Source organism: Haliotis rufescens, unplaced genomic scaffold, assembly GCF_023055435.1.
Source record: "Haliotis rufescens isolate VD_foot unplaced genomic scaffold, xgHalRufe1.0.p SCAF_13, whole genome shotgun sequence".
Lineage (NCBI taxonomy): Eukaryota > Metazoa > Mollusca > Gastropoda > Lepetellida > Haliotidae > Haliotis > Haliotis rufescens.
The window spans coordinates 13,366,775-13,510,953 of NW_025963813.1; the positions used below are offsets into that span (position 1 = coordinate 13,366,775).

A 144,179-nucleotide genomic window follows, 5' to 3' on the forward strand; every position below is an offset into this window, starting at 1 on the left:
CTTTCTTCAATCATTATAACGACAACTTGGTACTTGGGATGAAAGCGTGATATTTCGAAAGCGAGCCATGTTTTTCCTGAATCTTGTAAATCACAATTGGTGTCAAAGGGAACAGAAAATTCAATAATATAAACGATTTCATTGGATTTATCAAAAAGGACAAGATCGGGTTTGTTGGTCTGGATAGGTCTGAGGCTGTATAAGGGCCTATTCCAAACGCCGTCTACATATTCTGGGTCGTACCATGGATGGACCCCTGTGTCAAAACCTCAAGCATTGCGGTAATAATTGCAGTAATAAAATGATCGAGCCACTCCATCATGTCGATTATTATTATTTTTATTATTATTATTATTATTATTATTATTATTATTATTAAACAACGTTTTATTTATTTATTTTTTAAAACATTTTTGTAACGATTTCAAAGTGCAAGCAAAGTGATATACAGACACAAGGTAACAGAAGTGGCGAAGGTGGAGAGGTAGAAACATACTTCGCTCATACAGAAATCTAAAATCTATGATTAATGTTTAGAAATATATCAGTAACAATCTGGCTTGGAGTCAAAGAAAATGTGGGGTAGCCCCTGTATATGTAGAAACGAGAAGACCTGTCGAGGAAAGACCTTGTTTTAAATGTCAAGATTCAGTTGAGGGTGATTTTCTTCATTGCCCACTTTATCTTGACATCCGTAATTTTGAATCGAGAACATTCTCAAAATATGTTTCAAAGCCCAGTCTGGAATGGAAGTCGCCATTTCTAAAACAGTACCGTAAAGCTCGAGAAAGTTGCTGTCTGACTGGCTAATGTCGACTTCCTGTTAGTCATTTCATTGGTCGGTCAAAGCTCGCGAAATATCGTCCTGTAATGAGATGTCCTAAGATCTGTATGTAACGGTGGAGAAATCAGATTTAAAAGGAGAACTAGACGCTTGCTTCTTCCCGGCTGTCTGAGGCTGCCCTCCGGTACTTGTGAAATGCAGTGAGTCGATTTGCTGGCGTGACAAAAGCATCGACTACCGTCTGTAGGGACAGCGGAAAAAATTTCTGAGGCAATTTACGCATTTCTGAACTGTGATTGGTTATCCGTGATCAAAGTAATATTTCGATATTCAAAGGGCGGATTAATTTCTTCAACTAAAACGGAAAAAAAGAACGGTGGAAGCTTTGTTTCTTGGCAAAGTCAAAAACAAGGTAATTTGGCCAAGAAGTTTAACTTCAGCTTCAGGTATATCGGAGATCTGATATCGTTCAATAACCACCAAAAAGCTTATTCCTTTCGCTAGCAATATTAATATTCCTGCAGCTCCAACCCTAGGTGTACATTTGACATATTTTGAGGTAACATCCAATGCCCCAGTAAAGCTTTCAGAAAGTTTTATGGTAGACATGTGGAGGAAATGTCTAAATTTGACGCATCATGGACAAATAATGATGTCCGATGCAGTTCCCTATTTTGACATTTTCCATTGGTTTAAGTAGGGAACATTCATTTTTAGAATGAAGAGTGAACAATATTGTAATGCATTATGGAACATACTCAACAGAAATTGTGTTTATACAGTAGCATGTCAAATTTCCATTTCAAGAAAGGGAACTGAAAGTTTAACAAAGCCAAGGAAAACGACAAATGATTTCAACCATGATAGCACTCACATTGACGACATCAGGTGTTTGTGAACGTGGAAACATTGCAAACTATCAATGTTGCATGTATTCGCGTAGTTCCAAGCGGTTCATAAGGTCAAACGTGTAGCTTGTCCACTATAGCATATGTGAATGAGAGGAATAACATTTCAGAGTAAGTTAGTTATTTCCGGATGGATGTTCACATTATTCAGTCTTGCTTGGCAACGGTATAAAAATCTACACCCAAACGCCGCTATTAAATTATAATAAAGCCGTTGTTGTCCATAAACGGTATCTACTTTAGATTTGTAAAGACTAAAGGACAGGAGGAAAACGCTAACATGCACTTACCGAGGGGCCTTGTTCAAGTCCGAACGCTTTGGGAGTCACTGTCGCCCGTTGATCACCTCCGTCGCCCTGTCCGTGCAGCCCCCGCTTGACCAGTCCAGATGCCTGGCTGGGGATCTCCCTACCGCTTGACCAGTCCAGATGCCTGCCTGGTGATCTCCCTACCGCTTGACCAGTCCAGATGCCTGCCTGGTGATCTCTCTACCGCTTGACCAGTCCAGATGCCTGTCTGGTGATCTCCCTATCGCTTGACCAGTCCAGCTGCCTGCCTGGTGATCTCCCTACCGCTTGACCAGTCCAGATGCCTGCCTGGTGATCTCCCTACCGCTTGACCAGTCCAGATGCCTGCCTGGTGATCTCCCTACCGCTTGACCAGTCCAGCTGCCTGCCTGGTGATCTCCCTTTCGAAAACTACTGGCAGATGTGGCATTTAAATGCTTGACAGAAACGTATGCATCTCTAATAATCTGTAATCTCTAGAAACATGTTAAAAGTACGTCATGTATATGCTGACAATGACATAACATGATTAAATACATAGTAAATACTCCTATTATTCCGGTAAAAACAATACGTAAAAACATAATCTTAATGTTATTTAAAACCTACCTATCATCACACTGAACGTTTGTGCCAGTACGTTCTGATCACTTTGTCAGTAAACAATGCTCTTGGCAACATGAAAGATTTAATTGTAACTCTTATCCTAAGGGAAACAGTTTGATGTGGAGGTTTTTGTTTTATCGATGCTGAAACTAAACAAAGATATAAGGAGTAATATATTCCAATTCTGTGATCAGAAAACTGATGGTGCGAAGCGAGACATGTGGGTTCAGCGATATCAGAGCCGAGCGACAATATTAGCATTGGATTATACTAATATTATACCAACGGAAAATATACAGTGGTGCAAAATGTTGTTATCAAAAATGTTATTGAAAATAACAACATGACATATGGTCACTCGTTTGATCAATGTTGCCTCAAATCAAATTCATTGACAAAACCGAATCTTGGTAACAGGAGAAAGGTGGGGTGAAAACGCAATTGACAATGTCAATATCACTAAACCACCATCTTCCCGAGGCAAGGGAGTTAACTGACTAAAAGTCCAGTTTCCACCCTTGCCGAACTGGGCTGGGATTTCTGGGCTCGATCGTAGCGCCACCAAAGACTATTACGCGTTATGTCGCTTCGATGCCCCTCCTTTTGACCAATGAGATTCCATCTCTCATTTCACTTGCATTTGCTTCAAATAAAATGGGGTCGCCCAGTGAAGACGATGTTATCAAGATCTTGATTGTAGTAAAAAGGGTCTTAGTACGCGAAGTGGGGCACCTTGATTAAAAACATGAACCGATTTGGAATATATCTGTTGATGCAAAGTGGTCCTTACACATGTTTTGCAAATCCTGCAATCGACCGAAAACTGCACGGCAGTTTACGAACCAGATATCGATTTTGATTTTGATTTGACTATGCATAGACTCGTTAGTCCAGCCAAGATATAACTCAATAATTGCAACCAAGTTCGGCAAGGGTGGACTTTTATAGTCAGCTAACATCCTTGCCTCGGGAAGATGATGCTAAACCACTTACCCTGTCCATGTTAAAGATAACAGGACGTTTACAATAAGTCTTCTAAAAGTAATGGTAACTGCCACAAAATATCAGTTAATCTCCTCCTAAATATAATGGACACCACCTTGACCCGGAGGAAAAAACTCACGGTACAGTGATGTTTGGACAGGGCGCAGACTTGCGACCACTTTGACCACCAAATGTGCAAGCATTAACACTGAAATGCAACATACATGTAGGTATACCAGTGCCAGTGGTACGTAGATTTGTGTGTGTTTTTCAGTCACCTCGTATTACATCGCACGATTGTAACATTACAATGGCCAGGAGCTGTGCAGGCAGGCGACGTGCTTATAGTCGCATATGTCCTTAGCTGAACATAGGATAAAGGTAAATTATATTTTGTTTTGTTTAGTTCAAGCAGAGAGGTAGCCTATGGCCATTAAGATTATCTTTGTTCTGGTCAGGCTTTTGACCTGACAACTTGAGAATAAAGAGTAAATAGAGGTAAACACTTGTACAGTTATTTGCAGCTTGTTTGTCAAATGGACAAGGGGATCTCTGGGCCGCCAGGTTAAAAGGGCGATGCATAACAGATAAGAGGGAGACAGACAGACATCGAACACGAGCAGGGCAGCACAGAGGAGCAGCCTAAGAAGACAAACAACCAAGAGTAAATAGCCAGACTAGCACAAAGAAGGCCAGCACTTCAGGACACGTTCAGGGCACGCCTGTAAAGCCACCAGTCCCTCACAGCCAGACTAGCAGCAAGAAGGCCAGCACTTCAGGACACGTTCAGGGCACGCCTGTAAAGCTACCAGTCCCTCACAGCCAGACTAGCAGCAAGAAGGCCAGTACTCCAGGACACGTTCAGGGCACGCCTGTAAAGCCACCAGTCCCTCACAGCCAGACTAGCAGCAAGAAGGCCAGTACTCCAGGACACGTTCAGGGCACGCCTGTAAAGCCACCAGTCCCTCACAGCCAGACTAGCAGCAAGAAGGCCAGTACTCCAGGACACGTTCAGGGCACGCCTGTAAAGCCACCAGTCCCTCACAGCCAGACTAGCAGCAAGAAGGCCAGTACTCCAGGACACGTTCAGGGCACGCCTGTAAAGCCACCAGTCCCTCACAGCCAGACTAGCAGCAAGAAGGCCAGTACTCCAGGACACGTTCAGGGCACGTCTGTAAAGCCACCAGTCTCTCACAGCCAGACTAGCAGCAAGAAGGCCAGTACTCCAGGACACGTTCAGGGCACGTCTGTAAAGCCACCAGTCTCTCACAGCCAGACTAGCAGCAAGAAGGCTAGCCCGTCAGGACACGTTCAGGGCACGTCTGTAAAGCCACCAGTCCCTCACAGCCAGACTAGCAGCAAGAAGGCCAGTACTCCAGGACACGTTCAGGGCACGTCTGTAAAGCCACCAGTCTCTCACAGCCAGACTAGCAGCAAGAAGGCCAGTACTCCAGGACACGTTCAGGGCACGTCTGTAAAGCCACCAGTCTCTCACAGCCAGACTAGCAGCAAGAAGGCCAGTACTCCAGGACACGTTCAGGGCACGTCTGTAAAGCCACCAGTCTCCCACAGCCAGACTAGCAGCAAGAAGGCCAGTACTCCAGGACACGTTCAGGGCACGTCTGTAAAGCCACCAGTCTCTCACAGCCAGACTAGCAGCAAGAGGGCTAGCCCGTCAGGACACGTTCAGGGCACGCCTGTAAAGCCACCAGTCCCTCACAGCCAGACTAGCAGCAAGAAGGCCAGTACTCCAGGACACGTTCAGGGCACGTCTGTAAAGCCACCAGTCCCTCACAGCCAGACTAGCAGCAAGAAGGCTAGCCCGTCAGGACACGTTCAGGGCACGCCTGTAAAGCCACCAGTCCCTCACAGCCAGACTAGCAGCAAGAAGGCCAGTACTCCAGGACACGTTCAGGGCACGCCTGTAAAGCCACCAGTCCCTCACAGCCAGACTAGCAGCAAGAAGGCCAGTACTCCAGGACACGTTCAGGGCACGCCTGTAAAGCCACCAGTCCCTCACAGCCAGACTAGCAGCAAGAAGGCCAGTACTCCAGGACACGTTCAGGGCACGCCTGTAAAGCCACCAGTCCCTCACAGCCAGACTAGCAGCAAGAAGGCCAGTACTCCAGGACACGTTCAGGGCACGCCTGTAAAGCGACCAGTCCCTCACAGCCAGACTAGCAGCAAGAAGGCCAGTACTCCAGGACACGTTCAGGGCACGCCTGTAAAACCACCAGTCCCTCACAGCCAGACTAGCAGCAAGAAGGCCAGTACTCCAGGACACGTTCAGGGCACGTCTGTAAAGCCACCAGTCTCTGCTACGTTTTATGATCCATGTGTGTGTGGAACTAGACGTATTAAGATGTACTGGAAAACCAAGAAGCAGTTGTGATGATTTATTCTGATTGTCATGTCAAGAGAGTTCTTTTGAAACATTTTTCTATTCGGAAAAAAGAATTGAACGTTTCTTAGATGTTTCTTTGGGAGTATCTGGTACATCTATAAAAAGACGACAACTTTCCTGAATCAAAACTAGATTTATTCGTAAATGTACCATCGTCTTGTTTCTCCTTTGATACGCACGTAAAATCCCAATATCTCTGCACACTTCCGACTTGTGAATCAAGTCGGGCGACACAAAATTATCGGATTTCTAAATTGTTTCGATGGTAACACATTCAATGCTACATTCATGTACCATACATGTCAGTAAGCCTTCTACATTATGTGCTCATTAAAATAATACATGTGCTACACATCGACAACCATGACAATATTCTGAGATTGAACTTTGGTATTTAAGCATCATGACGATGAGATCGGTCCAGCTTCTGATAATGATCCCTTTTGGATTCAAGGTTAGATACGTCCCCAGCAACGTATCCTTGTTGTGGAAATCTTTGCAAGGTGTCTCATGCTGATGCGACTAAAGACCCGTGAAAATCTGGGGTAGAATAGGTCTTCAGCAACCCATGCTTGCCGTAAAAGGCGACTCTGCTTGTCGTGAGAGGCGTCGGGTGGTCAGGCTCGCTGACTTGGTTGATGCATCGTATTGTCATCGTATCCCAATTGTGTGGATCGATACTCATGATATCAATCACTGGATTGTCTGGTCCAGATTCGATTATTTACAGACCGCCGTCATATAGCTGGGATATTGCCGAGTGCGGTGGTAAAGAACAACACACAAACAAACTGTAACGATTTCGCGATGATTGTATCCCTTTAACAAGGTAGAAAAGCCTGTAAGTCTTTCAAATTCAAAGCTGCGCGCTGACGCGTTCTAAATGGAAATCAGAATATGGGTATTTTTACTAACAGGTCGACAACCAACGATCTATCGAACCGGACAGGTTGTCTACATACATGTTGTTTTTCATTAAAAAAAGTTATAATCCATCAGTACTTTTTTGCTCAAGAAATCCTTCATACCCCAGTGTCATCACATTTAGTCGTTGACATGAAGACCCGTGAAGATTCCGGAGTAGAATAGGTCTTCAGCACCCATGCTTGCCGTAAAAGGCGACTATGCTTGTCGTAAATGGCGACTAACGGGATCGGGTGGTCAGGCTCGCTGACTTGGTTGATGCATGGAACCCGGTCGCAAAAATGGCCATGAAAGGGGCACGAGTCGCTATTCGGCTTGTCCCGGAATAAAACGAGTTGGTCACGAATGTCGTGCCCCTCTCATTGCGACCGGGTTCCGTCTTAGCGCAAACGGGCATACCTAAAACAATTGTCAACTCGTTGCGTAATGGTTCACATATATATCCCCATATATTATATATATTTCAGATGCAATTCAAAGTACATCGGGACATGCGAAATTATACAGTATGATTGAACACATTTAACTGTGTCTTGGGTATATTTTTTGGTGCAAGCCATATATAAAATAATAAAAATATTTCTGAGGGATTCTTTGACGAAAAACTTGAAATCATACGCGTATTCTGATTGGTTTGTCGTATTTTCGCACATAACATTCATCGATAGGGGGACGAGTCTTCTTGTAGGTTACGGAAAGGGGCGAGTGGTGACGAATGCGCGTATAGGTGAGCTTAACCTGCCCTACAATAGGCATCCGTCACAAAAACATTTATTGGCATGTCATATGTTCACCTGAACATCTTTCTAGTCACTGATCTGTCAAATATTGAAAATATCCTCCACATGTCTACCATACAAAAAATGCTTTACTAAGGCCTTGAATGTTTGTTAGCAAGAATCGTATGACGCTCTTTGAAATCACTGTGGAAAAAACATGCTCGATTGTTCCTCAAAATTTGTAAAATGCTGAAACAAAAACCTGCAGCTGTTTGAATAATGCTTGATATAAGGTTTTATACAACTGACTATTTGAAAGCTGAAGTCATCCTTCTTGGTATACAGCCTTGCGGGTAGTTTTAGGTTTCACTGGTCTCTGTTACACACTCAACCAGATTGTCCAGTGCACCCGGTGTCCTACTGCTAGACATGCGTAATGATACGCAGTGGGTGTGATACATTACGCAGGATGTCAACATTCTCCACTGGAAGATACCCAAGTTTCTTGTAGACGTCGCGGCAATTCCTGTCAATAATCTTAACGTGCCGCATATTTATGTGTCCCCGCCATTTTTCTGACGCCTTTCTTGAGCTTTTCCGAACTGTACAAATTAGACATCTTCCATCTTTTGACGCTGAGGTTAATTTTCTCACACTACTCTCCGTGTCTTCAGTGTAATTCAGACCCACAAACTTATATAATTCTTTTGCCTCTGTTGAAGGATTCTGGCACAGATCTTCATAAAACAATATTTTGATACTCGTTGGCGACGTCATTAACCATTGTCTTGTCACTCGAAGGTCTTCTGATACTTTGTTACAATGCTTTAACGATTCCTCCTCAATCTTTTCCCATGGGAAGCGGTTGTGTACAACTTGCGAAAGTAATGTTGCTCTTGGGTCTCGAATGAGGTGTAGCACCTTTAGAGATTTGTCTTTGGTAGCAAGGTACTTGGCAGAAGTTATGGGGAATTCAATAGTTTTTATGACTCCCACCTTAGAGGCCATGCACCGCTTGTTGAGAATTGGAATGCACTTGAACAGATTAAGGGCCCCGGGGTATCTTAGCAAGCAATCGTGGTAGGATTTAGTGCTGGCACTTGATTGCATGTGATATTGGGTCAGAGTGGCAATATCGAGTTCCAGAAAATTACAACGGAAAATGTCCCGAATGGTTTTCTCTGAAATCCTGGTGTATTTAGATTTCGTCATGACACTGAAACAGAAGAATGGGTGGGTGAGTGAGTGAGTGAGTGAGTGAGTGAGTGAGTGAGTGGGTGGGTGGGTGGGTGGGTGGGTGGGTGAGTGAGTGAGTGAGTGAGTGAGTGGGTGGGTGAGTGAGTGGGTGGGTGAGTGAGTGAGTGAGTGAGTGAGTGGGTGAGTGAGTGAGTGGGTGAGTGAGTGAGTGAGTGAGTGAGTGAGTATGATTTAACGCCACTTTGGTTTGTTATATTCTGGCAATATCATGGCCTGGGACATCGGAAATGGAGTTCACACACTGCACCCCTGTTTGGTATCGAACACGGGCCTTCGGTGTGACGGGCAAATGCTTTAACCACACGGCTATCCCACCGCCCCGAAACAGAAGAATGAAGAACAGTTGTCAGGAATATACATGTAATGTTAACTCACCATTTACCCTTTGGGTTTTTCTTTCACAAAAGGGGTGGTCGGGTAGCCTAGTGGTTAAAGCGTTCGCTCGTCACGCCGAAGACCCGGGTTCGATTCCCGACATGGGTACAATGTGTGAAGCCCATTTGTGGTGTCCCCCGCCGCGACATTGCTGGAATATTGCTAAAAGCGGCGTAAAACCATACTCACTCACTCACTCTTTCACAAAACGAGCAAAGGTATTTGACAATTCAACAAAGACCCAAAGGCACCCGGGGGCACGGGTGGCCCAGTCGTCTAAGGCGCAGCGATTCGCTGTGCAGAGTTGCGTCCCTTGGGCACGCCAGAAACCTATGATTGTGGGTTCGAATCCCGGTTCGCCCCGATTATGTTTCTAGGTTTGTCAGCACCATACCCGTGCTCGTGGGTTTCACCGAAGAGGTAAACGTCTAAGACCTGCATCACTTCGGGCTTTCCTCCCACATTAAACTGACACTGGCCTGGAATACTGTTAAAAGCGGCCTTAAACCCAACTCACCAACCCACCCAAAGGCACCTCATTCAACACAATTCACAGGGTTGTTCAGAGTTGTGTCCCTTGGGCTTGACATAAACCTATGATCGTGGTTTGAAATTCCAGAATCGCCATTTTGTTTGTCAGTGGTAAACATGTTAGACCAATATCTGTTCAGGCTTCCGTCCAACATTGAGCTGACACGCCTTGACATTGCGTGAAGAATGTTCACAGAGCGGCATTGAATCACTAACTACGTTTTCATTAAATTGAACGTACTAGACTACATAATTATGTATTTGGACCTGTGAAGATCCGGGGTAGAATAGGTCTTCAGTAACCCATGCTTGCCGTAAAAGGCGACTAACGGGATCGGGTGGTCAGGATCGCTGACTTAGTTGATACATGTCATCGTATCCCAATTTCGTGGATCGATGCTCATGGTGTCAATCACTGGATTGTCTGGTCCAGACTCGAGTATTTACAGATCGCCGTCAAAAAGCTGGAATATTGCTGAGTGTGGCGTTAACCAACAAACAAACAAACAAACATGAGCGATAACCAACGGTGGAACATGTGATCTTATTACGTCACAGTTGAATTCCAATTCTGCTCACGACACAAGTGTTTCAACGACCAGTGTAGGACTCGCGTTCAGGAAAACTCTGGAAAGAATTCATGTATTAGCCTCGCTCTTGCCGTAAAAGGCGACTAACGGTGATCGCTGACTTGGTTGATGCATGTCATCGTATCCCAATTGCGTGGATCGATGCTCATGATGTCAATCTCTGGATTGTCTGGTCGAGAGTCGATTATTTACAGACCGCCGTCATATAGCTGGAATATAGCTGAGTGCGGCGTTAAACAACAAACAAACAAACATATGTATTTGCATTACAAACACAAACCAGGGAGACAATACAGTCTCTATAGAATCCCTGCACAAACCGATCAATTCTAAGTATCTATATCTAAATCTGTATCACAGGTAGTCCGCTTAATGAAGTTGACAACCCAAATTGACACGGGTTTAAGGCGTTTACCACTTTGATTAACTTCATAGCCGAGGGTATGGCGCTGACAGGCCGGACATGAGTGAGTGAGTGAGTGAGTGAGTATGGTTTGACGCCGCTTTTAGCAATATTCAAGCAATATCACGGCGGGGGACACCAGAAATGAGCTTCACACATTGTACCCATGTCGGGAATCGAATCCGGGTCTTTGGCGTGACGAGCGAACGCTTTAACAACTAGGCTACCCGACCGCCCCCCGTGCATGAGAATCAGGATGAATGTTGCATTCGATTAGCGGATTCTGGCACAGCGATATGCGTCATCCTTTGACCTCCTGTGTCCAATCTCATAGTAGTGAGTGAGTGAGTGTGATTTTACGCCGCTTTTGGCAATATTCCAGCAATATCACGACGGGGGACACCAGAAATGGCCTTTACACATTGTACGCATGTCGGGAATCGAACCCGGGTCTTCGGCGTGACGAGCGAACGCTTTAAACACGAGGCTACCCGACCGCCCCTCCAATATCATAGTAAAGGTAAATGCATGTATTGTATACAAAGGTTCTAGTCCTGCGATGACAGATGCAGATACATTTTGAGACACGATTTGAGGGAGTAAGTTCGTGTTTTTTTGGCCCAAAGTGCTGAAAATAAATATTTCGAAAGATGTCACACCAAAATTTCAACGATAATGTCAGTTGGTCATATATAGGCTTCTGTTTGGAAATAGACCAGAAGCTAAAGCAAGACATCTTCGCCCTTTTCACCCCCTCATAGGGTGACGTGCACAATGAAGTGAAATGATAATAGTTTTACTAACTTTGGCCTTGACTTGAGGTATTGAATATTTATGTTCTCTCCCCACTTGTACCATTTCAGTTCGTGAAGGGGTTCAAACACGTAGAACACATTCGGATCAAACTGAACTATATTCCCGGTGAGAGATGAGCCACTGCGCATGTACGTCACAATGAGGAGTTTGGTCCGAGAAGAAGCTGCTTCGGATGGGAGAACCTTCATGGACGTTCTCAAACCAGGATACTTGGTCATTTCATCTGAAATGTGAACACCCATTATATGTTACTGCCTCAGTGGACAAGTTGATAGAGCGCCTGCCCGAAGACGAACAGACAGACAGACAGGCAGACACTCACGCACACGCGCACGCAAACACGCACGCACGCACGCACCATTTTGAAATACATTCTTGTCAATCAATAAGTCAGAACAAAAACACTGCCGTTACAATACGAGGTGAGGTGAAATTGGGTTTAACGTCGCGTCCAAGATTGTTGCGCTTATATTGCGACGTGCATGCTCGTGTATGTGTGTAAATGTGTGTGGCTGCTTGTACTGATGCCGATTTATAGTGCTAGCACACTGAGATATCATGCCGCAGTTTAACATGGATACCCCACTCAGACACAGTATACTGAATCCGAGCCGACCAGTCCTTGTTTTAGCCCCTTAATGCCGAGCGCCAGACCGGGTAACAACAAGTACCATCTTTTAACGTCTTTTGGTATGACGCGGCCGGGGATCGAACCCCGGACCTTCCGCTCTCCGGGCGGACGCTCTACCGCTAGACCACGGAGGCGGTCAGTTACAATACAATACGAAATCAGTGACATCGTCCAACGTTGTGATACAAAACAAGCCCCGCCGATTCAGCTATCAGCCAACCAGGAAACAGAAGTCCGTTGGTGAGCGGGGTCTAATTTTTATCGGGTTATGGAAACAAGAAAATGCTCGGTTAGCAAAACCATAGCCACGGAATCACTAGCAATTGATTCTTAAGATCATCTACGATGACACTGAACCTTCATCATAGAAAATGACACACTGTGATGTAACTGTAATACTACTTCTTGTGAGGTTGACCTACAGGTCACTCACACGGGGCGGTCGGGTAGCCTAGTGGTTAAAGCGTTCGCTCGTCACGCCGAAGACCCGGGTTCGATTCCCGACATGGGTACAATGTGTGAAGCCCATTTCTGGTGTCCCCCGCCGTGATATTGCTGGAATATGGCATAAAGCGGCGCCAAACCATACTCACTCACTCACTCAGGTCACTCACCCACTGTGATGTAACTGTAATACTAGTTCTAGTGAGGTTGACCTGCAGGTCACTCACCCACTGTGATGAGTAACTTACCATTGTTCAAGTCGGCTAACGAAGACGGAGATGTGGACACTGCAGGTGACATGTCTGTCATCTCCCTTGCATCCGACACTTGCTGTGACACGGTGTCTTGAATTGCAGGTCCCCTGTCAGGCATACGCGAAGGCATACGCGAAGGCATACGCGAAGGCATACGCATCCTCACTGCAGGATTACCTTAAAAGTGTAATGAACCAATGCTAAAGTGACCGCTAACCGTGTCTTCAACTCCCAAGTGTACGAACAAACTTCTTGGTGCACATTCCTATAAGATGAATAATGACAGTCTTGATCTTAAGCTTCGGGATTTCAAAGTACAGAGAAAACGTGTTAACTTGAAAACTTGATGAAACGTCATTGCTTCGGATTATCGAACATAAGGAGCTAAACATTTATTTTTTTACATCCAACGTAGAACCTAATTTCCGGGAACATAATATTGACAAACACCTCCTCCCCCGCCTCTCCCAGAAAATATCAGACGGTCGACCACTTCTATGACCGCATATATCCACATGTTTAAGCTGAGACCATGAGAAATTTTATTCTAGTATATCAAACAGTATCAACATTAAGTGTAGGCTGCCAGCCACCCCATGATATACATAAATGTTTATATGATGTAAATGAAATAACATGTAATACTTCTATGTATAATGTACATCATGTACATCTACCTTTCATGTCTATAGTTATATATATGTCCATATGTAGATAGTTTGTACCCTACCCTACGGGGGTGTTCTGTTCAATAACAATTCTTAATTCTTGATTCTTGATATTGCCACTCTCAAATTACGACTAACTCAGATAGTTTGTCGATTATCCTTTGTGTTAACAAGGTTTTTCATGTGCAAACGAATGTAACGTATATGTACTTTTACCTCGAATGTATTGACGTTAAACGTATATTCAAGCAGGTAATAGGCAGTATCTGTTCACTAAAGTGGGGTGTTATCATCCCAGCTATAATTATACATAGGTTCATTATAAGTCAAAACATAATAACTACAAGAAGAAATAAACCATACTTACCAACATTTAAAGAATATAATGCAATCAACACAAAGCCAATTGCTGTGAACATTAGGAAACTCCTCAACGGCGAACATCTGTGAGAAAAGAGTAAAATTTCATTTTTTTTTACATTTTAACAAGACACATAACAATCAACAGATTGTGTCATCGTAATTGAGCAAGTGTTCAAAGAAATGAACTGGAGACCAACGTAATAGTAATATATTTCTTATATTTTTGTTAGGTATTTACAATGTGTGGAACATTGGTAATTATGCTATCTACCGCTGCTCGATGTACACATCACATGATCGGGTACACGGGTGGCCCAGTCGTCTCAGGCGCCGCAATCCGCTGAGGTTGGCTGCGTTCCTTTGGTACGACAGAAACCTATCATTGTTCGAGTCCCAGTGCGCCCCGATTTAATTTCTAAGTTTGTCAGCACCACACCCGTGCTCGTTGGTGTCACCGAATTGGTAAACATCTGAGACCTGCATCACTTCGGGCATAAAGCTGACACGCCGTGATATAACTGGAATACTGTTCAAAGCGGTGTTAAACCCAACTCACTCACTAACACCACATGATTAATACAGGTGGAAGGATATCCACTGTAACGTCGTAAAAGTTAAAGTAAAGAAATTGTCACACAAATTGCTTGTTTTTACATTTAAACGCGATTATGAATAAGAAATAGAAATGATGCTCACATGCACTCCATACTCAGCCACGTCGGATACACCGAGATCTTGGGCTTTGTCATCTTATAGGTATGCATCCTCCGACGAACAACAATCGAATTTCTTTTGATTGATACAGTCAATTCTTATTGTCACGTGTGAAGCAGTATGAACATCGAAATCAATATTCCTTTATTAACTGATGTTCGGGTTATGAGTGAGAACATCATTTTACACAGTCAGTAAATTTTATAGGAGATTATGTTCGCTCATAATACTCCGAACATCTGGCAATCGATCTTGAATACAATAACTTGGAGACGGATGCTTTGATTGACCGTCGAGTAGTTTTAGTGAGGATAATTCAAATTTTAACAAATAAAATTGCAGCAGTGTCTAAAGCTTTGCTCATGGGATTATAATGCGTTTATGATATCCGTCAGATCAAATGTTCAAATATGATCAATTTAATATTGTTATGAAAAACTTTGAAATTGTTAAATGGCAGGAAACGTGGCAATTTGATGTTGAGTTTAGTCGCTCATAAACAGTTGATAACCTTACCATGGCTTCAACATTTCAGACCAATATGTAACATATTAAAACAGAAAAGCGGTGATTAAAATATATGAATGAAGATCGTCAAGAATTTGGCCCGGTATTTGGTAAGGCGGAATATCTTTTACTGTCACTGTTTCAAGAATTTTAACAAGAAAAAAATTATTTTTCCAGACAAACTGTTCAGGTCAAGCGAAGTATATATGCGTAAAACCCGAGGCAACATAGAAAATCAGTCAAAATATGTGTTTGTGTAAGGGTAAATATGTATCAGTGTAAGTGTACAAGTGTAAATATGTGTCTATGTAAACGTATATATTTGTTTGTTTAAATGAAGACGTGTGTCTCCCTCGGTATTTTCTGGAACAAATTATTAGTTCCCAGTCATTAGTTAGAATCTCTCTGTAGACAAGGGCGTCGTTACAAAGAATATGGATAAGTGCTTTGAAATATGAACCTCAGTCAAAGCATCAACCCGTTCGAATAAACATGCTTTTTATTTTGTTTGTAGTTTTCGTTTCGCGAAAATGTACACGAAGATGCATGTTCATATCTTGATCTTCGCCAAGAGATAATACGCACGAACGATCTATATAATGACAGCTTCTAAACTGTCTTCTTATACATTCATGATCATAGCTGTATCTTCTTTCAGAGGCAATATACATGTATGCATATGACGCTATTTTCTTTAAGCAGCAATGCACATGTATATGTTTGTTTGTTGTTTAACGCCGCCCTCAGTAATATTACAGCTATATGACGGCGGTCTGTAAATAAACGAGTCTGGGACAGACAATCCAGTGACAGACATCATGAGCATCGATCCACGCAATTTGGATACGATAACATGCATCAACCAAGTCAGCGAGCCTGACCACCCGATCCCGTTAGTCGCCTTTTACGACCAGCATAATCGCCCTTTCTGCAAGCATGTGTTTCTGAAGTATACATGTATGACAATGTATGTGCATAATAGTATCTTTTATCATACATGTATTAGGCAATAGGTTTCTCAGACACGGACACATTACCAGGATAAATCATTATCATAAAAACAGTCAAATTATCCTGTCACGAAACGTAATGACGAGCCAGGCGACTCTAAACAAACGTGACGTGTCACAGACTAGAGTTATTTAGTTACGCCAGCGGGCGGACATATGGATTGCCGCGAAAAGCGATCATTGACAAAGCTGTGTGATTATTTGCATACAATTGTCTATATGCCTATCTGCTAGTTATGCCACTGTCTAAAACACAAGTTTGAACTTCATTTACTGTTGTCACTGTCCGACTGACTATTCACTGCCATTGTGGCGTAATATATTAATGCGCACATTTCGGGAAAACTGGCAATGTTTTGATACACTGTGAGAGATGAAAATTCGTATTTTGATGATAGAATATAGGATCTTCTTTAGGATAAAGAGATGATAATGCGATTGTGTCTTGGGGTAGTAAACATCCTGTATTAGAAATGAACACTGTGCCTATAGCTGTAGTAAAGCTCGCGAAAAACAATGTTTATTCCTAATATAGGATATTTTCCATCCCAAGACACTCAAGCGTGATAGATGATTTATTTTCTCTAAGGGACAACAGAATACACGCAATGAATTTTAACTGATGTTAACTTACACGATATTAAAATCGTAAAATGTCAAACCAATCCGTTCTAACTTCTTCGTTGCATGATTTATTGAATGTTTCACATGAAGGATCTTTGAGTGATGTCGACTTATCCATATAATAGCGAGGTAAACTACTGCACATCAAGTTTCGATGTAACAGTCCGACGTTTTACGATCTCAAATACTGTCTTGTCATTAGTAGCTCCCACATGCTGTATGTTCATAGGATCAATATAAGTGTACTCATACAGAACAATGCAAAACGCAGCCTGTTACCTTTGTATCAATAACTTGTTGATGTCTCAGTCGAATACAACACTAAATAATACAGTCGTATTGGCTTTCTTGTGATGACCATCATCAGCTATGGACCGCCTCCGTGATCTAGAGGTAGAGCGTCCGCCCGGAAAGCGGAAGGTCCGGGGTTCGATCCCCGGCCGCGTCATATCAAAAGACGTTAAAAGATGGTACTTGTTGTTACCCTGTCTGGCGCTCGGCATTAAGGGGCTAAACAAGGACTGGTCGGCTCGGAGTCAGTATACTGTGTCTGAGTGGAATATTCATGTTAAACTGCGGCATGGTATCTCAGTGAGCTAGCACTAAAAATCGGCATCAGTCCGGACTAGTACAAGCAGCCACACACACACACGTACATGCACGTCGCTAAATCAGTGCAACGCGACGTTAATTAGCCCCATTTCACCTCACCTCATCATCAGCTATGCTTTTGTCTCTTTCTTGATTGATATTAGATAGTTTGATTATTGATAGTGTTCGACGCATCAGTGACAAGATCTACCAAGATTCAAATACTGTCATTCGAATCTTGCTCAAAAGTTGTTTGATCAAGGTTACAACATTCAATGCCTGGTGACACTTTCAAAACGTTTCATGATGCACAGGTGGAGGACATTTCCAAATTTGACTCTCCACTGACAAACATGATATACGATACAATTCCCTATTTGACTTGCACCATATGTTCACATGTTTTTTACAGGTGAACACTTGACTTGCCATTGCATGTGTTTGTGACGGGTGCCACCGTGGGGCAAGCAAGACACGCTCACATTTTCGCGGAGACAGGTATCATAACTGTATGATAGTGCTTCATAAACACATGCTTCCAGAGATGACACAGTCGGAATCGTACAATCGACTCTGCTGTTAGCAGATATTTCTGATGAATATGGAAAGGGTTTTGTCACTATTATTATTATGCCTTGTGGTGGATGTATATTAGTTAGATAGTTTGTTTGTTTGTTTGTTGATATCATTAGCATCGATCCACGCAATTGGGATACGATGACATGCATCAACCAAGTCAGCGAGCCTGACCACCAGATCCCGTTAGTCGCCTCTTACGACAAGCAGAGTCACCTTTAGTTAGATAGTTATATCGTAGATGTATAGATGAATTTTATGTAATAATAAAAAATAATACGGAGGCCGCTCTTGTCACCAATAAATTACCAGTGTTTCGATTGGAGTACTGGTCACTCAATTGACGCCATTAATTCACGATGCCGTTTGATGTCGGACAAGGCTGATGGAACATTCGAATTCTTCAATGGGACGTGCAACAAACTCAGCCAACCCCTTGGTTGATAATTTGATGACACTAACACTAGTTTCGTTTGACCTTTCGCAATAACTAAAGATAATTGAAAACATAATCACCCAATGAATTTTTATTTCAAAATAAAACATATATTCATTAATAAACTGCATGCATATGGTTGCACATAGGTCAGGAGTTGACAGACCCATATACTCCACGTGTGGACAAGTTCTATAAACTCATCGGGCGGTCGGGTAGCCAAGTGGTTAAAGCGTTCGCTCGTCACCCCGAAGACCTGGTTCGATTCCCGAAATGGGTACAATGTGTGAAGCCCATTTCTGGTGTCCCCCGCCCTGAAATTGCTGGAATATTGCTAAAAGCGGCGTAAAACCATACTCACTCACTCACTTTAAACTCATCAGAACCTAATTACTTATTAAAATCCACAGATAGCAAAAGACAAGCAAACGGCGATGGATAACGCGATTAATTTATCTTTTCGTGCAATCACAATGATCCAGTATTTTAAACCATAAACTTACAGAACTAACCTTGGCCTTCTCAAATCATCGAAACTTAACATCTTGTACGCGACGTTAAACCCCATTTCACCTAACAGCATCACTTTAGCCAACATAACTACGTAGTAACGATTTCGCGATTACTTTCTCACTTAAACATGGTAGAACAGCCTGTGAATCTTTCAAATTCGATATTTCGCACTGACGCGTTCTAAAAGGAAAACACAATATGTGCATTTCCTAAGTGGACATCCAGCCTAGCTGTCTTTCGAATTGGACAAATAGTGTACACATATGTTGTTGTAAGTGTTTTTCATGAAAGGTTTAATTAACAACAAGTCCTGCCAAGGCTTACATTTTCGTGAAAATAGATATTCCGAAATATGTCACACCAAACGTTCAACAATAATGTCAGATGGTCATATCGACTTCTGCTAGTGAACAGAATGGAAGCTAAAGCAACTATATATCTTAAAGGATATGGCCCTTTGACTTGCAAGAGTGACAACAGGACAACGCCGGCCAAATGTTGCACGTCTAACTTCGGATTTCCTACAGAATGAGAACATTCCATGGCCATCAAGATCGTCCGATTTAAACCGAATTGAACATCCATGGGATGAATCGCGTACAACGTCAACCGCCGCCCCAAACGCTTCCGTAGTTTCGCCAGGCATTGAAGGGTGAATGTGCACGAATACCACAGGTTCGAACTCAGCGACTCATTCAGTCAATGGGTAGGCGTTGCAAGCCAATGGTGGTAATAACAGGTACTGACGGTAACGCTGCCATATCACGCTGTGTGACCGTCGGTGTGACATTTATGTTAGACAAATTTGACATCAGACACTATGACTTTGACATTCATAGATATTTGTTTCGGCTCGGAAGTATTATTTGAAATAGACGACGTATGTAAATATTTTATGTTAATATAAACTAAATTGGTGACGGATGAGGGGAGGTCGGGTAGCTTAGTGGTTAAAGCGTTCGGTCGTCACGCCGAAGACCTAGGTTCGATTACCGACATGGGTACAATGTGTGAAGCCCATTTCTGGTGTCCCCCGCCGTGATATTGCTGGAATATTGCTAAAAGCGGCGTAGAACCATACTCACTCAGTAATGACGGATGCTTTGATCGACTGCAAAGTAATTGAGTGAGGGTAATTGAAATTTTGAAAAATGAAAAATTGCAACAGTATCTAAAGCTAAACGTAGACTACAATGCGTTTATGATATCCGTTAGATAAATGTTCAAATGTGATAAACTAAAAATTGTTATGAAAAACTATGAAATTGTAAAATGCCAGGAAACGTGACAATTGTCGGATGTGAGAAATGTGCATATATGGTCTCATAACGAGTTTATGCTAAACTTATATAAGTGACCAAGGTGATCTTCCCCAAGGCTTTATTAATAACATGTGCGTACATTGTAGTTATTGTTGGCATTTGGTAGAGGCGGATATCTTTTGCAGTGACTTATTTTTTGAGACATACTGATCAGGTCTGCATGTCAAGGGAACAATATTTTGTGCGTGAACCCTGAGGGAAGACCAACAAATTGTTTTGCTGGAACAAAGGTGTAAATGCTGTTGATACTTCTCTGTATCATTGTTTGAGAAAGTACAGATATGTGTCGGTATTATTGTAGATATGTGTTTGTGTAAGTGTAAATATGTGCCCGTGGAATTGTTTGTTTAAATGTAGACGTGTGTCTCTCAGTATTTTCTGGAACAAATCATAGTCCCCAATAATTAGTAATAGAAGATGCGTATCTGTGTTTGTTAAGATATGTGTCTCTTCGACTCATTTGTGCTATGTCGTGTGACACTTCCACTGACTCATAAAAAAACATGCGGCTTTTTGCTCCGAAGCGGGGTATAAAGGATTTCCCGATTAGAAATCCACGTGCAACGTTTCTTCTTTGTGGCGGGGTATACGGGATTTAATCTCCCGATCAGAAATATGTTTCCCTCCCAGGCATGATACAGAGTATTTTATCAAGATCAGGTGTACCAATCAGTCCCCATCATTCTGACATGGAGGTAAGATAAATGATTTGGTAATGTAGATATGTGTCTGTGCAAGTGTAGATGTGCGTCTGTGTTAGTTAAGATATGTACCCATATAAGTGTAGATGTACGTGAGCGTAGATGTTGATATATGTAATTGCAAATATGTTTAAGCAAAGATATGTGTCTGTGTTATTGTACATATGTGTAATCGTAGATATGTGTCTGTATAGTTGGAGATATATGTCTGTGTCTGTCTAATCGTGTTGCTGTGTAATTGTATATGTGGGATGCATACCAGTATGAGCGTTTAATGTGTCTATGCCATGTCATAAGTATGTCTGTTTTTCTGTGTGCGGACCTGGAGGGGAACAATCGCTCTCCAGTAGTTTAAAAGAACAATCATGTTCTCACTAAATCAACTACCAAACAAATTGTCATAAGATATTTGTTTCCTCCACATAGCTTCCCATTGTTTTTTGTCTCAATCTGTTTTGATAACAACCTTATATTATCAGTACAATAAAGTCCAGTTTTCGTTTCATCATTTTAACAAGAAATTAATCAGCTTGTGGAACTGACCTTAAAAAAAGAAACTGAAGGCATTTAGTCTTCAACCATTTGAAGAGTTTTGATACTTGTTTCTATCAATTTTCATCAAAGGTAATTCGACAAGTTGCAGTTGGAACTATATTGGCTGTTGTAACTACCCGACGGACTTATCTGTGACATTGTGATGTAACATATTAGTGCGCATATTCCACGAAAACTTGCAAATGTTTAGATACCGTTTGTGAGAGATGAAGATGCATATTTTAATGATAGAATTTAAAAAAGACATTATTGCATTATCTGCCATATCGAGAGGGCCGGATACAGCCTACAGCATATGGTTATGCGGGAATCGTTGACCCAGTTTCTGTGTAGCGAGGTATTAGCACTTTTGGACAACGCGAATAATTGACGTTTCAGGCTACAGGAGTACAGTGAGGTAACTCTCATATAGACGTATATGAGTCACTGTTTTGAAAATACAAACGCACCACCTTGTGGGTTTAAATTTTAACAATATCTGCATGGCTCCAGTGATCTAGTTCATTAATGAAAGAAAATTGACAACTTTACCAATGTAGATTTAACAATGTCAACAGCACCATGTATACCACTATGTTTGTGTCAACGTAACAGCCCATGTGTTGATCCTCTGGAACAAAGGTATCTTGTATGATAAAGAGATTATCACTATTGTGGGTTTTTTATGGTAAATATCCTGTATCCAAAATTAAACATTGCATTTTGCGATCCTTGGTGAGATAAATACACAGTGTTTATTCCAAATGTTTCGATCAATTTTCATCAAAGGTAATTCGAATACTTCACCACCAACAACGTCAACAAATATATACACGATATCTAACAATCGCTTTTATTCATTTACGAGTGAAACATGTTTCCCTTAGTAACAGACGTTCACACTTCAATAATATTTTGAAGAAGGTTATCTAAGTATTGAAACAGGTCAACGCTGCTTACTCCAGGGTAAATCTTCAGAGTACCTTCAAAGACAAGATATGGACGAGGAGTTCCACCTTCGTACTCCTGTGGGCGAGTGCTGCTGCCGAAAATCGTTCGCCTTTGTGGGTTAGTATCCTTGTTATTGTGGAAATCATTGTAGTCCATGAAACGTCGTTGGCTGGGATTCGGTCGATGAATTGCCTTCCAAGGTACCACTCCCGCCATAGTATACACAAGAAGACATTGCAGGACGATGAGCATCTTAATCTTTGCTCTGCAAAATATGAGCTTCAAACTTTAAAAGGTCGATCTACAGGTAGGACTTTAGATTTATATTTGTGAAAGCAAATAGCGTCAATATGTGTGTATGATTATGAGAATGACGCTATTTTCTTAAAGCTGCATGGTACATGTTTATTTATTATGCCTCAAAGTGAGAATGACCTATCAGAGAACAGAACTAATGACCTAATATGAGACCGTATACCGTCAGTAACAGCTATCTTGGCTGAGGCTTTTCACAAGTGTAGGTTTGGTTGGTTGGTTTGTTGGTTTACGCCGCACCCAGCAATATTCCAGCTATATGACGGCGGTCTGGACCAGACGATCCAGTGATTGACATCATGAGCATCGATCCACGCAATTGGGATCGATGACAAGCATAGTCGCCTTTTATGGTAAGTATGGTTTGCTGAAGACCTATTTTACCCCGGATCGTCACGGGTTACATGTGTAGGCAACTTTGGAGATATGTATTGGGATTTAGCGGTCGGGTCAGTACCCATACGTTTGCTTGTAGATCGATTTGACCGAAATATATCCGAAATGCTACCTCGTTTCATTTTGTCGCTTTGCGGGATTTCTGACTGCATTTAGTAAACCCATTACGAAACTTTATGAGGGCAAGGCACCGCTGAACAAACGCCACGTGTCATAGATTAGAGTAAATTCCCTTTGATAAAGAGAAATTACACCAGCGGGGAGACAGATAGATCAACTGCCGCGAAGGGCGATCACTGACAAAGTTGAAAAAGTATCTGTTAGCAAAGGTCTTAATGCCTATCTGGTAGTGCTGCCACTGTCTGAAAGACAAGTTGCAGTTGGAACTATATTTACTGTTGTCACTACCCGACTAACTAATCAGTAACATTGTGATGTAACATATTAGTGCGCATATTCCTGGAAAACTTGCAAATGTTTAGATACCGTTTGTGAGAGATGAAGATGCATATTTTGATGATTGAATTTAAGCAGGACATTATTGCATTATCTGCAATATCGAGAGGACCGGATACAGCCTACAGTATATTGCTATGCGGGAATCGTTGACCCAGTTTCTATGTAGCGAGGTATTAGCACTTTTGGACAACGTAAATAATTGACGTTTCAGGCTATAGGAGTGAACAGGGAGGCAACTCTCATATAGAAGGTTATGATTCACTGATTTGAAAATACAAACGCACCACAACCTTGTGGGTTTAAATATTAACAATATCTGCCTACCTTCACTGATCTCGTTCATTAATGAAAGAAAATTGACAACTTTACCAATGTAGATTTAACAATGTCAACAGCACCATGTATACCACTATGTGACAACGTACACCCCATGTTCCTACCCCATGTGTTGATCCTCTGGAACATAGGTATCTTGTATTATGTGTTTTTTATGGTAAATATCCTGTATCCAAACTTAAACATTGTATTTTGCGAGCCTTGGTGAGATAAATACACAGTGTTTATTCCAAATACATGATTTTTTGGAAATATATTGTATTTGGAATAAACACTGTGTATTTTCATAGGTGACAGGTAGTTATTCTGGTATCTACTTGTCACACCGACCTCGTAATAGTCTTATGAGCAACACGTGTGTCCACGGGAGCGTAGTAAATGTCATCATCATGGCCTACCATCTCTACCTGTAACAAACCAATTATGTTTGCCCAAATTCTGTGCACTGCCTACTTATGTCAAACAGGTTGGTTCAGCTCACCATACTCACTGGCTCACCAGTAGTTAGATAGTGATATCGTAGATGTATAGGTGTATTGTCGTAATCAAACAAAACAGAGTCCGTTCTTGTCACCAATACAATACCAGTGTTTTGATGGGAGCACTTGACACTGAACCGATTCACGATTCTTACTATTTGCCCGTGAGATACCACGCTCGTCTCATACCTGAACAATTCACTCGTTCACAACTAAAGGTAATTGAATATATAATCACCCAACCAATGTTAATATTGAAGTTAAAAAATATACATCATATTCCCTGCATATGGTTCCATATTTATCAAAAGTTGACATATCCAATTATTCCGTGTTTGAACAAGGTCTTTGAACAAATTAAAACCTAGTTGCTCCAAATATCCATAGATAGCAAAAGCACAAGCGAATGGTGATTGATAACGCGATTAATTCATCTTTTCTATAATCACACTGCTCAAGTATTTTGAACCATAAACTTATATCATACATGAAGATTGAGAACTAACCTCGGTATTCCCATGATCTGGGTTAGGAGAGAATCCAGTCAAATCTTCGAGAGGCAGCCAAGGCAAGTAATATGTTGAATTGTGTTATGCCATCAAACATGGATGCTGGGGTTTCCTTTCTCTTAGGCCAGAGGGGATATTTTTTCGCTTCCTGGTGAACCTTCAGCGAGTGAATGAAGCTTAACACTGAGTCAGTAATAGGACGTCAGTACCATTTGTACCGTGCAAAAACATAATCCTGATGATTAATTTGACAGGCGTGTATTTGACATATTGAAGGAAGTTCTGAAATGTGGTAATACTGATTTGAAAAAACAAACAAACCCAAAAACATATACGTTTATACAATTGTCAGTTTAACGTATTGCAATCAAGCGTGGCGATAAGGTGAACCTTTATCATTAATCAGTGAATCAGTACATCACGGGCCAGTGGATGGATATATAAGGAGGATGACTTGCGTGTTGAAGAGGTGGAGGACTGTTTTGGCAGCCGTAAAATAAGCACGCACTGTAATGTTTTTAAAATGGGCACAAGCTTTGCGGAGTTGGTTCCAAAGAACCACTATCAGAAGAAACTATTAAAAAAATAACATATACGTTTCGCAAAACATCGTGCAATCATAACTGATTTCTCACTTACAATCGCTTAAAATGAGTTACTGTTTGAACAAGAGAAATCGTGAAATATTTGAAATGTAATCACTTATATGGTATAAGAGCAATTGATGAACGTGGTCTGCCACATACTTGCGTCTCAGCGAGTCAGTTAATATCAAAATTAGCATGTACACATTTTTAGAATTCGAGACGTTTATTGTTTTTTTCAAGGTCATATCATCAATGTTTCAAAGAAGCATTGATCATATATGTTGACGCTGCTAAGGTTACATATCGAATTCTTCACTTAAGATACATGCGTATTTGGCTGGTACACAATTGTTGTCTTTTGCTTTAAGTGTACGTATGTTTATGCTACATGTGTATCTGAAGGAATATTGCTATAACAGTCAAATAACACATGCCGAAGCTTAATACTAAAATCCTCATAAAGTGTACAACTGAATCATAAAAAACGTCCGCGCCGAAACGGATTTCACCTTGCATGAAAGGCAAAATAGGGGTCAAAATTATACTTGTTTCTCATCTTCCAGGACAGAGTCTTTATGACCTAAAAAGCATACATCTCTTGTACATTTTGTATACCAAACGTGTTAAACCTTTGCGAAACTTTTTTTTACTTTAAGGACTATTACTCTGAGTCAAACATACTTCTAAACGTGATATGAATGGGTTTTTTTGTGAGATGAGTAGGTAGAAATACGAATACATGTATATCTAACTCGCGAAAGCAAATCATGGTACCAGTTCGAGACTTCAATTATGATAATTATACATTTCCCATAGTGATTAAAATTCCCCAAAGTAAAATGGTTTTTATCTAAAACGATAATGAAGCGTAAACTATTTCATCAATTATTATCGGCATTTTTATCTAGTCATTTATAAAACTAAAGGAGAGCCATGGTAGCAATACAACACAAAGAAGGCACGAGAAATCAGATATTATCAGCACCACATCAGGAAAATGGTCATATGTTCACTGGAGTGTATGTGTTGACTTCGGATAATGATAGGCCCAAGGCTTCATGTCCGTAAGGCAATAACTGGCTCAGCTGTATGGCTTCATGTATCTCATTTGTAGACACATATAAGGCGCCTGTTTGACTTTGAATATGGCAGTTTTACACGGTTCTTTTAGCCACCGTCACACACCGTGAGTATAGTTAAAACGTATTTCGTTTCGAGAAATTAAAAATAAATGATACTTTAATACAAGATATTCAGAGTGGCATTGCCATTAATTTTTATTCCTTTTGATCATAATTTGAAAAATGGTTGACCTGATGAATAATTTGATATTTGACAATATTTAGATGTTTAATGTATGTATGTATCCAATTTCATGTTTAGTTCACTTGACAATTAATTATTAAATTTATAGTTTTTCATGTGTAATCAAATTTATATCAAATTATGACACCATATGACAACAACATACATTGGGCGTAAAAGGCAAATAGTCGTGAATATGACATGAGGCAGCGACGACACCAGGTGTTCGCAAGCAATGGTAAGCATGTCCTGCTCTACCGATAGCACTAACATGTACTAAATAACGGTTTATTCTGAAATTAGTGGCGATTTTCCTAAAGCTAGTACGCACGACATTTGCAATCTGTGACCCTCAGTGAAGGAATAGGATCTGATATATTATTAAAATCAGCACGTATTTGTAACTTTATGGTAAATTGTCTGTCGTATGATCTTGACAAATCGACATTTCTTCAACGTGTCTATCAGAAGCAAAGTAACCTCAAATTGTAGGTGGCAGTGGCAGTCTTAAACCACCACTTTCCCTACGCGTAAATTGTTACCTACTTATCAAGAAGTTAGATTCAGCAGGAAGGAAGACATGGACATCTTGTGTAAGATTAATACATATTGTTGTTGGTTTCGGATATGAATGGGCTTGTTAAGATATTGGAGATATTTCATATTTCTGTCGATGTTCAGACAAAGATCAGAAGACTGGAAAACCAAATAAGTTTTGATTATCAATCATTCAAAACGACTTGCACATTATAAGCACTTAATCGCTCATTCTAAAAGCTCATGACCTTAATGGTCGAAACCTGTTACAGTAAACTACGGTTATAACGAACACGCTTATAACGAACTAACGGATATAACGAACTAACTTTTTAGTCCGGACTATATGCTGTAGTTATGCTGTATACATGCTTATTACAAATTACGGTTATAACGAACTAAAATTAGTAGTCCCTTTGAGTTCGTTATAACCGTAGTTTACTGTATATCTGTTGACAAAGATGTTACTTGGTAAAGCTGATTATCTGTACGGCTTGTAAGATGCAAACAGTCCTGGGCCCGCTTGCACAAAGCGATCTTAGCGCTAAGACTATCGTAAGCCTATGTTAAAGTATGGGAGTTACGATAATCTTAGCGCTAAGATCGCTTTGTGCAAGTGGGCCCTGAGTAAGAAGGTTCGAAACCAGACTCAGCTGAGAGGTACTGGGTGTTCAGAGTTTCCTGAAATTAAGTATAACAACTGATATTATTCACTTTCTTCAACAGATAATGGAGTTTAAAGTGTGGAGTACCGTGGCAGTGCTTGCCCTGGCATGTTTTCTGCAAACCACCCAAGCATGGGAACCGATGCAAGTCACATCACCATGCCTTGGGGAGAAGCCCTTTGTGCCCAAAACTGCCATTGCTCTTGAGAAGTTCCTTCACGCCAAGAAGGATAAGAGTCGAAAGTCAGGACATCGGCGTCCTTATTATCCCCGGAAGAAAATGTTACACAGAAGGGAATACCAGTAATCGTTCTGTTCACACGGCAAGAAATGGTACGTTAACATATATAACAGATATTTCTTATGATTATGATTTGTCGAATTTAGCAACATTCCAGGAATATCACGACAGGGGACACCATAATTACATTGTACCCATGTGGGGAATCGAACCCGGGCCTTTAGCGTGACGAATGAATGTTTGAACCATTAGGCTACCTCAAGGCCCCGTGATATTTATAATCACTCCCTCAATCGTTGGAATATGATATATGATGTCATGTTATAACCATTTCATATGCATATGTAGTTTAAACGTTCTCTTAAAATATGAAAATTAACAATTTAGAATGTATTCAACATATTTAGGGGTGGTGGGGTAGCCCAGTGGTTAAAGCGTTCGATCGTAACATCGAAGTCCCGGGTTTTATTCCCCTCATGGGTACAATGTGTGAAGCCCATTTCCGGTGTCCCTAGCCATGATATTGCTGGAATATTTCTGAAAGGGGCGTAAAACCCAACTCACTCACACTCACTCGACATATTTAGCTGTCGCTGTATTACTTAGTAGAAGTGGGGCGGTCGGGTAGCCTAGTGGTTAAAGCGTTCGCTCGTCACGCCGTAGACCCGGGTTCGATTCCCGACATGGGTACAATGTGTGAAGCCCATTTCTGGTGTCCCCCGCCGTGATATGCTGGAATATTGCTAAATGCGGCGTAAAACCAAACTCACTCACTCACTCACTTAGTAGAAGTTGTTTACCGTATGAATGTGCAAACTGACTAAGTTATCGATATGTCTTCTATTCCACAGATTAGCTTCAACATCCACCTGAGAGGAAGAATCGTCATCTCCCGTTGAATGAACAGTCACACAAGTGATATGTTATTAATAAAATCAATCTCATTAAAATCAGTTCTCGCTGCCGCTAAAACAAAGATCTGAGGACATCCCATTACGGGTCACGTCAGCACGACCTTTCATCCAACCAATCAGGGCGTCGCTTACCACATCCTGAAAGTGACAGTCCGAATGTGTTTTCTAATTATGCAACCACGAAATATTTAACAGAGGGTATTCCGAACGACAGTTACGGGTTTTATGATTATACCCATACAATCTAGGCCATCTATAAGCCATTCCAGAATGTTGTTTTGGTCAGTTTTTAATTTTTTAATCGAGAATACGTCAAAATATGTTTCGAAGGGTAGTCGCCAGTTTGAAAATATTGCCGTACAGCACGAGAAAGCTGCCTTCTGATTGGCCAATGTCGATTTCTTGTCAGTCATTTCATTGGTCGGTCAATGTTCGCGAAAGGTCGTTCTGACGTGACCCGTAATGGGATGTCCTCAGATCTTTGGTTAGCGGTAGCGAGAACTAAGGTCTGATTCTAATGAGATTGTTAATAAAATGGACGTTGAAGTGTGTTTTAATTATGTTCTTCTCACTGTCTTGATCCCTGTTTGCACCGTTTCTTCGTCACAATCTTGCCTACAGTGATGATTCTTATGCGTAATAGTTGTACGCCGCTTTGAACAATGGTCAGTTCTATCACGGCATGTCAGCTTGAAGAGACTCAGAGAGTGAAGCCTTAAGTGAAGTATGTCTTAGACCATTTTGGTGAAACCAACGAGCACGAGTACGATGCGAAAATGTGATTCTGGGATTCGAACCTGCACTACTAGCATCCTACAACGCTCCAGCAACATATCTACATGTATGGTGGATGCAAAAGCGACAAAACTCTTTCGATATTCATCTGGAAGCAGATTCCTTTATACGATTCCGACTATAGCATGAGCATGTGTTTATGAATCACCATCAAGTGTTTGCGAAAAGATGAGCGTCTCCTGTCGCCAAAGGTGGCACCCGTCAAAAGCACATGCAAAGGGAAGTCAAGTGTTCACCTAAAAAGCAATGGAACACATGACACATGTCAAAATAGGGAATTGCATCAGTCATAATGTTTGTCACTGATGCGTCAAATTTGGAAATGTCCACCACATGTCTACCATAAAACCTTTCGAAAGCTTTAGTATTGCCTTGAATGTAACTCTGATCAAATAAATGAGCAAGTCATATGATGGTCTTTGAAATCTTTGAACAAAGAGCCTGTTCGATTGTACCTCAAAATGTTTCGAAATGAGAGACACCAGACTGCTCTACATACTGGGACAGTTGACTAATGGAAAGTACACATCAGATGACATTTGACTTCATTTTTCATAAATTGTCAACACTTGAGCCTTTGAGGATAGAGACATTTGCTGGACCCAGAAATAAATCTCTCTTTGTATGGACTTTTTATGGAGCTTAGAAATCCAGTACAACAGATGAATGGACATTTTTCTTGTTTTTGAGTTGATAGAAGGTTTTGTCAGATATCTTCCTGAGTTGACATACACGTCTGACGTTATCGCACATGTCACGAATACCAAGCTCTTTGGTCAAACACTGAATGTGAGTGAGCTGGGTTTAACGCCGCTTTTAACAGTATTCCAGTTATATCACGGCGTGTCAGCTTAATGTGGGAGGAAAGCCCGAAGTGATGCAGGTCTCAGACGTTTATCACTTCGGTGAAACCCACGAGCACGGGTATGGTGCTGACAAACCTAGAAACATAATCGGGGCGAACCGGGATTCGAACCCACAATCATAGGTTTCTGGCGTACCCAAGGGACGCAACTCTGCACAGCGAATCGCGGCGCCTTAGACGACTGGGCAACACGTGCCCCCTAACAATTAATGTAATGATGCTTTCATGTAATGGTTATGTTATGTGATGCCTTATCAATGGGAACAACCACAACTTTTCATGGTTTATTCCGAGAAAACACACAATTGCGAAACATTGAAGACACAAGGGACATATGTGGTCCAGTGGTCTTTGTACGTCAAATCTCTGTGTAGAGTTGCGACCCCGAGCGATCAAGCTCCGATAATCTTGAGTACGAATCCCAGATTTGCTTATGATCTAAGGTTATGATCTACAGACCGTCAGCGTATTATTGACTGCACCCAGTTGTAAACGTCTCCGACCTCCGTCACGGATAGTCATGGTTCTCCAATGAACCCACTCAGATAACTGACCCGGTTTTAGTCGTGCTGATCATGACCCTGAACTATATATGTGATTGAAATAACTGCCAAAAGCAGACTCGTTTGTACGATTCCGGCTACTTGTGATGATACCAGGTGTTCGCGTAAAGGTGAGCGTATCCTGCCCCACCGGTACACCCGTCACAAACACATGCAAAGTCAAGTCAATTGTCACAAATACCCGTCACTGTTTACGTTTAAGTTCTACCATGAATTTGGAAATTACTCGATTCTGATTGGTCAGTAACTCCCTCTGACTGAAACAGCCAATTTGACGGCAGCATCACCGCAGTTGTACTTCTTTTTCATTCCTTGTCGGCAGGCATTTCAAATTAATTGTCAATACATGATAACATTATAACTGCACGTTCGGTTCCATATTCAATTTTGTGCGGTTAAATATACAGGTAAGCTAACATAGTGTGTTTTTCTCCTTTTCTTTCAGCACGGGGGACAATATATATACACAGCAATAGTAAACTCGAACTCACTATTTTGGCACTGGGGACAATATCGACACTCACTGTGTATATATGTATTTGTGGCGCATGTAGAGTGTTCTGAATATGCCGTACCTTTACGAACAGGGGCGGTCGGGTAGCCTTGTGGTTAAAGCGTTCGCTCGTCACGACAGAGACCAAGGTTCGATTCCCGACATGGGTACAATGTGTGAAGCCCATTTCTGGTGTCCCCCGCCGTGATATTGCTGGAATATTGCTTAAAGCGGCGTAAAACCTCACTCACTCACTTTTACGAACACCTGGTGTCATCACTGATTTTCAGTGATCCATTCATATAATTTACATCTCGATTTTGCCTTTTACGCCCAATGGAATATGTTTCGGCAGATAATCGAGACTGACGTTTTATATCTCTTATAAAAACAAATAAATCCACCGGTCGTCTGTATCCATATGGCACTTTACTGTTCAGTTACTGTTCACAGTGTATGTGACACTGATAAGAAGGGTATGTGCACATGATGGATGGAGGTCATTCCCGTTGTGAATTACATGAGTGGGTGAGTGAGTTGGGTTTAACGCCGCTTTTAACAATATTCCAGTTATATCGCGGCGTGTCAGCTTAATGTGGGAGGAAAGCCCGACGTGATGCAGGTCTCAGACGATTACCACTTCGGTGAAACCCACGAGCACGGGTATGGTGCTGACAAACCTAGAAACATAATCGGGGCGAACCGGGATTCGAACCCACCATCATAGGTTTCTGGCATGCCCAAGGGACGCAACTCTGCACAGTGAGTCGCGGCGTCTTAGACGTCTGGGCCCCCATGAATTACATGATGTGTTTACAATACACACTGACATGAAGGATTAGGTATGAGAAGGGCACGGGGATATGCAAAATTTGAGAAATGAGGAAATACTCAAAAATCAATGCGACAGTTATTAGTTTTTATAAGTTTTTAGACAAACGACACTAAATGTATACTTGTCTTAGGTAATGTTAAATTCTCTCATGACACTCTGAACACAACTATTTCACACAAAATAATGAAGAACGTCCGTTCAGGAAGGTTCAGGACAATTTGTCAAAAATGAAAGCAAACGTAACCTGTTTACTGATAAAATAACATGTGAAATGCTGGACTTCCTCGTAAATAACATCTATGTGAAATGTGGGCATTGGAAATTTAGGCAAGATGTAGGCATCCCCATGGACACCAAATGTGCTCCCCTTCTTGCTGATCTGTTTCGGAGTACATATGCATCGACTTTTCTGCTCGGATTAGCAAAATCAAAACTCGTGAATTTGGCAAAGAAGATAACTTAAGCCACATGTATAGCTATGATCTAATGTCGTTCAATAATGTAAACAAGACAATACCCTGCCACTGCCACTGACAATAAAGTATCCACAAGGTAGTATGACAAAGGGGGGGGGGGGGAGGGGGGGGGGGGGGTGAACTTTCCTTTGCCAGGCAGAACCTGAGATGATGCCCTTCAAATCAGTATCTTTACGAGCACACTTCTATTCACTTTGACCGCCTCCGTGGTCGTGTGGTAGAGCGTCCGCCCGGAGAGCGGAAGGTCCGGGGTTCCCTCCCCGGCCGCGTCATACCAAAAGACGTTAAAAGATGGCACTTGTTGTTACCCTGTCTGGCGCTCGGCATTAAGGGGCTAAAACAAGGACTGGTCGGCTCGGAGTCTGTATACTGTGTCTGAGTGGGGTATTCATGTTAAACTGCGACATGGTATCTCAGTAAGCTAGTACTATAAATCAGCATCAGTCCGGACTAGTACAAGCAGCCACACAAACACACACACGTACATGCACGTCGCTATATAAGTGCAATAATCTTGGACGCGACGTTAAACCCCATATCACCTCACTACAATCTCCTTTATTCTGTCCCGTAATTGAGATGATAATGAATTAAACTTGTGTTCCAATGAGGCAGGGATGGCGATATTATTAGATGCGGCTTTAGGTATTGGCACTGCTTGGAATGAAAATGAATGAAAGCTTACTTTTTATCGGGCCAATAGCATCAGTGGTGAAGGTATTTACAAAGTGGAAAATTATGGAATGGAGGAGACGAAACGTCAAAGAATGGTTATAATTCAAAGTAATGAAGGGCTTGGATATGTGCATGTATTTTTATTATCATGATCCTTAATTACTATCAAATATGTGACAATGACTTATCGATGCAACCAGTAAGAAATTTACATCCTTAGGATTGCCTAATGAGGTGAAAATGAGATAATTGCAACTAAACGATTCTTTTTCAGTCAGCGCTCCAAGTCAATTTGAACTCCAAATTCACATAATATACTTTAAAAAGGGGTATACTCGGAAATAGATGAAAATTTCGAATTCTTTATAGATATAAGTTTCTGGTATTGGGAACACATAACAACCGGCAGTGAAGTATGACAACAGATGTTATGATCGCCAGCGATCTTGAAGGGCGTTGGGGGTAAAATTGGAAATTTCAAAGCTGACGCTTTTGGATCAGTGGTGCATAATACCGCCATGATTTCTCAAACATCCATTCATTCGACGAGGCATAGTGTGTATGACCTCCCAATGGAAATTTGAGGAAGTGAATAAAATCAAGTAAACCTAAACTGTATGACAAGCAGAATCAATAAAATATAGGGTGTGTTCTAGTGTTAAGTTTCACAGACATAAGTGAGTGAGTGAGTGAGTGAGTTGGGTTTAACGCCGCTTTTAACATTTTTCCAGTTATATCACGGTGTGTCAGCTTAATGTGGGAGGAAAACCCGAAGTGATGCAGGTCTAAGACGTTTACCACTTCGGTGAAACCCACGAGCACGGGTATGGTGCTGACAAACCTAGAAACATAATTGGGGCGAACCGGGATTCGAACCCACAATCATAGGTTTCTGGCGTGCCTAAGGGACGCAACTCTGCACAGCGAATCGCGGCGTCATAGACGACTGGGCCACCAGTGCCCCTTCACAGACATAAACGTTCTTATACTTGGCATTAACATTTCTGTCTTATGATGCTCTACTGTTTTAAGAGCACAGTTCGCTCAGGGCTTCCAACATTTACTGTGAACGATCTATTTGTCTTGTAACACCCGAGGACACATTATTTTATTCACCTCAACTCTTGCTTTTTTGTGGCGGGCATAAGGACGTGTAGGTCAGAGTACCCAAAAGTTGCGATTGTACTACTAATGAGGTTCAGGTAAACGTTATCTCTATACTGATAACACTCGACTCGTTATTGGCAGAGATTTCTTATGGATATAGAAAGGATTTTATCGCTTTTATTTATGTGTCTAGACTAATGCGCAAGTAATATAGTACCAACCATTTACTATATAAGAAATCGGTCCTCAGTAACTAAACTTGTAAGAAATGACTAAATGGCACAAACTTCTAACCTTTTAATTTCATGATGCAGTTATTGTTGGAAAACAGAAGCCAAGAGTGCAGCTGAAACTTGATATTTTACTGTTGACGTCCAAATATGAGGGGTATTTAAATAAAGGCGACAAAACCCTTCCAATAATCATAAGAAATCTCGACTGAAAGCAGGGTTCATTTGCATAACATTTTTTCACTTTGATTTATCATTTTCAAATATTAATTAATCAAATTTTAACAAAGAATTGTTCTATAATATTTCGTTTGACAAATGCTTCAAAATACCAAATATTATTGATAACTTTCTTAAAACGAAATGAAAATGTAAAGTAATAGAAAGGCGATGTTACATTCTGAGAAGGATGAAAGCCATGGCAATGAGTGAAAACAGCTGGTGTAAATAAAAGCGACAAGAAACATTTTAAATCATAAGAAATCTTTACCAAAAGCAGAGTCCATTATAGTCTGCTATGTCATAAGCACGTGTCTGGGAATTACTATCAAATAGTAATGCCACCAGGTGAGCGTATTCTGCCCCACTGGTTAACATCCGTCACAAAAGGGTCGTGAGACCCGGCTCACCCATTCACTCAGCTTGAAAATTCAAAACAATAGCTATGGTCTGAAATGTTCCAACATCACCATACGTGTAAAATTAATTAGTTTAATGACAGTTGAAAATTTGACTCAAGGCTTACCTCCCCTTCAAAATGTATTCTGCATTCTAATGTAACAATTATTGGGACTTTTCAGTCCAAATTACATTGACGGGCTCAAATTAGGCTGCTGCGTTATCCCCAAACGTGGAAGATTAATATCTGTTTTACCACAAGTATATAAATATCTATAATATACATGTACCGCCAGTGTTCATTGATGTCTTACATAAGGTCTTACGAAATTCTGTTTCGTGATAACGTCAGAATCAAACAATGGACTTTTAGAAGAGATTTCTTAAGATTATGGAAATGCTTTTTGTCGATTTTATTTCGTAAAAAATGACATGTTTGAAGATAGTAATACTTTATATCTATTTATTACATATAATCATACTCCAATGGTATTACCGTTCTTCCAATATGGCAAACAGAGAACCTCACCCGATTGGCTTTTGATATCAAATATATCAGCACGAGTTGAATAAAGTGGAAAAACTCAGAGGCTTGCCGAGGAGTTTTTCCACTTTGATCAACGAGTGTTGATATGTTTGATATTAAAAGACACGAGGGTGAGATTTTATTTATCATCCAACATCATTCTTCAAACTTTTTCAGTTTGTAGACAGTAATAAGCAGTGTAAAAAGTGCTGCTAAGAGCTTCAGTAGCAGAGCCATTAGTGATGTCATTTGATTGAGACGTCATGGCTACAATGACATCACTATGGTCTCCAAAGCATTGTGATGAAATTTCATTGAAGCGATATCTACATTGTAGATATGAATCGCTTGATCCCACCCAAGCGATATCTCCTGTGGGAAACAGCTTTGGATGATAAATTATAATCTAAGATAAATATACAATGTTATCAAAGTTTCAATATTCATCATAAACAATAATGATAATATCGTTTATATACAACAAATACGTTAATAAATGCTACAAACATGAAACGGGAGGCTGTGCTTCGTTTTGTTCATGGGATTAGCTTCAGGTCTTTCATGTACAACACTATAGACTATACAATAAAATCAAATATAGGATGAAACACGCTTATGGACTTTGAAATAGAATGACTTAACTGACTAACTATTTATACAATTACGGTATCTAACTCACGTCATCCCCAATATTTTAATAAATTCTCGCCTACATATATACCTCTCTCTCTCTTAAACGTAATTGTCCGTACTTTAGAAAATAGTTGTTAGATTATTTACATATTAAAATAGGGGGTCGGTGGTCCCGGGACAATAAGGCTGGTTAGGCTTATCGGCGGCTCCACTAAAGTCGAATATGAATAATGATTACAGCAATACTGACTGGGATGCAATGAAAGGGAAAATATGAAACACTCATCTCAGCTGAATAGTGAGTGAGTGATTTGGGTTTAACGCCGCTTTTAACAGTATTCCAGTTATCTCGCGGCGTGTCAGCTAACGTGGGAGGAAAGCCCGAAGTGATGCAGGTCTCAGACATTTACCACTTCGGTGAAACCCACGAACAAGGGCATGGTGCTGACAAACCAAGAAACATAATCGGGGCGAACCAGGATTTGAAACCACAATCATAGTTTCTGGCGTGCCCAAGGGACGCAACTCTGCACAGCGAATCGCTGCGCCTTAGACGACTGGGCCACCCGCTCCCCCCAGATTGGACCCGCTGTTACTGTCATGAGATAACTGTTTCCTTCTGTTTGGGACAATTCCTAGCTTGACCTTCGCTGATGACCGCTATGTCCCTTACTTCTGTAGAGCCAAGATCAAGGCCACTTCTTTAAACAACTACAAGGATGAGCAAGGTTACCGTCAGCGTCCAAAGTGGACAGCTGGTTCATGGCAAGACCCGTACTACTTCAAGGAATGACATTGGGCATATCAGTTATATAACGTTATTTGTGATGTTCCCTTTGTAACACTTGTTTCTTGCTTGCTTGTTTGTTGTTTACCGCCGCACTCAGCAATATTCCAGCTATATGACGGCGATCTGTAAATATAATCGAGTCTGGACCAGACAATCCAGTGATTGACATCATGAGCATCGATCCTTTTGTAACACAAACGTGATTAAGTTTTGAAAGATTAGATCTTTTTCGTAAACATGGAAACGAACAAAGTATGCACAAATATCTTCTTGATTTCATTCATGCTGTGAAATATTATGTTTAGATTGTTTGTTATTTTACTCCGCATTCAACAATATTCACAGGGGCCTGAAAACAACGGAATCCACAAATCAGTACTGGATAACATGAAGAAGTCCCTTGTCGTAGGTTTAGCCTGACTACCCATTTTCTTTATGGGAATTTATTCCAATCCCGAATCACAACCGGATGTTGCATTGTCAGTTATGACAACATTTGGAATAAGCTCTTGGTAAAGATTGTTAACTTGATCCCTCACTCACAGTGAGGTGGGCACGGATGGATTGTCGTTCAAGACGTAGCTGTGGAGAGTACCGTCGTTTAGTCGTGCATGGAACCGGCGAGCCTAGTTCAAATACCACTAAATTGAAATAATGTGTAAAGTTTACCAACTTAGTGTGTGAATTTCAATGTCCACTCAGACATTTTAGTGAGCTCTCTAATCAGTTAAAAGAATTCCTAGGTGGCCTATCGTCACTAACTTGAAAAGATTAACTGGTAATCAGATATTATTTCATTGTCATATGTGCGAAATACTAATTGGCATACAGCAACAACACATTTATGAACATTTCTTTCTGTGGGATTCGATCCTACAACCTCTTGATTCTAGTCCGTCACGCATCCACCAGGGCTAACAGAGACTGTGGTCGTCACAACTGTCAATTTTTGAAGTCACCATTAGCAAGATTTATTTGTACTTGTTTATGTTAATATTGTACCAAGCTCGGTGTAAGTCCCGGTGATATATGTGATGCAATTGTCTGTAAATCTGATTTAGGTGGTGTTTAGGCTATGAAGCTACAGTTCATTTGTTGTGCTTAGACCCTTAACGTGTTCAGACATCATATGTGCATACCTTCTGGATTGAAACACATTCCTGAACGTGTCTTGTATGTGTTTACATTCTTAACACGTTTTTACAGCGTGCTTTAAGAAGTGCATTATACGAACTTAATAAGGACTATTTACTAATCTACATAATTTTCGTGCAATCTACCAGGCAGGATAGTAAATCCGTCGTTTACTAACCTTCTGGACGCTGTGACTAATTAAGTTCGCAGAATTCACAAGACTATTTTTTCAGTGCACACACTTAAACACAGACACACACGTACACACACACGTACACACACACGCACGCACGCACGCACGCACGCACGCACGCACGCACACACACACACACACACACACGGTCACACCTGGAGACTTACAATAACCGCATGCAGGTAGCTGTATAATCTTGAACGCTACGTTAAACCCATCTCACCTAATTGCCATTTTGGACAGCAAGGCTTGACGTTAGTTCTTATTGACCAAGACTACCATTACCACGATTTCAGGAATATACTTAGTAACATCGTCCGACGTACGCAAATAAGAAAGTCACAGTTTTTCACATTTGACATTTATTCCGCTCTAAAAGTGTCAGATAGATAATGACAAAGACTGCTGAGTCCTTCCTCCTGATCACCATGAGCTTGGAGGACCAGCTGCCTTCAGGAGAGGGGTGTCATACTTGTAGCCCTTCCTGTAGTAGGGTCGTTTGGGGTAATACCTCAGTGGTTTATTGTTACGTCTCGGTTTCCTGTCCTTACAGTTAGGATCAATAGGATTGATATTGTCCTGAAGAAATTCGTTTAACCTGTCGTATTTTGGCGGCCATTTTCCACAATCTGGATCCGTCCTGTAGGTTGGAGTCTCTGCTGCAGCAACTGCAACACTCAGAATCACGACGACAACGATAGCTCGCAGATGCATGATCCTGGAAATATATCACAATAACACTTACAAATAATTTTTCCATTTCCTTAAGGTCTTTGTTACTGACTAGGACAGGAGTCTGGGTTTTTGTTGCTTTTATTACCATTATCTCAAATGTCAAATGTCTCAAATATAATGTATCCGTGATTCTGCTGAGCAGCTTGTGAAACCTTGCTATTTGCTTTAACCAACTGATCATTAAACGTTTTATTTAATTATTTACTTGGCATAGGCAAGTCCATTGTTTTCAAGACAAATATACACTCGCATTGGTATTCCAAAAGGAAATACCTCAAATGTGACTTCTTGAAGTTACATGTTTATCGACAGTTGTCATAGAAATTATAATATCCTTTCGTGAATTTTAATGAAATATATACCCAAAAACTGTACCACTGTCCATATTATATCGGCATGCATGCACACAACTGTGAGTAAACATGACCTACAAGCTTCCTTTGCATATGGTTTGAAACATGTCTTGTATTCGCAGAATATGAAATAAAAGTGACAAAACCCTTTCTATATTCATAAGATATCTCTTCAATAAGCAAATTTCCGTGAAGGTATTCATCAACGAATAAGTCAACTGGAAGCATTACATAACATCAAGGCAAAATAAAACTATTAGATAAAATAATGTTTTCTAAAAGATTTATTTCAAACGCTGAAATGGACTTACCTCGGTTTCAAACAGGCACGTTGTCTGGGTAAAAGGGATGATCTGCGATAGTGTGCCTTCAAAATAGTTGACTTGGATTCATACTAAAGACGAGGTTATAACAAGAAGAGATAGGGATCTGGGGCCCCTGGGGCATAGCTCTTTGTGACTCATCATCATATCGTTCAAACTAGGATAATGATGATATTTATTGTGCAACTTACCCGCACTTACTAATCTCTCTGTATACTTTATCTGTATTGCTATCAATTGTCACTAATTGTCCGAGAACCTTCTTTGGGGGTGTTGATTTATCGGCTTTTGAGTTTGTGAGTAACGTCTCATCGACCAAACAGCCAACCATTTCTCGACGGGGCAAGCATATGTATACAGCAACAGAAGTGAAAAAGTAACAAAACACGGTTCATAAATTATCAACAACCAGAGCTAAACCACTAGAGGGTAGTATTGTTGTAAATTCTAGAGGTGTATCGATTGATTGAATCATCCGCGCAGCGACATGTCCTTGACCTGATGTCAATACATCGACGTAAAGTAACCATTGATGTAATAACGCAGTCGTATTAACATGAACACGTATTGCCGACTAGTATAGTTCCCATTCTTTTTTATCCAAAAGACACCAGGAAAATGAAATTGTTGGTGGTTCCTGAAATTTGAAACATTGTGGCACATTTTGGAAAACTTAATTTCGTTTTAATCATTTTGGCACATTTTGACAAAGTGAATTTTGTCTGATAATGTTACTTAAATTTAGATATCAAGACTCTTGTTTACAAATTTAAAATTCAAGAACATGCGGTCTGTTTCTGGTTTGGTTAAACGTTTAAAAAGCAATATCAAGAATTATACTCTTTAGTGGATATCGTGGGCTCTTACTGTTTGTAGACTCACCCAAAAGCAAAAGTTCTTGGAGTCGTTTAATTTCCTTCAGTGACACGGAGTGTAGTCTTGTTCTTACTTTGTGCAATCACAATGGTTCCTGTAGGAGAGGGAACAAATGGTATCTTTTGGCCTTCGTCCTCTAAACTTCTTGTGACTATGGCTGCGTTGGCGTCTTTAGAATGGCGGAAACAGACTCAATATCATAAACGTTGGCAGTTCGTTGATTAGAAAGTTTGCCATCGTCTTGTATTTTGTCATTACATGCTTATGGCATTGCTGTGCGTAACAGAAAAAGCCAATGATTTTCTCTGGACATTCTATAAGGTCGACTGCATTTAAGGCTGATATCCTTACTTTCATGCAAAGGATGGGTTGATCTTCAGAATTGAAATGTTGGTGGAAACATGTCTGTTGATGTCCGATCTGTGCTGGCTAACTCGTGTAGTGTCTTTCTGACATATATCAATCCACAATGGGTACATTTAATGCCATGACGTTTTTAGTTTAACATGACATGTCTTCAAAAGGTTTTGTGCAGTAAGTTCTAGCTGTACAATTTGATTTGAATTCAGGATCTGTAATCAAAACAGGAAGGGTTTTGCAAGTTTTTGTGCCACATGAAGAAACACGGCGTGGAGATGGGTCGAAAAAATGTCCTCCAACTTCACTGAACATTTTGCAATGATGCTTGTAAATTAATTTTCGTTTATGAAATAGAAGTTGCCTTTTACATAGGTCGATTTTCATGACACACTTACAGTCATAATTGAACGTAGATTCTACTAAAGCTTGATTATGCCCCTTAGCTAAAATTAACTTTAGCTTAATATTCTTATGATATAGTTGATAGAATTCAATGGACTCACCTTTCAGCAGAGATTTTTTAGAGTTACAGAAAGGATTTTGTCGTTTTTATTAACAACATATTTAATGTTTCATACAGTCCTTTATCACATCTAGTATTTCTCAGCATTATTTCTGTGGCATTTAAAACCTATATGGTTAAACGCTATTCTGTTAATTATGATTATTTGAGTCATGTTGATTCTAAAATCTCAATCATCAGAATGGGATCTGTTTTGGTTACAGAATCAGACACTATCAAGTATAATTACTCTTACGTATTCTGACCTAAATAATGTCAAAGTGTATTGTTGAAACACATGGGTACACAGACTCAAATCAGTATCACAAGTTGAAACCTTTTATAGTTATTGGCAGATATTTCAATGGATAATCACATTCTCAGGGCTACACAAACGCTTTCATCTCAAAAACAATAACCACAAGCGCAACGTAAAATAGGAGCCTAATCGGAAACTAAACCGTAAAATACCCTGTGGCCACTTCTGACGGGGCATGTGGTGATGTTCGCGCTTGAAGAAACAAACGTTATTTAGAATCCTGGTTACCATGCTATATTTAAACATCTAACAAGTCACAGTCATTGATCCTATTCTTCTTGTACCAAGCGTGCAGACCAAGCGCACAGTAAGTAGATCTAGTTCGTACATACTCACTGAGAGGGCCTTTCTTAACCATCTGGGAAAATTGAGTTGCACCTTAGCGTACTCGCCGGTGTATATAAATAACAGTGGTCACATTTTAAGGTTTCCAAAAAGGATTATTTGTCTAAAATGAGTGGTTCATGGTCTGAAGGTCAGGTATCCATTTACCACGGAGGATATCAAAGGTATATTAGTTACGAATTTGTGAAATCATGCATGATTCCTCGACCATGTATTCTTAAATTGTGTTAAATAAAATGATCTAATTGGTTTTAAATGTCCCAGGAGTGTACCATACAAAACTCTGCTTTGTTGATAACTATTATCAATGCATTTACCAGTGTTCAAATCATGACCATCAAACAATTATTACAGTAAATTGGCATTCTTTACAACATTATTTCTGAAAAAAATATAAAGTGGATTGTCACAAGACGACAAACAAAAGATTACCGAGGACTAAATGATTAAAGAACCAATGGACAGGAGGGCAGAATCTTTAGTAACATCTTTCAACGTTTGAGCAAATTGTTGTCAATGATGTGTCCATCACATTCTCAGAAGATGATGAGCTCGAGGTTGCTGATCCTGGCTGTGGCCGTCACCTGCGTAGCGCTGACAAACGCAGACGCCTCGATGGATGATGGTTACTATGCTGTTGGAGAGAGAGCCCTAGAAGACAGATACCCAAGAGAATACTACCCAAGCAACTCAAGGGATTCCGCAGATGATTACAAATATCAATATCAAGAACGACCATACGATCAGAATGATCTTCAGATGGAGTTCGATGGAAATCTGAAAATCTTTGGAAATGGCGCCAACCGAGGACCTTTAGGCCAGACAAGCAGGCTGTATAATGTCCTTACTGGCTACGAGGGCTCAGAAGATGGCTATTAGCATGACGCGTATCACTTTGGAGGTAAACAATATGTTATGTATACTCCCGTATACCAGATTCAGACCCGTGACGATCCGGGGTAGAATAGGTCTTCAGCAACCCATGCTTGCCGTAAAAGGCGACTATGCTTGTCGCAAGAGGCGACTAACGGGATCGGGTGGTCAGGCACGCTGACTTGGTTGATGCATGTCATCGATCCCAATTACGCGGATCGATGCTCATGATGTCAATCACTGGATTGTCTGGTCCAGACTCAATTATTTACAGACCGCCGTCATAAAGCTGGCATGTTGCTGAATGCGGCGTTTAACAACAAACCAACCAACCAACCAAGACTCAAACTGTGATAATTTTATTCGCACTTTTGTGTCACTTGAATGTCTGGTCCATCACTTGATTATCTTGTCAAGACTTGTCAAGTTTTACAGGCCGCCATCGTGTGGCAGGAGTGAGTGAGTGAGTTGGGTTTAACGCCGATTTTAACATTATTCCAGTTATATCACGGCGTGTCAGCTTAATGTGGGAGGAAAGCCCGAAGTGATGCAGGTCTCAGACGTTTACCACTTCGGTGAAATCCACGAGCACGGGTATGGTGCTGACAAACCTAGAAACATATTCGGGGCGAACCGGGATTCGAACTCACAATCATAGGTTTCTGGCGTGCCCAAGGGACGCAACTCTGCATAGCGAATCGCGGCGCCTTAGACGACTGGGCCACCCGTGCCCCCTCGTGTGGCAGGAGTAACAAATACTAACCTCTTTATACAAATTGAGTGAGCGGCGTGTGCTAGTCTCAGGACATGCTTACGCTTTCACGGACACCTGGTGTCATCATTGATTTTCGATGATCCACTCATACAATTTTTATCACTGTTCTTTACCCTTTTGCTTACACTTTTTAGACTCAAGCTCAAACATCAGTTTATTTGGCTATTCAAAATTATTTTAAGATGGTATGTGTATCAATTAATGATTGATCGAACTGCAGTTTCACACATGGCGAGCATGGGTTGCTGAAGACCTATTCTAGCCCGGATCTTCACGGGTCTCCCGATGTTTGGGAAAAGGTTGACGTAATATTTCTGTGGCAATAACTTGAAATAATTTATTGATATTTCATTCCGTATTCTATATATCATTTCATTATACACAAATGAATTTACCCGATCATAACAAGGACACTTCTCTACAGAAAAAAGGTAATCAGGGCATATAGGTGTAGCATAAATAGTATTTTTGATTTCCATGTTATGTGGGCATCACACAGTATTAAATTCGTTGTTATTTGCCAATACTGATTGGAATCTTTGACTTTGATCGGACATTACGGAAGGGTGCTTTGATAGTGGTATGAGGACATATAATATATGCATACCGTATGGTTTTTTTCAGAGGCATCTGATACCTGATACCCGATATCCTTTCATCTGATGACCACTGCTTGTAACGGGACAATGGGAATATATGATTTTGTATCCGTCATGCTTTCGTTGTTGTTCTTGTCAACAAAAAATAAACACAGATCTGGTGATATAAGTGTATGATGAGGTATGTGATATGAAATGCAAGGTACACGTAACTGTGATTATTTGACTTTTATTATATACTACTTTTGACAGTATGGACAATGAATTGATTGAAAAGTCCAACTGTGTATACAGCAAACCCCATGTAAAGACAGAAGTTTCATAGTACAGTAAACTACGGTTATAACGAACACGGTTATAACGAATTAACGGATATAACGAACAAACTTTTTAGTCCCGACTATATGCTGTAGTTATGCTGTATATATGCTTATAACGAATTACGGTTATAACCATCTAAAATTAGTAGTCCTTTTGAGTTCGTTATAACCGTAGTTTACTGTAGTGTAGTTTCATACACACATAAACACAATTTCTAAAAGGTTGGTACTTTTTGACAGTTATCTGTGCCTTAGTTACACACATGAAACCACTTTCTAAATGTCGGTACTATGTCACAGTTACTTGTGCGTTGATCTACACACATAAATACAAGTGACAAAACCCTTTCCATATCCATCAGAAGTCTCTGCCAATAACAGAGTCGAGTGTGCGATTCCGACTGTATCATGAGTGAGTGAGTGAGTATGGTTTTACGCCGCTTTTAGCAATATTCCAGCAATATCACGGCGGGGGACACCAGAAATGGGCTTCACACATTGTACCCATGTCGGGAATCGAACCCGGGTCTTCGGCGTGACGAGCGAACGCTTTAACCACTAGGCTACCCGACCGCCCCGACTGTATCATGAGTACGTGTTAATGAAGCACTTACAATCTGCGAACAGGTGAGAGTATATTTCCCCACCGGTGGCATCAGTCATCAAGACACGCAAAGGCAAATCAATTGTCCACCTGAAAAAGAACTGGGGACATATGGTACAAGTCAAAATAGGAAATTGCATTAGACATCATTCTTATCACTGAATTCTTCAAGATGTCTCAACCGTAAAACGTTTTGAAAGCTAAAAACCCTTTCTTAATGGGTGGTAATACATCATAGTTACTTTTACTTTGGTCTACACATATAGAATCACTTTCTAAATGGACGGTGCGACACCCTAGTTATATGACAGTTACTTGTGCCTTGATCTACACACATAAATAAAAGCGACAAAACCCTTTCCATATTCACATGAAATATCTGCCGAAAACAGATATGATTGTACGTTCCCGATGATATCATGAGTAAGCATGTATTTATTAATCATCATCAAATAGTGATGATACCAGGTGTTCGCGAAAAGGTGAGCGCATCCCGACCCACCGGTGGCACCCGTCACAAACACATGCAAATGCAAGTCAACTGTTCATCTGAAAATACATATAGGGACTTATATTGGACATCATTTTTATCAATGATGCGTCACATTTGGAAATGTCTACCATACAACTTTTGGAAATCATTACTAAGGCCTCGAATGTTGCAACTTTGATCAAACAACTTCTCAGCAACTGTTGTATGACGCTTTTTGATATCTTGGTAGAATGAGTTTTACAAATGGTTGGTACAAAATCACTGTTACTTGCGCGTTGTTCTCCACACATAAAACGCTTTCTAAATTGCCGGTACTCTATGACTGTTACTTGTGTCTTTGTATGCACACATATAAACACTTTCTAAATGAATGGCACCATATCACAGTTACTTGTGCGTTGGTCTACACACATATAAACACTTCCTCCGTGGCTGGCACTTTATTAACCTATCGTCAGAAACTCTGGCCTTCTAAGTGATCCATAACAATAAAAGATAACAAACATGTTCATTAAAGTTTATTAACACGAATATTTACGCGTCCATATCAACAAAAACAACTCTGCGCGGGTGCTCCATACACCGTCACTGTCAGTGACTTGCCAGACACTGTGGTATAGCGGTGTCCGGGTGCACCGTTGAATGAATCTGTCAGTGACTGTGGCATAGCGGTGTTAGTGTGCTCTGGGAGAGAAGCTGTCAGTGACTTGCCAGACCCTGTGGTATAGCGGTGTCAGGGTGCATCGTGGAATGAAGTTATCAGTGACTGTGGTATAGCGGTGTTAGTGTGCTCTGGGAGTGAAGCTGTCAGTGACTTGCCAGACACTGTGGTATAGCGGTGTCAGGGTGCATCGTGGAATGAAGCTGTCAGTGACTTGCCAGACAGTGTGGTATAGCGGTGTCAGAGTGCATCGTGGAATGAAGCTGTCAGTGACTTGCCAGACACTGTGGTATAGCGGTGTCAGGGTGCATCGTGGAATGAAGCTGTCAGTGACTTGCTAGACACTGTGGTATAGCGGTATCAGGGTGCACCGTGGAATGAATATGTCAGTGACTTGCCAGACACTGTGGTATAGCGGTGTCAGGGTGCCCCGTGGAATGAGGCTGTCAGTGACTTGCAAGACACTGTGGTGTAGCGGTGACAGGGTGCACCGTGGAATGAAGCTGTCAGTGACTTGCCAGACACTGTGGTGTAGCGCTGTTAGTGTGCACCGTGGAATGAAGCTGTCAGTGACTTGCCAGACACTGTGGTGTAGCGGTGTTAGTGTGCACCGTGGAATGAAGCTGTCAGTGACTTGCCAGACACTGTGGTGTAGCGCTGTTAGTGTGCACCGTGGAATGAAGCTGTCAGTGACTTGCCAGACACTGTGGTGTAGCGGTGTTAGTGTGCACCGTGGAATGAAGCTGTCAGTGACTTGCCAGACACTGTGGTATAGCGGTGTTAGTGTGCATCGTAGAATGAAGCTGTCAGTGACTTGCCAGACACTGTGGTATAGCGGTGTTAGTGTGCATCGTGGAATGAAGCTGTCAGTGACTTGCCAGACACTGTGGTATAGCGGTGTCAGGGTGCATCGTGGAATGAATCTGTCAGTGACTTGCCAGACACTGTGGTATAGCGGTGTCAGGGTGCACCGTGGAATGTAGTTGTCAATGACTTGCCAGACACTGTGGTATAGCGGTGCCAGGGTGCCCCGTGGAATGAATCTGTCAGTGACTTGCCAGACACTGTGGTATAGCGGTGTCAGGGTGCATCGTGGAATGAATCTGTCAGTGACTTGCCAGACACTGTGGTATAGCGGTGTCAGCGTGCATCGTGGAATGAATCTGTCAGTGACTTGCCAGACACTGTGGTATAGCGGTGTCAGGGTGCATCGTGGAATGAATCTGTCAGTGACTTGCCAGACACTGTGGTATAGCGGTGTCAGGGTGCCCTGTGGAATGAAGCTGTCAGTGACTTGCCAGACACTGTGGTATAGCGGTGCCAGGGTGCCCCGTGGAGTGAAGCTGTCAGTGACTTCCCAGACACTGTGGTAAGCGATGTCAGGGTGCCCCTTGGAATGAAGCTGTCAGTGACTTGCCAGACACTGTGGTATAGCGGTGCCAGGGTGCCCCGTGGAGTGAAGCTGTCAGTGACTTCCCAGACACTGTGGTATAGCGATGTCAGGGTGCCCCGTGGAATGAAGCTGTCAGTGACTTGCCAGACACTGTGTTTCATCAGTATCAGGGTACATCGTTGACCGTTGCCATGAGTGACTTGCGAACCACCGTGTAACTTCGGTATCTGAGTGCACGACGGAACGTAACTGTCAGTGATTTGCCAGACACTCTGGTACACCGGCATCAGAGTAGAACGTTGTCATGAGTGACGTGTCAAACACTATGTTACTTCGGTATCAGGGTACACGACGGAACGTTGCCGTGAGTGACGTGTCAAACACTATGTTACTTCGGTATCAGGGTACACGACGTAACGTTGCCACGAGTGACGTGTCAGACACCATGTTACTTCGGTATCAGGGTACACGACGGAACGTTGCCATGAGCGACGTGCCAGACACTATGTTACTTCTGTATCAGGGTACACGATGGAACGTTGCCATGAGTGACGTGTCAGACACCATGTTACTTCTGTATCAGGGTACACGACGGAACGTTGCCATGAGCGACGTGCCAGACACTATGTTACTTCTGTATCAGGGTACACGACGGAATGTTGCCATGAGCGACGTGCCAGACACTATGTTACTTCTGTATCAGGGTACACGATGGAACGTTGCCATGAGTGACGTGCCAGACACCATGTTACTTCTGTATCAGGGTACACGACGGAACGTTGCCATGAGCGACGTGCCAGACACTATGTTACTTCTGTATCAGGGTACACGACGGAACGTTGCCATGAGCGACGTGCCAGACACTATGTTACTTCTGTATCAGGGTACACGACGGAATGTTGCCATGAGCGACGTGCCAGACACTATGTTACTTCTGTATCAGGGTACACGACGGAACGTTGCAATGCGCGACGTGCCAGACACTATGTTACTTCTGTATCAGGGTACACGACGGAACGTTACCATGAGCGACGTGCCAGACACTATGTTACTTCTGTATCAGGGTACACGAGGGAACGTTACCATGAGCGACGTGCCAGACACTATGTTACTTCTGTATCAGGGTACACGACGGAACGTTGCCATGAGCGACGTGTCAGACACTATGTTACTTCTGTATCAGGGTACACGAGGGAACGTTGCCATGAGCGACGTGTCAGACACTATGTTACTTCTGTATCAGGGTACACGACGGAACGTTGCCATGAGCGACATGTCAGACACTATGTTACTTCTGTATCAGGGCACACGATGGAACGTTGCTATCAGTGACCTGTCAGACACTATGTTACTTCTGTATCAGGGCACACGATGGAACGTTGCTATCAGTGACCTGACGACTCAGACACTGTGTTACGTTGTGTAGAAATGTAATCAGAGGACACACGTCCGCTAGGTTTTTACTTTAGGAAAAAAACGACAAAATATATAACGTCAACGCCAGAGAATAACCAGTCTCGATTATTGGACAAAACAGTTTCCTTCCATATTCATAAGTTATTTCACGATTCCAACTATACCATGAGTATGTTTATGAATCATTGCTAGATAGTGTTGATACCAGGTTTTCGCGAAAAGATGAGCGTTTCCTGCCCCATCGGTGGCACCAACTAATCGTTCACCTAAAAATCACGGGAACATATGGTACAGGTCAAAATAGGGAATAGCATCAGGTCATTCTGGTCACTGATGCGTCAAATTTGGAAATGCCCTCAACACGTGTCAACAAAACTTTTTGAAAGCTAGAAACACTTTCTAAATGGATGGTAATATATCATAGCTACTAGTGCCTTGGTCAACACACATATAAACGCTTTCTAAATGGATGGTAATATATCATAGCTACTAGTGCCTTGGTCAACACACATATAAACACTTTCTAAATGGATGGTAATATATCATAGCTACTAGCGCCTTGGTCAACACACATATAAACGCTTTCTAAATGGATGGTAATATATCATAGCTACTAGTGCCTTGGTCAACACACATATAAACGCTTTCTAAATGGATGGTAATATATCATAGCTACTAGTGCCTTGGTCAACACACATATAAACACTTTCTAAATGGATGGTAATATATCATAGCTACTAGTGCCTTGGTCAACACACATATAAACACTTTCTAAATGGATGGTAATATATCATAGCTACTAGTGCCTTGGTCAACACACATATAAACACTTTCTAAATGGATGGTAATATATCATAGCTACTAGCGCCTTGGTCAACACACATATAGACGCTTTCTAAACGGTTGGTACTATACGACATTTACTTGTGCCTTAGATACAACCATAAAGCCAGTTTCTAAATGGTTGGTACTATATCACAGTTATTTGAAAACAAATAAATAAAAGCGACAAAATCCTTTCAATATTCGATTGTACGATTGTACGATTCCTACTGTATCATGAGCATGTGTTTATGAATTACTATCAAACAGTAATGATACCGGGTGTTCGCGAAAGGGTGAGCGTATCCTTCCGCACCGGTCACACAGTCACAAACACATGCAAAGACAAGTCAATTGTTCACCTGAAAAAGAACCGGGAACATATTGTCTGCTCAGTAATCTTCAGATACCATTTGCTTCCATTTTAGACAAATGTTACATGCGCATTTGTAATAGAATTTGTGAAATGGTTCAAACACCAGTTTTTGAATAAATATTTCACATTGACTTGCACGACTGTCTGAGCGGAGTCGCTTGTTGTGTGTTCGAATCCCAGGTTCTTTGTCTATTAGTACCTTGCCTGTACTCTTTTGTTTCACTATCCCCGATATTTCGTGTATTATTTCATAAATACCATCGACCTATTCTCAACTATAGCTTCAAATAGGAAGTCACGTATAGCTCCCGTTTTCATCAGTCTCTAATGTTCCCAAGCTCGTGAGAGCAGTTTATTTCACGGCTTTTTATGGTGTCAAAATTAAATTCAGAACGAAACTATTGTAGCGGATAGGTCCGGGGTATTTATCATGATAGAATTAATACACGGGGTATAGGTGAGGTGAGGTGAAATTTGGTTTAACGTCGCGTCCAAGATTATTGCACTTATATAGCGACGTGCATGCACGTGTGTGTGTGTGGCTGCTTGTACTAGTCCGGACTGATGCCGATTTATAGTGCTAGCTCACTGAGATATCATGCCGCAGTTTTAACATGGATACCCCACTCAGACACAGTATAATGACTCCGAGCCGACCAGTCCTTGTTTTAGCCCCTTAATGCCGAGCGCCAGACAGGGTAACAACAAGTACCATATTTTAACGTCTTTTGGTATGACGCGGCCGGGGATCGAACCCCGGACCTTCCGCTCTCCGGGCGGACGCTCTACCACTAGACCACGGAGGCGGTCCACGGGGTATAGAAGCTTGGGAGTAAACTCCTCCAAGTGTGACAGCAATAAAGCAGGGAAGCCTTGGGGCAATTATTTTTCATTTTTTATTGATTGCTTTTAAACATGATTGTTAAATTACTTGGAAGAGATAATGCCGTGGTATTGTTCTCATAAATCCACGTATTAATATAGTCATCATCATTAAATATCACATATAACGTTGATTTTTCTAAACATTCACAAACTATTAACGCTAATGTCACCAGAAACATATGAGGTATTTTTTTCAATATTATCCTAACGTTGCAATCATCAAGAAAATGTGTTTGTCATTTACTTACCTATTTCATTTTCAAGTGGCTTTTTTTAAATGCATACTTAAAACAGATAAATCAGTAAAACACTGTGTTCAGTATTTTTCTGTATTTCTTACATTTCACTTGTTTGTACAACAGAAGATAGCTGTTAATAGCCGAAACCCCTTTTATAGCCACATGGGCTGCTATACATTACACAGTTACACACAAAAAAAGAAGATGGGTGGATTGGTGTTTTGTGACAGACAGACAGACATAGTATCGACATGTCCAAAAGACATGATTAAAATAAAGCGCAAGCCATTCCAAAGGAAATATGACAGATTGTAAAAACGTTAAGTAAATAACACATAGAATTTTATAGTCATAAAATGTAAACGTATTAAAATCTACAGGTGTATATACAATTTTAAAAATCATTCATATAACAAATATCGACGATATTAAAACAGGTTTGGGCGCAATAATAGTTCAATTCAGGCTGAGTGAGGTGAGGTGAAATGGGGTTTAACGTCGCGTCCAAGATTATTGCACTTATATAGCGACGTGCATGTACGTGTTTGTGTTTGTGTGGCTGCTTGTACTAGTCCGGACTGATGCCGATTTATAGTGCTAGCTCACTGAGATACCATGTCGCAGTTTAACATGAATACCCCACTCAGACACAGTATACTGACTCCGAGCCGACCAGTCCTTGTTTTAGCCCCTTAATGCCGAGCGCCAGACAGGGTAACAACAAGTACCATCTTTTAACGTCTTTTTGTATGACGCGGCCGGGGATCGAACCCCGAACCTTGCGCTCTCCGGGCGGACGCTCTACCACTAGACAACGGAGGCGGTCAGATATTCGTATGACTAAAACCGAAGGTCTTACATGCATGGACGTGTTTGCTTATGATTCCCCATACCATATTTTGTTTACAACATGAACCTCTGAAATGCTTGAAATATTGAAATAGAAAAGTTTCATTTGATAAGAATAACAGAATTTAAAAGTTTTTAATGTTGTGCAAATGGAATCCATGACATTTATTGGCCAACTGACGTAATGTGTATGACTGTGCTACTCCGAAACACTTTTTCTCTGATGCCATTGTTAATTCTGATGTTTTCGTGATATACACCGACCCCGTAAATGGAGTGAGTGAGTGAGTGAGTTGGGTTTAACGCCGCTTTTAAAAGTATTCCAGTTATATCGCGGCGTGTCAGCTTCATGTGGGAGGAAAGCCCGAAGTGATGCAGGTCTCAGACGTTTACCACTTCGGTGAATTCAGGAGCACAGGTATGGTGTTGACAAGCCTAGAAACATAATCGGACACGAACCGGGATTCGAACCCACGAAAATAGGTTTCTGTCGTGTCCAAGGGACGCAACTCTTCACAGACACACCCGTGCCACCCAATATTAATAAAATAATAAATAAAAATAAATAAATTATGACATCGGAGAGAAAACGTTTGATTCGAAATCAACGAAAACTCACACGCATCTATCGATCGTAACTCAAGACAGACCTCATATCATACTAATGAGCACCCCACCCCATCCCACCCTAAACCGTTGAGAAAATTAATGACATTCGCTTCTCGTAGACGAAAGTAACTTTGCCAAACAGAATATTGTGCATTGTAAAAGGAATACACAAGGACATTAATCATTGGACGTGATTAACAAATTCATGATTGAAGAGCCATGGGTATTGTCCTTTATCTATATAAATTATTGTCGTCCCCAACAAATATAGTTCAGAAGACTAAAGCCCTGACTAAAAGGTTTCATTGTAATATGTTTATTCTTTTCAAAGCTTTATTAACATTTTCTGGCGATCAAAACTGGTGGTATGCATCATTACACAATCAATAGATACAGAATTAATGTTCCTCAAGGCAAAACTCTCAGCGGAAAATAGCCTAATGAGATTAGAGGAATGTGGAGTTGTTCTAAGTGCAATAACTCAGTGTATTCAGAGCATATAAAGCTGATTGAGAACAACACACTAGATACCAGGTGACAGGGATCGTTGAGGTGAGTGGCAAACTTGAGCAAACTTTATTTGTAAAGTGCAATTATCAAACCGGTAACCTGAAATCACTAATATTCATCTGTGATTATTAAAATATAAATCCAACCGTTTGTACAGGGACAGTTTTATATCTTTTGTGTGACTGAAAAGCGATTATTTATCAACTACGATAAAAACATTATTTTTATTTTGGTGACATTAAAATGTACTATTGATGCCAATTGTCCCATGTTAAAGCTACTTCGTAAGATCTTCATCGTCATTATTTTCAACATTATTATTTTGTTTTTAATGTTTTATGTCTTTGGAATGATATGCGTTAACGTTGAAACGTGGTTGCTTGCCGACAATATGACTCTATATGACTTCTTTGGCGCAAGATTCGTACTGTCATGAATGTGAAAGCATAAGAACATATATTTTATTGTATTCATAAACTCGAAATACATGCATGGCCTTTAGGAGTATGTTCATATATTTTTCGAGCAGCTTTTTCCGTATTTCACGTTTCGTCTTTTATCATCTATATTATTGCGGCAAAATATCCAAAGATAAAGTATATTTGACAGTGATATAGACCCAAACCGGTTAACGAATTGAGACATTTCCAAATATGTTGGTTGGTTGGTTGTTTTACGCCGCACTCAGCAATATTCCAGCTATATGACGGCGGTCTGTAAATAATCGAGTCTGGACCAGACAATCCAGTGATTGATATCAGGAGCATCGATCCGGGCAATTGGGATCGATGACATGCATCAACCAAGTCAGCGAGCCTGACCACCCGACCCCGTTAGTCGCCTTTTACGACAAGCATTGTCGCCTTTTACGGCAAGCATGGGTTGCTGAAGACCTATTCTACCCCTGATCTTCACGGGTCTCCAAATATGTATCAAGCTTTTATTGGTTTTATTACTGGCATTTGAGTGAGTGGCGGGTGGATCCGGTAGAGCAGACCATGCTTACCCAACTGGCCAACACCTGGTTTCATCATGATTTTCCATGATCCACTCATCACTATTTTGTCTTTAACGCTCTATGGAATCTGTATTGGGAAGATATTCGAGGCAGATGACGTTGACGATTTGAAATCGTCACGGCTTCAAATGCCTTCGGTTTGTAGAAGTGTAGGGATTGAATCATATCGTATCTTGGAAAAATCGCCTCTTTAATTATAAAACATTTCTTTCCACAGACATAGTTGTACCATTCATCTGAAGCGTGCAAGAAACTTATCATCGTTGGTTCGAATCCCTAAATCATGATAAATTAATGATTATGTGTCTAGGTTTGTCAGCACCTTACCCGTGCTTGTGTGTTTCACCAAGTGGTAACCGTCTGAGACCTGCATCACTTCGGGCTCGTTCCAATATTAAGCTGACACGCCGTGATATAACTGGAAGAGTGTTCAAAGCGGCCTTTAACCAAATTCATTAAACCAATTACTCACTATTTCAGACTCCAAAAATGCAAGTAGTCGTACAAGTAGTCTTTGTCGCTGTGTTCGTCACGGCTGCGCTCGCATGGGAGGAGCCTCAGTATAAGCGGTTCTTCCCCAAACCAGAAGCGAAGACAGAGCCATCCTATTATTATGACAGGCAAGATGACGACAGACCCAAGGACTGGAAGCCGAGAAATGACAACAAACGACGTGATTACTATTATTATGACAGTCAAGATGACTACAAACCCAAGGACTGGAAGTCGATCAGTGACTACGAACAACGTGATTACGACTACAACAACGACTACTACTACCCTTCACAGCCCCGCGTACCCGACAGCACAAACTCAGGGTATGCTTACGACACGCAATATTATGAACCTAGATCTGCCAACCCACAACCAGTGCTTGAGTTGAATGGAAACCTGAAGTTGTATGGCAGCCGAAGGAGGAACGGCCCATTCCTCAACAAACTAACTCGGCAGGACTACTACTGGTGATTTGTGAGTACTTATACATGACGGAACCTTAGAAACGGAACCTTAGTCGGGGACACGTGGGGCCAGCTTCTTCAATTCTCTGTTCAGAGTTGCGTCCCTTAGGCGAGCCAGAAACTTATGGTCGTGGATTCGAATTTCAGATTTGCCATGTTTCTTGTTTTGTCAAGCACCATAGCCATGGTCGTAGGTTTCACCCAAGTTTTAAACATTTAAGACCTGCATCACTTCGAGCATTCCTAGGGGGCACGGGTGGCCCAGTCGTCTAAGGCGCCGCGATTCGCTGTGCAGAGTTGCGTCCCTTGGGCATGCCAGAAATCTATGATTGTGGGTTCGAATCCCGGTTCGCCCCGATTATGTTTCTAGGTTTGTCAGCACCATACCCGTGCTCGTGGTTTTCACCGAAGTGGTAAACGTCTGAGACCTGCATCACTTTGGGCTTTCCTCCCACATTAAGCTGACACGCCGCGATATAACTGGAATACTGTTAAAAGCGGCGTTAAACCCAACTAACTCACTCACTAACTTTTAAAGGACTGTAGTGAATATTCTCGAGAAGTTTACAACTGTTTGCATTCAGCCGTATACAAAACACGAACAGCCTATATACCATTAAGAGTTGCGTCCCTGAGGCATGACAGGAACCCAGGATCACGTGTTATGCCCGTACTCCTGGTTTCACCAAACTGATAAACATCTAACATCAGAGTGTGATATAACTGGAATACTGTTCGAAGCGGCGTTAAACCAAATTCAGTTACGAAAAAAACACCGGCTTTAACGCCGCCTATGTTCCAGTTATTTCACTACGTGTCAGCTTAATGTGGGGGGAGAAAGCCCGAAGTCATGCAGGTCTTAGACGTTTACCAGTTTGGTGAAACCCATGAGCACGGGTATGGAGCTAAACAGAAACATAATCGGAGCGAATCGGGATTCGAACCACAATCACAGGTTTCTGGCGTGCCCAAGGGAAGCAACTCTGCACAGCAAATTGCGGCGCTATGACGACCGGGCAATCAGTGTCCCACTTACGAATTAACAATTTTTCTTCAAAGCCTCAAATACAGAAATTGAGTTAAACTTACCTTTTTCAGTTATCATTACCATTTTTGATTATCATGTACATGCTTATTGTGTTTTAGGTCTGTAATTCTCGGGCAGTTCGGCGCATTGGGCTTCTCGGAAATGATTAAAGTTACGTCAAATACTCAGTTGTTGTTCTGTGTTTTGATGACACCATTTGGGATGCCGGATATGAGTGGGTCCTCAGTAACAAATGCTTTTCAAAAGTTCGATGACAGATAAAAATCTTAATCCCTGATTTTACGTGCGTGCATTTCGATCAGATTGGGGCGCACTGTTTTGTGTCTATATTAATTAGTTCTAATATACTTCTAGGTTTCCTAAGATATGAGACCCGTGAAGATCCGGGTTAGAATAGGTCTTCAGCAACCCATGTTTGCCGTAAAAGGCGACAATGCTTGTGGTAAGAGGCGACTAACGGGATCGGGTGGTCAGGCTCGCTGACTTGGTTGATGCATGTCATCGTATCCCAATTGCGTGGATCGATGATCATGATGTCAATCGCTGGATTGTCTGGTCCAGACTCTATTATTTACAGAACGCCGTCATGTGGCTTGATATTGCTGAGTGTGGCGTTAAACAACAAACAAACAAAACAAACACATCCTTAGATATAAAAAACAAATGCCCCGGGTGTATCAACATGTTTATACTGTCAACTGGCCTTGTCTTGTTTCCACCCTTCCATCCTTGCCTCATCAAGCCCACGTTCCGGTGCTAAATATGATTCACGACAGGTACACTTTTGTATGAAAGTGATTTACCAGTGGCTGTCTTTGTTGACACGAATATGTCTTTTTTTTATCTTTTAACAACGATTGCCTATGTTGTTGTGTCTGGGATGAACTCGCGAATGTTTTCATTATCTGATCGACATGGTCGTCGCCTATGGTAGTCGGCATCTTTGTGAAGCTATACAAGATAAGAACAGCGATCTGATTGGATATCGCGTTTTCATAACAAGGGGCACAACTCGTGATTTGCGCCAGGCGTCGCCAGGGTCGAGCCAAGAAAAATGGCCTTGATGTGGCATGGGTAGAAAGAAGTGGACACGCTTGCTCGGGAAGATGTGGTTTTATGTGCAATGTCAGATATATTGACCGAGTTCTGTTGTATCCGAACTCCATACAATCCTCCTGCTTATCTTTTCCTAGCTATGAGTTGATGTTTTCTTTGTCCGGTACATGCAGCTCTCGTTCTCTCATATAAACACTTTGGATTTCTTCATTGCTAAAGACGTTATAAACAAGCATAGCTGGCACCACAATAAAAAGTCCTCCTATTAGAAAGCATGTAGTGATGTTGAATTCCGGGGACCAGTACAAGACATCTAACTCCTCGTTGTAATGATACAGCGTCCAGAATATAGATGCGATGGGGGTTCTCATAGCTTGAACTAACGAGGCCAGGATTGCTCCCTCTGCATGCTTGATCAGCAGAAAGTGAAACAGGTATCCAACGCAGTGAGCGGTAATCATCATCCATACTTTCAATGACAGGTTTTGGCAGGATGCGTCCGCGGAGACACTACAGCGCATTCCCAGAGATATTCGACTCAGCAGATCTTGGACCGAGTCGGCCTATATAAAAAAAGCATGTTAAGTCATATAGATAAAAGCGACAAAACCTTTCCACATTCATAATAAATCTCTGCTAAAAGCAGAGTCCATTGTACGATTCCGACTATATCATGACCATGTGTTTATGCATCACTATTGTTAAGAGTCATTAGACCATATTCCATTAAGTTCCTTACATATAACACATTCAAATATTTATAAAAGATGAGGAATTGAGAGGGTCCTTAAGCAAACCATTGAAATATTGTTATGAAAGTTATCAGACGGATTTCATAAATAGAAATTAGACTTTGATCTTTTTAAAAGAAACAGAATAATGTTTCTGCAATCTCAATGTCATTGTTGATTTTGATCTCAGTGCTCGCGGTAACTTTTATGAGAGATCAGTGCTCGCGGTAAATGTCATGAAATCTCAGTGCTCGGGGCAGTTTTAATGAGCTCTCAGCGCTCGCTGTAATTTTAATGAGATGTTAGTGCTCGGGGTAGTTTAATGAGATGTTTGTGCTCGCGGTATTTCCAATGAGATCTTGGTGTTGGCGATAATTTTAATGAGATGTCAGTGCTCGCGGTAATCTTCTGAGATCTTTTTGCTGGCGGTAATTTTAATGAGATGGTAGTGCTCGGGGTAATTTAATGAGATGTTTGTGCTCGCGGTATTTCCATTGAGATCTTGGTGTTGGCGATAATTTTAATGAGATGTCAGTGCTCGCGGTAATCTAATGACATCTTTTTGCTGGCGGTAATTTTAATGAGATGTTAGTGCTCGGGGAAATTTAATGAGATGTTTGTGCTCGCGGTATTTCCAATGAGATATTGGTGTTGGCGATAGTTTAATGAGATGTCAGTGCTCGCGGTAATCTAATGAGATCTTTTTGCAGGCAGTAATTTTAATGAAATGTTTATGCTCGTGGTAATTTTAATGAGATGTTTGTGCTCGCGTTAATTCTAATGAGATGTTAGTGCTCGCGTTAATTTCAAGGATATCTTAGTATTCGCTGTATCCTTAATGAGATCTCGGTGCTCGCAGTAATAATAATGAGATTGGTAGTTTCTGTCACTTCTTCAACGTATTTTTTAAGGGGAGTCGACATTTTTGCACAACATTTAATTTGCAGGACATTTCAAATTAGTCTTTTTAATTTTATTTTTTTAAAAATACAACCCCCACATACAACCCACCTCCTCCCTTGTTTGTTAATGAATAATGTGAAATTCTTACCTTTCCAAACCCTGGAATTAGATCTGCCCAGAAGAGAAGTATGACCGACACTAAAGCAGACAGCTGAGCATAGACGAGAAAATTGACGGTGTTGATCTGAAAATAACATGTTCAGTATTACAGAAGGAGCAAGATGATAAATATCTTCACTCTTTTGCATTTTTCACAAGGCACATTTTAATTCTTTTACTAATAATACCAATCTTACTTTTCTGAAGTTAATCTGCCTTGCGTCATAGTCAGCAATACTCGAGCTACATCACGGTGACCCTCACGAGTACTCAAGGCTGGGTAAGGCAAATCAGTGGTTGACGGCAAGAGCAACGATCCACTTCAAAGGGGAGAACATTGTGCCCACCCGATCCTCATTACGCGTCTCAGACGACTACCATTATACTGACCCGTGAAGATTCCGGGGTAGAATAGGTCTTCAGCAACCCATGCTTGCCGTAAAAGGTGACTATGCTTGTCGTAAAAGGCGACTAACGGGATCGGTTGGTAAGGCTCGGTTGATGCATGTCATCGATCCCAATTACGTGGATGGATGCTCATGATATTAATCACTGGATTGTCTGGTCCAGACTCGATTATTTTCAGACCGCCGTCATATAGCTGGAATATTGCTGAATGCGGCGTTAAACAACAAACCAACCAACCAACCAAGAATCAAACTGTGATAATTTTATTCGCACTTTTGTGCCACTTGATTGTCTGGTCCATCACTTGATTATCTGGTCAAGATTGAATAAAGTTTTACAGGCCGCCATCGTGTGGCAGGAGTGAGTGAGTTGGGTTTAACGCCGATGTTAACATTATTCCAGTTATATCACGGCTTGGGTAGGCTTGTGGTTAAAGCGTTCGCTCCTCACGCCGCAGACCCGGGTTCGATTCCCTACATGGGTACAATGTGTGGACCCAATTTTGGTGTCCCCCGTCGTTATATTGCTAAAAGCGGCGTAAGACCATACTCACTCACTCACTCACTCAAAGTCCTTCTGTTGAATTGTACAATGTCATGTGCATTTCCAATTTTAACAAGTGTACTATAATATATTAGATGTTAAAGAAATAAAGCTTACTTGTGGACGTTTCAGTTGTTGTTCTGTAATGACTCTGTTAACTGCGTCAGGGACGAATCCAAAGCAAAATGAAAGGGGCCAAAGAATTCGTCCAACAGCGGATACCACTGTGGCACTTCCTGTGCTACTTCCGGTTCCGCTACTTCCCTTCAAGCCCCAGATACGAGGCTCCATCGTGATAAAGAGACCTATCATTGCGATTATTATACAAACAGCTCTTCTAAGGCTCACACCTGAAAAACGAATTAGCATTACTTAAACAATTTCGAAACACGTACACAAAAGGATTCTGTGTACGTTGTGTAAGATTAAATTTAAAGCTGAAACAAAAATGAATTAGTACTGATCACCAACATGATTATTGTTTAAGACATTATGTGTGTATGTCCAACCTGACATACAGATAGTTGTGTCCCTTTGCCATGCCAGGAGCAGCTGTTTCTGTCAACACTTTTCATGATCATCACCACATATACTGAACAAAACAAGTGAGGGATCAAGAATGTTTTCGGGTTATTTATTGTAGTTAAGACCGTCACACACTTTCATAAAAATATCCCAAACAAATATTCCTGACCACTAACTATTTTTCTGATGTATTCCGGTGAATTATTAAGCTGAATAAATATATTTCTCGAACACACAGTTGCCTTTCGTGTATATTAAAATATGCATCATATGGCTATTCATTTTTCAACGGGGGCCACGGGTGGCCCAGTCGTCTAAGGCGCAGCGATTCGCTGTGCAGAGTTGCGTCCCTTGGGCACGCCAGATACCTATGATTGTGGGTTCGAATCCCGGTTCGCCCCGATTATGTTTCTAGGTTTGTCAGCACCAGAACCCGTGCTCGTGGGTTTCACCGAAGTGGTAAACGTCTGAGACCTGCATCACTTCGGGCTTTCCTCCCACATTAAGCTGACACGCCGCGATATAACTGGAATACTGTTAAAAGCGGCGTTAAACCCAACTCACTCATTCACTCACTCATTTTTCAACGAGAAATAACAGTGTTCACAATGGTGGTTTTGATTCCTAATGCCCTCACATCGATAGTGATCAGTAAATAGATAGTGAGTAAGCTGGGTGAAATACCGAATCCTCATTGTAAGAGAAATGCAGTTTGGTGAAACCGATGAGCATGGGTAGGGTGTTATGACCAGGGCGAATCTTGCATTCCAATTATTGGAACATGGAGTTTATATCAGAGATCCAGATAAGCTGCGTATCTGCGTAAAATACGCATCAGAAATGCAGAAATACGCAGTAAAATAATATCCAAGCGTATCAAATACGCAACGAACATTACAGATACGCTACAAAAATAAAACTTGTGCGTATCATCAAAATATTGTGAAGTAACCCTGCGTATTCGATTAGCAAATCAGCAACTTATTTTGAAATTATAAACGGGCATTTCGTCAACCTTGCCAAACTCCACATGACAGTTACATCATGATCATTTGCCATCACACTTTCTTGTGGAAGTATCGTGGTATTTTTGAGTCCTATAAAGCTCTCGAACCCACACAACACCAGTTTGCAGGGACTAGATGAAGAGTGTTTTTAAATATTTAACTTAAATACCCACATGTGTAAAAACTAGTGGGTAACAGAAATTTGAATACCCAGATAGAATAGCTGATACGCAGTGATTTTAAAATGCATGGGTAAAATACCCAGAACACCAAAAGCTTATCTGGAGCTCTGTTATATGGGACGTAACTCTGCACATGTTCACTGCTGACCATGGCTATCAACATAGGGCGACCTTGGGATTCGAACTACCAGTCGATTCAAGGGAGTTTGAATTAACGCCGCTTTGAACAGTATTCCAGTTATATCACAGCGTGTCACATTGATGTGTTTAATTACTAAGTGAAACCCACGAGCACGGGTATGGTGCTGACAAACCTAGAAACATAATCGGGGCGAACCGGGATTCGAACCCACAATCATAGATTTCTGGCGTGGCCAAAGGACGCAATTCTGCACAGCGATTTGCGGTACCTTAGACGACTGGGCCTCCCGTACCACCTTGATTCAAGTATCTGGTTCATCCTTAAAGTTTTCTTTTTTCACTTTTGTCGGAGCTGTTGGGTACATACCTTTCCTCAGCATGATGTATCTACAAATGACTGTAAAAGGTATAAGAGAGGAACCGATGATTGACTGCAAATACGGAGGGGTTCTTTCTGGAAGGCTGGCAAAGACGATGAAGACTCCAGTCAAAGCATTTGAGATCCCATATATTACCAAAGATTTGAAAGTGGCAGTTGGCCTCAAAGGCAGCTCCCTGTCGAAGAAGACCTTCCAAGCCAGGTACACTGAAGATAAAATCAGAAGCTCCCAGACTGTATCAACCAACTGTCCGACAAATGCATCACTTCCGATTGCAGTGAATGTCGACGACCACACAGGCAACACCAACGATGTGACCAGATGACCAAGTAAAGCAAATATAGCAAGAATTATACTCTTGGCGTTTGTGGACAATCCTCTGATGCGTGACCGTAGACCCGATAAGCAGCCTGACGTTTCGTGTTCTTTTGAACCTCCAATGAGGCGTATATTTTCCTCGTCGGGATCACTTGTTTCCGTGTTTACGGTGTCGCTCCGATCGCAGGTTTGAATGGATGGATTACCCGTGCCTTCCATCCTTGTTACTTACGTCATCCAATAGGAATCTGTATTAGATGTTTAACAGTGGATACACAAATAAGCGTTTTGAACAGGAATACTTCACACGGCAAGCTGTGTGTCATGTTTTTCGTTCCATCTACAGAAGGAAGTCCACTCGCACAACCACTGACCTATTTTAAGCCACGAGCGAAGCGCATGACGATGACGCGACGAGACCGCTGAACTGGTCGACCCAGTTAAGAAGAATCAATGCTGCTGTATGAGTGGTTGTGGTCGATTGTGCTAGGGCTGGGAAGGGAAACTCGGGTACCCGGGTCGGGTGGGTACTGAGAAGGACCCGGGTACTCACAGGACTACCCGGACCCGTGGTTAGTCACGCGACATATTGTTTAATGACAAAAAATATCTGGAACTCTATGGTTACTATACAAGTCACAAATGTTCGCATTTCTTTCTGACAATGCACCCATTTCTTCTGACTTTTCATATCTTTGAATAAAGAAATAACTTGAGTCAACTTCAGTGCATGACCAGAATGTTTAATACATGTATCTAAATACGTTTTGCCGGTGCTATGTTAAAAAGTGCCCAATTTGACATTGTCTCTTGAGACCTACAATGGGTACCCGGGTAGGGTCGGGTCGGGTCTCAGCTCTTGTCTGTGCGCACTTCTGCACGTGGGATTCGTGTGTGTGTGTGTGTGTGTGTGTGTGTGCACTTGAGTGTTAATTGCACTTGAGTGCGTGGGTGTGTTTATGTGAATTTGAAAATGTTTGTTTATGCCATAGTCAGCCGGCCTCGGGCTTACATTCTCCGTCAAGACCGAGGCAGGAGTTTATATCTTCTTATGAGCCGTCTAAATGCAAGAAATACCAGGAAAAATAAGAAAACATCGACAATCCACATACCGTGTATCGCGGTATAAAAGGAATTCGCTCAACGCGTGCGAGAGAAAAAAACACGTGCAGAAAAGTCGAACCTATATTTATAACAGAGTGACATCGTTAGAGGTTTATAAGTCTTGGGCCGATATTGAATAAACATACGCCTGAGGATTCTGGTTGAGAATTATCCCCAGCAACATCGGCGTGTGAGAGGCGACTTTGTGGATCGGGTGGCAAGGCTCGATAACTTGGTTGACTGCCTGTCATCGTACCCAGACGTTGGTCAAAATATTAATCAATGGTCTGTGTGGTCCAAACTCGATTAATATCGCGATCGATCTAGAGTATTGTTATCTGTAAACAACAAACAAAACCATATAAGGTCACTGTGACATAATCTGACTGGAATAATGCCAACGTGAAACAGAAATATCTCAAATATCTCAGCAAGCTGTCTTCGGGGTTTGTTCAAATTTGCGGAAATCACAAGGGAGAATAGAGCTTGTGATTATCAGATAATCTATCAAAATGATGATATTGTCAGGGCGCCTTTCCACGTATCAGGTTATGTCACCAATTGTTTTTCACTTCAGAGAAACAAATGTTAGTCTAGCCACAATCAATATCGCTTGCCACGTGACTTGCTTCCCATGAGGTATGTATGTATCATGTGACATGTGATAGTGTACACTCATATCCCACGTGCATGTCAATACCGTCACTGTGATACGAGGCATTAGTTTCACGTGTGTGAGAGTGATAACGAGTGGGGATAACCTGACAGGTTATTAAAGATTGATTGTTTGTTTGTTGTTTATCGCTGCACTCGGCAATTTTCCAGTTATATGACGGCGGTCTGTAAATAATCGAATCTGGACCAGACGATCCAAAGATTGACATCATGTGCATCGATCTAGGCAATTGGGAAACGATGACATGCATCAACCAAGTCAGCGAGCCTGACCACCCGATCCCATTAGTCGCCTCTAACGACAAGCACAATCGCCTTTAATGTGAACTTTGGTCAATTTGCATGTGACCTGGTGTGCTATGGATCTGACCTGCGACTGATATCAAGTGACCTGCGTCACACTTCGGAACAAGGACAACAGATAACACCATTTTATTTACAAATATGACCTCGTCATGTATACATGTAATTTCATCATCTATAAATAACAACTATTCAACAATTTCACAAGACATTTACACAGGAATAATTTCATTATAGCTGTCGATAAGGTTAAATATCAAACATAAACTTTGTTGTTTAACGCCGCACTGCACTTAGCAATATTCCAGTTATATGACGGCGGCCTGTAAATAATCGTGTCTGGCCCAGACAATCCAGTGACTGACATAATTCCACGCAATTGGGACACGATGACATGCTAGCACCCAAGTACAACCAGCAAAGATTGGTTTGCACGTATGTTATAACCAAGACAACACGGTTAAAATATATACATGATGTTTACACACGTCTTCGTACGTCATTGGACTGTCATATTGATTACCATCTATCGGCCATAATCATCAGTAATATTTATTAAACCGTGTTCGTATATCAATTTGATATTAAGAAATATTATCGACACTTGTTTAGCGCCAGTTTATTATCACGATGAAGTGATTTAAGATAATATCCTGCAGAAACCTTGGCTCCTATTTTAGGTCTTCTGGTTTATAGTTTACATGTGGATTTAAATGATTTCATGCACGTGGACTTTATTCTTTGACAACATGTGTCCTACTCTATCATCCTTTCTTTCGACAGATATTTTCTGGCGTTGACGTTGACTGTTAGCAGAAATAATCTAGCGTATTCGACGAAATAAACGCCCCGCTCTAATAAGCGCCCACGGCGACATTTGCTAAGATATTGGCTAGTGAACAATCCCAATTAGCACCCCTTCCGATTGATCAATGTACACAAGACTTATTTATTCGCGTATAATACGCACTCGTGTGTTATACGTACACTTAATTATGGCCATTTAATTCTGGAAACAATTATCTGTCGTACATAAACATTTCAAGCTGTCAGCATGAACCACGAAATTTATCTTTCAACTCTGTTCTTTTTTCATCAAAATAATATTCTAATTTTTTTCTAATTTTGGGAGCGCCCTGGGCGCTTATTACGTTGAATACGGTATATTTTATAATCCCCCCAACCTTTTCTTCCGTTGTAAATATCATTTAATCAACGTGTAATTTTAAAACAAATCGCGCACTGATTTTTTTCAAAGTTAAAATGATGTATTAAACATGCTATTTTTAAACAGGTCGTGCACTAAAAACAACTCCAACGTTACTATTGTTATTCTTTTCTTATTCTTTTCCAAATTTACCGTAATATATTTTACATATGTTTTGCAAACAGGTCGTGTACTACACTCTATTTAAATACTGATACAATTTATTTTACATGGAGTTATCAAAGAGGTCGCGTTCTGAATTCAATTTCGGTTTTATCGCCATTTGTTTTACATGTGATTTTCAATGATGTCACGGACAGAACTTTCCTTCAGTTCTTTCTCCTTGGCGTCCTGTTTGCTGAAATAGTTGTACATGATTACAGTCGGAACGATGATTACAAGGCCACCTAAGGTGAAGCCGGTCGTAATGTTGAAATCCGGGGACCAAAAGAAGTGGTTGTTAGGAACGTCAAACTTGAACAGAGTCCAGAACAAGGTCGCCAAGGGCGTCACCATTGATTGGACGACAACCGCATACACTGCGCCCTCTGCGTATTCTATTAATAGAAATTGGAAGAGATTCCCGAAGCAATAGCCAATCAGAAACAACCAGAGTTTCCACCATAAGCCATTACATGCAGCCTCCGTGCTAAAGCAGCAGCCAAGTCCAGTTCCGAGGTTCCCACCAAACTCTCGGATCGAGTCAGCCTAAAACAAAGGTGAAAATCAGGAATTTATATAAACAACATACGCACTAGGATGTAAATAGTATTTTTTCTTACAGTTTTCAGGAGAAATTGTGTATTTTAAAGACAGTGTGTGTGTGTATGTGTGTGTGTGTGTGTGTGTGTGTTATAACGAATGTGCGAGGTTGTGTGGGTGTCATAAAACGAATGTGTTTGATTGTGTGTGTGCGTTCGTGTGTGTGTGTGTGTGTGTGTGTGTGTGTGTGTGTGTGTGTGTGTGTGTGTTATAAAATGAATGTGTGGGAGTGTGATTGTCATGAAACGAATGTGTCTGTCTGTCTGCGCTAACTCAAGCGTGCCCAGATTTGATTGGTTGTTAAACATAAGTGAAAATCGACAAGCCGAATGCTACATTTATAAAATTTGGGACATGATACCTTTAAACGGTATTCGAAATTAAAAGAAGGTCCAACGATTTCCGGGGTTTGAATCCACACCTTTTCTGAACCAATCAGATTGCCCCGGCAGCTTCAATTTGTTTTACAAGGAGAAAATAACTAACGAACTTCAACGATATATTTGTCCCGATTGAATGCCTGGCAAAATCCCAATGCCTTTTACAAAGGACTGAATAAACGGAATACTCACCATTCCAAAATGTGGAATGAAGTCAACCCAGAAGAGGGGCAGAATGGTTAACAGTTGAAAGACCTGTGACCACATGATGAAGTTCAAAGACTCTGACTGAAAGACACATAACATATATAATGCTTGTTCAATGCTATTAAAGTTGCAACATCAATTAACTTAAATTTGTTTTAAAACTTGGTCAAGGGTTTGGACCAGACGAACCAGTGATCGACAACCATATACGCCGTCAGATGACGCCGGAATACAACCAGACAGGACCCACGTCCTCATTTCTATCAACTCTTACAAGTGTTGGGTAATGCAGGAATCGAACGTCTTTGGTGTGAAAAGCGACCGCTTTAACCACTTGGCCATCTTCCCGAGGCAAGAGCGTTAACAGACAATAAAAGTCCAGTTTCCACCCTTGCCGAACTTGGCTAGTATTATGGAGTCTAATTTTGGCTGGACTAACGAGTCTATGCATAGTCCAATCAAAATCGCGCACCGAAATCGAAATCCGGTTCGTAAACTGTCGTACAGATTTAGGTCGATTGCAGGATTTGCAAAGCATGTGCACCGCCAACTCGTTGTCAGCAGATATTTTCCAAATCTTATCATGTTTTTAATCAAGGTGCTCACGTGATTTGATGCATTTCGCGATGTTAGACCCGTTTTATCACAATGTAGATCTTGATTATCGATCAGATCGTACTGACTGGGCGCCACCATTTTGTGTGAAGCAAACGCATGTGATACGAGTGGTGGAATCTGATTGGTCCATAGGAGAGGTTTAGAAGGGACATAACTGGTAATAGCCACTGGTGGCGCTACGATCGAGCCCAGTTATTCCAGCCAAGTTCGGCAAGGGTGGAAACTGGACTTTTTAAGTCAGTTAACTCTCTTGCCTCAGGAAGATGCCACTTGGCTATCACATCGCCAATAGTGTGTACCATGAACCTATGTCAAATGTGATCAGTCTACACGACTATACAGCAAGAGAATATTGTACCATTACGTTGTTAGGTAACAAAGAGTATTTTACCGACTAAATCAGGATACATGAACATATTTTTACCTCGGTCCCATGAAGTGCCTTCTCCACGATGACGCTGCTTATCCCTGCGGGCAAAAAACCCAGCGCAAATATACAAGGCCAGAGAATACTTTCTGAGCTGCCGGAGCCTTCAGCCCCACTCCCTTCCAGCCCCCAAATTTGGGGTTCTACCGTGATGAAAAGACCGACGAGAACCACCCCGGTGCAAACAAGACGCCGGATGCTTATACCTGGAGAATAAATAATATGTATTTTAAAGTATTTTAGCATTTTATAGAAACAGGAGTTTTTATTGTGAAAAGCATTCCTATTGGTTTAAGAAAACAAATTTTCAATTCAAATACTGTATTAGTCTGAATGCCTTGTGTGACGATATCGTCAATATACATTGGGGGGGTGGAGGGCAGTTTAATACAATTACTGTGTGATATATAATTATATTGAGATTCATCATAAAATATCACGACAACAGTCCATCGTTATGTACCAAGAGCTACCGAGAACAATCAAGGAGCCCAGCTTATCACTGCAGAATTACATCCGTGCCTGCCCGTGAAGATCTGGGCTGGACAGGTCTTCAGCAACCCATGCTTGCCGTAAAAGGCGACCGTGCTTGTCGTAAGAGCCGACTAACGGGATCGGGTCGTCAGGCTCGCTGACTTGGTTGATGCATGACATCGATCCCAATTGCGTGGATCGATGCTCATGATATTAATCACTGGATTTTCTGGTCCAGACTCGAATATTTACAGACCGCCGTCATATAGCTGAGTGCGGCGTTAAACAACCAACCAACCAACATCCATGCACTTTTACAGACTTAATTCAAAACTAACATCGATTTTACTTTCAACAAAAACAGTAAACGCACTATTATGTCACAGGATTGTCTGGATTATAGGATCGTACACGTAGGGCATAGAAGCAAATAATATAGTTTTACTCTGAATGTTGTTTTATACTGATGTCAGTGTAGGGCAGCATGTTAATAAATTCTATAGGACCAGTGGTTGATAGCATAAGGGGTATGTCAAATATTGCGACCGTCCGTTTGTCATTTAGTTGGATGTTGCGACACGCAACGGGTGCTGGAGACATAATGAGCCCAGGGATCTCTTCATCAGGTAAGGGCACCGCCGTGATCTGTTTGGTTGGGCGTCTCCCCGGACATTCGTGACCAACTCGTGTTATTCCGGGACAAGCCGAATAGCGACTCGTGCCCCTCTCATGGCCATTTTTGCGACCGGGTTCCGTCTTAGCGCCAAGGGGCATACCTAAAACAACTGTCAACTCGTTGCGTAATGGTTCACATATATATCCCCATATATTATAATTTATTTTAGATGCAACTTAAAGCATATCGGGACATGCGGAAATATACAGTATGATTGAACACATTCCCTGTGTCATGGGTACGTTTTTAGATGCAAGACATATGTAAAATCAAAAATTATTTCTGAGGGATTCTTTGACGAAGAACTTGAAATCATACGCGCATTCTGATTGGTTTGTCGTATTTTCGCACATAACATTCATAGATAGGGGGACGGGTCTTCTTGCAGGTTACGGAAAGGGGCGAGTGGTGACGAATGCTAGCGGAATGCCGGCGGTTCGATTTCCGGCCGTGTTAAACAAAAGACGTTTAAAGATGGTCCATGATGGTGCCTGTTTGACGCTTGGCATTAGGGGATAAGTAACTTAACACAAAATGACAACAGCCACACCACAGGTATGGTCATCAGCGATGAAGGTTACCAGGTGATAACAGTGCATCTGTGTTATCTCCTTTTGTATACATGTGATGTAACCTTGTCTGAGGTGAGGTGAGGTGAAATGGGGTTTAACGTCGCACTTATATAGCGACAAGCATGTACGTGTGTGTGTTTTGTGTGGCTGCTTGTACTAGTCCGGACTGATGCCGATTTATAGTGCTAGCTCACTGAGATACCATGCCGCAGTTTAACATGAATACCCCACTCAGACACAGTATACTGACTCCGAGCCGACCAGTTCTTGTTTTAGCCCCTTAATGCCGAGCGCCAGACAGAGTAACAACAAGTACCATCTTTTAACGTATTTTGGTATGACGCGGCCGGGGATCAAACCCCGAACCTTCCGCTCTCCGGGCGGACGCTCTACCACAAGACCACGGAGGCGGCCTAACCTTGTCTGAAACATGACATGCTAATACATGCACAGTGTCCGTGGCTCGCCATGCTTCTATTGATAGCTGGCGTATAGTGAAGCAATTTTGACATACGCCACGTCATGCCATTGTCAAGGACGACTTTCTGCCATTACAAAAGCAGAAACAAAGGTCTGTTATTGTCACAGGCGGGGTTAAGATGGGCAGGTATCATAGGACAGACGCCAATGTGTGACCGAGTATGATGGTTTGTCTGTTCAAGATTCAAACATAATGTCGTTCCATTACTCAACGATTAACGGTTACGGTGTAAAAAAACATTCACGGACTTTCTGAGGCAATGAGAAACATGACGTGGTGCCTACAGTATAATCAAATTTGGGTTTTGCTAGGTTTTTGCCTCAGTGATTGTAACACAATGTCATGCACGTTCTACACCACTCAATCTCCATACTGGGGCGGTAGGGTTCGATTCCTACAATGCGTGAAGACCATTTCTGGTGTCCCCCACCGTGATATTGCTGGAATATTGCTAAAAGTGGCGTAAAATCAAACTCACTCACTCAATCTCCATTCTGCTCTTCAGACACGTAAGGCCAAATACGTCAAATCTTACCCAAAATTATTACCTTTCCAATATAAAAACCCAAAACATTCGAACATTATCCATTGAAACAAAAAAACAACAACATGAGAATGACATATTACCTTTTCTGAGGATGAGAAATCGACATACAACTGTGTAGGGTATGACGGTGGTTGCCAGGATACCTTGCAAATATGGCGGTGTGCGACTTGGGGGACTCGCAAACACAACAAGAACTCCGTTCATGGTAGTAGCGAACCCTACCAGTAACAAGATCTTCCAGTTAGCGGTTGGTTTGAAGCACGAGAAGCTGCGTTCAGTTGGGTATTTCATGACAAAAGTCATAACTGCGAAGAGCAGAGGAAACAATATGGACGACACCAACAAAACAACAAATGTGTCTCCGCCAACTTGGTCCATCGTCCCTGCAAACACGGGAAGCGAGACGTTCATGAGGACGTTAGAAGCAATGTTAATGACGGCGATGAAGACAGTTAACGCCCCTTTTGAAATCCCCAATTTCGCCGTTATTCCAGTTTGAGGTTCCTTGCGCACATGTAGGAGCGTTACAATGTCAACGGGTCCAGTTTCTTTTGGAGGTACAGACGGGTACACGTTTCCGGTACCACGATACCTGCCGGAATTGTCAACATTGCTTTCGTCAGCTGGAGATAGTATCGGATGCTTGTCGTTTTGAACATTCATCCGAGATTGTCTACTACCCGACATTTCTTCAAATATAGAGGTTGTTTCAAAATTATCCAATTCCGGGTTCAATACGTCTCCTTGTTGGCTCGTGGTATGCCAAGAAGTGATCACAAAATTTTGTTTGGAAGGAAATTAAAACTGTCCACTCACGCCTCGTGACAACATTAATACAGTCATATGACATCCGATAAAGTTTCATTTAAACCGCTGATGTATTTACAATAGAAGAGATAACCTTCCTTTGTCGTATGAAGAGAAGATAATGATTTCCTATTGTATGAAGTATCAGGTGCGCGTCGGAAATAGGCTAAACTCAACTGGCGTTGATTTGGCAGGACATGCTTGCCCTTTTCGTAAACAGAGGCGTGTTCAGGAGGGCGGGCGCTCGCGCGAGCGAACAGCGAGACACTATAACGCCTTCCTGAACGGAAGGCGCGTACTCGCTCTCGCGGCACAGCATTCAAAATGGCGGTGTCGGGACTGCTCTATTCGAGTTGCCGTTAGATGACTTATCAAAGCCGGCGGAGGCTATGGATGCCACTTATTTAGATTACGCCCACACTGCTCTCAGTGTTTTATTACAAGACAGAAAGAGGGATCAATTTTGTATTATCTCCGTTTGTTAGGCACAGTTCCATCATTTGCACAATGTTGGACGCCATCTTGAATGACTAGGCGAACTACCTCCCGCGCTTGATCGCGAGTACACGCGTGCGCTCGCGCGGTCAGCCGTGTTCAACAGCGGGCGCTCGCGTAATATCGCGAGCGCCCGCCCTCCTGAACACGCCTCAGAACTGGATCGGGTGACGGAAGGCGCGTACTCACTCTCGCGGCACAGCATTCAAAATGGCGTCGCCGGGTGTCGGGACTGCTCTACTCGAGTTGGCGTTAGAAGAATTATCAAGGCCGGCGGAGGCTATGGATGCCACTTATTTAGATTACGCCCACACTGCTCTCAGTGCTTTATCACAATACAGAAGAGGGATCCAAGCCCCACTTGGCACAGAACGCATAGAGGACTATGTAGAAGCTACCGTACCTCGATACAGCGACCCCTGTTCAGGGCTCACTTCAGAATGAACAGAACGTCCTTTCAGGGTGTAATATTATTTCCAGTTCGTTTTGTGACATAATCTTTGAAACAGTCTGCGTATGAATTAATCACGATCACTTTAACCACTAGGCTACCCGAGTGACCCCTTTTGGGTAGAAAGGCAGTTGGGATAAAGAACAACCCATTGAATACTATTGCTTTGAAAAGTACTTCCAGAGATATCACTACATGTCACCTTGTTTGTTGGAGGAAAGCCCAAAGTGATGCAGGTCACAGATGTTTACTACTTGGTTAGAATCTGTTTCATCGGATAATCGAGATGGGTTATTCTCTTGGGTGGAAGATTAACGTTTACTACTTCTGTGGGTGGATTATACATGTACTGCATGTTGAAGTTGATCTTTGTTGTCCTTACAGAAGGAGGTGTCACGAATGTTCACCGTACTTAACAACACAACACACAATGTGAATAGAATAGACACGTCACGTCATTAAAAATGAAATCATAAACACGCTATGTTGTTTGTTTGTTGTTTAACGCCGCACTCAGCAATATTCCAGCTATATGATAGCGGTCTGAATAATAATCGAGTATGGACCAGATAATCCAGTGATTGACACCATGAGCATCGGGATTGGGATATGATGACATGCATCAACCAAGTCAGCGAGCCTGACCACCCGATCCCGTTAGTCGCCTCTTACCACAAGCATAGTCGTCTTTTATGGTAAGCATGGGTTGCTGGAGATCTTTTTTTCTCCCCGGATTTGTTACACAAAAGTTTAATATGCTATTAAGTAATCAAATATTGTATGGACCATGGGATACGGATGACATTGTCGTTTAAGGTGCCGAATTTAACTGTGTCATTGGTCGTGCCAGAATCTTATTATCGTGGGTTCGAATCCTACATTCCTCCTGGTGAATTTTGGTTTGTCAACAATTTATACCTCTGCTTGTGGGTTGCGCCTGAGTGGTAAACATACTTCACAAGGGGTTTTCCCATTTAAAAGTGACCATCTTCCCAAGGCAAGAGCGTTAACGCTGACTATAAAAATCCAGTTAAAATCAAGGCTCGAATTTCAAGGGTCAATCGTGGCACCACAAGTGGTTATTACGAATTATGTCCCTTCTATGTTCCTCCTATTGACCAATCAGATTCCACCTCAAATATCACTTGCAACTGCTTCAAACAAAATAACGGCGCCCTGTCAAGATGATCTGATCGATAATCAAGATCTATATTGTAATAAAACGGGCCTTATCTCGCGAAGTGCATCAAATCAATTGAGTACCTTCATAAAATAACATGAAAGGATGTGTAAAATATCTGTCGACGCCCAGTTAACGTACATGTTTTGCAAATCCGTGCAATGTGTGAAGCCCATTTCTGGTGTCCCCGCCGTGATATTGCTAAAAGCGGCGTAAACCCAACTCACTCTGACTGACTGTTTTGAATACTATTTGCATAATATCTGAATAATAACGTCAAAAGCGTCAATTCTGCAAAGCGAATTGTGGTGCCTTAGACAACTAGTCTTCCAATAGGCAATTTGGGTAAGAGTGAGTTTGATTTTGCACGGCGGCATTAAGCAGACACTTAAGCAATATCACGGAGGGGGACACCAGAAATGGGCAGTTGGGATAAAGTGAGTGAGTGAGTATGGTTTTACGCCGCTTTTAGGAATATCACGGCGGGGGACACCAGAAATGGGCTTCACACATTGTACCCATGTCGGGAATCGAACCTGTGTCTTCAGCGTGACGAGCGAACGCTTTAACCACTAGGCTACCCGACCGCCCCAGTTGGGATAAAGAACAACCCATTGAATACTATTGCTTTGAAGAGTACTTCAGAGATTCACTTCATGTCACCTTGTTTGTTGGAGGAAAGCCCAAAGTGATGCAGGTCACAGATGTTTACTACTTGGTGAAACCCATCAAAGGGGATGGTGTTCACAGACCAAGAAGATAGGAAACTATGCAAGCTATGATGAGTGCCACGATTCATGCAGCTATGTCAGAGACAACAAACACATGGGACAACAAACCAATCATCAGCCGATCACATCTTCCCAAGGCAAGGGAGTTAAATGACTGTAAAAGTCCAATTTCAGTGTGGAAAATGGACTTCAACAGGGCAGCTAACACCCTTGCCTCGGGAAGATGGCAGATCCTGGCCCAGAATAGATGACTTAACAACCTCAATGGCAAATTCCGGAGTCAAAGAGTGAGTGAGTGAGTTGGGTTTAAAGCTGCTTTTAACATTATTCTAGTTATATCACAGCGTGTCAGCTTAATGTGGAAGGAAAGCCCGAAGTGAGACAGGTCTCAGACGTTTACCACTTCAGTGAAACTGATGAGCACGGGTATGGTGCTGACAAAACCTAGAAACATAATCGGGGCGAACCGAGATTCGAAACCCACAATCATAGGTTTCTGGCATGCACAAGGGACACAACTCTGCACCGCGAATCGCGGAGCCTCTGATGACTGGGCCACCCCAGAGTTATTAGTAAGACAATATAGAAATGAAGCCCAGAAGTGACAAATAAAATGTTTATTGATGATACATGACTTATCTTACAATGAACAAAGACTTTGCTTTATGTGATAAATGACACACTAACAGTGTTACTCCGTCTTTACTCTTCTGTTAAGATGGAAATATGAGGAAATTATTTTGAAAACAATGCCTTTAAGATCTTTCTAAAAAGATCATTCATGTACAAAGTTATTCACAGTTTGTACAAGTCTTAAGTTAAGATCATTATTCCCCAGTGGATTTGGAATAAATATTGAGACCTGGGGTACTACAATCACGTTCAAAGGATCCAGACAAGATCATAACCATTATTTTTAGTATTTATTTTGAATTATTTCATGTACTGCAAGTTTTATAAACAAATACTTTGGCCTGTTTCAGAAATTATTCTCACACCATGCAGGTAGGGTCAATGCACTTGCAAAAGTCTTGGATGACATTTCCTGATAATTAATTGTTTATTGAAACAGGTGGAGTTTCAATGTAACCAATGCAATAACAGTCAAATTAGGCAAAGCTTAAAAAGAAAATGAAAACACAATCTTAAAAGCCATTTTTGTGGCAGACTTTCTTGAACTTTTGAAAGTGATCAAGAGTACAAACATATATATGATAAATCACAGATATACTGCAGTAGTTGGTGTACCTCTAATAATATTTGGAGGCAGATGGTAAAATTACTTTCAGACAAAATATTCACATTGAAATGTTTCTGACACCTGTCGACTGTCATTGTCAAGACTCGCAAGGGAGACAACTCCTGTCTCCTCAGCAAGGTTGGACAAGTGAGAAGCTGGACTCAGTACTGGAAACTTCGCTTGGTCTTGATGTCGTCCAATATCTGCTGGAGCTCATCCTCCTCAAACCTTCCTTCCAAACTGCAGAGAAAAACAACAGTAGTAGAATATCATCTTTTCACTTAGCTGCCATGAAATGACTTTATTCAGTAAAAGGGGCATTATAAAAACCACATATCACATTCAATTCAGTGACAGAAAGCACTGTTCAAATATATGATAGCAAAAGGATATAGGTCCTACGTGAAAATCAAGTACTTCTGCAATCTTTTAAATGCTAAAACCATATATTTACCCAGAGAGTATATTACAATTGGATTGGATGTACATATCATCAGTTTATTTTGTGATTAATTCTTATAAGAGTAACAAAGGAGAACATATTCCCTTAAGCTTTGACAAAAAGGACACTCCATTTCATTGTAATGTTGATAATGATTAATTTCTTCTTTATCTCGAGACAATAAGAAATATTGTCGGTTGATATTCCAACATTCTCAGAGGCTGATATGCAGCCCAGATCTACAGACAAAATCCCAACATTTCGTTTCTGAGTGTCACAGCATCGACATCCAAAAAGATGTACTATTGAGGTGTATTTGTGCTTTGGAGTGGTTTTCCTTCATTAGGATCGTAGTTTCAGAAGCAGGTGAAGAAATTAAATCAGAAGCTGATATTTGATTGGCTCAAGAACCCTCACATTCTTCATTTCAATTGGGCAGTCAAAGTATGCTCTGCGTTCACAAAACATGACCTTCTATGGGCCTCCTCAGATCTTCAGGCAGAGTAAAATATCTGATTTTATTAGATTGTAATACTCTGTAGGAATATTTAAGCTTTATTGAGGAGGCCTGTGAAGTATCAAGTGTACACCAGACTAGAAGAGGACTTATAGTTAACCAATGATGAGTTGGGATACAACATGCAAGCACACAAATCACAAACTCTCAGCAACCCATCCGAATGTTGGTTGCAGCCTGCATGGACTGGATTACTGGGTGCTTATGTGATCAGGCCCCGATTTCTCGAAACAAACTTAAGTTCAAAAACTGACTTAAGTCTTTTTAAAGAGTTTTTACTCAAATTTGAGAAAACTCAGCAAAATGCATTTCTCGAACCAAACTGTGTTTGATTTTGAACTCAAACTGAGTTTACAATTTGAGTTAGGTAGGAAGGTAACTTAAGGTTTTCTGTCGGTCATAAAATGGCGGTGTTGAATTGGCGTAGAAGTCGTAGGCAGAAACAAAAATCAACATTGTCAAGGAGATTAGTCGATAGACAAAATCCTCTCGAGAAATGCAGTTGAGTTACAAACTCAGCTGAGTATTTGAAAACTCAGTTTGAGATTTGAGTAAAAACTTCAGTTTGTTTGGAGAAATCGGGGCCAGGAATCCTTTAAGGGTTAAATAGCATGAAAATTCTATCATTCACAACTGAGATTTAAAGAAAACACAACAATCTGGAGAGTTTGCATTACTCCAGTATAAAAAGAAACTGATTTTCAAAGTAAACATAGAGAAAGCATAAGTTGTTGGTTGATCTTTTTGAAATACATGTATGCTGTATTTATTTATCTGATGGGCAGTACCTGGGAATGAGAGATTTTGCCTCCTCTGATGTTTCTGGGCACAGGTTGGCCAGGGCAGCAAGTTCAAACTTGTGTAACTTCTTCTGCATGAGCGAACTTGAAGACAGAAACATGCATTGTTTATCATCATGATCATGGAGATAACCATGACTACAGCAGCAGGAAATCATTAATGTAACAAAATAAATATCATTCATTTTTGTAATTTTGTAACTCCAAAAGCCAATGTCTTGGACGTCTTTGAATATTTATTATTATGTTTATCATCTTCAGAGGTTATTTCCCCATAATGAGACACACAATAATTATATATATTAAAAGGCAAAAGTATTTATCATCATGATTAAGTTCATCTTCCCGAGGCAAGAGAGTTAACTGACTTTAAAAGTCCAGTTTCCATCCTTGCCGAATTAGGATGGAATTACTGGGCTCGATCGATCGTAGCTAGCAGCTATTACCAGTGGTGTTCCTTCTGAGCCTCTCCTTTTGACCAATCAGATTCCACCTCTCATATCACTTGCATTTGCTTCAAACAAAATGGTAGCACCCAGTCAGGATGATCTGATCCATAATCAAGATTGACCGAAATCTGCAAGACAGTTTACGAACCAGATTTCGATTTCTTGTACTATTTTGATTGGACTATGCATAGACTCGTTAGTCCAGCCAAAATGTAACAACATAATACCAGTGTAGTTTGGTTAGGGTGGAAACTGGACTTTTACAGTCAGTCAGTTAACTCTCTTTCCACGGGAAGATGGATTAAGTTGGGGTTTTCACACAAACCTCAATACTTGTTTCAGAGTCATCTCCTATTCTTTGAATGTTTAAGGCGTACTGATAATTGGACTTAAAACATGCACATTACCCCAAAATGCTTTCAAACACAAGTGTCAAGATTTTTAATTCTGCTTAACTTAAACTTAATTCATTAATATCAACCTGGCAACAATAGTAATCATCGGCTCATAGAAATGGATTTGAAAATACTAAACAATGACTAAGACAAGGTTTTGTTCATGTCTATTAGCAACTTTGTGAGTCTTAACCAATTGTACACTGAACAACAGGAGACCTTATTCTACCTTCTGACAGCGGCGATGGTTTCTCTGTTCTTGAACTTGCTGAAACGGGAGCAGTAGTTGAGCGTCTTCATGAACACCTCAGACAGTTCCTGCTCCTCCTCCGCACTCTCGTTCTGCTGCTTGCTTGCAACACACACAAACACATGGTCAGTATACTGCTGCTGCTTGCAACACACACAAACACATGGTCAGTTAACGCTGCTGCTTGCTTGCAACACACACAAACACATGGTCAGTTAACGCTGCTGCTTGCTTGCAACACACACAAACACATGGTCAGTATACTGCTGCTTGCTTGCAACACACACAAACACATGGTCAGTATACTGCTGCTGCTTGCAACACACACAAACACATTGTCAGCTAGTGCTGCTGCTTGCTTGCAACACACACAAACACATGGTCAGTTAACGCTGCTGCTTGCTTGCAACACACACAAACACATGGTCCGTTAATGCTGCTGCTTGCAACACACACAAACACATGGTCAGTTGATGCTGCTGCTTGCTTGCAACACACACAAACACATGGTCAGTTAATGCTGCTGCTTGCTTGCAACACACACAAACACATGGTCAGTTGATGCTGTTGCTTGCTTGCAACACACACAAACACATGGTCAGTTAACGCTGCTGCTTGCTTGCAACACACACAAACACATGGTCAGTATACTGCTGCTTGCTTGCAACACACAAACACATGGTCAGTTAACGCTGCTGCTTGCTTGCAACCCACACAAACACATGGTCAGTTAACGCTGCTGCTTGCTTGCAACACACACAAACACATGGTCAGTTAACGCTGCTGCTGCTTGCAACACACACAAACACATAGTCAGTTAACGCTGCTGCTTGCTTGCAACACACACAAACACATGGTCAGTTAACGCTGCTGCTTGCTTGCAACACACACAAACACATGGTCAGTATACTGCTGCTGCTTGCTTGCAACACACACAAACACATGGTCAGTTAACGCTGCTGCTTGCTTGCAACACACACAAACACATGGTCAGTTAACGCTGCTGCTTGCTTGCAACACACACAAACACATGGTCAGTATACTGCTGCTGCTTGCAACACACACAAACACATAGTCAGTTAACTCTGCTGCTGCTTGCAACACACACAAACACATAGTCAGTTAACGCTGCTGCTTGCTTGCAACACACACAAACACATGGTCAGTTAACGCTGCTGCTTGCTTGCAACACACACAAACACATGGTCAGTTAACGCTGCTGCTGCTTGCAACACACACAAACACATAGTCAGTTAACGCTGCTGCTTGCTTGCAACACACACAAACACATGGTCAGTTGATGCTGCTGCTTGCTTGCAACACACACAAACACATGGTCAGTTAATGCTGCTGCTTGCTTGCAACACACACAAACACATGGTCAGTTGATGCTGCTGCTGCTTGCAACACACACAAACACATGGTCAGTTAACGCTGCTGCTTGCTTGCAACACACACAAACACATGGTCAGTTAACGCTGCTGCTTGCTTGCAACACACACAAACACATAGTCAGTTGATGCTGCTGCTTGCTTGCAACACACACAAACACATGGTCAGTTAACGCTGCTGCTTGCTTGCAACACACACAAACACATGGTCAGTTGATGCTGCTGCTGCTTGCAACACACACAAACACATGGTCAGTTAACGCTGCTGCTTGCTTGCAACACACACAAACACATAGTCAGTTGATGCTGCTGCTTGCTTGCAACACACACAAACACATGGTCAGTTAACGCTGCTGCTTGCTTGCAACACACACAAACACATAGTCAGTTGATGCTGCTGCTGCTTGCAACACACACAAACACATGGTCAGTTAACGCTGCTGCTTGCTTGCAACACACACAAACACATAGTCAGTTGATGCTGCTGCTTGCTTGCAACACACACAAACACATGGTCAGTTAACGCTGCTGCTTGCTTGCAACACACACAAACACATGGTCAGTTAACGCTGCTGCTTGCTTGCAACACACACAAACACATGGTCAGTTAACGCTGCTGCTTGCTTGCAACACACACAAACACATAGTCAGTTGATGCTGCTGCTTGCTTGCAACACACACAAACACATGGTCAGTTAACGCTGCTGCTTGCTTGCAACACACACAAACACATGGTCAGTTAACGCTGCTGCTTGCTTGCAACACACACAAACACATGGTCAGTTAACGCTGCTGCTTGCTTGCAACACACACAAACACATGGTCAGTTAACGCTGCTGCTTGCTTGCAACACACACAAACACATGGTCAGTATACTGCTGCTGCTTGCAACACACACAAACACATGGTCAGTTAACGCTGCTGCTTGCTTGCAACACACACAAACACATGGTCAGTTAACGCTGCTGCTTGCTTGCAACACACACAAACACACGGTCAGTATACTGCTGCTGCTTGCAACACACACAAACACATAGTCAGTTGATGCTGCTGCTTGCTTGCAACACACACAAACACATGGTCAGTTAACGCTGCTGCTTGCTTGCAACACACACAAACACATGGTCAGTTAACGCTGCTGCTTGCTTGCAACACACACAAACACATGGTCAGTTGACCCTGCAGCAGAGGAGAGCCGAGTAAGCTCGGGATTAACGGCCGTTGTTTGCAAACGTCATGTCCCTTCAAACAATGACAATAACATGTACATTTAGTCAATGGGAACGTTTTATTTTCACCGTTTCGATTCCCTCTCGTCGTGTTAAAACAGAAATCTACTCAAACTTGTACAGTTATAGGCAACAATGCAGTTTACCGGACGCAGTCCAACTCTATCATCCGCTCAATTACTGCACTGTAGTGCGACCGCTGTCTCGCTATACTGTTACCGTGACTCACTTCACGATCCATCACCCCTTTTCGGTCCTTATGGTTAGCTGGCTTAGGGCAAGGGTTAGCCATAAATTCTTACCTTTTCAAGCATTAATCCAGTTAATCCAATTGGTCGGTTATGTTGACATAAACAATGGCGGTTGTGGTTTCAAGAAAAAAGAATGGGAGAGCAGACCGTGACATCACACGCAAGCGCAATTTAATTTTTACTGAATTACGCATGAGTGTTTTTGGGGTGCTAATGACCCGTTAAACGAGCACTAATTACATGTGATAGCGCCCGTGGTCCAGTGGTAGAGCGTCGGCTAATTGGCGAATTAATTAGCCAAGCCGGTGAGCCGACGAAATGCGTTCGGGCCCCCACAGCCCTCATTGGATATGAAAAAGTGCGCCCGGTAAAGTTCACTACTCCCGAGTTATACTCAGAAGTTTTCAGAAATGACACACAAAAATTGTCAGTGTGTAACTGGTCTCTACCCTGTTTTGGCAGTGTTGTTGACCTGGGTTATAGCTAAAACGGCACCTCAGCAAAACGGCACCGATTGGCGAAAACGTCACCTCGCCTCAAGCGAAAACGGCTACTATTGCCTGGCGAAAACGGCACCCTATTTTTTTAACCTTGGTAAAATAAATGAAATTAAACTTACATGGTCGCTTGCAAACACCAATAATTGTGAAATGTTAAAACAAGTTTACATTAGAAATTAGCCTCTACTCCAACTTAGCCTATACGCAACTCAACTTATTGTGAAAACATAACATGCCTTGAAGTAAAATGAATCAAATTAAACTCACATCGTCTCTTACAAAACACCAATTATAGAGAAATGTTAAAACAAATTTACATAAGAAATTAGACCCCTACTCCAATTTACACGCCGACTCTGATTGGGAGGCGCAAGTAACTTATAGTCCCTGGTGACCCTGGCAGCATAAATCGTTCTTATCGTTATTAAAAACAGAGGTGCCGTTTTCGCCAAATGCGGTGCCGTTTTCGCCTGCACCCGTTGACCTAACCATGCTGACACAACTACCCAGAGAATAGACGAGGCTTGCAGTGCTTGGCTGGGCCACTGACGAAGCCAACATTATAGTACCATAGCTGCGCCTGGTAAACTGCAGTCTTGCGAAATTTGAACACAATACTCCTATGACATACATACCGATGTTCTAACAACATCTGTACTTCCGATATCAGCAGAGTCTCAGCATTTTCGAATTCTGAAACAAAGACGGATCGTTAGCATGGTGGGTGGTGACGCTAATGAATATGGTTAGACAAACTCATACATGTGGATGACCGGTCCACACACTGTATGACACAGTCCTCAAACATAAACAATGCCACACATAAAACTGTATCACTATCAGTAGATTCAGACATAGTATTACATAACCATTAAACGCGATGATATATTTCAACATTCAAACAGACACACACGAACTTACAGAGTTTTCAAATAGTTACCTTTAGGGAACTGTAATTCTGAGGCATCTTCCTCTTGCTGGTCTGATGGCAAAACGCTCGCCATGTTGCCGACACGAATTTGATAAACTTCCGGTTTTTTCGGTGTAGTAAAAACATGAACAAAAGTCGAAAAGAAAGAAAACATAATATATCCGGAATGACACACGAGGAATTATGCAAATCGTAAAGACATATAAAATAAGTCATAATTATAGTTCGCATGAACGATGGCTTTTAAAATCGTCGATTAAAAATACAAAGAGAACAGGAAAGCAGAGGTGGTATTTACGTCACGTGACAGTCACGTTGCGTGCTGTCAAAATGGCAGGTGAACATGAACGTAAGCCTTTATTGAGTGATGACGAAGGGGGAATAGAATACGATGAATATAGCATCAGCAAGAGCAAAACGAAACATGTAAGTATTTTAACGTGAGCTGTTTAATGGTTAATTAATACATGTATTGTGCTTGCAGTGTGGCATAACATCCAACATTGTCACCAAATGCAAGGCAACAGCACCGTTATTGATTTTGACAAGTTCATGTATTGAAAAAAATTATCATATTGCTTATTCAATTTAGTGCATTTTAGTGCATTGAAAGAGATCATATCTTAAAATAACTCTTCTGTCAACAATATGTACTAGATATCTCTCACGTCTATATGAGAAAGATTAAGTGCAAAACATACCAATTTCGTTTTGAGGTTTCAGTTATCATAGAAATGAAGAACTAAAAAATAATAATAATAATAATAATAATTGATTTGTAAAGCGCCTAATATCCATCGACAGTTGCTCACTGGTGCTGTGACAAGGTTAAAATGTAATGTCTATGTACATATGCCAACAATAAGGAGATCTATTGAAAAGCTGAGGTGAAGAAGTGGCTTTTGAGGAGAGACTTAAACGTTTCCTTAGAAGCAGAGTTTCTCAGATTTTATACTAGAAAAATACTAGAAATAAATGCTTATTGCTGGAATGATTTAGTTCCATGAAACACAATGTTGCCTTCACTGTGTGTGTCTTTTTAACTGTGTTAACTGGACATGGTGCATGCTACGAAATGATTAACTTAATCAAGAAAACATAATATGTGTCACAACTAGGCCTATATGTGAATAGAAAAAACAACAACATTTGTACGGATACTATTGTCCATGTAACCCAAGGCCATTGTTAATAAAGGATGCATGTGACCTCATTAATGGAACATGCAGTTATCTTTTCTGATAGGGGCTGTACATTCTTTCCAAAGGACAACGGATGACACAGTTATTACTCAATGAAGGACATCAGTTATCTATGTATGCAGAGAGCACATTAGAGAAACACTAGTTTTATCAATTGGGTCCCTCATTCTATATGTGCAGGCACAGGGCCACGGATAGCCATACTATACTGACTGTACTGATTACATTAAAAAAATGTAATCAGTACAGTCAGTATAGTATGGCTATCCTAGGCCCTGTGTGTGTAGGTAACAGATTAGTGCAACCCAACACCCCCGCCCCCCCAATCTGTCAGTTATACATTGGACAAAAATCAGAAGCTTTGATTTTCATCCTAAAGTTTAACACTTCTAACCTTTCATGTATTTCAGGAGTTGACTAGTTTATGTTTTCTTGCTAAATATGATCCTTCTTTCTTGTCATCAGTGGTCCCTTCCTTTTTTGTCAACATGAGTGAACAATGTCAGTGTATCATTCAGGCACCGGAAACTTATGTAATCCATGCCATTATGATGTTAAACTTGCCATCAACATCAAAATACAAGGAATTGTGTACCCTTGTAATGCTGTTATTAAGTAAGGTTTATATTTTGTTTTGAGATAGGCAGTAAGTTAATGTTGGATTGCGTCAGGTCGGGTTATTCAAAGTCTCTGTATATTTAAGGTATGTAATATACCCGAAATGTTGAAAAATCAGTAATAATTTAAACATAAGAAAAAATACAACTTTGTGGATAACAACTTCTGGTTTATTGCATATGGCGATGTTTGATGTAGATCGAGCTTGTCAAGAGGACCATCTCCACCATACTCCAGCCCAAACCAAACGGAGCAGAATCCGTCCCCATCACTATCCCCCTACCCTACATTGGCAAGACTTCTCATGAAATCAGCAGATTACTTTAGCACCAAGCAGGCATCCATACCATCTTTACTGGTTACCCCATCACTTAGAACCATTCTCAAACTAATGGCCACAGGGGCGGTCGGGTAGCCTAGTGGTTAAAGCGTTCGCTTGTCACGCCGAAGACCCGGGTTCGAATCCCGACATGGGTACAATGTGTGAAGCCCATTTCTGGTGTCCCCAGCCGTGATATTGCTGGAATATTGCTAAAAGCGGCGTAAAATCAAACTCACTCACTCACTCACTCACTAATGGCCACAACCCCAACTCCAACAAACAACCCCCAAAAGGAGTAATCTATAACTATAAGATTTATTGTAACTGTGGTGACTCGTACATTGGTGAAACCTCTCATCCGCATCAAAGAACATATGCCTCCAATAGCCAAAGCAGACCGCAAATCAGCCATCTCAGACCACCAACAATTCACTACCCATCAAATTCAGTTCGCCAAAGTTGTTATCCATAAAGTTGTACATTTACTTACTTACTCACCAACTTCGAGAATGCCAATCAAACAGTTGAATAAAACATGTTTAAACTTGTTTGTTTGTTGTTTAACGTCGCACTCAGCAATATTCCAGCTATATCATGGTGGTCTGTAAGCAATAAAATCTGGGCCTGAAAGGACAGTGAGTTGACATCACGAGCAGCGATCTACACAATTGGTATTCGGTGACATGCATCAGCCAAATCAGCAACCATCCAATCACTTTAGCACTTTAGCATGGGTTGTTGAAGACCAATTCTAGCCCTGATCTGACCGCCTCCGTGGTCTTGTGGTAGAGCGTCCGCCTGGAGAGCAGAAGGTCCAGGGTTCGATCCCGGGCCGCGTCATACAAAAAGACGTTAAAAGATTGTACTTGTTGTTACCCTGTCTGGCGCTCGGCATTAAGGGGCTAAAACAAGGACTGGTCGGCTCGGAGTCAGTATACTGTGTCTGAGTGGGGTATTCATGTTAAACTGCGGCATGGTATCTCAGTGAGCTAGCACTATAAATCGGCATCAGTCCGGACTAGTACAAGCAGCCACACACACACATACACGTGCATGCACGTTGCTATATAAGTGCAATAATCTTGGACGCGACGTTAAACCCAATTTCACCTCACCTCACCTAGCCCTGATCTTCACGGGTGAATAGGCAATAATATTTGTTTTTTGTTGTTTAACACGGCACTCAGCAATATTCCAGCTTTATGATGGAATAGGCAATAACAGGTGATTCTAGGCATATGTGTGTCATATTGCCAAATGCACTTTTTATTCCTAATATATGATACTTACCACACATAAGACACACAAGGATAATAATCTCTTTATCATATAATGTCTTTCTTAAAATTTGTTTGGGATTTATTGCTATTCATGATAGTAATTTTAAAAAAGCAAAGGAACATATAGCCTGAATTAACTGCCCCATTTATAATATATATAAATCATTTACAGGCATGTTTTTATTAGCACTTTGGGAAACCATTTTTGAATCATTTGCTAAAATACAACACAACATTAAGATTGTGGATCATATTATCATGATGCATTGATATGATTTGTAAACTGTAATACATGTACCTCTAATACAAACCAGATTTCATGGTCATAAGAATATCTAAATAAGTTTTGTGTTATTAAAATATTATTTGATCAGACTGAAAAAAATAGGCCGGAGAAACAAAATGCCATACAGTGCACCTGACCTAGTTTTTTATCTTGTCACTTCGATAAATAGATCAGTTATGCATATACTGATATCAATTCTAGTTTACTGCAAGAATCAACATTGTTCCTATCTTCATGATAATTCTGTTATCTGGTTAACGGCAGTGTTATCTTCACCATGTAAGGGCATGTTACTGCATTGAATGTGGGAGTGTATTAATTATAGCTGTGTGGTCTTTTGTTTGCTGGTTCAGCTTATTCAGCTGCATTCTGTTATATTCACTTCTCAGAAAAAATAACTAAGCCCAGGTTTTACTGAAGAAAAATGACACAATGTCCAAAGAATGCTGATAGTTATTTTTATTTGTTTAAAAAAAATATAATTCTGACATTAGTTTGGAAAATACTCAATATTTTTTGGTCAATCAGAGGTATCAAATCACAATTAACCCCTTCTTATTGAAACAGCTGGTTTTACGGCCACTTTACAGTGTAAGATATGCACCTGCACTTTGTGCATGCCCATAAATATGGCAAAGCTCGGAAATTATGTATCAATGAGATCTTTTGATATAGGGAGTTCCTTGAACCTGCAAATGAATGGAGTGATGAATTTGACCTTCTACTATCCAGTCTTGACAATTCTGGTAATTATTAAAACAAACATCTTCAAAAATGCAGTTTGAAAAATTCAGCCGCACAAACACATAGAAGACATTTGTCGTCTGCTTCGCTTTGTCGGGAGTAGTTAATGGTCGAGTGCATTATGACTGAAGGGTGGATGGGTATATTCAAATTCTGTTTGAAGTTCTCAGGGAAATTTCCCAATGAGATAGTATTTGAAATTTGAACATAAGATAGAGTAATTTTAATAAACAGAAACATTGTTATACATGTTTGTTTTCTGTTATTAATTGTATGTTGCCATTATATGGAGCCTTCCACCCCTATGTGAAAGTGAACCCATCTTTTCGTATATGAAGTGTCCTGCTCACTCAACCAAATGTTACACCTCAAAGAGTTCCAACTTTAATCAGTCATGGTAGAATGGAGATAAACCTACTGTGTTTTCAATGTAGAACTAGGTTACCTGTAGATTTAAACACGCTAAATTTAACATTTGAAACCTCATGCTACGGGGGGTGTCAAATTCAATTTAGCATGTTTAAATCTACAGGTAATCTAGCTCTACATTGAACACACAGTATGTATATCTCTGAAGTTATCACCTGTTTAAGTTGGAAAAAATGATTCAGCTCGTAAGCATTAAGAAAAATCAAATGGTTGGTCCTTAAGTCAAGGAGCTAGGACATATTTGTACATTTGATGACAAAGGATTATTCTATCCAATGAGGACCCAGGTTTGATAGCTCGGTCACCAGTAACCAATGCTTGTTGGAAAGGTGACGAAATTGATCGGATACCCACAGGGCTTTGCTCATGGTATCAATGGTTGTGAGTGAGTGAGTGAGTGAGTGAGTGAGTGAGTGAGTGAGTGAGTGAGGTTTAACATCGCTTTTAACAGTATTCCAGTCATATCGCAGCGTGTCAGCTTAATGTGGGAGGAAAGCCCAAAGTGATGCATGTCTCAGACGTTTACCACTTTGGTGAAACACACGAGCACGGGTATGGTGCTGACAAACCTAGAAACATAATTGGGGCGAACCGGGATTCAAACCCACAACGGAACTCTGCACAGCGAATCGCAGCGCCTTAGACGACTGGGCCACCCATGCCCCCAAATAGTTGTGTTTTCTTGTTCAGACTTAATTAATTACAGGCCCCTATGATATAGCAAGAATATTGATGACTGAGGCAGCACATTTGATTACCAGTTCAATTTTACATGGGTAAATCTACTGGTAAGCTCGTGCTAAATTGAAATACACTGGGTTGATCTCCCGAGAAATATCATTTCATGGAGAAGATTGGTGAAGTGTTCCTGATTCATGTGTTGAGAGAGGATGATGTTCTGTGTTGTAGGGTTTCAACAGCCATCTGGCCCTCGGCATCGCAGCCATCACCTTGGGCTCCTCCTTCCAGTTTGGCTACAATACAGGTGTCGTTAATTCTCCAGAACAGGTACGGAGCTTAATCATAAGGTAGATTATGTGTAAACTATAAGATTGCAAAGCTTGCACAGAAATAAAAATAATGAAAGAAAATTATTTTTTTTACAGCAAATCACTGAGCTTTAAAAATAATTGTTGTTCAGAATTGAATCCAGAGTTTTGAAAAAAGAAGTGCACATCTGAAAAATAGGGTGGGCACCCATTGCATCTGGAACTGCCAGTGATATTTTTTACAAAGGACGTAAATTGTGTTTTGCCATTTCAAACAAATGGTTATTCAATTTTTATTATGTCATTAGTCCTCAGTTTTTACAGAAAAATTTGATTTTTTTTATGGTCCTATCAGTTATCAAAGCATTTTTCTCAGAAAATACTAGTGGTTTGTGTCAGTTTGTAGGTTTGTCTTGGCCTAAGTTAAACACTGCTTACAATGTTTCTAGATCTTGAAGATGATTATTACCTTAAATAGAACACCAGTTTTGCTTTTCTCAGATCATTCAGGATTTCTACAATAAGACCTACTTTGATCGGAATGGGGAATACATGAAGCCGTCGATGAAGACACTGTTGTGGTCCATCACTGTTGCCATGTATGCTGTTGGTGGCATGATTGGGGGTGTCAGTGCCGGATTCTGGGCCAACAGATATGGCAGGTTTGTAGATCTAGGCTCCATTCTCAAAAAATGATCTTGGCGCTGAGACGATTGCAACTCTAGTCCCATACCTTAACCTAGACTTATGGCGTACTGCTAAGATTGTTTTGTGGAACTGGGCCCTGGATTTATTTTAGTCCTTATGACAATGTTAACTCTTAGATCAGTGTTCATTACAATCTGTCAAGAATTTTGGCCCATTGAAGACATCAGTAATAGAATATCAGTAGATCACTAACCGTTTTTAAAAAAACTACCATATTTTCTTGAGTTTAGTGACGACTTTTTTTCCCCAAAACACAGCTGTGTAGAAGGAGGTGCGCATTATACACGAATTATGAGTTTTGATCTTTTTAATATTCAAATTTCTTTTTTTCCAAAATATTGAATCCGCTAGAGGGGGTGCGCATTATACATGGGTGCGCACTATACGCAAGAAAATATGGTAGCATTTTTTTGTTACACATCTGCCTATTGCAACAGCTTTCATGTCAAAGAAAAACACTAACCAAGTTTGTTACATCAGCATGATACTTGTGAAGATCCAGGTCAGAACAGGTCTTCAGCAACCCATGCTTGACCTAAAAGGTGACTAGGCTTGTCTTCGGAGGCAACTCCTGGAATCGGGTGGTCAGCCTCGCTGACATGGTTGATGCTTGTCATCATATCCCAATTGCGTGGATCGAGATGTGGGACAACCGAACAAACAAATTCTGGATGGATTAAGTTTATTCATTTCTAGGCCAACCTAGTCAGTGAAATGTGAAATGGAATGTGATATATTCAGAAATATTTATTTTATTTCACTCACACAGACTATTTCAATGGACAAAACAAACAAATCGTATCGCACTCATAGCATCAGGATGTGAGGTGAGGTGAAATTGGGTTTAACGTCGCGTCCAAGATTATTGCACTTATATAGCGACGTGCATGCACGTGTATGTGTGTGTGTGGCTGCTTGTACTAGTCCGGACTGATGCCGATTTATAGTGCTAGCTCACTGAGATACCATGCCGCAGTTTAACATGAATACCCCACTCAGACACAGTATACTGACTCCGAGCCGACCAGTCCTTGTTTTAGCCCCTTAATGCCGAGCGCCAGACAGGGTAACAACAAGTACAATCTTTTAACGTCTTTTTGTATGACGCGGCCCGGGATCGAACCCTGGACCTTCCGCTCTCCGGGCGGACGCTCTACCACTAGACCACGGAGGCGGCCCCATCAGGATGTGTATTGTATCACGCCCCCACCGTATCATTCCACCTCAAGGTTGGCTGGCTGGTTGTTTAACACCGCACTCAGCAATATTCCAGCAATATGACGGCGGTCTGTAAATAATCCAATCTCGGCCAGACAATCCAGTGATTGATATCATGAGCATCGATCCACCCAGTTGAGATCGAAGACGTGCATCAACCAAGTCAGCGAGCCTGACCACCCGATCCCGTTAGTCGCCTCTTACGACAAGCATAGTCGCCTTTTACGGCATGCATGGGTTGCTGAAGACCTATTCTACCCCGGCTCTTCAGGGGTCTTACACCTCAAGGGACCACCTTGACAAGCAAATTCTGGATTGATCAAGTAAATTCTTGAGTGTTTCTATGGAGAATTGATAGTGTACTGCATGATCAATTATGTCAGTCAGTGTGTGACATATTGAGTATTTTGATTCCAATCAGGAAAGGAGCTCTGCTGAGGAACAACGTTATTGCTGTGATAGCTGGTGGACTTCTTGGTTTCTCCAAGATGGCCAAGTCCTACGAGATGCTGATAGCGGGTCGAGTTGTCTCTGGATTAAATGCAGGTAGAGTGCAACTCACCGATTGGTTTGAGACAGTAACTGGCAAATATTCCTCGTGAACTTGACTGAGGTTTATGCGGTCAGTTAGATGCAGTTGTATCAGTTAGATGCAGTTGTATCAGTTAGATGGTGATCTCCTTGTTGTGACAATGTACTTATCAGGCTTCCCTTTAGGGACAGGTATGATAAATATTTCAAGACTTTTAAGTTTGTTTAAATATCCCCTTACCCTAAATATAGACAATTTTACATGTCCAAGTTTTATGTTGTCCAGCTGATAATGTTGTTTTCTCGTTATTGTAGGAATCCATGTACTTGTCTGATGTTGTGTTTTCTAGCTGATAGTGTTGTGATCTTGTATCATTGTAGGAATCCATGGACCTGTCTGATGTTGTGTTGTCTAGCTGATAGTGTTGTGTTCTTGTATCATTGTAGGAATCCATGGACCTGTCTGATGTTGTGTTGTCTGGCTGATAGTGTTGTGTTCTCGTTATTGTAGGAATCCATGTACCTGTCTGATGTTGTGTTGTCTGGCTGATAGTATTGTGTTCTTGTATCATTGTAGGAATCCATGGACCTGTCTGATGTTGTGTTGTCTAGCTGATAGTGTTGTGTTCTTGTATCATTGTAGGAATCCATGTACCTGTCTGATGTTGTGTTGTCTAGCTGATAGTGTTGTATTCTTGTATCATTGTAGGAATCCATGGACTTGTCTGATGTTGTGTTTTCTAGCTGATAGTGTTGTGATCTTGTATCATTGTAGGAATCCATGGACCTGTCTGATGTTGTGTTGTCTAGCTGATAGTGTTGTGTTCTTGTATCATTGTAGGAATCCATGGACCTGTCTGATGTTGTGTTGTCTGGCTGATAGTGTTGTGTTCTCGTTATTGTAGGAATCCATGTACCTGTCTGATGTTGTGTTGTCTGGCTGATAGTATTGTGTTCTTGTATCATTGTAGGAATCCATGGACCTGACTGATGTTGTGTTGTCTAGCTGATAGTGTTGTGATCTTGTATCATTGTAGGAATCCATGGACCTGTCTGATGTTGTGTTGTCTAGCTGATAGTGTTGTGATCTTGTATCATTGTAGGAATCCATGGACCTGTCTGATGTTGTGTTGTCTAGCTGATAGTGTTGTGTTCTTGTATCATTGTAGGAATCCATGGACCTGTCTGATGTTGTGTTGTCTGGCTGATAGTGTTGTGTTCTCGTTATTGTAGGAATCCATGTACCTGTCTGATGTTGTGTTGTCTGGCTGATAGTATTGTGTTCTTGTATCATTGTAGGAATCCATGGACCTGTCTGATGTTGTGTTGTCTAGCTGATAGTGTTGTGTTCTTGTATCATTGTAGGAATCCATGTACCTGTCTGATGTTGTGTTGTCTAGCTGATAGTGTTGTATTCTTGTATCATTGTAGGAATCCATGTACTTGTCTGATGTTGTGTTGTCTAGCTGATAGTGTTGTGTTCTTGTATCATTGTAGGAATCCATGTACCTGTCTGATGTTGTGTTGTCTGGCTGATAGTGTTGTGTTCTTGTATCATTGTAGGAATCCATGTACCTGTCTGATGTTGTGTTGTATCACTGATAGTGTTGTGTTCTTGTACCATTGTAGGAATCCATGGACCTGTCTGATGTTGTGTTGTATTGCTGATAGTGTTGTGTTCTTGTACCATTGTAGGAATCCATGTACCTGTCTGATGTTGTGTTGATTAGCTGATAGTGTTGTGTTCTTGTACCATTGTAGGAATCCATGGACCTGTCTGATGTTGTGTTGTATTGCTGATAATGTTGTGTTCTTGTATCATTGTAGGAATCCATGGACCTGTCTGATGTTGTGTTGTATTGCTGATAGTGTTGTGTTCTTGTACCATTGTAGGAATCCGTGGACCTGTCTGATGTTGTGTTGTATTGCTGATAGTGTTGTGTTCTTGTATCATTGTAGGAATCCATGGACCTGTCTGATGTTGTGTTGTCTGGCTGATAATGTTGTGTTGTCATTATTGTAGGAATCTATGTACTTGTCTGATGTTGTGTTGTCTGGCTGATAGTGTTGTATTCTTGTATCATTGTAGGAATCCATGGACCTGTCTGATGTTGTGTTGTATTGCTGATAGTGTTGTGTTCTTGTACCATTGTAAGAATCCATGGACCTGTCTGATGTTGTGTTGTCAAGCTGATAATGTTGTGTTGTCATTATTGTACCTCTATGTACTTTTCTGATGTTGTGTTGTCTGGCTGATAGTGTTGTGTTCTTGTATCATTGTAGGAATCCATGGACCTGTCTGATGTTGTGTTTTCTATCTGATAGTGTTGTGTTCTTGTACCATTGTAGGAATCCATGGACCTGTCTGATGTTGTGTTTTCTATCTGATAGTGTTGTGTTCTTGTATCATTGTAGGAATCTATGTACTTGTCTGATGTTGTGTTGTATCGCTGATAGTGTTGTGTTCTTGTATCATTGTAGGAATCCATGTACCTGTCTGATGTTGTGTTGTCTAGCTGATAGTGTTGTATTCTTGTATCATTGTAGGAATCCATGTACTTGTCTGATGTTGTGTTGTCTAGCTGATAGTGTTGTGTTCTTGTATCATTGTAGGAATCCATGGACCTGTCTGATGTTGTGTTGTCTGGCTGATAGTGTTGTGTTCTTGTATCATTGTAGGAATCCATGTACCTGTCTGATGTTGTGTTGTATCACTGATAGTGTTGTGTTCTTGTACCATTGTAGGAATCCATGGACCTGTCTGATGTTGTGTTGTATTGCTGATAGTGTTGTGTTCTTGTACCATTGTAGGAATCCATGTACCTGTCTGATGTTGTGTTGATTAGCTGATAGTGTTGTGTTCTTGTACCATTGTAGGAATCCATGGACCTGTCTGATGTTGTGTTGTATTGCTGATAATGTTGTGTTCTTGTATCATTGTAGGAATCCATGGACCTGTCTGATGTTGTGTTGTATTGCTGATAGTGTTGTGTTCTTGTACCATTGTAGGAATCCGTGGACCTGTCTGATGTTGTGTTGTATTGCTGATAGTGTTGTGTTCTTGTATCATTGTAGGAATCCATGGACCTGTCTGATGTTGTGTTGTCTGGCTGATAATGTTGTGTTGTCATTATTGTAGGAATCTATGTACTTGTCTGATGTTGTGTTGTCTGGCTGATAGTGTTGTATTCTTGTATCATTGTAGGAATCCATGGACCTGTCTGATGTTGTGTTGTATTGCTGATAGTGTTGTGTTCTTGTACCATTGTAGGAATTCATGGACCTGTCTGATGTTGTGTTGTCAAGCTGATAATGTTGTGTTGTCATTATTGTAGGAATCTATGTACTTGTCTGATGTTGTGTTGTCTGGCTGATAGTGTTGTATTCTTGTATCATTGTAGGAATCCATGGACCTGTCTGATGTTGTGTTGTATTGCTGATAGTGTTGTGTTCTTGTACCATTGTAAGAATCCATGGACCTGTCTGATGTTGTGTTGTCAAGCTGATAATGTTGTGTTGTCATTATTGTAGGAATCTATGTACTTTTCTGATGTTGTGTTGTCTGGCTGATAGTGTTGTGTTCTTGTATCATTGTAGGAATCCATGGACCTGTCTGATGTTGTGTTTTCTATCTGATAGTGTTGTGTTCTTGTACCATTGTAGGAATCCATGGACCTGTCTGATGTTGTGTTTTCTATCTGATAGTGTTGTGTTCTTGTATCATTGTAGGAATCTATGTACTTGTCTGATGTTGTGTTGTATCGCTGATAGTGTTGTGTTCTTGTATCATTGTAGGAATCCATGGACCTGTCTGATGTTGTGTTGTATTGCTGATAGTGTTGTGTTCTTGTATCATTGTAGGAATCCATGGACCTGTCTGATGTTGTGTTGTATCGCTGATAGTGTTGTGTTCTTGTACCATTGTAGGAATCCATGGACCTGTCTGATGTTGTGTCGTCTTGCTGATAGTGTTGTGTTCTTGTATCATTGTAGGAATCCATGGACCTGTCTGATGTTGTGTTGTCTGGCTGATAGTGTTGTATTCTTGTATCATTGTAGGAATCCATGGACCTGTCTGATGTTGTGTTGTATTGCTGATAGTGTTGTGTTCTTGTACCATTGTAGGAATCCATGGACCTGTCTGATGTTGTGTTGTCAAGCTGATAATGTTGTGTTGTCATTATTGTAGGAATCTATGTACTTGTCTGATGTTGTGTTGTCTGGCTGATAGTGTTGTATTCTTGTACCATTGTAGGAATCCATGGACCTGTCTGATGTTGTGTTGTCTATCTGATAGTGTTGTGTTCTTGTACCATTGTAGGAATCCATGGACCTGTCTGATGTTGTGTTGTCTGGCTGATAGTGTTGTATTCTTGTATCATTGTAGGAATCCATGGACCTGTCTGATGTTGTGTTGTCTATCTGATAGTGTTGTGTTCTTGTACCATTGTAGGAATCCATGTACCTGTCTGATGTTGTGTTGTCAAGCTGATAATGTTGTGTTCTTGTATCATTGTAGGAATCAACACTGGCATTGTCCCCATGTACCTGTCAGAGATTGCCCCAATCTCCCTGCGTGGGCTGGCAGGCACGTTCAACCAGCTGGCCATCACAACCGGAGTGTTTGTGTCTCAGCTGCTGGGCCTGGAGTTCATCCTGGGCACAGACACACTGTGGCCGATATGTCTAGGTGCGAGATTATTGTCATTCCATCATTCACATCAGCAGTCCACTACCAATTCCGTCAATATCTTTATTAATGTTTGTGTTTAATTTTACCATGGTAGAATGAAATGAACATACTGCATTATGAAGAGCTGTGTTACTTGTTGATTTGACATTGCTAATTTAAACATTTGAAACCTCACATTACTCTTTGGTCGCATAAATGTACATGGAAAACACCTTTCTCACTCACTCTAAATTTGACAAAACATAAAGCCAGCCATTTATCATTAGTGGCAGATGTCAACCATTGAGTAACAGATGTCAACCATTACCGTATTCGACGTAATAAGCGCCCCGCTCTAATAAGCGCCCACGGCAATATTTGCTAATATATTGGCTAGTGAACAATCCCAATAAGCACCTCTTCCAATTGATCAATGTACACTAGACTTATTTATTCGCGTATAATACGCACTCGTGTGTTATATGCACCCTTAATTATGAGCAATTAAATTCTGGTAAAATATATCTGTCGTACATAAACATTTCAGGCTGTCAGCATAAACCACGAAATTTATGTTTCAACTCTGTTTTATTTTCACCAAAATGATGTTCTAATAAGAGCCCCCTATTTCTAATTTTGAGAGCGCCCTGGGCGCTTATTACGTCGAATACGGTATGTCCCTTGTAGGGATTCTGGGGTTGGAATCAGTCCTCTACTTACTTTCAACTTGATAGTAGCTGTCTGTGGCTTTATACAACAATACAAACAAACTTGCTTCTGGTGATAATACATCTACCTGAGTCGTGAGGCCGATATCAAAGCCTAGTTTTCACCCTTGCAATTTAAAGCCAACTTTTCTGTGCTAAAATATGAGAGGACTATCCAACATATATTGCAATCAACTCGCCTAAGTACTTTCATATATTTGAGTGCAAACTTCATTTATTTTAGCTTGAATGACTGAACGCTTATCACAGTGACTGAGATGCAGTGCTATTTTTAGACGAACCCTGCTGAGGGTTTCATGTCACGCAATGTGCAGTGGTACTTCATCCTGTGTCGTGTGTAGGCCCCTATTATTATGAGAGCAAAATGTGAAAGCAATAAGTTTCTTTACCTTAGTAATCTGTCATTTATCCGTCGGGGATGAAGTCTTGAATCGTTTGCTATCTGACTTATATGATCGACCTGGTGATCTGCCCTTGGAGTCATTTTTGTGAAGCGATTCGAAATAAGAACATCGATCTGATTGGATATCACGTTTTCATCACAAGGGACACAATTTGTGTTCTACACAGGGTGGTGCCACGATCGAGCCGAGAAAAGTAAGCTTTAAATGGCAAGGGTGGAAACTAAGCTTTGATGAAGGCCAGTGGTTACTCTTGCCTCAGGAAGATTGTGATAATAAGAGTAACAGCATGAGAGAGAGGAGCAAGATTGAGAAGCAGATGTCAACTTGTTTGTTTCAGCGCTGACCTGTGGGCCTGTCGTGTTCCAGCTGCTGACTCTGACCTGCTGCCCCGAGAGTCCTCGCTTCCTGATGCTGGCACAGGGGGATGAGGAGGGCGCCAAGGAGGGTCAGTGCCAGGACTCAATCTCAGTCAAATCTGTGTGGGTTCGAATCCCAGATGGGACTTGACCAAAAAAAGTATCAGAATCTGTACTTGACTAAGAAAGTGTTATCCCAAATATAACATTTGTTACATTTGACCGCTTTCTTAATTGCATTATGTATTAATTAAAATCAGAGTTTTTTACTCGAATATCATGTCTCTCTGTGCAAACATCTAAGAACACCTCCATAGGAGTTTGCGTCAGATGAACTTTCAGATAACCAATCAGCATCGAGGCTTCCAAATTCTAAGTATGAGCAAGCTAAACATTCAGCCAAACATATCTCATTTTTTTATCTTGAAAACGAATATAATCAGAAAGTTCGAATGAAAGAGCATGCTGTTATATTGTTTTTGATATCTATAGACCTGCGTTCTAAGACCTGTGAATATCCGTCAACCCATGCTTGCCATAAAAGGCGACTATGCTTGTCGTAAGAGGCAACTCACAGGATCGGGTGGTCAGGCTCGCTTACTTGGTTGATGCATGTCAATTATGTTGTATATTTGTTTAGAGTGTTTATTGCTATAATATTGTTAGTAATTGATGAAGAAAAGATGAATTAAAGGTTATCCTTCTGAAATCATGTTCTCTTGAAGGCAACAACAGGCATATGTTGATGGTGAAATGTTATATTGTCACTGACGTTGTTGTTCACAGCGCTGATGTGGCTGAGGAAGTCTCACGATGTAGAGGATGAGATTGAAGAGATGAATGTGGAAAAAGATGACGAAAAGAAACATGCAAAAGTAATTATATGTACCGATTATAACATGCCATTTCAGTAGGTGCTGTTGAATACATGACAGGGTCCCATTCCGTAAAATGATCTTAGTGCTAAGACACACTTTTATTGTTGTGCTAGATCGCATTGTGGAATGAGGACACCTCCTTGGTCTTGTGGATAGAGTGCCTTCCCAGAGAGTTGAAGATTGCTGGTTCGATCCTTAGCCACGTCGTGCAAAACGATATAATAACTTGTTACTTGTGGTTAACCTGCCTGGTGCTCGGCATTAAGGGGATAAAACAAGGACTGGACGGCTCAGAGTCAGTGTGTCTAAGTGGGGTGTCCATGTTAATCTGCAGCATGGTCAGAGATTTATCAAGACTTTCTCAGGGGCCAATATTGGCCCAAAATGCCAGTAAAAATTCCCAATTTGGATTAAAAATTTCACTTTCCAAAAATCCACTTTTGAACAATATCACAATATTTTTGCCAATTTGTGCCAGCCACAGGCACAATTAGTTTGGGATCCTTACCTTGCTTTGTTGAAGGTTAAACATGTTAACTTTATGCTTTGATAACTGTGATGAGTTGTGTTAAAAGTTTGCTATCTTCATGTCATATATGAAATGAAGTAATTATCTTGTCAATGACTGTCAAAAATTGATTTGGTTATTTGGCCTGTTTTTCCCTTTAAAAAATGAACCCATTTTATTAAAGCAGTGAATGCATTTAGTAGAAATGCAGAACAAGTATACAAATGTAAAAAATATTTAGATTTTACTGAATATATTAAGTTTATTAAGTTCATTATAGGATCATGTGTATTTTTCAGTTCGAGATATCACATCTGTTTCTCCACAACGAACTCCGCATCCCTCTTATCATCAGTGTGGTCCTACAGTTGACACAGCAGTTCTCCGGAATTAATGCTGTAAGGAGTTTCCCAGATTTTGTACTCATATTTGTTTACTTACTCAGTAGCAATTTTAGTTTTCTGATCCATTTCTCTGTATTTCTTCCGATGTCATTTAGCAATGTCTAATCAGAAAGTAACAAACTGGCTGTGAGGAGTCACTGGTATATATATTATTTATCCTCGTGCAAGATAAATTGTATGGAAGGTGTCATGATTGATCAAAATATTGAGGCACTGAAATTATCTGCAGGTGGATGGCTAAACATGGAGGACAAGTTATATTATCAGTGGTTGACATCAGCACCATGATATGGGAAATTCTGAGAAATTTATTTGGGGCTGTCTGGCAAATTACTAGGAGCTATTTTGTACCATTTCCTGATTGTGGCTCTGGTCTGGTCTGGAATTAATAAAATATAAAAGCTATTCTGAAAACTAGGCTTAAAGAAAGAAAAGAATTGGTTCTCAGGCAATGACTTTTGAAAATATAGTGTGGGTGGGTGGGTGGTGGTTTTTTTTTTGTTTTGCTTGTTTAAACTAGTATGTAACCAAATATACAGTTGTGTACCATAACTAGGAAATTGCCTCTTTGCATAAACAAGCATACAAACTCCTATTTCCTGCATGACCATAACACAAAATGAGCAGAAAAGCAGTGCGCATGTAAAGGGAGGTAACTGTGTGCTATATTTGATCGCATTGTTTTTAAGTATAAGGTTTTTGTTTTGTAATTTAAAATGGAAATAAACATGAAACATGAGGGAGACTTTATGATGATGCGGGCTGTGCCTGAGAAGCAAGTCTATTATTTTTTTTGGCCCTATATATATTTCATTTTGTCTTTGAAAGGCATTTAGAAGTGAAACACATACGGAAGAGAATATATGGATGTCAGCTTGTTTATTATGAGGAACACAACGTTTCGGAGTATCTGCTTATTCCTTCATCAGGTGAATGATGAAAAATGATCCACCTGATGAAGGAGTAAGCATATACATGTACTCCGAAACATTGTGTTTCTCATAAGAAAGAGAGGGGCGGTCGGGTAGCCTAGTGGTTAAAGCGTTCGCTCATCACGCCGAAGACCCGGGTTCAATTCCCGACGTGGGTACAATGTGTGAAGCCCATTTCTGGTGTCCCCCGCTGTGATATTGCTGGAATATTGCTAAAAGCGGCGTAAAACCATACTCACTCATAAGAAAGAAGTTGACCTCCATATATTCTCAACCTTCCCTCTATATTATGCCACCTAATCTGGCCACATTCATCCCTGTGTGTTGTGTTTCATCTGCAGGTGATCTACTACTCCACCAGTATATATGAGTCAGCTGATTTGTCAGAGCGGAACTCCCAGTTTGCTACCCTGGGATCAGCAATAGTCAATGTGTTGATGACATTTGTGTCGGCTCTGATCATCGATAGGGCTGGCCGGCGCATCCTCCTTCTGACAGGCCTGGGAGGGATGTTTGTGTTCACCGTTATCCTCACTGTGGCGCTTGTGTTTCAGGTGAGGTGTCTTGCAACAGGGCATTTGGGTAGCTTTGCTCATCTTGGTGAAGAATCAGTTTTGACTGCAGCAAAGGCACAAATATAACGTTCATTCTTGATGTCCCTTACATTGATATTTTTGCAGTATCTCTCTCTCTCTCCCTCTCTTTTTTTTCTTACAATGGATGGAACAGTCAAGTCTCGTTAGTCCAACACAGGTTAATCCGACAATCGGCTTTATTAGACACTCGTGATGGGAACAGATTAAAACAGTGCTATTTAGGCCTTGTTAATCCGACAGTCTCTCACTCTGACTCCGACACACCTAATTTGCAACTAAATACCGAAATCACTCATAAATCAGTCTCGTTAATCCAAAACAGTGATTAGCATACTCCGTGGTCATCTGCCCGCGAGTACACACCCCGTGTTTTGATGCGATATGAGTCGGCTGATGGCTGCATATTACAACGGCTGCAGAGATAAACTTGCTTCGCAATAAACAATTAATGTTTTAAATAAAGAAAACAGGATTAATCTCATGCTTAGATTACCTCAATCTGGCCAGATACAAGTTTTTGCTGTCGCCGAGGACATCCTGATTTTCTATCACAAACTTTGTCGGATAAACGTAATTAAGTTGTATCATACTTGTTAATTCGACATAATCATATGCAACCAACCATGTCGGATTAACGGGACTTGTATGTAATTGAGTGTGGAATTCCAGAAATAATAACACACTTTCCTCTTGTGTTTTTCCGTAATCTAACTGATAGTCAGTTCGAATGAAAGATTTGGGATGGTTTATCAGCACTAAACCTACTCATGGACTTCACTCCAGCCTGAAGTACTGCAGGCTTTTCTCCCAGACCATGCTGACATGCTGACATGCTGTGACGTACTTGAAATACTGTTGAAATCAGCCATGACCTGTTCTCACTCACTGCTGTTTTTTTCATGAGAGTCTAGCATGAAGGCCATTGTGTTGTTTTCAGCATCAAGTGTCGTGGCTGTCCTACCTGTGTATCGTGGCGGTCATCTGCTACATCATCTTCTTCGCTGTCGGACCAGGTACAGTGTGCTTAGAGAGACGACTCACTGACACAATAAACATTTGGTTCATGTATCTGAATAATAGTATTCCCTGTTCTTTTAATGTAATAATGTTCATTTAATTACTACTATATCTGAAATATCAAAATAGGACAAGCAAATGTACCAGTAATCTATTCCCTTTGTTGACACATAATTTCTGGTATGCATGCTGGCTGTATTGTTCACCCATGCGCACCCTACTCATCGTGAAATGGCTGAAATAATGCTGATGCGGCGTTCAATTTTAACTCACTCACTCTGAAAAAAACAGTGTGTGCTATACTCAAGAAAGTCGGTGTGCTTGTGTTGAATTGTCTCCTCCCACTGAGGTCCCTGCTTGATTTCTTACACTTGTAAGTATCGGCAGAAAGGATAAAACCTTCAAAATTATGTCGAGGTAGGAGGAAATTGTTTTCCACGTTCCTGAGTTTTAGGGCCAGGAGCTCCATAAACCAGGTAATTATGAATAAAGTGCCTAATGTGAAGTGTTATGTTGCTAGGGTCCATTCCCTGGCTGATCGTGGCAGAGTTGTTCGCCCAGGGTCCGAGGTCAGCAGCTGTCAGCACAGCAGTCCTTGTCAACTGGATGGCCAACTGTGTCGTGGGTCTTGTCTTCCCTACGCTACAGGTAGGCTGGGGGTCTGGGTACAATATTTGATCTCTGACAAGTCCAATCTGATGTGTCAAATTTTTGGTTCTCTTGATTATACATTGTTGGTACTACAAGACGAAGGGAAGTACGTTGCCCAAAGTCAAACTTAAAATATCCATAAATATCAAAATACAGATGTGTTGTTTTTTTGTTTATAACTAAGCACTATTTTGCAAGTTTATCATGAACTGTGGTACACTTATATCAATCTTTTGGCTTTGCAAATGACTTTGCAAATCTGTTTGTGTCACACACTTTGTGTATGTGTGTGTGTCTGTGACTGTGTGTGCTTGTGTCTGTGCGTGCATGTCTGTGTGTGCATCTGTCTGTGTATGTCTCTGTGTGTGCATGTGTCTGTCTGTGTATGTATGTGTGTTTGTGCATGTGTGTGTCTGTCTGCATGTTTGTGTCTGTGCATGCATGTCTGTGTGTGCATCTGTCTGTATGTCTCTGTGTGTGCATGTGTCTGTCTGTGTATGTATGTGTGTTTGTGTATGTGTCTGCATGTGTGTCTGTCTGCATGTTTGTGTCTGTGTGTGCATGTTTGTGTGTGTCTCTGTGTCTGTCTGTGCATGTGTGTCTGTGTGTACATGTGTGTGTCTGTGTGTGTGGTGCCATTTCACTACAAATTCAACTTCTTTCTTGCAGAAGTCCATCGGTGTCTATTCGTTTGTACCGTTTGCCGCCATGCTGTTCCTGTCCTTTCTGTTCACAATGTTCAAAGTCCCAGAAACAAAGGGCAAGACTATTGAGGAGATCACACACCTGTTCAAGGCCAACATAGACAAACTTCATATCAAGAACGTGAATGTCCCGTCTCCAGATATGGAGACCTCAGGGTCAATACAGAAAGAAGGCTAATATGTCAGCATATATATTTGAGCCGTATGGAGTTTGTGTGAGTGAGTGAATGTTATTTAACACTGTAGGAAGAGCACAGCTATGTTATTCTTCCCAAAAGATTTAAAGACACCTGTTCTTTACTTAGTACAAGATGGTGTGTGACACAAGAAGGGAATATCTTGACGGTCTTGTGTTGTAACCACCTGACCCTTATTTGGTTGGCTTGTGTAATAATTCCTGAGTGCTTGGGACTTAATCTGATCTAGAATCCTTGTTTTTGAGACTGAATCGAATAATAGGAAAAAGAAAACAAGATATGGAAGAATTTTAACTTGAAGTGTAAGAAATCAAGCAAGGACCTCAGGACCTGATTAGTGATATGAGATGTTTTCCATGTGTCATTGGAACAGGGCAAATGTTTATTGTTAACCTCGATAAGGAACTGGCAGAATTAAGTTGTTTTCATGTTATTTGTTTGTTTGTTGTTTAACGCCGTACTCAGCAATATTCCAGCTATATGACGAGGGTCTGAAAATAATCGAGTCTGGACCAGACAGTCCAGTGATTGACATCATGAGCATCAATCCACGCAATTTGGATGCGATGACATGCATGAACCAAGTCAGCCAGCCTGACCACCTGATCCTGTTAGTCGCCTCTTACGACAAGCATGGGTTGCTGAAGACCTACTCTATCCCGGATCTTCACGGGTCTATTTTCATGTAGAAAAAGTCTTTGTCATGGACAAGTGAATGAGAAGGTTGGTTTTGTTTCAGAGTTGCAATGAGGTGCCAACCCCCGCCTGTGAATCCTGAATACCCTCTAAAGTTTCACTGTAAGTCTCATTTGCTTGCCCCTTAGTTCTGAATACTACTTAACACAAACCTCAAAAGCACAGAATTCCCCCACTAGGTCAAAAAAGACTTGAATTTATAGATTAAAACAATATTGAAAACATTAAAATATGTACAGGATTTTGGTCACATGTCGAACCTGCTTTCCAAATACCGTATTCGACGTAATAAGCGCCCAGGGCGCTCTCAAAATTAGAAATAGGGAGCTCTTATTAGGATATTATTTTGAGTTGAAAGATCGTAAATTTCGTGGTTTATGCTGACAGCCTGAAATGTTTATATACGACAGATATATTTTTCCAGGATTTAATTGCCCATAATTAAGGGTGCATATGACATACGAGTGCGTATTATACACAAATAAATAAGTCTTGTGTACATTAATCAATTGGAAGGGATGCTAACTGAGATTGTTCACTAGCCAATATATTAGCAAATATCGCCGTGGGCGCTTATTACGTCGAATACGGTACATATATAATTGGGTCCCACAAACCACACTGCAGAATCCAGAATGTCCCCTTTATGGACCCCTGAATCCTGCGCGTCAAAGGGGGTTGGCAGCCTCATTGGTGAGGTTCCCTGATATTCCTCATTCTGGGAATCAAACTAGAGGCATGTACATGAAAAGCAGCCCCACATACCACTGTGCCAGCATACTGACAAGCAGATGCTTTTGATAATGGCTTGGTTTCAGCCCAGGTTCTGTGTATGTTACTTGGTCATCTTGAAACAGATGGAATCTGGGGTGTTAAGCTTTGTAATCAAGAGATCCAGAACTGAAAGATTCATAACAAACAAAAGCTGGTTCATGACCATTGTTGCAACATGAAAGGAACAAGAATTTTTTATCATGTATTTGTCCTCATTAGTTCCAGATCTCCAAGTCTTGGAGTGAGATCTAAATTGTGAATTACTGAATATCAGTCTGGGACTCTTAATGCATTTAATCTGTCTGCTAAAAGTTTTTGTTTGTTTATATTTATATTGTTCAAAATACTCTGACAAGTAATGGCATATGTTCCAGAACGACATATCATGTACACAGCTTTGTCTTCTTTCTCTCTTGAGCATTTAGCATGATCAGATGATCAGATCACAGCCAATTTATTACATTTTTGTTTTCTGGTCTCATTGACTAGGGCTGGGACAAGTCCAAATTTACTTCCCGAGTACCCTACTCCCTATAACCCTACTTTCCCCTGGTACCTGCTGGAGGTCTCAACAGATGGGTACAAAATGTCTGGTTGGGAATAGTTTGACTGTAGCCCTGGCAAACTGTATTTGGATAAACATATTCAAAGATCACCGAGTAAAAAGCTTTGATTCAACCATTTTGACGCAAACAAACCAAATTACTTCCCTTTCGGATTAACGTCGGTTCATGTGAGCTCAACAATACTTTTGCAAGATAAGCTAGTTACCTTAGGTGTGTTCCAATTGATTTCTCAGCATGGTACATAAGCGGGCTACATGAAAAATAACCCTACTCCTTAACCAATTTAGAAGCTAGTATTTTAATGTATGGTGAGATAATATAAGTTGTAGCAGTATTAAGAGGGGTATATGTGGTTTTATACCACGAGCCAGAGTAAAAGTTTCAAACAAATTGAATGCTTATCAATTGAGATGAAATTAACTTGTACTGTGTCACGTGACCTTCATTTACTTTGTAGCTGGGTATAAGGGATTAATTGTCCCGCTAAGAAATTTATTTCCCTCCCAGGCAAGATTTATCAGGATCTCATGAACCAGTATGACATTGAGGTAAGATAATAAGAGTTGTGAGAAATCTTTAAGATGCAAAGAGCAAGACAGATGCACAAAAAGCAAGGAATGTTAGGGTACATGGTTTAATCATGTACTAGGAATTTTTTGTTCCCCTGACATAATACTCATGATATTTATCCTTCCATACTCATTGTGTGACACGATGATGGCAGTTCAGGTTCCTGTATTTGGTAGTTGGCATTTTTAGTGTTGTGATTAATAAACACATGCTTGTGATATGGTAGGAGTGGACTAAATACAATGGACACTGCTTTTAGCAGAGATTTCTTATGATTATGGAAAGGGTTCATTTATTGTATGTACATTTTGGTTTTTCTGTTTTTATTGTTTATTGCTGCGGTGAGTAATATTCGAGCTGTATGAGCTTGAATCAATGCCTTTGGGATATGATGACATGCATCAACCAAGTCATGGAGCCTGACCATCCAACTTTGATAAGCACTTTCTCCTATAAGCTGGAAGTGCCGCCATGTTTTTTACTCATGTCTACCGGTCACAATATTTTATTTATCAATAATGCTTACCATTACAATTTGGTAAGGAGATACATACGTAATTGGTTAAATGACTGGTTCAAATTCTTCTGTACTTTTACAGCTATACTGAACAACAAAAGTTCCTGTGACATTGAATAAGATTTAATGCAAAGTTATGTTTTTTGACCAAATCTGAAACAATTTCGGTTTGCAACAGATAAAAGACTCCTGAAAGTGTTCAAATGGTTTAATTTGCCATACTGACGTCAGAAAATGCGTGATTTCATAAAAAACATGAACATGCCAAAATGTCAATTTACAAATCAATAGTGTGTGTGTCCACCTCTGGTTGTGATGCAAGCAACACATCTTTGTCTCATGGAGCATCGGGCGGTCGGGTAGCCAAGTGGTTAAAGCGTTCGCTCGTCACGCCGAAGACCCGGGTTCGATTCCCGACATGGGTACAATGTGTGAAGCCCATTTCTGGTGTCCCCCACTGTGATATTTCTGGAATATTGCTAAAAGCGGCGTAAAACCAAACTCACTCACTCACTCATGGAGCATCCTTTGGGATATCTGTCCATATCTGCTGGAGCATGTTTTGAAGTTCCTGGAGCGTCTGTGGAACATGTGGTTGTCATATGAAGATCAAAGTCTTGAATTGATATTGCAAATAAAATAGTTTTGTATAACAAATGTTATATTTGGGATAACACTTTCTCAGTAAAGTACAGATTCTAGTACTGTTTTGGGTTGAGTCCTGTCCGGGATTCGAACCCACACTTGCCAGAGTGAGGCACCTAATTGATACCACACAAAGTCTTTACTTTACCAGAAAGAGTTATCCCAAATATAACATTTCTTACATTTGACCACTTTCTAAATGGCATTGTATTCAAAGCTATCGGCCATTACACTTGTCAGAGGGGTACTCAAAGTATGTGATCTAGACTACCAGTGGTTGGACTTTCATTTTTGTGGAAGCCGAGTGGGTTAGATCACTGACTTTGTGTGCAGGCCTCACTCTGGCAGGTGTGGGTTCGAATCCAGGACGTGACTCAACCCAAACAAGTACTAGAATCTGTACTTTACTAAGAAAGTGTTATCCAAAATATAACATTTGTTTTATTTATTAACATGTTTCACGGTACATGAATAACCGTGTAAATTGAATTTATGTGCATGTTGTAGTGTCATTTATTTATTTATTATAACAGTGGCATTATCAGAAGTGATGGTATTTTCATCCTCTCATCCACTCCACATAACAGGTACCCCCGGTATCTGTTCACCTCTTTGTTCCAGGTATTTGGATGTCTTGTTTTATGAATGAAATATACCGTATTTGACCTAATATGCGCTCAGGGTGCTCTTAAAATTAGAAACAGGGGGCTCTTGTTAGAATATAACTTTGTGAGATAAAAACAGTTGAAAGATTGTAAATTTTGTGGTTTATGCTGACAGCCTGAAATGATACAAAAGAAGAATCTGTGCGTAGTATACATGGTAGATATATTTTCGAGAATTTAATTGCCCATAATTAAGGGTGCTTATAACACACACATTCCAGTAAGTAGTGATAATGAGTAAGGGTTACACATTTGTAAATTTTACTTCATATATTCACTTGATCCATGGGATAGTGTTAATACCTGTCAAAACCACACAGGAGGTAAATCTGTTTTCAGAGATCAGTCAGTGGTAAGCACAGTTTATTCGGCTGTTATTTACTCTTCCGCAGTGTCTGTAACCAACACAAGAAAAGTCATGTGAATATTGGATCCTTGTAGGTCACTTTCTGATTGGTCTAGACGTTAAGGGGGCTCTTATTGGTGCGGGGGCACGGGTGGCCCAGTCATCTAAGGCGCTGTTATTCGCTGTACAGTGTTGCGTGATTTCGGGTTCGAATCCCGGTTTGCCCCGATTATGTTTCTAGGTTTGTCAGCACCATTATTGTGCTCGTGGGTTTCACCGAAGTGGAAAACATCTGAGACCTGCATCACTTCGGGCTTTCCTCCCACATTAACCTGACACACCGTGACATAACTGGAATACTGTTAAAAACGGCGTTAAACACAACTCACTCACTCACCTTATTGGCGCAATGGGCTTAATATGGTGGTAAAATGAACCAGGGCTCAATAAATAAACATGATTAAGCTTTCACCTGGTGCATGTGGACATGAGAAGCTAGTTGTACCAGACAATACCAGGTTGCACCCTGGTCCCCAAAAACTCTCAGATCTCTGATGACTGTGTCATGAATTACATATATCACAGGTTTTTATAGTGAAGTAGTATGGTTTGTTCAAAGATTGTCGTCGTGTGGATAAGTAATGTGTCAGACAAAAATGTGATATATTTTTTTTCATAAATATTGGGTTGCATTTTTCAATAATGGGTTGCACTGGTGCATGTTTTATGTAGTTAAATCGACCCCAGTGAAAGGATTTGAAATTACAATTATCCTTTGAAAAAGTATGGATGCCGTTTTATTTTCTGTAACTTGCCATGTCAAACCATTTGTTGATCTATGTCTATCTAACTATGTATATCCAGGTCTATCTAACCTGGGACTCAATATATTTATCTCCCTGGTCTAACCATGTCAAAATCTGATGCTTTCTCTGAATGCCTTCTTGCCTTTGTCTGAAAAACACTTACAATACACGTTTCTTATGGAATATAATCACACATGTATTAATGAAAGAAAATTGTCATGTGAAGATCAAAGTCTTGTATTGATATTGCAAATAAAATATTTTTCTATAACACCTGTGTAATTTTGTTTTAACTCACCTCACTGAAAGTAAAGTGCGCTTATGTGGGGGCGTTGTCCAGTTGCAGACCTGCCAACTCTCAGACCATTCGTTCTAACATCAAGCTCTCCAATGAAAATAAGTTTGGATTTGGCTGGAGATTTCGACTGTCAGATACCAGAACTATTCACGAGTTTCATAAAATTGGTATTACACGGGAGCTCGTTTAGTATTCTATATGTATATGACACGTGAACACAGTTCATATCTTAATCAGCTGAGATGTTCTATCATTTTCTTCTCACAGTTTACATGAAGCCGAATTCAGTCCTACCATTAAAATAATCCGGATTAAAAGCTAAAATCACACGCGCTAATCACATTGTTCTCTTAATCCCCAGTTAACAACCCAACTGCAACTATTCGCGTTTTGCCGACCTTAATTTTGACCCCAAATGTCTAAAGGTCGGCGTAACGCGAAGAGTGAGTGAGTGAGTATGGTTTTACGCCGCTCTTAGCAATATTCCAGCAATATCACGGCGGGGAACACCAGAAATGGGCTTCACACATTGTACCCATGTCGGGAATCGAACCCGGGTCTTCGGCGTGACGAGCTAACGCTTTAACCACTAGGCTACCCGACCGCCCCCGTAACGCGAAGACACCGTGAAGGACCACAGTTACCTTGAGGCCAAAAGGAGGCAATCGTGTTTAAACAGCAGTAAACTCCATTGTCTCAGCTCCGCACAATGTCTCGCTAAAAGTTCACACACGGTGTGTTCCCCCACACGATAAACGCGTACAACAAATCAAGAGTGAACGCACTTGTCCAAGAGGGACATGTAACTGTTTAACATGTCTTAGAGTTACTTCCCTTTGACCATCCACCACTGATACGAGTGCGTGAAAGTCAAGTGGTCTCCATTTGACCTTAACCCGAACAAGCTCCTTCCCTGCGTGTGACAGCTTCTTCACTGTTCTGATAGCATCGCTGTTAACAGTGCTAACCCAACCCTCGTTTCACCCTTTTACATTAAAATGACTCGCATCCGGTGTGTGGGTGGGTGTGGGTGCGCTTGTACTAATATTAGCCCGGTTTATGTTGGAGTTGGTTGCCAATCACATTCGAGATCTCGTGAAATTGGGTTTGAGGAAATGCCTCCATTTTCACCTCACTCTTCCTTTGGTCGAGTCTTAACGTAATGTTTTGACCACAAGGGCCGGGTCAGCTACATGTACAGACAACTGTCCCCTGAAGATCCATCTTAGAATTGGTCTTCCGGAACCCATCATAAGAGGCGACTAACGGGACCGAGTGATCAGGTTCGCTGACTTGGTTGATGCATGTCATCGTATCCCAGTTGCGTAGATCGAATGTTCATGATGTCAATCACTTGATTATCTGCTCCATTTACAGACCACGGTCATATAGCAATGCCTGCTGTATATGCCTCATATAGCAGGCATATTGCAGTGCAGTGTTAATTTATTTTTTTTAAATCTAATTATATCTTTATCTCTCGTACCAGTAACTTGGCACAGCCTTTCCATCAGTCTTAAGGATTATTAAATTATTTTTAGCGTCCTGTCATTCGAATCAGACTAAAGGTTTTGGCAGCGATTTGGTAATAGTTTTCATAATAGAATGGAGATGATACACTGATGAGTCGAATATGAGTATCTCTGACAACAATGTTTCCACAACACCACATACCGCACATGTTGGTGTTTGGAGCTCACTGTTATCTGCATAATCTGCTTTGTCCTCCCTTGTACTCATTTACAGCTGTTGAATGTGACTGTAAAACTTACCCTGGCCGAAGCAACAGGAGCTGCAAGGTTACAACCTGATTCGAACTCGGGTCTTTTGTATGGGTGAGTGAGTGAGTGAGTTGGGTTTAACGCCGCTTTTAACAGTATTCCAGTTATATCACGGCGTGTCAGCTTGATGTGGGAGAAAAGCCCGAAGTGATGCAGGTCTCAGACGTTTACGACTTCGGAGAACCCACAAGCACGGTTATGGTGCTGACAAACCTAGAAACATAATCGGGGCGAACCGGGATTCGAATCCACAATCATAGGTTTCTGACCTGCCCAAGGGACGCAACTCTGCACAGCGAATCGCGGCGCCTTAGACGACTGGGCCATCCGTGCTCCCTCTTTTGTATGGAAGGCATATACTCACATGATCAACCTTCTATGTCCATGATAGTCATATACAAGTGACAATGAATGGTTTGACGTGTTGTCTTTATTATTGGTATCTAGAGGTCTGCTTTTGACACATTTGAAAGAGGCTTCTGCCTGTGTGTAAACAATTATGTTAATTGTGTTTACAGACTGTAGCCGTGGCTATTTTTTGTGTATTTGTTGGCATTTATGCTTCCGTTATGTTTCATCCATGGCCGCCTCCCCTTGCTACAGGTCCCCGTGTCACCACACCCACATCATCCGTCTCCTCCTCACCCAGAAGATGCGCCGTCGTCTGCGGCGTCCTGTGGAGTACGCAAACATCGTCAACACCACCATAGAACAGACATGGAAGTAATTCTCGTCAAAGCAAAAAAACATGCATAGAGATATTGCAATTATTATTCAACCGACATTGTAATATGGAACAAGAGTGGGGGCAACATGACGAACTGTCTGAACAGGGGCGGTACTCCCAGGACGACCACGCCCCCACCATCATGAACCCATGGTGAAAGGATGAGGCACAATGGGCCCTTTTTGACCCAATGGAGTTTTCGATTCATCACGGACCTATGTAAAGTTACGAAATGCTTTATTTTTGATTGAAACTAGCTTGAAATAAGCCTAACGATTCCCAATATCGATACAATGCGTGAAGCCCATTTCTTCTGTCCCCCGCTGTGATATTGCTGGGATATTGTTAAAAGCGGCGTAAAACCAGAATCACTCACTGTAATTAACCTATGACAAGACATAGAAGTATTGCTAAAACGAGTGATAAAAACCTACGTTTCGAACAAAACGAAAATCGAGCATGTCTGAGACCAGCATGGTTTTACTCCATGTTTGTGCTGTCTTTACCTATGTACCCGAAAAATAGACCCATGTACATATATTAGAGAAAAGCTACCCGAAAGCTTCTAAAAGTCCGGTTATTTTTACACGTCTTTGTGTGACATCAACATTCAGTCTTGTTGAGAGTTCTTATTCCTGTGAATACATTTGATACCTTCACAACGATTGTAAACATTTTGTGCTCTTTTTAACATTGTACAAAGTCTTTGGTCCAAATAGATCATCACCATACCTGGACCTGAACGTTTTCATTACGTTTTTCTTATTTGAGTGAGTGAGTGAGTTGGGTTTAACGCCGCTTTTAACAGTATTCCAGTTATATCACGGCGTGTCAGCTAAATGTGGGAGGAAAGCCCGAAGTGATGCAGGTCTCAGACGTTTACCACTTCGGTGAAACCTACGAACACGGGTATGGTGCTGACAAACCTAGAAACATAATCGGGGCGAACCGGGATTCGAACCCACAATCATAGGTTTCTGGCGATCCCCGGCCGCTTCATACCAAAAGACGTTAAAAGATTTTACTTGTTGTTACCCTGCCTGGCGCTTGGCATTGTTGGGCCAAAACAAGTACTGGTCGGCTCGGAGTATACTGTGTGTGAGAGAGGTATTCATGTTCAACTGGCATCTTAGTGAGCTAGCACTATAAAATCGGCATCAGTCTGGACTAGTACAAGCACGCACGCACGCACGCACGCACGCACACACACACAGCCAGAATTGTTCCCTAGCAACCAATGCTGGCCATAAGAGTGAGTGAGTGAGTATGGTTTTACGCCGCTTTTAGCAATATTCCAGCAATATCACGGCGGGGGACACCATTGTACCCATGTCGGGAATCGAACCCTGGTCTTCGGCGTGACGAGCGAACGCTTTAACCACTAGGCTACCCGACCGCCCCACTGGCCATAAGAGACCAATAGATAGGATAGGTTGCTCAGGCCCATGACATCTTAGCTGTACAACGCAAACTATCTACAACATTCACTTAACCCTCCAGCAGGCAAACCCCATGTCCCGATATGTCGGACAACATATCAATCCAAATTACTGTCCAAACTATTTCAAAATTAATTAATGACAAGTGTGACATCTAGTTATAATTTGTACTCACTCATCATGGACGACATAACCATAAACCACGCCAGTGTCATCATCTTGCCTGTACGACTTCACGGAGGCGACGCTGCTGTCCGGCACCACACACAAGGAAGCAGCCTTGTCCCGAGTGTAGCTGTTCGTCCAGTGCATGTTTATATACCACCGTGGCTGATGCTGTTTCTGTCAAGTCATACACTCTCTATTGTTTGTATTGCGTATGCATTATCTATACTCCATTGATGTAAATATGTCATGAAATTATTTTTTTTTAAATTTTAAATTCAAACACGGTTAACTGTTCTTTATGACATCAGTTATGTAAATAATTTTTATATGTGATTCAGTTGTGGGTGAATTGGTTTAAATCCACTTTGAACCATATTTCATTTGTTATCACTGCATATATAAAATATGACAGTTTGAGGTGAGGTGAAATGAGGTTTAACGTCGCGTCTAATATTATTGCACTTATATAGCGACGTGCATGCACGTGTGTGTTTGTGTGGCTGCTTGTACCAGTCCGGACTGATGCCGATTTATAGTGCTAGCTCACTGAGATACCATGCCGCAGTTTAACATGAATACCCCACTCAGACACAGTATACTGACTCCGAGCCGACCAGTCCTTGTTTTAGCCACTTAACGTCTTTTGGTATGACGCGGCCCGGGATCGAACCCCGGACCTTCCGCTCTCCGGGCGGACGCTCTACCACTAGACCACGGAGGCGGTCCAAATATCAACAAACCATTACCTTTTAGTGCATATATATATAATATGACAGTTTGATGTGAGGGGAAACCAAAGCAGTGCAAAGTCTTAGACGTTTGATGAAACCCACGAGCACCAGTAAGGGGATTCCGAAAATCAAAACGACCCGATGGTAATATTTAATATTTACTGAATCGATCTTTGTTCTTACTTTATCCATAGCTAGTGCACAGCCTGTGGCATAGTCGACCAACGTCGTCAACGTCTGATTCAACACCAGGTGAGCCAGGGGTGCAACGGGGTAGGTAACCCCCAACAAGTATGGTAATGTTGCTGTCGTAGGCTTTGTGTCGGACATACACCCAACTTCCAAACCGTAGTATTTCTGACAATAACTATGTTTAATTCTTCGCAAAATTATTTCAAAAGCAAGGACAGCCCTTTATCAAGACTAACATCACACCAGACAAACGGATCATGCATACATGGAATAGCCATGTAATGGGGTTCTTCATATTGGGCACGGGCGGCCCAGTCGTCTAAGGCACCGCAATTCGCTGTGCAGAGCGGGGTTCCCTGGTCACGAATAAGTTGATCATATTGATGGTTTGGTTTGGTTTGGTTTGTTGTTTTACGCCGCACTCAGCAATATTCCAGCAATATCACGGCGGCGGACACCAGAAATGGGCTTCACACATTGTACCCATATGGGGAATCGAAGCCGGGACTTCGGCGTGACGGGTGAACGCTTTAACCACTAGGCTACCCAACCGCCCCTTAACAGTAACAGTTTGACTAACAGATTGATATTATAATGATAGGACGGTGTGAAATGTACGATATAAGCTTGACTAACAGATTGATATTATAATGATAGGACGGTGTGAAATGTACAATATAAGCTTGACTAACAGATTGATATTATAATGATGGGACGGTGTGAAATGTACGATATAAGCTTGACTAACAGATTGATATTATAATGATGGGACGGTGTGAAATGTACGATATAAGCTTGACTAATATGATTGATATTATAATGATGGGACGGTGTGAAATGTACGATATAAGCTTGACTAACATGATTGATATTATAATGATGGGACGGTGTGAAATGTACGGTATAAGCTTGACTAATATGATTGATGTTATAATGATGGGACGATGTGAAATGTACGATATAAGCTTGACTAATATGATTGATATTATAATGATGGGACGGTGTGAAATGTACAGCTTGACTAATATGATTGATATTATAATGATGGGACGGTGTGAAATGTACGGTTTAAGCTTGACTGATATGATTGATATTATAATGATGGGACGGTGTGAAATGTACGGTATAAGCTTGACTAATATGATTGATATTATAATGATGGGACGGTGTGAAATGTACGGTATAACCTTGTCTAATATGGTTGATATTATAATGATGGGACGGTGTGAAATGTATGGTATAACCTTGTCTAATATGATTGATATTATAATGATGGGACGGTGTGAAATGTACGGTATAACCTTGTCTAATATGGTTGATATTATAATGATGGGACGGTGTGAAATGTATGGTATAACCTTGTCTAATATGATTGATATTAAAATGATGGGACGGTGTGAAATGTACGGTATAAACTTGACTGATATGATTGATACCGTAATGAGAGGGCGGTCAGAACTGTGTGTCACATACGGAGAGAACCGAGCACCAACACGTCATCCTGGGCGTCCAGGAAATGTTAGGTCTTGTGAAAGCATCTACATATAACGATGACACAATTAACTGTGTGATGTTACATCTTATGACCACTCGCTTTACTATAAAACGTACAAGTATATTTACAGTGTAGCGACAGAGTGCACATCACATTCGGACGGACAATCAACATTACGGGGAATTTTCAAGATAAATGTGGAGGAATTCTCCGGAGTGGTATTCTTCAAAATTTCAAATCTTAACCCCGTAGCTTTCCTGCTTCCTGTATTGGATACACTTATCCGTTTTTTGTCAGAAACAAATTTACAAAACCATGGGTGGTGTTGACTGAGCGAGAAATAAATTCCAGCACTTTTCCCAGAAGACCGTACCTTTCCAAACAGATACGCAAGTGGTCGTGTGACTATATTTCCTCGACAGTACACGGGTGATCCGTTCTACAAGCAGTTCAACACAGTTGAATTCACACTCCATTGTATCCACAAAAGAAACTTTGTTGTTTTGGGGAAAAGGACATTGCAGTGCGAGAGCAGTATGTCTACCGTCTAAATGATTTCAGTTCAATGTATTAAGATTCAGTCTACACTTCTCAAGAGACTGAAATGGAAGAATAAAATCAATTAAATTACATCTGGGAGAAATAGTTTGAGATTATTCTAAAATAAACTACCGGCCCCGTTACACAGGGGTGTGGGTGTGTGTGGGGTGTGTGGGGGTGTGTGTGGTCTATTGATTAAAGTGTTCATTCATCACACCGAAGACCCAGGCTCCATTCTCCACATGGATACAATGTGTGAAGCCAATTTCTCGACATAAAACTATGTTCATTCATTCTTTAATTCCCTATTATATACCTCTAAGGTAAGTACTGTGATCTAGACTTGGTGTTACATACGCTGTAATATGTAATTTAGATACGGCAGTATAATTGTTGACCCCATGTGTTCCAGTAGAGGTGGTGAGGTGAGGTGAGGTGAGGTGAAATGGGGTTTAACGTCGCGTCCAAGATAATTGCACTTATAAAGCGACGTGCATGCACGTGTATGTGTGTGTGTGGTTGCTTGTACTAGTCCGGACTGATGCCGATTTATAGTGCTAGCACACTGAGATACCATGCCGCAGTTTAACATGAATACCCCACTCAGACACAGTATACTGACTCCGAGCCTACCAGTCCTTGTTGTTACCCTGTCTGGCGCTCGGCATTAAGTGGCTAAAAGAAGTACCATCTTTTAACGTCTTTTGGTATGACGCGGCCCGGGATCGAACCCCGGACCTTCCGCTCTCCGGGCGGACGCTCTACCACTAGACCACGGAGGCGGTCTCCGGTAGAGGTCTTGCGTGGATTTCTTCCATCGGAACCCAGCTTCTCAGATGCACGCAATTTCCTCACAGTCTTGCGACACAAGTGCAACTGTAGTGCTTTTGTTTCCAGCCTGTTAACAATAATCATTAGTCAATACAAAATCTATGTAATTCTGAAAATGTTGATAACTAAGGGAGTGTACTTGCACAGTATCCCTATCAGGAGTTGAGTGGCACTGTTCAGACTCCTGCTCCTGAGTGAACATAGGACTTATGTTGTCATCGTTTTGGGAGAGACGTGAAGCCTGTATGCAACAAATATGAACTTCTTCCCATTCCGTGTCTCGAAACAAACACCCGCTGTTTAAACTGTGCAATACCTGTTGTGATATTGTGGAAATGTTCTGAATCTAGCAAGCATGCTCGCTCCCATGTTTTCTTTTGTTATATTATCACTTGAACTCAAGTTTTATGACCAAATTGCTTCATATTCGTTCGTCAACATCTCCAAACGCCGAGTGTTTAACGCCGCACTCAGCAATATTCCAACTATATGACGGCGGCCTGTAACAAATCGAGTCTGGACCAGACAATCCAGTGATTGACATCATGAGCATCGATCCACGCAATTGGGATCGATGACATGCATCAACCAAGTCAGCGAGCCTGACCACCCGATCCCGCTAGTCTAACGACAAGCATAGTCGCCTTTTAGGGCAAGCATGGGTTGCTGACGACCTATTCTACCCCCGATCTTCACGGGTCCCAGTCAGATGTATCCCACCAGGCTATATCATTATCCATATATCCCTGTCAGTTGTTTAGGATATGTTTATTGATGATTAACCCCATGGTACAAAGTTGTGAAGATCCTAACGAAGCACACGTGTAAGACTGATTTCACATGTTGAATTGCGCAGTGGATCTCATGATTTGTAGAGTAGGTCAACAACGAACGAAACAATTAACTTCATTTTTTATACCCATAAAGTTGCCAAGAAACTACGATTGATAACCTGTGGAAATTAATTCCCAACGGACTAAATGTGATTCTCTCATGTGTAAGAAAAGGAGTAATGTGATACTAGTGGAATAATGGGAACTTAACATCCTGTACTATGGCACTAATTATATAACCAAAACAGTCTATCAACTAAACACCTAGAGACCGGTCCAAGAGTGAGTGAGTGAGTTTTGGTTTTACGCCGCTTTTAGCAGTATTCCAGCAATATCACGGCGGGGGACACCAGGAATGGGCTTCTCACATTGTAACCATGTCGGGAATCGAACCCGGGTTTTCGGCGTGACGAGCGAACGCTTTAACCACTAGGATACCCGACCGCCCCCGGATCCAAAAGTCTGATGCAAATCCCAATTTTGACCTACACCATGTTACCGTGCTTTTTGTTAAGTGATAATTGACCAGCTTTGCATGTATTTGTGACGGGTGCCACCGGTGGGCAGGATACGCTAACCTTTTCGCGAACGCCTGGCATCATCACCATTTGATCGTGATTCATAAACACATTCTAGTCGTACAATGGCCTGCGCTTTTGACAGATTTCCTAGGAATATGGAAAGGGTTTGTCGTTTTTATTTATTTGAAAAGGGGAAGGGTGGTTGGGGTGGGGGTGGTGGTGGGGGGGATTCCCCTGTCAAGAAGTAGAAGTTATGCTGACACTGCTACCCTTTGCGAAACGTTTTTAACACGTGAAACCTATTTCTATTCCTCATCTGATTACGCATCATAGATGATAAAAGTATTATCACCTCCGTGTGCGCATCCCACCGCTAATACGAAACTCGTGATAGTTCTCGTTTGGTTGAATCAGTAGCGCGCCCATATTCGTGTGATAATCTCAAGTCTCTGGTGACGGCTGCTAAAACACAATGTTGGTACAAAAAAGGTTGTGTTTCAGTATATAGCTGTTTCATGTTTACATTGAAAGATAATAGGACGTGCCTCTAGATAAAATATTGACACCATTGATTGTAGCTACAAAACCGAGCATGCTGGGAAGGGCCTCATCACCTGCTGACAAATCCTTCCGCCGACCTGTGTGAGTTGACCGCGTAGGCGGATCTAAAACATATAACTGATCCTATTCCTTGTTAAATCCTATAGTTCTGTTATTGAAATGAAGACAATAAAGGATTTCGCGTGCTGTGATGCGGTGACAATGATGGTACAAAGATAATGCCCTTCAAAGTAATTTAAACCCGTTACCAATCTTTTGAACGTTGTTTCCTTTACCTCAGTCGTTAAAATTAGTATAAATATAAAGATGCTTTCTACGATCAAACCAACATTTGGGATCACGATCACTACACAGTCACTTGACCTGTCAACACATCGCTTCTTTCTCTGTGATATCAGCAGAACAACACAAACATCATGAAGTCTACACTAATGATATTGGCGGTGATCTGTTTCGGTAAGTCAACGCATTTCAAAGCAAATAGAAATGTTTTCAAATATAAAGCTAAAGTGTATTTGGAACGGAATTGTGAACAATTCTATTGCAATCGTGTTTTTATCTAAATATTCGTGATGAAATACATCATTTAGAAGACAAGCAAATCCCACATAGGTTAAGATGGTATTTTGTTTTTGTTTTGTTGTTGTTGTTGTTGTTGTTGTTGTTTAACGCCACACTCAGCAATAGCCCAGCTATATGATGTGGATCGGGTCCCTGTAAATGACCGAGTCTGCTATGATGAATACATGTATTTCAATTGTGATTCATAAACACATGGTCATGATATAGTCGGAATAGTACAATCGAGATAATTCTTATGCAGATGAAAAGGTGTGTGTCGCTTTTAAATTATCATAATACAAACACAAACAGTTTCGTTGTAAATGCTGTAAGATATGCTGTGTGGAACATAGTGGAATAATTGTTTTTAACCGAACGGAATTTAGTAACGATTAACAATGTTAATCGTTACAAGAACACATTATTTGTCTAATAATTATGTTTCTTTCTAGTCGCCCTAACATTTAATGGTGTTGAGAGCTGTTGTCATCACCGCCATAGTCATCACCGTCACAGCAGCAGCAGCAGTGGCAGCGGCTCCAGCAAGTTCAAGAGTTTCTTTCCCTCAAGTTTCTCCAAATCCGGACTAAGTTCCTTTGGTGGTTTCGGATCCTTCGGATCTTTTGGAAAGAAGTAAAAGGTAAGACGACATGTTTCTGTCGCACATTTCAATTGCCAGGTGTCAAGTGTCCTCAGTGTAAACATTATCTAATATCACAGAGGGAGACACCAGCTTTTTTATCTTTTACTTACAATGGAATGAATCGGTTTCTTTGGATAATCCAGATTTATATTTACCAACCACCCTTAAAGATTTGTTAAATTGTCATGCATACATATTTCATGCCGTCATCGGACTTCGATCTGAATAAATATATGCTTGACCTCTTTTTCATTTTTGATCTTATATTGTGTTTCAGACTGTAGGTACACGCGAGAAGCTGTAGAATGGACAACGAATATGTCAGTGAAATAATTAATGTGCAATAAATAATGTTGATGCAATGCAAACGTTTTAGTTTCACAATGCATGAGTGATACAACACTATATGTGGGCTTTACCGATTGTGGATTTATGGGGAATTGAACTTCGGCGTGACGAGCAAACGCTTTAACCACTAGACTAACCTACCGCCCGAAGCATAGACTAAGCATTCCTGTGAGTACGAATGTTTCTGAACACCACGGGCAGCAATACTACACCAATATCACGGAAGTATGTGTAAAGTAGAGTGTGGACCCTGCCTACCAGTGATTGATAGAATGGTTTGGTTTGTTTGTTGTTTAACGCCGCACTTTTCCCAATTGCGTGGATCGAAATGTGGGACAACCGTACAAACAATAATGAGTGAGTGAGTGAGTGAGTATGGTTTTACGCCGCTTTTAGCAATATTCCAGCAATATCACGGCGGGGGACACCAGAAATGGGCTTCACACATTGTACCCATCTCGGGAATCGAACCCGGGTCTTCGGCGTGACGAGCGAACGCTTTGACCACTGGCCTCCCCGACCGCCCAAACAATAATGAGCATCGATCCAGGCAATTGGGACCGATGACATGCATCAACCAAGTCAGCGAGCCTGACCACACGATCCCGTTAGTCGCCTTTCACGACAAGCATAGTCACCTTTTACGCCAAGCATGGGTTACTGAAGATCTGTTCTGCCCCGGATCTTCACGGGTCGATTGATAGAATTGCAGAACGATCGAAAACATGAGTTCGAAATCATGTAACACCTGATCCTCAAAAGAATGGTACCTATCCTGCTCTCGCCTCCAAATGGGAATACAGTAAACTACGTTTATACCAAACACGATTATAACAACAATTACCGTGTGGTTATCGGTTCAAGCAGGTGATAGAAGTATCTCCGAGTTTCCTGCAGAACAGGTTCATATATCGATATGCACGTCCATAATACGTACACGCTGTAAGGGGTAATTAGATAGACCTTATGCCTAAATAGAATTCATAATTTGTTGAAGCTGAGATAAATCTGATTCATTTTTATGTTCATTTCATGTCACACCTGAAGTATGTGTAAATTCGTTCAGTGAAATACTGGACTGTTTTTAAAGGTCTTGTAAAACAGATGCACGTGGCCACAAAAACAGATTTCGCGTAACAGGATTAACTCATCTGAAGTCATATGTTTCGTCACGATGAAGCTGCAACTCTTGAGATGGCATCTTGTCACCATCATCCTAGTCACGGTCACCGCGGACATGGTCACCATAGGCACGGTCACCATGGCAGCTCCTTTTGGTCTTTTGGTTCTTCCAGCTGTGTGAGTGAGTGAGTTGGGTTTAACGCCTCTTATAACAGTATTCCAGCTATATCACGGCGTGTCAGCTTAATGTGGTTTAACGCCTCTCATAACAGTATTCCAGCTATATCACGGCGTGTCAGCTTAATGTGGGAGGAAAGCCCGAAGTGATGTAGGTTTCAGACGTTTACGACTTCGGTGAAACCCACGAGCACGGGTATGATGCTGACAAACCTAGAAACATAATTGGGGCGTACCGAGATTCGAATCCACAATCATTGGTTGATGGCGTTCCCAAGGGAGGCAACTCCGTACAGCGGGAATCGCGGCGCCTTAGACGACTGGGCCACCCGTGCCCCCTCTTCCAGCTGTGGGTGGTGTAGTTCCTGCAAGAATTCCACTTTCTCCAGTGAAGTCCCAGCCGATGTTCGCCCCGGTCACCATGTCTGGACAGAGCTCTGGACCGGATCAGGAAGTAGTCTGGCACTTCTAGCGGGGCTCACCGGCTGAGATACACTCTTCAGAAAAAGAAACGCACAGGTAGATTTTTAGTAAATGGAATATTTAATTAATTATCATAGATACAAATATGAAATTTTGGAGCTCGATAGTCATGTTGTCGTTGTACAAAGGCATTGGAAACTGTTCATTGTCATGTCACATCATGCCACAAGGTTGCGCTGAACTCCGTATCTCGTGTGACTGGCCCGGGCAGCAATCACGGCTCTGTACCCATGTACACATTGTACCCATGTCGGGAATCGAACCCAGGTCTTCGGCGTGACGAGCGAACGCTTTAACCACTAGGCTACCCGACCGCCCCAATATGATTTAGAACATCATTTCGTTTTTGTTCATGTCCTAATAAAATTGTCAATTTTGAAAATTCTAGTTCTATTCCAGATTTTGCAAGGTTGTTGAGGAACATGTTTTACAATTCATACTCAAAGAACATGTTCATTAAGGTTTGTTTTTCTTGTTTACAAAAAAATACAAAGAAAAGATTATTTATATCCCATTTTGTACAGTATCTCGTTTGTTGGTTTAATGATATTGTTTTATTGCTTGGACAAGACCAGGATATTCTAGAAAATGTGGTCCCCAGTCAAGAAGTAGAAGTTATGCTGACACTGCTACCCTTTGCGAAACGTTTTTAACACGTGAAACCTATTTCTATTCCTCATCTGATTACTCTTTATAGATGATAAAAGTATTATCACCTCCATGTGCGCACCCCACCGAAAATACGAAACTCGTGATAGTTCTCGTTTGGTTGATAGGGCGCCCATATTCGTGTGATAATCTCAAGTCTCTGCTTGCGGTTGCTAAAACAAAATGTTGGTACAAAAAAGGTTGTGTTTCAGTATATATAGTTGTTAAATGTTTACATTGAAAGGTAATAGGACGTGATTCTAGATAAAATATTGACACCATTGATTGTAGCTACAAAACCGAGCATGCTGGGAAGGGCCTCATCACCTGCTGACAAATCCTTCCGCCGACCTGTTGGAGTTGACCGCGTAGGCGGACCTTAAACATATAACTGATCCTATTCCTTGTTAATTCCTATAGTTCTGTTTTTGAAATGAAGACAATAAAGGATTTCGCGTGCTGTGATGCGGTGACAATGATGGTACAAAGATAATGCCCTTCAAAGTAATTTAAACCCGTTACCAATCTTTTGAACGTTGTTTCCTTTATCCCAGTCGTTAAAATTAGTATAAATATACAGATGCTTTCTACGATCAAACCAACATTTGGGATCACGATCACTACACAGTCACTTGACCTGTCAACACATCGCTTCTTTCTCTGTGATATCAGCAGAACAACACAAACATCATGAAGTCTACACTAATGATATTGGCGGTGATCTGTTTTGGTAGGTCAACGCATTTCAAAGCAAATGGAAATGTTTTCAAATATTAGGCTAAAATGTATTTGGAACGGAATTGTGAACACTTCTATTGCAATCGTGTTTTTATCTAAATATTCGTGATGAAATACATCATTTAGAAGACAAACAAATCCCACATAGGTTAAGATGGTATTTTGTTTTTGTTTTGTTGTTGTTGTTGTTGTTGTTTAACGCCACACTCAGCAATAGCCCAGCTATATGATGTGGAACGGGTCCCTGTAAATTACCGAGTCTGCTATGATGAATACATGTATTTCAATTGTGATTCATAAACACATGGTCATGATATAGTCGGAATCGTACAATCGAGATATTTCTTATGCACATAGAAAGGTGTGTGTCGCGTTTATATTATCATAATACAAACACAAACAGTTTCGTTGTAAATGCTGTAAGATATGCTGTGTGGAACATAATGGAATAATTGTTTTTAACCGAACGGAATTTAGTAACTATTAACAATGTTAATCGTTACAAGAACACATTATTTGTCTAATAATTATGGGGTTTTTTCTAGTCGCCCTAACATTTAATGGTGTTGAGAGCTGTTGTCATCACCGCCATAGTCATCACCGTCACAGCAGCAGCAGCAGTGGCAGCGGCTCCAGCAAGTTCAAGAGTTTCTTTCCCTCAAGTTTCTCCAAATCCGGACTAAGTTCCTTTGGTGGTTTCGGATCCTTCGGATCTTTTGGAAAGAAGTAAAAGGTAAGATGTACATGTTTCTGTCGCACATTTCAGTTGTCAGATTTTAAGTGTCCTCAGTGTAAACAATATCTAATATCACAGAGGGAGACACCAGGCCCCCGTTCCACAAAGCGATCTTAGCGCTAAGTCGATCATAACTCCCATTCTTTAACACTGCCTTACGACAGTCGTTGCGCTAAGATCGCTTTGTGGAACGGGCCCCAGCTTTTTTTTTTCTTTTACCCACAATGGAATGAATTTGTTTCGTTGGATAATCCAGATAGGCTATTTTATGTCGTTGACGATTTATATTTTACCAACCACCCTTAAAGATTTGTTAAATTGTCATGCATAAATATTTCACGCCGTCATCAGACTGCGATCTGAATAAATATATGCTTGACCTCTTTGTCAATGTTGATCTTCTTTTATGTTGCAGACTGTAGGGTACACGCGAGAAGCTGTAGAATGGACAACGAGTATGTCAGTGAAATAATCAATGTGCAATAAATAATATTGATACAATGCGAACGTTTTAGTTTCTCAATGCATGAGTGATACAGCACCATATGTGAGCTTTACCGATTGTGGATGTATGGGGAATTGAACTTCGGCGTGGCGAGCAAACGCTTTAACCACTAGACTAACCTACCGCCAAAAGCATTGACTAAGCATGCCTGTGAGTACGAATGTTTCTGAACACCACGGGCAGCAATACTACACCAATATCACGGAAGTGTGTGTAAAGTAGAGTGAGGACCCTGCCTACCAGTGATTGATAGAATGGTTTGGTTTGTTTGTTGTTTAACGCCGCACTCAGCAATATTGCAGCTATATGACGGCGGTCTGCAAATAATCGAGTCTGGACCAGACAATCCAGTGATTGACATCATGAGCATCGATCCACGCAATTGGGATACGATGACATGTATCAACCAAGTCAGCGAGCCTGACCACCCGATCCCGTTAGTCGCCTTTTACGACAAGCATAGTCGCCTTTTACGGCAAGCATGGGTTGCTGAAGATCTATTCTCCCCCGGATCTTCACAGGTCGAAATCATGTCACGCATATCATGTCAAACCTGATCCTCAATAGAATGGTACCTATCCTGCTCTCGCCTCCAAATGGGAATACAGCAAACTACGTTTATAACAAACACGATTATAACAACAATTACCGTGTGGTTATCGGTTCAAGCAGGTGATAGAAGTATATCCGAGTTTCCTGCAGAACAGGTTCATATATCGATATGCACGTCCATAATACGTACACGCTGTAAGGGGTAATACATATGTCTTAGATAGACCTTATGCCTGAATAGAATTCATAATTTGTTGAAGCTGAGATAAATCTGATTCATTTTTATGTTCATTTCATGTCACACCTGAAGTATGTGTAAATTCGTTCAGTGAAATACTGGACTGTTTTTTAAAGGTCTTGTAAAACAGATGCATGTGGCCACAAAAAGTAACAGATTTCGCGTAACAGGATTAACTCATCTGAAGTCATATGTTTCGTCACGATGAAGCTGCAACTCTTGAGATGGCATCTTGTCACCATCATCCCAGTCACGGTCACCGCGGACATGGTCACCATAGGCACGGTCACCATGGCAGCTCCTCTTGGTCTTTTGGTTCTTCCAGCTGTGTGAGTGAGTGAGTTGGGTTTAACGCCTCTTATAACAGTATTCCAGCTATATCACGGCGTGTCAGCTTAATGTGGGAGGAAAGCCCGGAGTGATGCAGGTTTCAGACGTTTACGACTTCGGTGAAACCCACGAGCACGGGTATTGTGCTGACAAACCTAGAAACATAATTGGGGTGAACCGGGATTCGAACCCACAATCTTTGGTTGATGGCGTTCCCAAAGGGACGCAACTCCGCACAGCGGGAATCGCGGCGCCTGAGACGACTGGGCCACCCGTGCCCCCTCTTCCAGCTGTGGGTGGTGTAGTGCCTGCAAAAATTACACTTCCCCCAGTGAAGTCCCAGCCAATGTTCGCCCCGGTCACCATGTCTGGACAGAGCTCTGGACCGGATCAGGAAGTTGTCTGGCACTTCTAGCGGGGCTCACCGGCTGAGATACACTCTTCAGAAAAAGAAACGCACAGGTAGATTTTTAGTAAATTTAAAATTTAATTTAATATCATAGATACAAATATGAAATTCTGGAGCTCGATAGTCATGTTGTCGTTGCAGAAAGGCATTGGATTCTGTTCATTGTCATGTCACATGAGGCCACAAGGTTGCGCTGAACTCAGTATCTCGTGTGACCGGCCCGGGCAGCAATCACGGCTCTGCGTCTCCTCGGCACTGACTGGGTTAGTGTACGAATTCTGCTGAAATTGTCTCTTGAGATGGTATTTTAAAACAGTTGCCAATGATATTGTGAAGCACGTGTTCATGTTTTGTTCAATCAATATGAATGACCGAAATTTACTTTTTAACATCATATGTGATATCCTGGATGTAAATGTTTTGTTAAGATCTGGGAGAAAGATGATGATGATATTCTTGCGTTCTTACTTGGTGGATGTCCAATAGAAAGTATTATGGAACTAGAAAGAGATGTGTTGGCAGAAGTAATAATTAATGTAAGCCGCTTTATAAGGAAATGGCGATACCTGCTAAAAACCTGTATGTTAATGAACATGTGTAAATATACCCCCATATCATGTTAAACATGAAACATAATTGTAATCTGCACATTGTAATCTTCATTCAATTGGGAGGAAAAAAAGAATATCTATCGATCTATCTGTATCTCACGCACTCTTATTGTAGTTATTAGCAACATGCAGTCCCTCTTTATCTTTTTGTTTCTCTTTTGCAGCTTCCAGCACAGTGACTTTGTTCTTATAGAAACAGAACTTGACGATTATAGGTTTTACTCTATGTCTCGATTTAAGGCGGTGGCCACGTTCGATCTGAACAGACTGAGGAAAGCACGCACTACAGTTTCTGTATCATTCCAACTTTCTGAAAGAGGGGCGTTCGGGTAGCCTAGTGGTTAAAGCGTTCGCTCGTCACGCCAAAGACCCGGGTTCGATTCTCGACATGGGTTCAATGTGTGAAGCCCATTTCTGGTGTCCCTCGCCGTGATATTGTTGGAATATTCCTAAAGCGGCGTAAAACCATACTCACTCACTCCAACTTTCTGACGGTGAAGGTTGTTATGAAGACTTTGAGCTTCTTTGTTGTCAGGACAGTTTCAAGTTTATTCGGCTGTGCTTTTAGCTCTCTATTTTCACCTTTCAAAAGTTCATAATCATGAGTTCCGCTCGAGTGTGTTACAACACATGAGTAAAGATCTTCTTATTGTCATCAGAGTCATCGTACTCTGGTTCACCGGTGAACTGGTGAGGTGAAATGGGGTTTAACGTCGCGTCCAAGATTATTGCACTTATATAGCGACGTGCATGCACGTGTATGTGTGTGTGTGTGGCTGCTTTTACTAGTCCGGACTGATGCCGATATATAGAGATAGCACACTGAGATACCATGCCGCAGTTTAACATGAATACCCCACTCAGACACAGTATACTGACTCCGAGTCGACCAGTCCTTGATTTAGCCCCTTAATGCCGAGCGCCAGACAGGGTAACAACAAGTACCATCTTTTAACGTCTTTTGGTATGACGCGGCTGGGGATTGAAACCCCGGACCTTCCGCTCTACCATTAGACCGCCTCACCGGTGAACTGAAGCTATGACTGTCTCGTTAAACTGCAAGCACCTTGTGACATGGTTCCCGTACCTCTGGTTCTCGAACCGGGGTACAGCTTTATGTCTCCACACCACTCCAGCGGCCCGGAAATGAAGACCGTCATACACATACACCACCCTGATTCTCTCGGTTGACACACATGTATTTCAATGTTCATATTAGAAGTCAATTCTCGGTACAGTTATAATATGATTTAGAACATCATTTCGTTTTTGTTTATGTCAAAATAAAATTGTCAATTTTGAAAATTCAAGTTCTATTCCAGATTTTGCAAGGTTGTTCCAGACATGTTTTACAATTCATACTCAAAGAACATGTGCATTAAGGTTTGTTTTTCTCGTTTACAAAAAATACAAAGAAATGATTATTTATATCCCATTTTGTACAGTATCTCGTTTGTTGGTTTAATGATATTGTTTTATTGCTTGGACAAGACCAGGATATTCTAGAAAATGTGTGTTGCAGTCTCGTCCATCAAATCAAAGATTAATACCTTTTCCCGATTAATGTTTATAACATACCGGAGTGTTTCCTATTCTATTATCACAACCGTCATGGCAAAATACGAAAATAAGATCTTTTTCCTCTCTGAAAGAGGGGAGGTCGGGTAGCCTAGTGGTTAAAGCGTTCGCTCGTCACGCCAAAGACCCGGTTTCGATTCCAGACATGGGTACAATGTGTGAAGCCCATTTCTGGTGTCTCCCGCCGTGATATTGCTGGAATATTGCTTAAAGCGGCGTAAAACCATATTCACTCACTCACTCACTCTTTGATTTCCTTTTCTCCTCTAAGCTTCCCCATGCATACAGAACATCTTTCCAGAATACATTGGTCCTATCATTAATAACCTTTTCCGAAATATAAAATTAGTTAATTTTCGGCAAAAATGCAGTGTGGATGTGAATAGAACAAACGTTTAATCCAAAATATCTTTTGAGCATTGATTGTATTTTTAATCTCTGGCACTCTTTATAACTCCGTCGTCATAAGGTTTTATTATAAAATATCTACTGGTTTTTTTCTGGTTTATGTTTCCATATAAAACGAAAACACAGTGTTTCGAGTTCTTTTATAAATCTTTCATTTGGAAAAGGGAGGGTTGAGAAAAAAGGTGGGTTAGTTTTTTAGTGCTGTAATTCTACCTAATGGGGTCAGGTCACGTGCTAACCAAGAGTTCATGATTTGTAATTTCTTTCTACCATTTCAGCCATATTGTGAAAAAGGAATACCGATAAGAGTAAAACTTTCTTTGGACCAAGCTAAATTCCAACAATGTTGCTGATGCTATCTTATAGGGGACATTTGATAGTGAAATTTGTTTCCATTTCTTAAATGCTGCTTTGGTTTGTCTTTTAAAAAAAAAATGTTATTTGGCCATGCTTTTGACTAACAGATGATTCTCCTCTTTTGAAACTTTGGTTCCATTATCGTATCATATATTTATGCAGATCTAGCCAGAACAAATTGTAGAATTCTAGAGTTAATCCGTCAGGACACGTACTTTTTCATTGTTCATGTTAAAACTCCCTCATATAACTTACCTTCAAGGCCTAATTGTTGTGGTTTGCTTATTTTTGGAATATTAAGGTCTTTAAACATATCATATTGGTTTACGTTTCTACATGTCTGTTTTGTGTAACTGTTGGTAATATCTCTTGGATTTCGTTGATATCTTTTGTTCAGTTATGGTATGTTCATTCTAGCTTAGCTATAGCCTTATTCAGATGGAAAAAGAGGATAAGAAGTATTTCGTTGGTTTTTCGCCCATTTCTCTCCATTCTGCCCGAGAGCGCATGATTATTCCTTCTGTTTTTATAACATCTATTTCTTCCAGTTCAGTGTTTGCCTCTGTAAGTTTCTTTAATATTTCAATTTTAATTTCTGTATCATTTGAGGTATCTATGCTTTTGCTATAGTCATTTTCTTTCTGCTCTCGCTTTCATTTCATTTCAGAGGCGGGATCGGGTGGTCAGGCTCACTGACTTGGTTGATGCATGTCATCGATCCCAATTGCGTGGATCGTTGCTCATGATATCAATCACTGGGTTGTCTGGTCCAGACTCGATTATTTACAGACCGCTGTCATGGCTGGAATATTGCAGAGAGCAGCGTTAAACAACAAACAAATCCTTTCACAGGAGTATTTTACAGTTTGACCTCTTATCAACATTAGTGTTTCGGAAAAAGGCTGGTCATGTATATCAAGTCCAGCATAGCCTTGTTCATCGACACCCGTTTTACATTGTTCTATTGTATTTTTAATTACTTCTTTATTTTTTTCATCAAAAAATCATATCATCATATTTTTGTCGTTTAATAGGGAATTATGAAACCTCCAATAGCCTCATCCTCTCTCGATACTCGTCACGCCGAACACCCGGGTTCGATTCCAGACATGGGTACAGTGTGTGAGCCCCATTTCTGGTGTCCCCGGTCGTGATATTGCTGGAATATTGCTGAAAGGGCGTAAAATCAAACTCACTCACTCACCATACTGGTTCCATTCCCCACATCTCTCTTTCGATACTATTAAGTTTTAAATCCAATGTATGGAGTGATCTGGTCTTTGAAAGGCATTTAAAAGTGATACACATAAGGAAGAGAATATATGGATGTCAACTTCTTTATTATGAAGAACAACGTTTCGGAGTATATGCTTACTCCTTCATCAGGTGAATGAATGCCATGAGGCAGAGAGCACATATATGTACATGTAAGGACAGCAACATTAATAAGATAACCAAAGATGGAAAATAACAAAGGGTAGAAACTAACAAGGGAAGCCAACAGATGATTGGCGCTAATAAGTGTAGGCTTCCATTGTCCATTTTCCATCACCTAAGTATCATAGATAAGTAATTTGTAATGGACACTGGGCAAACGGGGCGGGCGGGTAATTAGCACTGTTAGGTGAAAGAATGGACATAGCCAGCTAGGTAATTAGCCCCGACAAAGATCAAAGCAAAAGGTCACACCTTGTCTCCCAAACCATCCGCAAGACCCTCAAGAACTCAGATTCCAGGCCCAAACTAGCCCATCGCCCATCAGAAGAGGTTCCCTGTTCACAGTTCATGGCTGGTGTCTCCTGATGTCAATGGCTTCTTGTAGTTTTCTTTGTCGCCAGTTGTTGGTGGACAGGACTGGTGGCTTCGCACATGATGTTATGGTTTTTGTTCTTCAGGATGTGTTCGGAAATAGCGGATCTCAGGATCGAGTTTGTTAACAGAGGTCCGATGTTCTTTGAGACTTGAGAAACCCTTAGAACCCTCAACACCAATGTGCTGGTGGCCACAGTTGCAGGGGATCTGGTATATACATCCTCGGGGGTTGGGACTTGCGCTGCTTGTGTCACTGGCTTTTGGTTGTAGATGGACCTTGATGGACTTGCCACTAGAGAAGGTGACATCTATGTTGGCTTTGTTTTTGATGAGGCAGGAAATCTGATGAGTGACAAGGCCTTGGTTGGGTATGGTGATTCCGATGGGCGATGGAGCTGGTTTGGTCCTGGGGTCGGAGTTCTTCTTCCGAATGTATTAGCCTCAGGTTCTTGTCATTTACTTTAGGGTGGGGATTTGTCCCAGGACCAATGTACAAAAAAGTAGTTGTGATTAATAATATCACCGCACCCACCCATCTGTTATAAATTATCGGTCCCGAGGGAAATGTAGAAGGAATCCATTGTTCATAAACAGTTTGGTGAAATGATTGAATACTGCCTAAATTTACTTCATGTAACACATGATTTCCAAACTGAACCTCAAAGGTTAAACCAGAAGTAGGTTTGTACAGAACTAGATTGTGAAGTCAGAAAATGACCACGCAATACATTATCAACTAACCATACTCACCGCCAAAAGAAATGCGAACCATAGAAACATATAGAGGAGTATGTAAGTTAAGAAGATATGTTTCACAAAAGTAACAATCAGTTGTCACACGAGACAAATGGTGTATCTTGGGTCATTGATCTGTGTCTTCACTTGTGATGCGTTCATGAGCACAATATACAAAGTTTGTTCTTCATATATTAACCAACATGTATGGCATTCGCGTTTCTCTTGTCGGCGAGTATATATTGAAACAGTTCTTAAAAGGCAATACAATGGGTCAAATATGTGGCAGCAGCAGCAAAGTGTAACAGGCCCCTTAATAAATGTTCAGATTTTTTCACTGTCGAATCTATTAAAACATGACTGTTGGAAGCTTGCATGAATTCGATGTTTACAACGAGATATCCAGTCAGCAGAAGGTGAGATGCAAGTCAGGTCGAAAAAGTCCAGGAATCACTCTCATTTCGCTCTTGTATAGATACAGCCAGGCTTCTAGACACTGACCCACCCAGAAACAAGCGTGTTTGTAAACAACCAACAGCGTTTGACATTTCAATCATCTGCTGCAACCAACAGTCACTTCTAAAATAACCTACAGCCTCAACTGCCACATAATACACCAACTAATAAGGCCGTGACCTGAGGCAAATGAAATTATCTTGATTTTGTTACAAAGGGCAGAACTGGGCAAGTCATATTAGACATTCTATACTTAACCGCAAAAGAAACGTCACCCAAAGTAACATTGCATAAAAGGTTGTCATTTAAATATCTTGGTAGGTTTTGTCAAAGTTTCTAAAATTTAAACATTACCTTGTCCGGAAAAATGCAATTTGATGATAAATTGTACAATGTAGATGACAATAACACCGATCGTCCAAACGCATCAAGCCAACGGCCATGGTAACCTGATACACGTGAGTTCCGTGCAAATTGAAATGAACATGCTTTCCCCCATTTCTTGCCCTATAAAAATTCATCCAGATCGGATAACATTCATTCGTTATTGAATTGCTGCCACGTGCCAAGATTGACAAATCAGCGACACAAAGCCCTTGGAAGATTGCAAGCTAGACAAACCGCCCGGCAGGTAGCCAATGCATTTAAAGTCCACGTAAGGACCATATACAGGCTCCAGCAACGGTACCAGACCACCAACACTACAGATTACCGAAAACGTAGTGGAAGACCAAGGGTCCTCTTCGCAGAAGAGACCGTTAGTGTATCTCAACAGCAGATGACAGAGTCTGGCGACGCAGTGGGGAACATTATTCGGATGCTTGTGTTGTGGTGTGAGGTGGGGTGGAATTGGTCTTGCACAGAGGGCGGCCCTGTGGTCTTCCAGAACATCGGTCCAGGGAGAGGCAATGGTGTCACAGCAGCTCGGTACATTGATCAAGTCTTGAGACCACACGAAATACCTCATTTGGCACGTCGCCGCAACCATGAGTTTCAGCCTGATAACGACCATGCCTACACTGCGAGAGGAACAAGCGACTTCCTCCAGCAAAATGGCATCAGAACCAGGCAGTGGCCTGCCCGCAGTCCTGATTTAAATCCCATTGAGCACCTGTGGGACGAGATTCAAAGACGACTGAATGGCGTCCGACCAAGGCCGACAACTGCAGCTGAACTATATCAGGCGTTCCTCAGAGTGAGGGCTCAAGCGCCTATGGCCTTCATCAACCGCCTCATCCATTCCATGTATCGACGTTGCACAGCAGTCATCAATGCACATGGCGGACACACGAGATACTGACTTGTGATGCCATTTTCAGAGACTAGAGTTGTGTTTCACTTTAAGAACATTTGACACTTTAATTTCAACATTGATGATCAGTTTTGCCAAGTTTCATCTCTTTAATATGTCTCAAAGTATGTTTACAGTGTTTGGACAAATAAGGTTTCTCACATATCTATCCATGGTGACGTTTCTTTTGCGGTTCAGTATATTTAGTTCAGGTCTTGGCTGTGCCTGGGTTTACCAATATGTTGGTACTCATGAATATTGTCTTACTTTATAAGACACGATTTAAAACAGAAATATTAAAAGATTTGACCTTGTGTACGTTTCCAACCAACTTAGCTCGTGTTCGTGCTTGATATTCATACCCGAAGACGCCACAAAATTACAACATAAACATTTATGCGGTACATATTGTAACCTGAACAATATCAAAGATCTGTATCAATACACCTTTAAATATTCATCCTTTGAAAACATTCGTAAGCAGTACATTCCAAATAAAGATGTAATTCGACCTTACTGGCAACCACAAATCATCACAATTTAGAATTGGTCATTTTATGGATTCAGTTTGATTGATTCTTTGTCTAAAACTAAAACTTATGACAAAGAAACGTGGCCAATAGTCGAATTGGCACAGCAGTGATTAGATTCAATGTATCGTCAATTTGAACCAGGGTGTTGGAAACCGTATCGAAAGGAAAAAGATTCAGCTCTCATTTTCCCAATCCGCCGTAGAATGTCAACAAGGACAGTCTTTTGCTGCAGCGGATCTCCGAGGTGCAAAGACTGAGGATAAAGGGGTGGTTTTCTCTAGCAAATTTGACGCGAAAAGCTATAACTATATACCAAATAAAGGGTCAGGCTGGTTCGGCCCATGACAATTAATTGGAGATGTACAAAATTCGGAGGTCAGCAACACCAGATTGGCCCATGAGCCACAGCCTTCTGGGCATAGGGCTCTTAGCAAGTTTATAGATAGATTTAAAGACCGCTGCAACATTAGTACGGGCATGTGTAAGTTCACATCTTGACTATTGTAATCTTCTTGGCCTACCACAATATCTCTTGGCAAAGCTCCAGCGCGTCCAGAACTGCGCTGCACGGCTGGTCACAAAGACCAAAAGACGAGATCACATGACACAAATATTAAAGGACCTTCACTGGCTCAAGGTGGTAGACCGTATCAAGTACAAGGTCTTCACGTTGATCTTCAAAGTAAGACAAGGTTTTGCACCAGCATATATCAAGAACATGATTTGCGAGTATGAACCTGGACGCAATCTGCGTTCAGTTGATAATAAAATACTGTGCATACCCTCGTCACGAACAACCAGATTTGGAGATCGCTGCTTTGCACGAGCAGCTCCAATGTTGTAAAACAGCCTTCTAGTGAGTGAGTGAGTTGGGTTTAACGCCACTTTTAACAGTATTCCAGTTATATCGCGGCGTGTCAGCTTAATGTTGGATGAAAGCCCGAAGTGATGCAGGTCTCAGACGTTTACCACTTCGGTGAAACCCACGAGCGCGGGTATGGTGCTGACAAACCTAGAAACATTATCGGGGCGAACCAGGATTCGAACCCACAATCATAGGTTTCTGGCGCGCCCAAGGGACGCAACTCTGCACAGCGAATCGCGGCGCCTAAGACGACTGGGCCACCCGTGCCCCCAAAAGAGCCTACTACTTGTCATCAGAAGTTCCCAAGACCTGGGCAGCTTCTAGAGTAGACTGAAGACCAACCTCTTCAGGAGCACTTTCTTGTATTAGAACCCCATCTGTGTAAGGGTTTCCTGCCAGCGCTTTTGAGCAGTTTTCTCATCTGGATACCAGCGCTTATATATGTATAAGACATCAAATACCAAACGTTTCTGCGAAATAGTGTATGAACAGGGCATGACCAGCCATGTTTTCAGAATAGTCTCAATGAATGGACATCAAATAATCATCTTATACTTTACCCTTTATATGTGGTTATCAACGTGATTTATCAACAGATACTTGCTGAAAATTGAGACCCGTGAAGATCCGGGTTAGAATAGGTCTTCAGCAACACATGCTTGTCGTAAAAGGCGACTATGCTTGTCGTAAGACTCACGGGATCGGGTGGTCAGGCCCGCTGACTTGGTTGATGCATGTCATCGATCCCAATTGCGTGGATCGATGCTCATGATGTCAAAGACTGGATTGTCTGGTCCAGACTCGATTATTTACAGACCGCCGTCATATAGCTGGAATATTGCTGAGTGCGGCGTAAAACAACCAACCAACCAACCAAGCTTAAAATTGCGAAAGTAAACAAGACCTTTACTCGTGTTATGACGATTCTGAAATATATCCCCTGTGGGTTGGCTAAACTGGAATATATCTACAAATACAGCAACCATCTTCTGTACATACAGTTTTAGGCTGATATTTATCCAGTAATCGCTGGGGCAAGGCTCTTCGGAATAAAACACTCGAATAGACATTTGCGATCGATTGTTTCACTTTCGTTAACTTTACTTGAATTTAAGTTCCAATATGACTTCCAAACTCTCCTAGTTTCAAGTTAAAGGCCTCAAAGTTATTTTTGGTAATGCGCGATGGCTGTTGGTACATCACAGCAAAACGACCAAACATAGCTGATTCGAGGGTGAATATTCTTTGAAATTAGTTTGGTCTTGTCATGCATTAATGTTAGCTGGGGTTAGTTTGTGCGCGCGAGCATGCTCCAATGCCTGAATGCCACCCCAATACAATCACCTTCGAATCAGTTCCGTTTCAGATAAAAATATGTTGTTTGACCAATAATGATTATTTCATTTATCAAAGGCAGAGTCTGGAAGTCTTGAAGCATTATATAAACACAAGAGTTGAGAAAAAGCCATACCAGCTTACCTCAGTGTCATAACGGATGTTTTCGTACACATTTACTATTGTCTACACGATCAAATGAGAATAGGAAAATTCAACAAAAAGAATGCATGCTAATTCTTTTGATTTCATTTCGAAAAGCCAATATTCATCTTGTCCATATCAGGAATGTTGGAGAACATTGCCTGCGACGAATGTGATCAGGTAGATATACTCATATTGTCAAAGGATATCTCAACCTGCAAACTGTTTGTTTAACGCCGCACTCAGCAATAGTCCAGCTAAATGACGGAGGGCTCTAAATAATCGATCCACGCAATTGGAATAAGATGACATGCATCAACCAAGTCAGCGAGCCTGACCAATATCGTTTGTCGCCTCTCACATCAAGCAAGGGTTGCTGAAGGCCTATTCTACCTCGGGACTTCACGGGTCTAGTGCATTGAACAAGTACAAGTCGTGAGGCACTGAAATGTACAATAACAATATGAGGAAGAGAATATACGGATGTCAACTTCTTTATTTTGCGGAACACGTTTCGGAGTATGTGCTTACTCCATCAGGTGAATAAATGCCATGAGTTACCAAGTTACATGAGAGAACTAAGGGAGCTGGGTATGGTGGATGTTTGTTTGTTTATGTGATTTTGATTTGGTAGATTATATTGTTTTTAGATGCATATTCTTAATCAAAACGGGACTAAGGCCTTGAAGTTTTCTAGTTTATTTTGGGGGTTTAGTATTGCTTCTAGAGTGAGAGGTGGTTTGTAATGCGGTTCGATGTGTTAGGTTGTGTGTGCAGTGGATGAGTGCGTGTTCTGGGGTTTCTAGTTGTTTGCAGTGTGGGCAGTTACCTGTAGTGTTTTGTTTTTTTTAAATTTAGGATGTTATTTAGGTTGGTGTGTCCTGTTTGGAGTTTAGTGATTACTCTGTCGATTTTTTTTATGGATAGAGAATTTTTGGTTTGGTTAGTGGTTTGCTGAGCACTTTTTTGATTTGGCTATTTGGATTTAGATATAGGTTATGCCATTTTTGGTGATTTTTTGCTTGTTTACACTTTTAATTTCTGATTTTGAGATGGGTAAGTTTAAGCTTATTTCTGGGATTTTGAGGGATAATTTGAGTGCTTTATCGGCGTTTTCATTACCGTATATTCCTACGTGGGCGGGGATCCATAAGAATGTTATTTGTTTGCCTGCCTTAGTTAGGTCGTTGGAGCTTTTAAGTATTTGATTTATTAATTTAGGTCGGTTTTGCGTATTTTTGTTTTGGAGGGCTTGCAGTCCACTTAGGGAGTCCGTAAGTATTAGGATTTTTTAGTGGTTTTTCGATTCTTGATTATGGAGGGCTGAGGTCATGAGGCAGAGAGCATATATATATATACATGCAAGGACAAGGACAACAACATTAATAAGATAACAAACGGTGGAAAATAACATAGGGTAGAAACTAAGAGTGGAAGCCAACAGATGATTGGCGCTGATAGGCGATGGGTAATGTACAATGGAAGCCTACACTTAGGTTATCATAGATAAGTAATTGACATACAAGGGCAACGTTCCAGCCAGTAATGGTAGTGGACACTGGGCAAACGGGAAGCCGGGGGTTATTAGCACTGATAGGTGAAAGAATGGACATAGCAAAGGGCAAATTGAAGCCAGCTAGGTAATTAGCACCGACAAAGATCAAAGCAATGAGTCCCACCTTGTCTCCAAAACCATCCGCAAGACCTCAAAAACTCATATCCCAGGCCAAAACCCGCCCCATCGCCAATCAGAATCACCATACGCAACCAAGGCCCCGTCACTCATCACATTTCCCGCCTCATCAAGAACAAAGCCAACATAGATGTCACCTTCTCTAGTGGCAAGTCCATCAAGATCCATCTACAACCCAAAGCCAATGGCAAGTGCATGAAGGTCCATCTACAAACCAATGGTTGAGGCACCCAGCCCAACCTCCGAGGATGTATATGTATATATACATCGGACCTCTGTTAACAAACTCGATCTGTGGTGAGGTGAGGTGAAATTGGGTTTAACGTCGCGTCCAAGATTATTGCACTTTTATAGCGACGTGCATGCACGTGTATGTGTGTGTGTGGCTGCTTGTACTAGTCCGGACTGATGCCGATTTATAGTGCTAGCTCACTGAGATACCATGCCGCAGTTTTAATATGAATACCCCACTCAGACACAGTATACTGACTCCGAGCCGACCAGTCCTTGTTTTAGCCCCTTAATGCCGAGCGCCAGACAGGGTAACAACAAGTACAATCCTTAACGTCTTTTTGTATGACGCGGCCCGGGATCGAACCCTGGACCTTCCGCTCTCCGGGCGGACGCTCTACCACAAGACCACGGAGGCGGTCAAACTCGATCTGAAGTCCACTATTTCCGAACACATCCTGAAGAACAAAAACCATAACATGCGGGAAGCCACCAAAGGCCTGTTCACCACCTGTCCAACAACAACAACTGGCGACAAAGAAAACTACAAGAAGCCATTGACATCAGGAGACACCAGCCAGCCATGAACCGTGACCAGAGAACTATCTGCCTAGCGCTTGGGACCTATTGCTTTGATCTTTGTCAACTATAATTACCTCCGGCCTCCCTTTTGCCCAGTGTCCACTACCTAATACTTATGTATGATAACTTAAGTACTGGCTTCAATACCATCAGCGCTAATTACCGTAAAGTGTTGGTTTCTATTGTCTATTGCTAATCACCTATCAGCGCCATTCATCTTCCCTTGTTAGTTTCTACCCTTTGTTATTTTAAACCTTTTGTTATCTTATTAATGTTGCTGTCCTTACATGTACATATATGATCTCTGCCTCGTGGCATTCATTCACCTGATGAAGGAGTAAGCATATACTCCGAAACGTTGTTCTTCATAATAAAGAAGTTGACATCCATATATTCCCATCATTATGTGTATCACTTCTAAATGCATTTCAAAGACCTCATATTAACATCAGCAAATAGTTCAACAAGTCGTCAGGCACTGTACTGTAGCAAATGTATATGATCGTATAGTTCAGTAAGTCTGTACTGTACTGTACCACATTGATATGAGCAAATAGTGAAAGTGAGTTGGGTTTAACGCCTCTTATAACAGTATTCCACTTATATCACGGCCCGTCAGCTTAATGTGGGAGGAAAGCCCGAAGTGATGCAGGTCTCATGCCGTTACCACTTCGGTGAAACCCACGAGTACGGGCATGGTACTGACAAACCTAAAAACATACATGGGGCGAACCGGGATTCAAACCCACAATCACAGGTTTCTGGCGTGCCAAAGGGACGCAAACTCTGCACAGCAAATCGCGGCGCCTTAGACGACTGGGCCACACGTGCCCCCGAGCAAATTGTACATGTCGTCAGGCACTGTACTGTACCACATCAATCTGAGCGTATAGTTAAGCAAATAGTGAGGCACTGTACTGTACTACATTCATATTACCGTATAGGTCAGCATGTTGTGAGGCACTGTACTGTACCACATTAATATTAGCGAATAGTTCAGCAAGTCGCGAGGCACTGTACTGTACCACATTAATATTAGCGACTAGTTCAGCAAGTCTTGAGGCACCGTACTGTAACACATCAATTTGAGCGTATAGTTCAGCAAGTCGTGAAGCACTGTACCACATTAATATCAGCGAATAGTTCAGCAAGTCGTGAGGCACTGTACTGTACTACATTCATATTACCGTATAGTTCAGCAAGTCGTGGGGCACTGTACTGTGTCACATTAACATCAGCGAATAGTTCAGCAAGTCGTGAGGCACTGCACTGTGCCACATTCAATTCAGTGAATAGTTTAGCAAGTCGTGAGGCACTGTACTGTGTCACATTAACATGAGCGAATAGTTCAGCAAGTCGTGAGGCACTGCACTGTGCCACATTGAATTCAGCGAATAGTTCAGCAAGTCGTGAGGCACTGTACTATACCACATTAATATCAGCGAATAGTTCAGTAAGTCGTGAGGCACTGTACTGTGCCACATTAACATGAGCGAATAGTTCAGCAAGTCGTCATGCACTGTACTGTGCCACATTAACATGAGCGTGTAGTGCAGCAAGTCGTGAAGCACTGCACTGTGCCACATTAACATGAGCGAATAGTTCAGCAAGTCGTGAAGCACTGTACTGTGCCACATTAACATGAGCGAATATTTCAGCAAGTCGTGAGGCACTGTACTGTGCCACATTAACATGAGCGAATAGTTCAGCAAGTCGTGAGGCACTGTACTGTGCCACATTAACACGAGTGAATAGTTCAGCAAGTCGTGAGGCACTGCACTGTGCCACATTAACATGAGTGACTAGTTCTACAAGTCGCGAGGCACTGTACTGTGCCACATTAACATGAGTGAATAGTTCAGCAAGTCGTGATGCACTGTAATGTGCCACATTAACATGAGCGAATATTTCAGCAAGTCGTGAGGCACTGTACTGTGCCACATGATGAGCGAATAGTTCAGCAAGTCGTGAGGCACTGTACTGTACCACATTCATAGTACCGAATAGGTCAGCATGTTGTGCGGCACTGTACTGCACCACATAAATATCAGCGAATAGTTAAGTAAATCGTGAGGCACTGTACTGTACCACATTGAATTCAGCAAATAGTTCAGCAAGTCGTGAGGCACTGTACTGTGCCAAATTGAATTCAGCAAATAGTTCAGTAAATCGTGAGGCACTGTACTGTGCCAAATTGAATTCAGCAAATAGTTCAGGTAAATCGTGAGGCACTGTACTGTGCCACATTGAATTCAGCAAATAGTTCAGATAAATCGTGAGGCACTGTACTGTGCCACATTAATATTAGCGAATAGTTCAGCAAGTCGTGAGGCACTGTACTGTGCCACACTGAATTCAGCAAATAGTTCAGGTAAATCGCGAGGCACTGTACTGTGCCACATTAATATTAGCGAATAGTTCAGCAAGTCGTGAGGCACTGTACTGTGCTACATTAACATGAGCGAATAGTTCAGCAAGTCGTGAGGCACTGTACTGTGCCACATTAACATGAGCGAATAGTTCAGCAAGTCGTGAGGCACTGTACTGTGCCACATTAATATCAGCAATTAGTTGAGTAAGTCGTTAGTCACTGTACTGTGCCACATTGAATTCAGCGAATAGGTCAGCAAGTCGTGAGGCACTGTACTGTGCCACATTAACACGAACGTATAGGTCAGCAAGTCGTGAGGCACTGTACTGTGCCACATTAATATCAGCAATTAGTTCAGTAAGTCGTTAGGCACTGTACTGTGCCACATTAAAATGAACGAATAGTTCAGCAAGTCGTGAGGCACTGTACTGTGCCACATTAACATGAGTGAATAGTTCAGCAAGTCGTGAGGCACTTTACTGTGCCACATTAACATGAGAGAATAGTTCAGCAAGTCGTGAGGCACTGTACTGTGCCACATTAACATGAGCGAATAGTTCAGCAAGTCGTGAGGCACTGTACTGTGCCACATTAACATGAGCGAATAGTTCAGCAAGTCGTGAGGCACTGTACTGTGTCACATTAACATGAGCGAATAGTTCAGCAAGTCGTGAGGCACTGTACTGTGCCACATTATTATTAGCGAATAGTTCAGCAAGTCGTGAGGCACTGTACTGTGCCACATTAACATGAGCGAATAGTTCAGCAAGTCGTGAGGCACTGTACTGTGCCACATTAACATGAGCGAATAGTTCAGCAAGTCGTGAGGCACTGTACTGTGCCACATTAACATGAGCGAATAGTTCAGCAAGTCGTGAGGCACTGTACTGTGCCACATTAACATGAGTGAATAGTTCAGCAAGTCGTGAGACACTGTACTGTGCCACATTAACACGAGTGAATAGTTCAGCAAGTTGTTAGGTACTGCACTGTGCAACATTAACATGACCGAATAGTTCAGCAAGTCGTGAGGCACTGTACTGTACTACACTGAATCCAGCGAATAGTTCAGCAAGTCGTGAGGCACTGTACTGTGCCACATTAATATAAGCAATTAGTTCAGTAAGTCGTTAGGCACTGTACTGTGCCACATTGAATTCAGCGAATAGTTCAGCAAGTCGTGAGGCACTGTACTGTGCCACATTAATATCAGCAATTAGTTGAGTAAGTCGTTAGGCACTGTACTGTGCCACATTGAATTCAGCGAATAGGTCAGCAAGTCGTGAGGCACTGTACTGTGCCACATTAACACGAACGTATAGGTCAGCAAGTCGCGAGGCACTGTACTGTACCACATTAAATATTACCGAATAGTTCAGCAAGTCGTTAGGCACTGTACTG

General features: G+C 41.4%; 6 protein-coding genes and 6 long non-coding RNA genes across 12 annotated transcripts; 6 read left to right on the top strand and 6 right to left on the bottom strand.

Annotated features, from left to right (window-relative positions):
* Nucleotides 1–2,080: 2,080 nt before the first annotated feature.
* Nucleotides 2,081–5,961, top strand: LOC124121550 (nascent polypeptide-associated complex subunit alpha, muscle-specific form-like). Its single transcript, XM_048394832.1, has 2 exons — nucleotides 2,081–2,171; nucleotides 4,274–5,961. The coding sequence occupies exons 1-2, from the start codon at nucleotides 2,081–2,083 to the stop codon at nucleotides 5,959–5,961; spliced, it is 1,779 nt and encodes a 592-aa protein (XP_048250789.1).
* A 1,578-nt stretch (nucleotides 5,962–7,539) lies between these two features.
* LOC124121567 (carbohydrate sulfotransferase 3-like) lies at nucleotides 7,540–14,687 on the bottom strand. Its single transcript, XM_046484582.2, has 5 exons — nucleotides 14,645–14,687; nucleotides 13,953–14,029; nucleotides 12,912–13,094; nucleotides 11,577–11,811; nucleotides 7,540–8,832 (listed from the first exon to the last, which is right to left on the bottom strand). Exons 1-5 carry the CDS (start codon nucleotides 14,653–14,655, stop codon nucleotides 8,040–8,042), a joined length of 1,299 nt encoding a protein of 432 aa, XP_046340538.2. The 5' UTR covers nucleotides 14,656–14,687; the 3' UTR covers nucleotides 7,540–8,039.
* Nucleotides 14,688–26,632: 11,945 nt separating this feature from the next.
* On the top strand, nucleotides 26,633–29,355 carry LOC124121569. The gene is made up of 3 exons (XR_006859055.2): nucleotides 26,633–26,694; nucleotides 28,077–28,348; nucleotides 29,108–29,355. It is a non-coding gene; the product is annotated as an uncharacterized LOC124121569 (long non-coding RNA).
* Nucleotides 29,356–39,448: 10,093 nt separating this feature from the next.
* Nucleotides 39,449–40,685, bottom strand: LOC125378792. The gene is made up of 2 exons (XR_007220503.1): nucleotides 40,503–40,685; nucleotides 39,449–39,821 (listed from the first exon to the last, which is right to left on the bottom strand). It is a non-coding gene; the product is annotated as an uncharacterized LOC125378792 (long non-coding RNA).
* Nucleotides 40,686–42,786: 2,101 nt separating this feature from the next.
* Nucleotides 42,787–45,278, top strand: LOC124121568. Its single transcript, XR_006859054.2, has 3 exons — nucleotides 42,787–42,878; nucleotides 43,457–43,817; nucleotides 45,189–45,278. It is a non-coding gene; the product is annotated as an uncharacterized LOC124121568 (long non-coding RNA).
* A 9,044-nt stretch (nucleotides 45,279–54,322) lies between these two features.
* Nucleotides 54,323–57,532, top strand: LOC124121562. Its single transcript, XR_006859053.1, has 3 exons — nucleotides 54,323–54,382; nucleotides 55,839–56,327; nucleotides 57,464–57,532. It is a non-coding gene; the product is annotated as an uncharacterized LOC124121562 (long non-coding RNA).
* A 505-nt stretch (nucleotides 57,533–58,037) lies between these two features.
* Nucleotides 58,038–64,143, bottom strand: LOC124121565. The gene is made up of 4 exons (XM_046484579.2): nucleotides 63,388–64,143; nucleotides 61,283–61,515; nucleotides 60,204–60,299; nucleotides 58,038–58,984 (listed from the first exon to the last, which is right to left on the bottom strand). Exons 1-4 carry the CDS (start codon nucleotides 63,935–63,937, stop codon nucleotides 58,559–58,561), a joined length of 1,305 nt encoding a protein of 434 aa, XP_046340535.1. The 5' UTR covers nucleotides 63,938–64,143; the 3' UTR covers nucleotides 58,038–58,558.
* A 2,703-nt stretch (nucleotides 64,144–66,846) lies between these two features.
* LOC124121566 lies at nucleotides 66,847–73,571 on the bottom strand. Its single transcript, XM_046484581.2, has 4 exons — nucleotides 72,232–73,571; nucleotides 69,399–69,607; nucleotides 68,342–68,437; nucleotides 66,847–67,715 (listed from the first exon to the last, which is right to left on the bottom strand). Exons 1-4 carry the CDS (start codon nucleotides 72,836–72,838, stop codon nucleotides 67,296–67,298), a joined length of 1,332 nt encoding a protein of 443 aa, XP_046340537.1. The 5' UTR covers nucleotides 72,839–73,571; the 3' UTR covers nucleotides 66,847–67,295.
* Nucleotides 73,572–76,417: 2,846 nt separating this feature from the next.
* LOC124121540 (DNA-directed RNA polymerase II subunit RPB4-like) lies at nucleotides 76,418–84,370 on the bottom strand. Its single transcript, XM_046484560.2, has 5 exons — nucleotides 84,220–84,370; nucleotides 83,915–83,972; nucleotides 79,888–80,010; nucleotides 78,803–78,898; nucleotides 76,418–77,295 (listed from the first exon to the last, which is right to left on the bottom strand). The coding sequence occupies exons 1-5, from the start codon at nucleotides 84,362–84,364 to the stop codon at nucleotides 77,217–77,219; spliced, it is 501 nt and encodes a 166-aa protein (XP_046340516.1). The 5' UTR covers nucleotides 84,365–84,370; the 3' UTR covers nucleotides 76,418–77,216.
* Nucleotides 84,371–84,531: 161 nt separating this feature from the next.
* Nucleotides 84,532–105,116, top strand: LOC124121539 (solute carrier family 2, facilitated glucose transporter member 1-like). Its single transcript, XM_048394211.1, has 12 exons — nucleotides 84,532–84,636; nucleotides 90,001–90,099; nucleotides 90,582–90,742; nucleotides 92,428–92,552; nucleotides 97,057–97,227; nucleotides 98,679–98,786; nucleotides 99,484–99,572; nucleotides 100,383–100,481; nucleotides 101,761–101,973; nucleotides 102,953–103,028; nucleotides 103,553–103,680; nucleotides 104,353–105,116. Exons 1-12 carry the CDS (start codon nucleotides 84,541–84,543, stop codon nucleotides 104,563–104,565), a joined length of 1,578 nt encoding a protein of 525 aa, XP_048250168.1. The 5' UTR covers nucleotides 84,532–84,540; the 3' UTR covers nucleotides 104,566–105,116.
* Nucleotides 105,117–112,660: 7,544 nt separating this feature from the next.
* LOC124121571 lies at nucleotides 112,661–114,691 on the bottom strand. The gene is made up of 2 exons (XR_006859056.2): nucleotides 114,590–114,691; nucleotides 112,661–112,922 (listed from the first exon to the last, which is right to left on the bottom strand). It is a non-coding gene; the product is annotated as an uncharacterized LOC124121571 (long non-coding RNA).
* Nucleotides 114,692–120,601: 5,910 nt separating this feature from the next.
* LOC124121548 lies at nucleotides 120,602–121,848 on the top strand. Its single transcript, XR_007220504.1, has 3 exons — nucleotides 120,602–120,742; nucleotides 121,300–121,487; nucleotides 121,768–121,848. It is a non-coding gene; the product is annotated as an uncharacterized LOC124121548 (long non-coding RNA).
* Nucleotides 121,849–144,179: the final 22,331 nt, after the last annotated feature.

Excerpts from the sequence above, each read along its gene's own strand:
- LOC124121566 (XM_046484581.2), bottom strand. The coding sequence starts at position 72,838 with ATGTCGGGTAGTAGACAATCTCGGATGAATGTTCAAAACGACAAGCAT. Across the intron at positions 69,608-72,231 it reads ATTTCTCATCCTCAGAAAAG|GTATAAGCATCCGGCGTCTT; the intron begins GTAATATGTCAT and ends TTTATTCTCCAG. Across the intron at positions 68,438-69,398 it reads AGGCACTTCATGGGACCGAG|TCAGAGTCTTTGAACTTCAT; the intron begins GTAAAAATATGT and ends TGTGTCTTTCAG.
- LOC124121539 (XM_048394211.1), top strand. The coding sequence starts at position 84,541 with ATGGCAGGTGAACATGAACGTAAGCCTTTATTGAGTGATGACGAAGGG. Across the intron at positions 92,553-97,056 it reads TGTCTCTGGATTAAATGCAG|GAATCAACACTGGCATTGTC; the intron begins GTAGAGTGCAAC and ends GTATCATTGTAG. Across the intron at positions 101,974-102,952 it reads CTGTGGCGCTTGTGTTTCAG|CATCAAGTGTCGTGGCTGTC; the intron begins GTGAGGTGTCTT and ends TGTTGTTTTCAG.
- LOC124121567 (XM_046484582.2), bottom strand. Across the intron at positions 13,095-13,952 it reads ATTATATTCTTTAAATGTTG|GTAATCCTGCAGTGAGGATG; the intron begins GTAAGTATGGTT and ends TACACTTTTAAG. Across the intron at positions 11,812-12,911 it reads GTTAGCCGACTTGAACAATG|ATGAAATGACCAAGTATCCT; the intron begins GTAAGTTACTCA and ends TTCACATTTCAG.
- LOC124121550 (XM_048394832.1), top strand. The coding sequence starts at position 2,081 with ATGCCTGGCTGGGGATCTCCCTACCGCTTGACCAGTCCAGATGCCTGC. Across the intron at positions 2,172-4,273 it reads CCAGTCCAGATGCCTGCCTG|GACACGTTCAGGGCACGCCT; the intron begins GTGATCTCTCTA and ends CCAGCACTTCAG.
- LOC124121540 (XM_046484560.2), bottom strand. The coding sequence starts at position 84,364 with ATGTTTTCTTTCTTTTCGACTTTTGTTCATGTTTTTACTACACCGAAA. Across the intron at positions 83,973-84,219 it reads AGAATTACAGTTCCCTAAAG|AATTCGAAAATGCTGAGACT; the intron begins GTAACTATTTGA and ends TCTTTGTTTCAG. Across the intron at positions 77,296-78,802 it reads GCAAAATCTCTCATTCCCAG|TTTGGAAGGAAGGTTTGAGG; the intron begins GTACTGCCCATC and ends TTTTCTCTGCAG.
- LOC124121565 (XM_046484579.2), bottom strand. The coding sequence starts at position 63,937 with ATGGAAGGCACGGGTAATCCATCCATTCAAACCTGCGATCGGAGCGAC. Across the intron at positions 61,516-63,387 it reads ATACATCATGCTGAGGAAAG|GTGTGAGCCTTAGAAGAGCT; the intron begins GTATGTACCCAA and ends TTCGTTTTTCAG. Across the intron at positions 58,985-60,203 it reads TAATTCCAGGGTTTGGAAAG|GCCGACTCGGTCCAAGATCT; the intron begins GTAAGAATTTCA and ends TTTTTTATATAG.